The sequence below is a fragment of the Neovison vison genome, chromosome 7 (assembly GCF_020171115.1).
Source record: "Neovison vison isolate M4711 chromosome 7, ASM_NN_V1, whole genome shotgun sequence".
NCBI classification, from domain to species: domain Eukaryota; kingdom Metazoa; phylum Chordata; class Mammalia; order Carnivora; family Mustelidae; genus Neogale; species Neogale vison.
Window position 1 is genome coordinate 179,762,330 of NC_058097.1, and position 144,179 is coordinate 179,906,508.

Here is a 144,179-nt window from a genome sequence, read left to right on the forward strand (position 1 = left end):
TGAGGTGCTTCTCACAAAAGAGAGGGGGTGGGACAAAACAGCTCTAAAATCAGTTGAGAAACAGATGACATACTCTTGACTAAACTATGTTAATCCCTTATTCAATCTGAACGTGAATGGAATGTCCTGCACTTAATGAAATAAAAGTGTTTGATCTAGATCTCTTACCAGTTTAATCCTTCATTGGTAACAAACCTTTCCCTTCCTTATTTAAGGAAGTAGGAATAATTGAGAGAATAGTCACAAGGGCAACTGAAGAATGCCCGTCCACGCCCACCCCCCAAATCTTCACTCAACACCCATGTGTCAGACACTGAGAATAAACCCTCCCACAGCTGTATTTGCATTCACTTTTGGACCTCAGCTCCTAGAATCCTCATTGTAAGGATCTTTAAAAAAAAAAAAAAAAATTACTGGGTCATATAGACTTTCAGCAACCATTTCTCCACCTCAGGTTTTGCACATCTTTTCTGCATTTCCAGGGGTAAGAAACACACAAAAGGAGAGGTGCTACAGTGCAGCCAGACGTCAATGACTTCTTGCATTACAACTATCTCCAGGATAGCTAAGTGAGGGCTATTTAGGAGAGAAATTGAAGAGGTTGAGTTGAATGCCTTGGGTGCATTTCTAGTTTGAGGCACCACGGTAAGACGTTTATAGACTTCTTATATTCTACGTAGTTATTATTCTTATCTGAGCTTCAATTTCCTCATCCAAAAAAAAAAAAAAAAAAGAAGGACAATACCTACCTCCAAACACTTTTATGAGAATTCGATGGGACTTATAGAAAGAATGTTAATTAATATTTATTGAAGTATTGAGTACCTGCCAAAGGTCAAGCACTATGGTCTGTTCTTCTATATACTTTATCTCATTCATTAATTTCAAAGAGCTGGAGCAAATAATCCAAAAATTTGTATGGAATCAGAAGAGACCCCAAATTGCTAAGGAAATGTTGAAAAACAAAAATAAAATGGGGGACATCACGTTACCTGATTTCAAGCTTTACTACAAAGCTGTGATCACCAAGAAGCATGGTACTGGCATAAAAACAGACACATAGACTAGTGGAACAGAGTAGAGGGCCCAGATATGGACCCTCAACTCTATGGTCAAATAATCTTCGACAAAACAGGAAAAAATATACAGTGGAAAAAAGACAGTCTCTTCAATAAATGGTGCTGGGAAAACTGGGCAGCTATATGTAGAAGAATGAAACTCGACCATTCTCTTATACCGTACACAAAGATAAACTCAAAATGGATAAAAGACCTCAATGTGAGACAGGAATCCATCAGAATCCTAGAGGAGAACATAGGCAGTAATCTCTTCGATATCAGCTACAGCAACTTCTTTCAAGATATGTCTCCAAAGGCAAAGGAAACAAAAGCGAAAATGAACTTTTGGGACTTCATCAAAATCAAAAGCTTCTTCACAGCAAAGGAAACAGTCAAGAAAACAAAGAGGTAACCCACAGAATGGGAGAAGATATTTGTAAATGACAGTACAGACAAAAGGTTGATATCCAGGATCTATAATGAACTCCTCAAACTCAACACACATAAAACAGACAATCATATCAAAAAATGGGCAGAAGATATGAACAGACACTTCTCCAATGAAGACATACAAATGGCTATCAGACACATGAAAAAAATGTTATCATCAATAGCCATCAGGGAGATTCAAATTAAAACCACATTGAGATATCACCTTACACCAGTTAGAATGGCCAAAATTAGCAAGACAGGAAACAACATGTGTTGGAGGGGATGTGGAGAAAGGAGAACCCTCTTACACTGTTGGTGGGAATGCAAGTTGGTGCAGCCTCTTTGGAGAACAGTGTGGAGATTCCTCAAGAAATTAAAAATAGAACTTCCCTATGACCCTGCAATTGCACTCCTGGGTATTTACCCCAAAGATACAGATGTAGTGAAAAGAAGAGCCATCTGTACCCCAATGTTTATAGTAGCAATGGCCACGGTCGTCAAACTGTGGAAAGAACCAAGATGCCCTTCAACTGACGAATGGATAAGGAAGATGTGTTCCATATACTCTATGGAGTATTATGCCTCCATCAAAAAAGATGAATACCCAACTTTTGTAGCAACATGGACGGGACTGGAAGAGATTATGCTGAGTGAAATAAGTCAAGCAGAGAGAGTCAATTATCATATGGTTTCACTTATTTGTGGAGCATAACAAATAGCATGGAAGACATGGGGAGATAGAGAGGAGAAGGGAGTTGGGGGAAATTGGAAGGGGAGGTGAACCATGAGAGACTATGGACTTTGAAAAACAATCTGAGGGTTTTGAAGGGGCAGGGGGTGGGAGGTCGGGGTACCAGGTGGTGGGTATTAGAGAGGGCATGAATTGCATGGAGCACTGGGTGTGGAACAAAGAAACAATGAATACTGTTATGCTGAAAATAAATAAAAAAAAATTTTTTTTAAAATGAAGAGAATGAAATGAAGCTGAAGTAACCAAAACTATAGAACCTAGAACCTAGAAAAACAAATAGTTATTAGGTGCTTAAAATGTATCAGGCATTTTTCTTATTGTAAAGAAAAGACAGGTCAGTTTCAAAGAGATTTTAGCATAAGCCTCCAGAAAATGTTTGGAAGTGGGGAGGGGATGGTGAAGGTTTATAGGGAAGAAAAATCAATAGCACTGTTTTGGGCCACAGTGGCTTTTAGATGCCTGTTATACATCCAAGTGGTGAGGAGTAGGAGGTAGAATCAAGTCTGGAATGTAAAGGAGAGGTCTGGGCTGGAGATAGAACACTGAGTCATCAGCATGTAGATAATATTTAAAGCAGTGGCACTGAATGAGATTTCCCAAGAAAAAAGTAAAGATGGAGAACATGGTTAAGGGTGGACAGCCCTGAGGCCCCCCAACATTGTGGTCTGAGAAAGGACAAATACTCAGGAAAAGAACTGCAGACATGGCCAGTGAGGTGAGGTCAGGAAAATGACCTGAGTCTGGGGTCGTGGAAGCCTAGAGAAAAACATTTCAAGGGGAAATAATCACTAGTCATGCTACTGTAAAGTCTCGCAAATACAGAGAGCTAATCACGAGTTTTGGCAAAAAGTTGCTCTTTTATTCAACAAATTTTTATTTAGTACCAACTCTGTACTAGATATGCTCGAGGGGCTGGTGAACAAAACAGACAAAAGTCCTCGTCCTCATGGGGATCATTTTCTGGTGAGGGGGGAAAGGTGAACAGTTAAATCACAGTGTTAACCATAAAAGTAAAAATTGCCAGTGATTTCACCTGCAAAACCTAAGTTTGTTAGGGAGTAAAAAAGAATTGCAATCTGGGACAAAGAAGCTGCAGCAAACCATAGGCACGTGGGTTTAAGGAGAAAAGGGGTAATTTGAAAAGGCTGTTAGGAACTAAAAGTCCACTGGAGTAAACTGGGGGTTCAAAGCATGGTGGCTTCTCATTGGCTGAGCTGTTGCTAGGGCACAAGGAAAGCTTGTCCTCCTCCAGCTGGAGCATTAGAGTACCACCTATGTGCAAGGTCAAGTCCATCTCTTCCTGTTGGGTCTGCAGTTGACTACTGAGTGGTAGGTGTGATCGCTCGCCCTGTGGAAAGCTCCTGACTTTATTTATCCCCCTTACTAATTTTCACAATAGCATGCTAGTTGGTTATAAGGGCTTTACAACTAAAACTAAAACAAGGTAGGAGAGAGTTCTGGATGAGGGGAATAGAGAAGTGTTGTGATTACAATAGGGTGGTCAGGGGAAACCACACAGGTGAATTTGAAGACCTCTCTGAGCAGAGGGCATGAATGAGCTATGCAGGTGTTCTGGAGGAAGAACATTTAAGGGGGGGAAAGAACACCTGCCAAAGAAATTGCCTGAAAAGTTTAAAGACTCACTAGGATACTAGTGTGACTGGAGCAGAGTAAGTGGGGAGGAGGGAAATTGAATAAGGCAATGGGGGTGGGGCAGAGGGGAGGCTCTGTGGAGCCTTTACTGTGAGACCAGAAGCCAGGGAGCAGAGGAGTGACACTGGCTGGCTTCCGTGTTGACAGGATTGTGCAGGCTGCTGTGTTGAGAATAGATAGATGAATGGGGGCAGGAGTGGGGAGCTGAGCAGACTGAAGTGGAGAAGTTGTTTAAGAGGCAACTGCAAGAGTTTAGGTGAGAAATGGTGGCCCTTGGGCCAGGGGGTTAACGGTGAACCTGGTGAGAAGTTGAGAGATTCTGGATAGGCTTGGAATCCAAAGCAGATAGGATTTGCTGATTAGCTAGATGTATAGCCTGTTGAAGAAACCACCAAACATGATAGCAAGATTATGAACTTGAGCAACTGGAAAGATGGCATTACCATTAACTGCGTTGGGGAGGACTTCAGGAAATTGGAAATTCTGCCATGGATATTGTCCTTACATGAGAAGGGGGTGGAGATTTATTTACGTGAAGAGGCTAGCCTTAGTGGGAAGCATGGACAGCTCATCATCAGAATCCCAGCAGAGACGTACAAGCCCATGCAAGCTCTTTTTTTTTAATTATTATTTTTCTAATTGAAGTATAATTGACACAAAATGTTGCATTAGTTTCAGGTGTACAACACAGCCATTCAATAACTTTATACATTATGCTACGCTCTCTCCTAATGGCTTCTATTTTTTCAGTGAAATAGCACTCAGGGTTGTCAGCCAAGAGTGAATATGCAGGGAGGAGGAGTTTGAAGTTTGCAGAGACACTTGTCAAGAGAGTGAGGGAATGAATGGATGAGGTAGTGAAGTAAAATTCCCAGGCAGCATTAAAAACCCACTCAACATTGTGACCTTAACATGGTTATGAGTTTTCCTTCAGCCACCTTAAGGCACACAGGTGTGGGTGTGGAGTCAGAAGAGCTGGAATTAGCTGTGACCAAAGGTTTGCTGAGTACAATGGAATGAGAAGAGGAAAGACTTTTAATGTTCAAGGAATTCACTCACCCCATGCCTGAGGGTACAGGAAGTGAGAACTACCATCAATTGAGAGGCTAGCCTCAGGGGAAACTGTGTCTTTGGGAGAGACAAGTTTCATTCTAAGCAAAGAAGTAAAAGAAGCATTCAAGGAGGCTGGGGGGTTGTTACTCTTGGTAAATCTGTTTCAGTGGAGTGGTGTGCCCTGATTGGAAGGAGTGGGTCAAGGAACAAGTGAGAGAACAGCTGAGAGAGAAGTGGACAACTCTTAAAGAAATGTTTGCTCTGAAGGTACTGAAAGAGCTGAAGGTTGAAGGCAAAGTTTGTGTGTGTGTGTGTGTGTGTGTGTGTGTGTGTTAAGATAGATGATATTTTAGTAGGTTTTTATACCAATAGAAAAGATCCAGTTAACAGGGTGAAAAAATGTCAATACAAGAGAAAAATGGCATGTGGGCATCCTTGTAGAAGCAAAGCCCTTGAGAAGGTCAGAGGGCATTGGATTCAAGGGAGAAGTGGCAGAATTGGCCTTAGAACCAACTCTGCACAAGGAAGGTGGCAAAGAAGGCTGTAGGCAGGAAGGCTGGTAGAAACATGAGCTGGAAAGTTTAGTTCTCTTTGCAATGAATCTATTTTATCTCTTCAAGTATGAGAGGTTGTCATCTGGTGCAGCGGGTTGGGGGGGAATGGTGGAGATCTGAGGAAAGACAAGGGTGAGGAGAAACTGTCACGAGGTTGGGAAAATGAATTTACTAAGGAATTATAGGAAGTTTGTTTGGCAGGATCGAGTGCCCACCTGAGATTTGTGGTCCTAACTCTGAAATGAGATCAGTCAACAGAGTTGTGTAATTTTCCCCCATCAGACCTTGCTGTGTGGGTGCAGGTGCCAAGTAAGTGGCTTCACAAGCACGGAGGGCTGTCCAGGTGAGCGTGATGGAGGGAGCACAGTTAGGATGTTTGCTATGAAGTGGTGCAAATATGGGGCTGCCACCTAGGCTTCGTAAGGGAGGAAGCAAGGACAGGAATGGGGTCTGGATAGTGACAAAGGGTATGATCCAAGGGCTGGAGCGAAAGAACTGGGGTAAATGAACTCAAAGGGTAGAGGACAGGAAACTGAGAGGGGGTGTATGAGGTTCAGACTGTGGAGATGATGCATTACTGATTTTTTTCCCCCAACTGAAAAGAGCCTTAACCAAGGGAAACCTTTTTGATCAAGCTGATGTTGCTTTTGGCTGCCCTAAAGAAAGCACTTTCTGATTATATCACTGGTTTGGTCGGGCTTTGTTTGGCTTGGAGAGTGGGAGTTAATGGGAACCTCACAATCGGTTCCAATATAAAATGAGTGCCTTTTGTTTTATCACAGGGAAGCAATACAGCATAGAGGGGAAATCTATAAATTGCTTTGACATCAATATTGAGAGATGCGTTTGATTTCAACTCTTCACATCAATGTTACGATGCCAATACTAAAATAAGAAAAATGCTCATTTCATAATGAATGGAAATTTTCTCATGATGTCTATGTTATCAGTAACTTTAAAGAACAAGAAGAATTCTCTGGGAGTATATGTAAGAAAGGAATTAATTGAGAGGGGAATATTTTGCTGTTAAGGATTTTAAAGTAAACAAAAAAAATTCATTATGAAATAATTTTTATTCCACTGCAGTGTCATTTAAAATTACAAAAATATAAGCAAATATCATCCAATGTCAGAAGAGATTCAGGGTGGCCATCTTGTACTTAGTGACAAATTAATAGTATCACAGAAATGTTCAATTCATTAAAAAGAATAGTCAAGTTTCATTTGAGTCATAATTAAGATAAACTTTGTGTATATCGTTAAACTTTCATTTGGCTTATACAATTCCATTTTCTCCAACTGGAAGCTGTGTAGGATCCAGGCCAACTCTCTTCATCGATACAGCAATATCAAACAAATAGTCATAACACTCACACCTATAAAAGAAAAAGCAAAGAACTGAAGGTCTCAGTGAAACAGAGTTCTCCAATCCTACCAGTCACGTTTCTCCTCTCCATAAAGTCAACCTTGTTTCTCGTGCATTTTTTCCCCTCAATTCCAGGCCAAATTTTTCTCATTTTGCCCCCATTATTAAAACATGGACAGGAATTCTACTGAATCATGCAATCATATTACATGCTTCCCAGGACATAAAGGGAGTTCAAAATATACTATACTACTTATATAAATTTAAGTTGTTGTTGTTTTTACCATGTGTCACTTTTTGAAAAAAAGTGTAGCAAATCATTATTTAACTTAGGTTAGCTTTAGTCTTCCTTCTAGCCTTAAACTTGGAGAATGAGATCTGTGTTTCCTTCTTCTTTGTCAAGTGCATGATGGCGCCTTGCCAAATAATAGCTTGTCCAATAAATATTTCTTAATAAGTGAATACATAATACAAGTCAAATATCTAGAAATAGTAAGCTACTTAAATTTAAACCAATCTGACCAATAATACACACACACAAAATCATACTTCTCTTCAGATCACAAAACATACTTCATTCCCTTTCACATTTCGAGTGTGGTGACTTGTCCCAAATGTCCTATGCTTGATACTTACATGGTTTTGGCCTTCTCCCAGGTTTCTCCCCAGACATACACGCCATGACGCCTGACTAGGACTGCGCAGGAGTCGGGGTATTCATTTATTGCATGAGCCATTCGTTCTTTGAGGTCTTTCTCCTCAGGTGTATTCTCAATAATGGGTACCACTAACATATCATCATACCTACAGGACAAAATAAGTCATTTTTTCCCCATTAAAACAAATAAAGGTATTCATATGTTAGGTTTATAATTTTTTTTTCAAGTAAGCAGTTAGACATTCTCTTTATATCTGAAAGCCACTCCAAATTACAGACAAGATGTTGCATGTTATTCTGTATATCTTGCATAAACAGCTGTATCAAAAGACGCCTTGGGAGTTTGGCAGGTATTATTCTAAGTATAAGTGGCAGAAATTTGTACAGGATACCAAAACCTAACAAAGAAATGATCAAGATCATACATGTATTTCCTTGAAGCAGAGACAACCATAATATTTTCAACAGGTGATGAGACAATGATAGATCGGATAACCAGAAGCATAGAAAGGATTAACAATTTAACTACTTATTAAGTATGAATTTTCCAAAGATACAAAATCCATTCCTTTTATCTCTGCAAGCCCCCAAAGTGTTTGAGGCAAATAAATACTGGTGTGGCTTGCGGCACTGGGATAGCTAGAATCTTCTGGAAATAACTCTGTATATGATGTGTTAATATTTTCAGAACAGTCTCAAGTCTGTGGCATTAGAACTTCTTTAGCTTCCACCTTGTTTTCAGGAAATACATGTGATAAAATTGGCACATGTGTTTCCTTTCTGTTTGTGTAAGATAATATTTAAGTGAATAACTTAGTTACTGGTAATTAAGTCTATCTCTGAGGTTGTTTATACCCAGTCAAATTCGGACATGTTTTCCCTTTTACATGAATTTCTCTTGCCTTGTTAATATAATGTTATATTAACAAGTGAAAAAGGTAGCTTTTTCACTACCTCTGTAATGGCCAAACTAAACAACAAAGAAGTTCTAGGTATAGTTTTACCACAACCTGCAACTTTAGGGCAGGAATAGGTTAAGTAGCTGTCATGTAAGGGGATGTTTACTATTTCATTTAAGTAAAATAGAAGTGATTAAAGAATATTCTTTTTTTTAAAAAGATTTTATTTATTTATTTGACAAACAGAGATTACAAGTAGGCAGAGAGGCAGGCAGAGAGAGAGGGGGAAGCAGGCTCCCTGCTGAGCAGAGAGCCCGATGCCGGACTCCATCGTGGGACTCCCGGATCATGACCTGAGCTGAAGGCAGTTGCCCAACTGACTGAGCCACTAAGGCGCTCCAATTAAAGAATATTCTTAAATATGGAAGGAATGAATTGCTAATCCCAAACATTTCCTAATTTTGGCTAAGAGAATCACAAACATATATCTTCCTTGAACCTATACTGAATAGTCAGACATCTTTTCAGGGGTAAATAATATTACAGCACATTAAAACCTGAAATTCAATCCGAATCACCCACTCTACAGAGAGAAAACTAATTCTTCTGAGTTAAATGAGGAACAGAGCCAGGATGGTCCTTTGATCATTAAATAGTGTTCTTTTCACTCTACCACAGGCGTGTTGCTGCCAGGAGAGAGGACAATTACACTTACATGTGGGAACCTCCCCTGAGGAGAATTAGGTATGTATTTGAAAGTTTTTGTTTTTCAAGATGGACTTTCAAAAAAAAAAAAAGCCATATCTCTGTCCCCTGAGTGGTGATAATGAGCCTGTTTATGATTTCCAGGCTCAAAGAGAATTGGAAAGAACAGTTCAAAAAAGTTTGTATTCTTTAAGTTCTAAAACATTTAAAATAATATATGAAATGTGTATGTTATGGTGCATAAGAAATGGTATCTTTTCATTCATGACATTCTTTTCCCCACAGAACTCCAAAGGCTGTGGAATTCTACTCTGGTGTTCCTCTAGGCACCCTGTTATACCTCCTTCTAACCTACTTTTATTTCTTCACCAAAGCAATCAAATGCTGAGGAAATTAAAAGCACACATATTGCTTCTCTTTCAAGACCCAGAATGGAAAAGGCAATGTGGAGCTATACTTTCTTTAGTATGTACACTTCCATAATTTAAACATTTTAACTTTTGTAAATAGGTTTTTCACAGTGCCAAGGAATGCTGTAGGCATACAATAAATATTAACTAAAATCAAATCATAGTAAGTTCTCAGCACACTAGTTTAAACTTGTACATTCTACGACGTGGAGTAACAATAAGATATTGCCATCAGAACACTTTAGAAAAACTGGCACCCATTTCCTCTAAGCAAGATAAGGTAGAATCAGGCCCTTTAGCAAATTAATAAGCTCAGAAATAGAATGCCAATACATTCAAAAGAAATGCTTAGCTTATACCTGAGCACTGAGAACACGTTTCTTCCTGTCCCTGTATTCTAGATTGGCAAATAATTACTACTCTTTTGTGGGCTGGTGGATTTGATTTTATCTAGAAGGTTCTATTAAACCATCTATGCCACTTTCCATTCTGAAAAATTATAAAAATACAGAGATCTACTTAATTGAAATAATTGCACAAGGTTAATAAATACTAAAATGTTCTGGAAATACCTAATTAGATCAGGATGAAGTAGAAACTTCAGTGAGGGCTGAAGCTTCCTGGAGACCAAGTGAAAGTAAGGGGATCTTGCTCTCTGGGTGACTTCATATGGAACATAATCTTTCCATCTCTACAGAAAGCTCAGCCAAGGGTTTTTCGCTTTATTCTGACAAATGTTTCATTATTCATGTTGCTAATAATTTACCAAGGTTGGGGCAGGAGTAGGGAAGGAGGAGGAGAAGTGTCTGATTTGTGTCATTGAGAACAGATCTGTATAATAGTATAATAGTAAGTGGGCTATTATTTAACATAGATCCCACAATATCTCATTAAAGGGATAAAAAGATCAGCAGCCTCTTTATCAGAAGACAGAAAAATACTTTTCAAATTACTTAAGAAAAATAGAAAAAAAAAATACCTGTAATACCCTCCCGAAGTACATTTCCTTATTCCTTTGATCATCTCTTGATGGGTAATTTTAAACTCTCGTCCTGGAAAGAGAAGGGTGGCCATGACAGCAGCTTTTGAGTGGGTATGAATCACTGCACCTGCTCCTGGAGGAGGAAGAAAAAAGTCACATGCCCAGTGAAAACGAAATGTTACCTTTTAGAGAAATATCTATATATGTATATATACAACACATACATTTATTTGTATGTAATTTTGAATTTGTTTTTCTTGGCATGGAATCATAAGTTGGCAGCAGACAGGAGGGTAGGAAGGGAAAGAGGAAGAGAGAAATAGTAACAGAGAAGCTGGAAAGCAAAAGGCATTTAACCTTTATCTACATTGGGACAATGCTCAATACTTAACACGTGTCTCAAGAAATAGCTTTAGATGGTCTGAAGTATAGCTGTAATAATCAAGGAGATCATAGTCAAAATGGTACCATTTTCTGCCTACCTCTCATTGTGTAAGCATTCATGAAAAGAGGAGTACACTGGCTTTTTTTAAGATTCTTACATGGCGGAGGTCCACTTATGTCCTGTTCATTGATGTCACAAACAAACATATCTTCCGGCTGTTTATAGAGTAGGGGGGAAAAAAAGGCTTATACAGTATCAGTTAGAAGTGTCCCTTTTCTTGTGCGTGTTAATATATATGTGAGCATACTTAACTCACAATTTAAAAATCCATATACAGTTTCTCTTTGAAAATGTTTTAGCCATTTTGAGAAATAAAAAAAATGTTTCTACTGATGAACTATTCTCAAGAGCTAAAATTCTTCCTTTAGAATTTGAAGAAACAATTGATGTGGAAAATTTCATATGTTTGTAATGATATTGCTGTTTTCATTAATATAGCTTCTTAGATTTTCCCTGCAATTTCACAACTATATTTCAGGGAAGCTATACAAAGAAGTCATCATTCTGAGATGGGTGCTACAATTCTTTTTTTTATATTTCATGACATGAGGAAAAATCTAGAGTAGAATTTCTAATCTCTTGAGAAACTTCTCTGGTAATCAGAACCATGTTCACCTCAATAAAGCATATTATTTTAAAGTTCAAGGAGTTAAGCAGATGCATGGATTTTTCCTAGTAGGGCAGGCATACTTCCGACTTGTGACTTTGACTTGCCAGGGTTTATTACAAACTACAGTCTAAATGTTTTATTAATGAAGCATTATGCCTTAGCTAGAAGTTAAGTGCTATATGTTCTAACTAGATTTTGAGTCTTCTAAGCATGAATGTGGAATGAGACTTCTCAAAGATTCGAAGTAAAGTTTTATAACTTTATATTGGAATAGCCTGGCTATTGCTAAATATGAGCCAGTTCGGTCCATTTGAGACTATCAGTGTGATTCCCCTACTATCCTGATAAAGATGGTGGTATAATGCTGCAAAATTAGAATCGCTTTGTAAAGATTGCGCTATTCACTTGTGCCCTCTAGAGGTTGAATGAGAATTCAAAACATATTAGTTGGATGGAGATGAATCACCTTAAAAAATTGTTAATAGTCACTTAACAACTGTTTGTTGATTATTTAAACTATAACAATATTACCCCCTTCAAAACTTCTTTTGAAATTAATTCCATTTCATAAAACAATAGTCAAGTAGACAAGACAAGTCATTTGGTGTTAAGAAGGATGCCTTTAACGTACCTGAATCCGTTCCTTTTGCACTCCTGAAGGAGCAATGTAGATTTCATTGCTGGTAACACAAAATATAGAAATTGGCATTTATTTAACTCTACTGTTCTGCTTTTGACCAAAGACAAGTGTATTCTTGCAGTCCAATCATCAATATTCTTTATACATCAAGTCACACAGAAAGCTGCTTGATTTAATTAATGGCATATGCTGTATAGAAAGAATATCAAATTACTGTAATGTCTTTATAATGCCAGTGACACAGCAAAATGTTGATAGTTTTCATATATAATATATATATTATATATGTTACTATAATAGGTATAGTTTTTCACATATATTTCTTTTTACAGTGCAAAAAATGGTCATCAGAACTATCTGGTTAGGGGAAATACAATTCTAAAAACACAAGTCTTTAGCATCTTTAAGCGTGAGTAAGAAGTTTATCTTATTACACACAGAGTACTTATTATAAAATCCATTCAGAAGAAAATATACTCATGAGGAGTAGATCTCCATCTTACAAGGGATCAAGTTTAATTTTATTGCTTCAAAAGCTCTTCTTATAAAACACGATGTTCAGGGACCCCTGCTGGACAACTTGTTAAATTACAGCATTAACAGGTCTACTTTCTGGGTGGAACACACACTTCCTATTTGAAAAGCACATCTTTCTTGTGAAAATATTTGGTAACAAAGCTAAAACAACAGCAGAAAGTTAAAAATGTAAAAGGCATGCTTACATCTTGAGATCTTCCTGTTACAGAATGTTGTGGTCCTAAGGGAGATGCTATATATTCCACTTAACAGAAAGTACTCTCAAATTTGATTTGGAAATCAATTTCAAAACCTTCGCTAAATTCTCTCTGCTCTCAACAAGGTCCTTTGGCTCCTTTGTTAGTTTCAGCTCCTGCCAGAGGGTATTAAAGAGCTGCCATGTACATGCAAATGAAGGAAATCCCAGCACCTGCCCACTCCAGCTTCTGCCTCTGAGCCATGGATAGAGGGACACTGAATATTAACTGTCCTAGTGAAAATGAGGATGATGGTCTATATTGAATCAAGCTATCAATCCGGTTGGGGTTTTTAATAAACCTACAGACTTGCAACTGACAGAAATTAAAGTTCCTTTAAGGGTCCACTTGTAATCTAAGGTCTACAAAATAAATGCCTGAAAATGGGAGAGAAATCCAAAGCACAGCAAGCTATCTCAATCATTTGTTTTCATGACACAGCTCAATTTAAGGCTTTGTTCCATAAGAAAACATGAAGTGGCATTCCTCTGGAATCAGTGGAATTGGTAGGGGTCATACTATTGAAAAAGGGCCCTTTGCAAATAACAGGGATCCACATCTTTTGTCCTTGGGTAACATGGAAGCAATTCGAGAATCATGTGTGGTACGAAGTCAGTGGATTTGTAAAGTAAGTCTTCTTGTGTGGGGAGAAATTTATGCAATCCTGGGAAGAGACTCAAATAAAGTTCAAAAGAGACTGCTGGTAAATAAAATCCACCTACAAAGTGGGGAAATCCAGGGTATTCTGTTATTCAAATGATTTGGCAATCTGAATCTGTTTTTACTGCTGCCTTTCTGAAAACAAATCAGTTTAGACTGATCAACTTTGGGTAATTAAAAGATTAGCTAATTAGGTTGTGGAAAAAACATACTCACACCTAAAAGAAGGAGCTATCTGGATAAAAATAGAAACATGATAGAGCCTTTATTTTAGGAGGGAGATAAGCCAAGGACTAAGAGTGAAGTCTTTACTTGGTGCTATAAGCTGCAAACCAAAAGTGTTTTGGAATTTAAAGGCATTAAATTTTGGAATTTATTTCTCCATACTCCCTGCTCTTTCACTATTTGGTAAGGAAGGGGACAAAATTCAAGAGTTCCCAATACATCTGATTTCAGTTGCTTCTATTTTTATTTACTGTCTAGTTATTTAAAAAAAAATTAAATCTTAAACCTGCTATCTTTTCTACAGTATAAGTTGATTAATTTCAATTCTAATAACATGCCACAGGATTAGTGTCTCTGACACGTGATGGTATCATAACATGAAAACAGGAAATGTTAAATGTGAATGACAGTGACCCAACCTAAACACAGAGGCTGCCGAGTATCCTGGAATTGCTTATGATTACTGCCATTTTCTTGGTCTTCCGTTTCCTCCTTCTGATTTGACACTTGTATGGATCTTAAGCTGTCTTTTATATACATCTTTTGGGATGATACAGACTACACACAAGTAGCATAATCTAGGATCACATTGGCCAAACCTTGGAATCAGTAAATAATTTTATGTTCCCAAACACAATCTATTTATTGGGTTTATCCTTCATTCCAAATTTATTTGCTTTAAGCTTCAGGCAAAGAAAAGTGAAGTTTTACTAACTGCATGGGTATAACATAGTGGATAAAGTTAATGATGGGGACTTACGAAGTCATTTAAATATTAGGGAAAAAACTGGATGTTTTACTACAAATTACCCATCTTTGTAAAGCACAAATTTAGTGAGATTCCAAACAATGCCATATAATTGTGGCTGCTTCCACCTGTGACCTCCAGGAGGAGCTCCTCACCTATTAAGAATCTAACTAAGGGCAAAGCATTTTATGCTTATGATGCAATGTCCCCATTAATTGATTGTAGTGCTATAAAAACCATTTAATTTTAAAAGGTGCCAGTGAGTGTTTTAGAGTGACCACCCACAGTTTCAGTGCATGGGTTAACACAATTCTTCTAGAAAGAACACAGTCTTTTATGTCTTTATGATAAAAAAAATGTGGCTGTTTCTTTAAAAAGCCACTTAGAAAACAGTTATTGTAAGTGAGCTGGGTAGAAAGTTCTATTTTGTTCACGCATAAACTTTCTGCATATATGAATAAAAAGCAGTTAACTAAAGACAATGTTTAGAGTATAATTTATCATAAATACAGCTGAGAAACCAAATTACTGGGAACTCCATGAAATGAGTGGATAAATGAAAACAACAATGACAAACATTGTTATCATAGGGCTTTGCTCTGAACAGGTCACCTTGGGAGGTTCTGGCAAAATCACCTGAAAACCTGCAAAGTGCTGAACTGACAGGAGCACAGGGTGATGGTAAGAGGGGAGGCACAGAGGACGTGCGACGTCCCATGAGGAACATGACCCTTCTAGACAGAGCATATCCCTACACATGTAACTGTGACAGTTAAGGCCCCATAGTTGAATTAATATTCTATGAGTAACTTGACAATTTGAAACAGGTGAAATTTCACTGGCATCATCTTGTAGTATGCCGAAAAACCCCTTTTGTTCTAGATGTTCTGATTAAGTTTTACGTTCCATTCCTTTCTAGGAAATGCAGCCTCCTAGGGGGTGTTACTATATATATATTCGAGATTATACAAGTGTTATAGTAACTCAATTTTGCTATAGAAAGTGAATTAGGATAAAGAAATACATCAAGTTACTTAGTTTAACATTCAGCCTCCAGACAATACTATTCCTAAAACATTTCAGGAGAAAAAAATTCATCCTCTTTTAAAACACTGGAAAGAACGAGATTCCACAACCTGCATTTTCATCGTTAGTAGGTTATGTACCACTTCATCTTCTTGGAGGAAAGACACTGACTAAATCTCATGAACAGTTAAATACTATTCATTCCTTCTGTTTCAGCCAGTGCCTCGTGTTTTGTCCTCTGAGCAACAAAGACCAGCAGGTGCTGTCCATTGATGATGACATACAATGCATTTAGAAAGGCATATTGCCCATCTTTTGACTTAATAAAATGTATTTTTTAGTATTTTTGATGGCTTGTCATCTGTATTTAAGTGACTTTTAAAATATGTATCTGAACCTTTAAAACAAATCCTGTTCACTTAGAGGTCGGGGACCTTTTCTAATTCTAGCCATATAAACATACTTGGCAGCATGTTATTTAACTTTGGTACTCCAAAGACTGAGGACCAAATTATTCTGATTAGAAATTGTGGTTCTTAAATCCTTAGGTATTTTTTTGGGTCTACAACTTCTGCACACTTACTATTCATTTATGCAAATATTCATTTCTCCATTTAGAAACTAAATATTTCTAGTATCACAAAAAACTGGCACCAGGTGTTCTTTTGACATAACACATATTAGGCTTTTCACTGGACTACTTACATGGATAATTCCCAGAAGTGAAATCAGCCCCAAACTTACCCATGTTTCAAGCTAATTCCTCCTCCAGTCCCAGTGACCCAACCCAAATGGTAAAACTGTTTGCAAAGCTCTGGAATCAGGTATCTTGGATGTTCCTTGTCCTTAAAAAGAAGATAATGATTTTTCTAAGAGACATTATATTATCAAGTGACTTTTCTAGCTGACAATTCTGTTAAGAAGCCTATGTAAGGGGGTGCCTGGTGGACTCAGTCAATTTAGCGTCTGCCTTCGGCTCAGGTCATGATCCCATGGTCCTGGGATTGCTGGAGTCCCCTGTGGTTGGCAGGGGCGGGGTGGGTTCCCCTCAACTGCTCAACAGGGAGTCTACTTCTTCCTCTCCCTCTGTCCCTCTCCCATCCCCATTTGTGCTGTCTCTCTCTCAAATAGATAAATAAAATCTTAAAAAAAAAAAAAAAGACTGAAGGAAGTTTAAGAAAATCTAACATAGAGAAGGTACCACGAGGGAGGAAAACTATTAGAAGACATGCTTTGTTTTTAATGCTTAGAAGGTGGATCTCCTACTGTTATTTAGCAACGTGGAATTATTCAGAATAGAAGCATTTAGAACAACACCATGGGACAGGCTGCAATAATAAGGTGGGGAGATGCCAGTATATATAAGTGTCTACCACAATGGCTGAAATAAAACAGAATCTAGTGCTGAGAGGAACATGCTTCTGTCTGTCCAGCGAATTTTTTTACACAAAACATTACTCAATTAAGTCATGATCTATGACAGCTTTGTGTTCATATTTTGTGTTGGTTCAATTTTATTTTTATTCTAAGATCTTTTTTCCAGTGATTACACTGTTTCCTCTTATTACAAAAGCAGTATCTACTCACTATGGAGTATAAAGTCAAGAAAATAACATGAAAAGGACTCACTAAGAAGCAATCACCATAAACACTTTCTGGGCCCATTCTGATGAAGGTATGTATGTCCGGGAACAAATGTATGCAGGTTGGGATAAATTTCAAGCTTTATGTATTTTTATTGAAGTAGAATTGAGATTTGACATTATAATAGTGGATAACATAAAGAGTAGGTATTTGTATATATTGTGAAATGATGAGCACAATAAGTCTAGTTAAAATAAGAGCTTGGGATGCCTGGGTGGCTCAGTTGGTTAAGCAGCTGCCTTCAGCTCGGGTCGTGATCCCAGCGTCCTGGGATCGAGTCCCATATCGGGCTCCTTGCTCGGCAGGGAGCCTGCTTCTCCCTCTGCCTCTGCCTGCCTCTCTGTCTGCCTGTGCTCACTCGCTCTCTCTCCCTCTATCTCTGACAAATAAATAAATAAAATCTTAAAAAAAAAAAAAAAGCTTATTTTTATTAAGTCTAACGATTACTTTTTTAGGAAAAAAATCAATGTTTTCCCCATTTTTAAAAAATAAAATTAAAGAAAATGAAAATAATAAAGAAATACAATGAATTCTACTTTTGGCAGTGTGAAATACAACCTTTAACTTGAAAACAACTAAAAATGCTAAGTAATTTTTTTTAAAAGCATTTTTTTTTTAAGATTTTATTTATTTTTTGGCAGAGAGAGAGATCACAAGTAGGCAGAGAGGCAGGCAGAGAGAGAAGGGGGAGTAGGCTCACCGCTGAGCAGAGAGCCCAATACAGCACTTGATCTCAGGACCCTGAGATCATGACCTGAGCCAAAAGTGGAGGCTTGCTTAGCCTACTGAGCCACCCAGGTGCCCCTTTTTAAAGCATTTCAAATTGCTAGGCTGGCAAGAAAGTAAGGTTTCACAGTAGCCATAAAAGAAAGCAGGGTGAGTCTACCTGGGAGGGAAGCTCTGAAGTCATAATTTCCCTGAAGGTATTTGCAGAACTCTGGTGAGCTTAAGCTTCAATTTTGATAGCCCTATAAGCCACGAGAAACGTGAGATAAAACCTAGGGTGGCCTCAGAATGGGGTACCTGAGAGAAAATCCCTCCATAGGTTTGTGACCAGACATGGAGCTACACGCTCCAGGTAAGGGTGACCAAGACATAGTGCATGTGCACAAAAGCACAGCAAGGAAGCTTGCCTGGCTAAATTTTGGCACTGCGTAAAGGGGGAAAACATTTTTGAGTCCAAAGAGAATTACTGAACAGACCAAATTTTCAGCTATTTAACTGGCTTTTGGAAATTATGGTGTTTTCCAAAATTCACTGTTAATATTTTACACATACACTGTATTTTGGCATAATTGATAATTTGATGGAGTAGACTTCAAAATATAAAATTAAGAACATGGGAATGTTAAATGTTTTTGAAGTTCTGAGTTAGCATAGGCTTAGGAGTTAATGGACATAAAGTGAAAATGACATTATAGCATTTATTGCTTATATGACTTTGGATTTCAATTTAATCCATAAAATGAGAACGTTCTGAGGATTAAAAGGAGATACAGTGCTACAGGATTCTAGGTATGGGATGAAAAAGGTTTTTTTTTAAGAGGGAAAATAATGAAGATAAAGCATCCACCAGGACAATATGTGATGTCACAGGGTTAGTTTCCCTCCCATTTTTTTTTTCAGTGTTATGTTAGTTCAGGTGTACAATATACTGTATTTGACAGTTCTATATATTACCCAATGTTTACCACAATAAATATAGTTGCCATTGTTACCATATAATGTTATCACAGTATTATTGACTATATTCCATATGTTATACTTTTCATCCCTGTGACTTACTTATTTTATAACTGGAAGTTTTACTTTCTTTCCTATTCTAATGTGTTAAAAATTTTTGAATTAAAAATAATAAGAACGCTGTGTTGCCTTTCCTTATATCTGTCCTTACAAAATCTAGCCAGAATTATCCATGCCCTGTATAATTTGCTATTTCCTTTTTTGGTGATACAAATGATATTTTAATTATATATTAAAGCACAGCTAATGAGAAGACTCCTGCAGTCTTCCAATCCTTAAAACCATCAATTTGCATAGCAAGTTGCAAACATTATAGAAAATGGTCTGTTATTATGGGTCTCTCCCCTTTTCCTTTTGTCTTTTCCAGTACTGAGTTATTACAGCAATTAGCCCGCTTCGTGCTACAGGAATAACAATGATAAGGCAGCTGTTGTTAATAAAGTTTCATTCAACCGTTCAAACCCACAAAATTACAATTTCAGGGAAAATAATCAGGGAGCAGTGGGAACTAACAAATATACTGGGTAAAATGCAGTCATCTAAATTGTTCAGAATGGTAAGGAAATAAATATTAGAACATATATTTCAGTAAGAACAGACAAGAAGGAAAAAGGTTAACATTTACTTCTCCCTGGAATGTCAGTAATATTACTTGTCTGTTAACTGTTATGTCTGGTTTTCAATTAGAGTAAGAATGTTGAAAGACATTTCTAAAGTTGGATTACAATCGGCTTCTTATAGTAGAGGTCCTATACCATGAAGGAGAAAGATTTAACAGTATTTTTTGTATATTAAAGACAGTAAAGGCTAAAAAGTTGTTGAATCAATACTTTTAAAAAATTTTCCAATCCAGTTGTTTTAAGGAAATCAGCTCTACTGTCACTAAGATACCTGGTCCCAGCCAACAATGACTCTAAACCTGCCCCTCTCCACTTTTTCTTTCAATTTAAGCATAAGAGAGACATGTACTGCTGGGACAGAGAACCTGGAGGACTCTCCCACAACTATAAAATAAACATGTCAAAGATATTATTTAACCCATCAACTAATGACAGAACCAGAAAGATGATCCAACTATGTCCAAAGACAATGCAAAACACACATCCTTATAAAATAATCAAGAATCCTTGATTTACAAACAAGGAAAAACTGGACAATATCCACCAGGCAGCAACAAATCCAATGTCCAGAATACAGGTCACACTTCTCTGATCAATAATCATCTGCACTGTTATCGGCATTCTACAGTTTACAGAGCTGCACAATAGCCCTAAGACACCTAGTGATTTTTTGGGTTTTTTGCTCATTTCAGTCTTTTATAATTCTTTAAAGATTATTTATTTATTTATTTATTTGACAGAGAGAGATTATTATAATTCTTGACACTGGCCTAAGGCAGGGACTGGATGCAGGCAGAGCCAAGTTGTCAGCATCTTCTCTATCTCTGGGCTTGCAGAGTCTCTCAGTCTCGTTCTCCTCTCTATGTGTACCAGTTTTCTTTGCAACTTCACCTCCCCTCAGAGCCCTATTTCTCCCTTTCGCCTTTACCATACTTCTTCAGGTCAGCAGAACACTAAATAGAAGAAATGAGAAGGGGCGCCTGGGTGGCTCAGTGGGTTAAACCTCTGCCTTCTGCTCAGGTCATGGTCTCAAGGTCCTGGGATCAAGCCCCGCATCAGGCTCTCTGCTCAGTGGGGAGCCTGATTTCCTCTCTCTCTGTCTGTCTCTCTGCCTACTTGTGATCTCTCTCTCTGTGTCAAATAAATAAATAAAATCTTAAAAAAAAAAAAAGAAGAAGAAGAAATGAGAAGATCTGAAGCAGGCTTCAGCTTTGCCCTCCCACTAGCTGAGTGCCTTCAGGCAAGTCAGGGACACTTCCTGGGTATCAGTTTCCTTATGTTCATAACTTGAATCCTTGATTCCCACACTTCCCTAGATAGGCCAGCAATTTGTTGTTGTTTAAATTTCAGCGACTGACATAAGTTAGAGCATTTATGTCATTTAACCATCTATTATCACCTTCCTCCAAAAAGAAAGGGCCTTTTTAACATAAAAAAAGTAGGATCATCTCAGAATAAAAGGCAGTCCTTTAAATTGAATGCATTAATTTTGTGAAATTCACTTTTTCATTATCCTGAGTTTTCTATTTTGCAATAATTGAGTAAAAACTCTCCAGGAACTCCTATTTGGGGGAGGAATAGGGTGATCTTTTCCTATTTGGTCTCCTTGTCTACAATTTCTCCTTCCACTCCTTCTCTGGCTTACCCTCCACTCTCCTTTTGGTACTAAAAGGATACACTACTTTGATCACTGAACCCCTATTTCTCCAACCACAGAAAGCTCAAATGCAACATCCTTGGTCTGTTACTTAAGTCCTTCTGCTTTCTTACCCCAGTTTACCTTTTCAAATATTTTCTTTCAGTTTATGTTTATATAAATCTCTTAGTTGGTGTTCAACCTAGTTGTGGTAGTCAGCCTCCGGGATGACTCTCAGTGGTCCCTGCCTTCTGGTATTCACACCCTGGTGCACAGTCCTTCTCATCATGTACCGGGGTGAGGCTGCATGACCAGGGACTGCAGTAGCAGGGCAGAAGAGATGGTAGGTCACTTCTGACATTAGCCTATAAAACACTGAGCTTGGTTGCTCTCTCTTGGCTCACTTTCTCCAGGGGAGCGAGCCAGCTGCTAAGTAGTAAGGGTACTCGGCCTATGCAGAAGGCCATGTGGTGAAGAGCTGTATGGGTAAAAGTCAGTGAGGAATGGAGGCCTGCCAACAACTACGCGGGCAAGCATGGAAGCAGACCTCCAGCTGCAGTCAGGCCTTGAGAGGACAGCAGTTCCAGCAGATGGTTTCATGGTCACCATAGGAGAAACCCTGAGCCAGAACCTTGAGCCAAACGCTCCTGGATTCCTAATCCTCAGCAGCTCTGTGAGACAGTACATGCTTGTGTTTTAAGCCTAAGTTTTGGGGTATTTGTTATGGAGCACTAGTTAACTAAGACATATTTTCTTAGTCTCCAAGTGCATCTTTTTTTCTTCGCACTGTTATTGCTCATGCTGGATTTTCAATTATCCCAACTCCAGCTGTCGGACTCCTGCTTGTTGGCTGTTATACCAGACTCCCTACCCTCTTCACCTGGGATTCCTTCTCTCATCATCCCAGCAGGAAGTGATCACTCCCTCCTTTAATCCTGTGCCACAACATTTGCTCTATGTATCTCTCCTTTGGTATTATAGAGCCTTCTTCTCATTCATTCTTTCAGTAAATTTTTACTGTAAGCCCTGAAGAAATGAATATGAGTAAGATAAAAATCCTTACTCTTGAGAAGCTCACAATCTAGTAAAGAAGTTATGAAAAGACAAAGCAATACATAATACAAGATAGTCCAAGGTAGCTACTGGTGGTGGTGGCGTGGGGAGGGGGGGAAGCTAGTGGTGGGAGGGAGCAGGAGCCGGGAAAACTTCACAGGGAAGGGGTTGGTTGAACGAAGCCTTAATGAGGCACAGTCCGAGTATGCCAAGCATTTCCTGGCAATTCAGCCATGAACGCTTCACAAAGTCCCTGCCCTAAAGAAATTTACATAGGAAGAAGGAAACAAACTAGGAACTTAGAGAAACATAGCAAAGATCAACTTTGATTGAGGTGGTTAAGGATAGCCTCTCTGAGCACATGAGGATCTAAAGCCTACAAAGTGTGGGAAAAAACCCAGTGTAATGAATGTGTTTGTACATGCAAGGTTTTTTTTCTTAAATGTTTTATTTGTGAGATAGAGAGCACACACCAACAGAAGCAGGGGAGAGGGGCAGAGGGAAAAGCAGACCTCCATTGAGGGGGACTCAATCCCAGGACCCAGAGATCATGACCGGAGCAGGCAGATGTTTATTGGACTGAGCCACCCAGGCGCCCCTCTCACGCAAGGTTTTATCTTGGGGAGCGGCAAGCACTCCAGTCCAAGAACACAGCGAATGTGAAGGCTGTGGAATGAAGACAGTGCTTTACATGTTTAAGGAATAGGAAAAAGGCCAGGTGGCCAGAGCAGAGTACTGACAAGGAAAGTGCAGATGTGTTTGCAGGGGCCACATCACAAAGGGGCCTGGAAGCCATGCTGATGAGAACAGTCTCGCTGAGAGGGAAGGCATTCATGGTCGGAAAGACTGGGAGAGGGGGAGAAACAACTTCTGGATGTGAGAGTGCAGGGAAATCCTGAGTGGAGGGATTGGGCTTCTTCCACCTTGAGAGATGAGAAGATGGGTTCATGTTTCGGCAGATCAGTAGGTCTGGTGGGAGGAAGGTGAGTAAGTTCACATCCAATGTCTTCTGTTTTCTCAAGTATGAACAAAGTCATCAGCTGAGTAACAATGTGAGGACAGGGTATGTATGGGAGGCTTGAAAAGATAAAAAAGATAATATAAAAGATAAATACCTTGAAAAGGTATAAACTAGTAATTTCAGGGAGTGGGACAATAAAGCACTAGGGAAACCCCGGATGGTTGCTGGGCAGTGGTAAGTGCCAATCTGAGGCGGAAATGTTGAAGATGAAGCAACGCTGGTCCATGTAGTTGTGTAGTTTTCTCTAGGAATGTGGCTCAGTGCAATCACAAGAACAATAGTCAGTAGGGTTCATCTTGGGCTGGGGTTTCGGTAGGCCAACTGTATTTGTAAATTAGGTCAACCATGACCTTAAGTAAGAATTGTTTCAATAGACTGGGTGTAGAAGCCAGATCTCAGTGGATGAAGTAGTGAATAAAACTCAGAGGCTGAGAATTCTAAGGACTCTCTCGATAGTGTGGCTGTGAAAGGGTGGATAGGGAAACTGATTAATACAGAGTTTTCTTTACAGGCTAAAAGGTAAAATTAGGAAAGAGGGAGAGATTAATGACATAGGAAAGCAAAGCCTAAAATAGGTCAATTTTTGTCGAGACAGAGCAGCTGGAATTAGACCAGGGAGGTATTTACCTTAGACAGGAGGAGGAAGAAAGATGCAGGAAAATATGTAATAATATAATTAATAACAAAAATAGTTAACATTCAGTGAATATTTATTTTATATCACATACCAAAGGCTTTATATGCACAATTTAACTTACTCCTAATAACTGTATTATGCTAAAAAGATTAATGTCCAAGAGCACTTGGATGGCAACTGGCAGAACCAAGATTTGCACAGGCAGTCAGATTCTGGATGTCTTATTCTTAACCCTTACATTTTAACGTGGATGTCTTGTTCTTAACCTTTACATTATAACGTAGGTGGGAACAGGAAGAAACTGAAGAAGTTCACACATAGCTTCATTTTCTTTGTGATTTTGGAGGCAAAGTCCTCTTCAAAACAGGCTTAGAGGAGAAGACAAGGTGAGATGGCGAGGTTTTGGGATAGTCACTTAAGGTAATGTGAAGGGAAGGCCCTCAGGGCACTACCCAGAGTTGCTCAGGAGCTTGCTGCAGTAGGACACAGTAATATTTGTAGAGACACAAATGTATATCGTTGAGTGACACCCTCCCCATCCCTTGGGAGTTCTGAGTGGGAGGCATTTAAGTAAAGGCAAATAATTGCCTTTACGCAAATAATTGCCTTTACTTAATGGAGGATCCTATGATAGAGGCTACACAGAGAGACCTGTATGAGTAAAGAAAAGAAAAATCCTTCACCCAAAAAAGTATGGGCTAATGGGGCAGTGGTTGGGCAGGGAAGGATATGGCCATGGGGATGGGCTGCTAGAGCAGAGGGGAGGGTGGAGATCTGATGAGGTCAAGGAAAATAGAAGGAAGGGTACTGAAAAACTTTGTGTTATTGTAATATTAAAGAACAAGAGTTATTCAGGGTTCACACACACAGGACACTGTGATAGGTAAGGTATAATTAAAAAATACAAGTAGTTCCTGGTTTACTTCCGAGCTAAGCATAGCTCCCTGAAGGGCAGGGAACATGCTCTTGATATATCAATATACCTACCACAGTGCTTTGCTCAATGAACACTGGGTTAAGATCATATCTACATTAAGAAAAGTCCTATGGCACAGGTTACAAACCGGTGGCCCATGGCCTGAACTAGACTTACAGGAAGTGGTTTACTGAAGTGCATATCCAAATCTGTTGAGTATGGAGCTATGGTAACCTGGCGAGCACATTTAGGTGGTACTCACTAGTCAGCTCGCTCTTGACCCTGAGCCGTCAGATGTTCTAAAGTTTTAAGAGAAGCCTGAAGTGTTCCCCATTTTGAAAGGTCGGCTCAAATTTTTTACGAACAATGAAGTGAACTGAACTTGGCAGGTTTGGTATGAGAATTCTCGTTTATTCTCATCTCCCTTGATAAAGGCTCTCCCTGATGCTCATTTAGATTATATTTCACCAAGATTTATCTACTGGGGGCATTAACATATGCGTTATTGAATCGTCTTAGCAATGATTCTAACAGGTTGCTTTCCTCACTTTCCACACACACCTGCCTGGCCATCTGACCTGTATCCAACGTCTTCCCCCTTCTCACCCAATTTTCCCTGTCCAGCATTCCCTCCTCACAGTCGTTTCTGCTCATCTGGGGATTTACTTATTCAGACGAGATTGACAAGTATTTCGCAATAAAATCTCCCACGTGTTATTACTTTTTAATTGGAACCTTCAGTCCTAAGAGAGAATAACATGGGGAATAAGAAGGCTAATTTTAGGGAGGCTGTCCCTGCCTCTGAAGCAGGGTGTACTGCAATTATTTATCCGTTTAGTTTTCCTCCAGATCCCAGGCCATTTGTCTTAATCACTGCCGTATCCCTGAGCACGTAGGTGTTCCATTAAACTGTTGGGGAGTATACCCAGTGAACGAAAAGCAGATGCAGCCCGAGAGTGGATTTTCCTTTGACTCCTGCTCAAGGAAGCAAGCTTCTCCGATCATCCCATAATCACTCTAAACTGAGGCAGGCAGAGAGGGAAAGCGCTGGCTCCTGGAGCACAGCCCCGATTTGGCCACCGTTTCCATTGAGTCCACTGCTGCCAAACGTCGGGCTGGTCGCCAAGGGCGCAGAAAAAAAGCTCGCGAGCAAACAGCCTTAGCTCCATTTGCACTCCAGTGTTTCCCGTTGCCTTGTTTGGCCTGTGTGTCCCCAAAGTGGTTTCAAAACACTCAAGACACCCGGCGCTATCCTCCGTTATTTTCCCTTTAAAGTGTCTGGCGCCCGCCGCCCGCCGTCGGAGCCCAGCCCCGGGAGCAGGGACCGCGGCGGGGCCGTGGCCTCGGGTCGGCCCGGGGAGCCGAAGCGGCGGAGAGCGAGGGTCGCGTCCGCACTGGTCCCAGGCCCCGCGGGTCCGCGCTCCGCGCTCCCGCCGCCGCGTGCCACCAGCGCCTCACCTCCGGGCTAATACCGCAGCGTGGCCCCGCCCCTACCTGCGCGCCGCAGCGCCGCGAGCCGCGGTCTCCCTCCGGAGCGTGACAGTCCGACATGGCGCGGATGAGGAGAACCAAGATCTCCTATCCTCGCGGGCTTCGGAACCCGCGCTCACCCTGGGCTAAGGAAGACCCGTCTGTGGTGAGGCCGCAACTGCAAACGGGCGGCGCTGAGGGCAGCCCGAGGGCTGGGCGGACCTGCCGGAAAGCGAGTCTCTGAGGGCCTCGCGGACGCGAGATCCGGAGGCGCGGCCTCCTGGCCGGGAGGTGGGGCGAACGAGGTTGGAGGCGGGACTAAGGAGGGTCTCTAGCCTCGGAGATGCACAGACGCCGCAGGAGTTCGGAGGCGTGGCCAACATGACAGGAGGCGGGGCCCGGGAGGGTCTTGCTGACGGGGCCATCAGGCTGTGCTGCGGGCAGCCCGTGACAAGGCCGGGAAGATGGCGGCCTCCTGGAGGCTAGGCTGTGACCCTCGGGTGCTGCGCTATCTCTTGGCCTTTGGCGGGTGCCGAAGACTAGAGCTGGTGAAGGGCGCTTCCGGGTGGTCTGTCGGGCGCGGAGCTAGTTGGAGATGGCTTCACAGTACGCAGCGGCTGCGGGGTGAGTGGTCGGGGTCGCTCAGCTTCTCTGTGTAGCTGAGTAATGGGCCTGGGCCAGGGGCTTTTTGATGCAGGGCCCATCTGGGTCTGAAGGTGCCCGGGGCTCTCTGTTCCTGAGACCTTTTCTTGGGGAGGGGTCCGCCGACTTGGCCTAGTGCATGCCGCGGAGGGTTTTTTGGGAGCTGGAAGAACCTGACTCCGTTCCTGGGCCCCTGGTTGGTATGGCTTCTCTGTGACCTTGCCTTGGAATTTGGGTTATTTGTGACGCGCAGAGACAGGTCCTAAACGCTTTTCTTCAGGCCACTTCTCAGTTATATCTCAGGTTCCCCTAGAGCTATCAAGCTTCCCAAGGTTGCTGAAATTCAAATTCCTCTGGTAGCAGTTCGTATTCATTCTCTGGGCCCATCTCTATGGGGAGGTCTTTTCTTCCAGGCCCCTCGGGTTGCCCCGCGCGACGACACCCAGAAGACTTAATCTGTAAATACCTACGGCATCACAGACTTGGGGCAAAAGAATATTTTAAGCAAAATATGCGCTTAAAAGAGTGGCAATTTAGGAGGGGAATCATACCAAGAAGCTATTAGAAAAAAATTGGCGTTAAGTAATGACATTAACACTGTTCACACAATTCTTTTAGTATTTAACAGGATGCAATAGAGTATGCCAGGCATTGTTTTTCTTTACGGGGGTGGGGGGTTGGATATGGCTAACATTTTGTGTGTGTGTGATGTATTATCTGCCAGTCATCCTGGCACTCCACAGTATGAAACGAGGTGCAGTAGGCAGTGCTTAAATATTCTGAGCTACCTGAGACTCAGAAAAAAAGTAAGTTACGAAGAATCACAAGATGAGTGCACTGAGATTTTAAGATTTGGTGAGAACCAAATCTTTTTTTTTTTTTTTTTTTTAAAGATTTTATTTATTTATTTGACAGAGAGAGATCACAAGGAGGAAGAGAGGCAGGCAGAGAGAGAAGAGCTAAGCAGGCTCCCTGCTGAGCAGAGAGCCCGATGCGGGACTCGATCCCAGGACCCTGAGATCATGACCTTAGCCGAAGGCAGCGGCTTAACCCACTGAGCCACCCAGGTGCCCCGAACCAAATCTTTAATGAGAGCAATTTATTTCAGTTTCTTCAGCTTAATATTTAATAAAATACCGCTTGGAGTAGTAGTACATTAACGGTGTATAGAATTCCCTGTTTTCCCTTTCCTCATTTTGTTAAATGTTAAACTTTCCTATAGCCCCCAGATATTCCATTTGGGCTGGAGCTCAGCCATCTTCATTTTACAAACTACCTTTGGTGAATTGTGATGTTTTATGCTAGTGTTTGATGGGCTGCACTTTCACACTCACTACCTTCAAAAATCATGAAACAGTAAAAGCTCAGTGTTGGAAATAATTTAGGAAGAGTGTTGGGTTTGTTTGTTTTTTTTTTTCAAATTCTTATTTAAATTTTAGCTAGTTAACATACAATGTAATATTGGTTTCAGGAGTAGAATTTAGTGATTCATCACTTACATATAACACTCAGAGCTCATCGTTACAGTTGTCCTTAATACCTGACACCCATTGAGCCTATCCCCCACCCATCTCCTTCCATCAACCCTGAGTTTGTTTTCTACAGGTTAGAGTCAATTATGGTTAGTTTCCCTCTCTCTCTTTTTTTTTTTCCTTCCTGTGTATTCATCTGTTTTAATTCTTAAATTCCACATATGAGTGAAATAATATGGAACTTATCTTTCTCTTACTGATTTATTTCATTTATCATAACATACTCTAGCTCTATCCACATTGTTGGAAATGGTAAGATTTCTTTCTTTTTGATGGCTTGAGTAATATTTCATAGTGTATATATACCACATCTTCTTTATCTATTCATCAGTCATTGGACATTTGGGCTCTTTCCATATTTTGGCTATTGTGGATATTGTCGCTATAAACATTAGTATGCATGTACCCCTTAGAATCTGTATTTTTGTATCCCTTGGGTAAGTACATAGTAGTGCAATTGCTGGGTAATAGGGTAGTTCTATTTTTAACTTTTTGAGGAACCTCCATATTGTTTTCCAGAGTGGCTGCACCAGCTTGCATTGGGAAGAATGTTCTTAACCTTGTTTATAAAACAGATTCTTTAGAGAATCTTTGAAAGCTTTAGACCTACTCTACAGAAAAAGGGACAAAGAAGTGCATGCAGTTTCAGGGGTTTTCTTTTTTCTTTTCTGCCTCTTACAGTTCTCCTATATTTATTTTTTAAACTTTTTAAAATTTAAAATTCAATTAATTAACATACAATGTATTACTGGTTTCAGAGGGGTACAGGCCTGTGATTCATCAGTCTTAATATAAGTGCTCATTATATCACATGCCCTCCTTAATGTCATTTCCCAGTTACCCCATTTGTCCATTCCCCTCCCCTCCAGGACCCCTCAGTTTGTTTTCTACCATTAAGGGTCTCTTATGATGTGTCCCTCTCTAGTCTTGTTTTGTTTTATTTCTTCCCTTCTTCCCCGTGATCCTCTGTTTTGTTTTTTAAAGGCCAAATATCAGTGAAATCAGATGATAATTGTTTTTCTCTGATTGACTTATTTTGCTTAACATCATACCCTCTAGTTCCATCCATGTCGTTGTCATTGCTAATGGCAAGATTTCAGGGGTTTTTTGATGGCTGCATAATATTCCTGTGTGTGTGTGTGTGTGTGTGTGTGTGTGTGTGTATACACACCATATCTTCTTTATCATTCATCTATTGATGGACATCTGGGCTCTTTCCATAGTTTGGCTATTGTGGACATCGCTGCTATAACATTGGGATGCAGGTGCCTCTTCAGATCACTATATTTGTATCTTTGGGGTAAATACCTGATAGTGCAATTGCTGGCTTGTAGGGTAGCTCTATTTTCAGCTTTTTGAGGTACTTCCGTACTGTTTTCCAGCGTGGCTACACCAGTTTGCATTCCCACCAACAGTATAGGAGGGTTCCCCTTTCTTCGCATCCTTACCAACATCTGTCATTTCCTGACTTGTTAATTTTATACATTCTGACTGGGGTGAGGTGGTATCTCACTATGGTTTTGATTTGTTGTTTCCCTCATGCCAGGTGTTGTGAAGCAGTTTTTCTTGGGTCTGTTGGCCACTTGGATGTCTCCTTTGGAGAAATATCTGCTCATGTTTTCTGTCCATTTCTTGATTGGATTATTTGTTCTTTGGTTGTTGAGTTTGGTAAGTTCTTTATAAATTTTTGGATACTAGCCCTTTATCTGATATGTCATTTGCAAATATCTTCTCTTAGGGGTTTTCTTTAGACCCTGTTTAAGGACTCCTGCCTCTGGAAACTCACTTAGACAATCCTCATCTGAAGCAGCATGACATTTTACCCACTCCACTGTGTACCATGAGCAACATGTCTAACTCAGCCTGAACGTCATCCATAAGAGAGAGAACACTATATCCCAAGAAAGTCGTCTTAGTTTCCTAGTTCCTCCTCCTGTCATGTATAAGGATCCTGGTGATTACATTGGTCCCACCAGGATTCTTTCCCCATCTCAAGGCCAACTCTTCAGCAACCTTCTTTCCTCCTTCAACCTTAATTTCTCCTTGCCATGTAACATAACATATTCACAGGTTCTGGATATTGGGATGTGGGACATCGAGGGGGGAAAGAAGGTGGGAGAGAGGCAAGGGTATTATTCTGCTACCCCAGTAGCTAACTGTTAATTGGGTAGCTTTAAGTTATTTGGAAGTCTGGGGGTGTATTTTTTTTTCCCCTAATACTGAGCCCAAATTTGTCTCCTGACTTTTAATATAAAGATTTTTTTGTTTTGCCATGGTGAATGTACGTGGCAGTCCTTGAACTATTTGTTTTACAAAGCATGAATTACATGGTATTGTCTCATTTTTCACTGAGCTTGGTAGAAATTATAATTTCATAAAACGAAGCAACTATTTGGTAATATATAGACTATATGAATTAAGTACACTTCCTGAATAATTTCCACACTCATACATCAGCCAGGATCTTAAAGTCTGTCCATGGAAGTCACACTTGGAGTTTTGGTTTCCTTAAGTGGTGTTTGTTGGCAGCATTTTTAAGAGTAATGACCTATGCCATGTGCTTAGCACTATCTATGAATTGGGAGGTGGGCCCATGTCAGCTGTCACACATCTGTCAGCATCATGATCTTGCACTTCCCAGCCTCCAGGGCTGTGAAAAAATAAATGTTGCTTGTAAGACACCAGTCCCAGGTATTTTGTTACAGCAGTCTGAAGGGACTGAGACACCGAGCAGTGGGGTCCTTTACTCAGAGCATATGTTCACAAGAAAGGCATACAAGTGAACAAAATTTGGTCTCTTCCAGCAGGAAAGAAGTTGGGGGAGTGGGTTTGAGTATAACAAGTAGCACCGATCGCTTACTGTGTACCATGTGCCCTTCTCAGCACTTGACATGGCTTAACACATTTAGTCCTCACAGCAGTTAATGCTGTGCTCTGGGGATAGAATGATTTCAGCCCAGCTCTGCCTGACACCAAAGCCTGTTTCCGTAACCACAGCCTGCCTCAGTGTCTGTGGTGGCTTGGCCTTAGCCATTAGCAGAGCAGTGCCTGCACGCTGAAGCTGTGTTTACCAGATGTGTATTCTGTGTGAACACCTGTTCTTTTTTTTTTTTTTAAATAAAGTGAGACATATTTTAGTAATAGCTACACTGTGAAATAGTATTTCCGCAATAGTCCTGATAGTCATACAGTTTAACAGTTACAAGTCTAGACTGTGTATAAAGGGTGACAGAACCATTTAAGAGAGTTAAGAGGGTATGTTAATGTTCTCCCATCTCTAAGTTTCTAATTGATAATTGATGTACAGTTGATCCTTGAACAGCATGGGGATTAGAGGCATTGACCCCTCCATACAGTTGAAAATCCATGTATAATTTTTGACTGCCCCAACTTAAGTATTAATAGCCCACTATTGACAAAAGCCTTACCAATAACATAAACAGTGGGTGAACACATATTTTGTGTGTTATATGTATTATATACTATATTCTAACATACGTAACTTTTTCTTTAAATGTTTTGGTATTTGGGCACCTGGGTGGCTCAGTTGGTTAAGTGACTGCCTACAGATCAGGTTGTGATCCTGGAGACCAGAGACTGAGTCCTGCATCAGGCTCCCTGCTAGGCAGGGAGTCTGCTTCTCCCTCTGACCTCTCTCCTCTCATGCTCTCTCTCTCTCACAAATAAATAAATAAAATATTTTTTAAAAAATGTTTTGGTATTTCTATCTACGTGATTCATCTGTGAGTGTTTTCAAATTTTTGCAGATCTCCAAAAAATTTCCCAGTATACTTATTTTTTAAAAACCTGTGTATAATTGGGCCTACAGAGTTCAAACTCAAGGGTTTCCTCTACTCTGTTCAAGGGTCACCTATACTCTTAAGTGTTTCTTCTTGTCTCTGGCTTCATTTCATTTGCCTTTTACAGCAAAATGCATAAAATGCCCAAACTTACACATGTGTTCCTTTTTTTGTGAGACTCGTGTGAATGGTGATTTCTTTTTGTCCTGTTCCAAGATTGCAAAATAAATGGATTCAAGTAGAATTTTAATTTTATAATTTAATTGCAAGACCAGTATTGCAAGCTGAAACTGCTTGTGTGGCGTTTGGTTTTTCCTGCTCAGAGGAGGTAGTTCTACAGCCACGGACTGACTACCTACAGTTCTGGCCAGCTTCCTTACAGATGCACCATTGGATACTACATGTATCAAAGAATCAGCAAAGCCCTTAAACAAAATGGGGGCAATGGTGATTTGATTTAATTTAATTTAATTTTATTTTATTTTTGTACTTGGTAGGCAGTACATTTACTGTAGCTAGTGATCTACTCAATACTTTGCTGCAATCAAGTGCATTCTTGTATTACATGAAAAATTTTAGGCAAGAATTGAGGTTGACGTATTTATAATTCAGGAGAGCTTCCTTGGGAATCTCCTAGTCTTGGTTTTTAGGAGGGTTCAAATCTATTTGAAAAATGATAAAACTCTACCACTTTTTGAGACAAATGTGTACATTCAAAATTTTCTGTGTGGTTCCTGGAAGCCCATGGATCTCCCTATGATTTATCTATGAACACTACCTAGTCTCCAGCCTATTTCCATAAACAAGTCTGTCATTTCCTGTAGAGAATGGTGCTATTTTGCAAGGATATTTACCCTCTCAGAAAACAAGAAATGTATGTTTTTTATAGGGGTTCCCATTGTAAACAAATGGCTAGAGAATACCTTTATAGAAAGCCAGTAATTTGGAAATCTTGATTCATACTATTCAAATGGGGTGACCTTCCCTGTGGTTTGAAGTTTTTCTCATTACTTGAGTGCCAGCCTCCTAAATCTTTATGTAGGGTCCTGGCAGGGAATAGATAGCGATCTAAAAATGGCTGATTTGAGGAGAGTTTACTAAACGATTTCTGTGAATTCAGGGTTTAGAGATGGTGCTATACTAAGCTGCTGTTTAGAGTGAGATGCTCTCCCCACTCCTTAGCATGGAGAGGCTTGGGGAGAGAGCAGTTGCCAGACTAGAAAGGATGGAGCCTCAGAGGAGGATCCCTGAGGGGAGGATCTGTGGTGGATGTACAGTCCTTCAGTTAAAGGAGCCAACCAGCCCACGTGACCCCGTAGGGAGGGAGCTGGGGAAATAAATACCCTGACCTTGCTCTCCTTTCTCCCTTCATCTCCTGCTTATCCTGTTCATTGGCTGAACCCAGGCGGAAGCCTGTGCCCAGGGAAGCCTAATAAAACACACAATGGTATGGGCAAAGCTGACAAGTAGATCTAGAGGGGCAAATGGGAGATCTCTGCCGTGCCCTCCTGACTGACCCGTCAGTCATTACACTTTACACTTCAGGTGAACACTGAGACTACCAGGTACTGTATTGTTTATAAATATGGTGGTTCTCATGCTATGAGGGAGGAAAAGAACAAGTATAGTTGTTAGACTTGGAAGAAGCCAAGTGTAGTTTCCCTGGATTGTGGCCCAAGACCAGGGCCAGGCACAAGGGGGTAAGCACTGACCTGATGTTCCTATTTTTCTATAAGCATTGGACAGCTGAATAGAAACCAAATGTATATAGTTTATAGGGCTCTTGGGGGCACTTTTTATAGGAAGAAAGATTTTCTTTTTGGAGCTGTGGCATCTAATTTTCATTTTTGTTATTTCACTTGTACTCATGATTAGAGTCATCCCTGACTCCTGACTTGTATGGCACTTCCAATCTATCAGAAATTCCTGTTGGCTCTGGCTTTTGTATGTAATCTGGCCACTCCTCTCCAGCTAGCCTGGTCCAGGCTACCAATACCTCTATTCTAAATTATTGCAGGAGTGTCCCACGTCATAGCCCTACCATCACCCTTGGTCCAGTACAGACTGTTCTCCATACAGCTTTGCAGGGTGCTTCCTTTCCCTCTTTCTTTCTTTCTTTCTTTCTTTCTTTCTTTCTTTCTTTCTTTCTTTCTTTCTCTTTTTTTTTCTTTCTTTCTAAAGATTTTATTTATTTATTTGACAGAGAGAAAGAAAGCACAAGCAGTCAGAGCTGCAGAGAGAGTGGGAGAAGCAGGCTCCCCACTGAGCAGGGAACCCAGTGTGGGGCTCCATCCTGGCACCCTGGGATCATGTCCTGAGCTGAAGGCAGATGCTTAACTGACTGAGCCACTCAGGTGCCCCCAACCTTTTTTCAAAGTAGGCTTCACGCTGGGCCTACTCATGACCTGAGAACTCATGACCCTAAGTTCAAAATCTGAGCTGAGCTCAAGAGTTGGATGCTTAACCAGCTGAGCCACCTAGCGCCCCCAGAGTTCTTTTAAATTATAAATCAGATCATGTCAGTTCTCTGCTGAAAACCTCCAGCACTTCTCTTTAAACTCAGAATGAGGTCTAAAGTCCTGACTCGAGTATACAAGGCCCTATCTTTAGAAATGCCACTCATTTCTTTCTACCACTGCTAGAATGAAGGCCAAACATTTGGAAGATCTAATGGAAGATTCTGGGTGCCTTTTCAGTCTCTCACATTAAATGGTCTAAATAGATAAAGGAGAATAGGTAACAAATTCATGGGTAGCTTCACTTTGTACTTAAAATTCTATTATTTTAAATTTTCTGCAACATTTGTAGTTGCTACCATCTCCAAGCATATGCAGTTTTAATTTTTTTCTGTAAATGATACAAATTTGTGAACATAAGCCGTTTATGTGGAACTGTAACCAAGCTGTTTTTAACTGTGGTTATTTCTCTTACTCAGAATTTTTTTTCAGGGTTTTCCATTGCTGTTTAAATAACATCAAACCCATTAATGAGGTATTAAAGTTAAGTTACAGTAGTACTGTAAGGTACTGTAGACAACCACAAGTTAATAGTCCCAACATACTTTTTTTAATTCACATGCTTATTTTTCATTTTCATTGTATTTTGCACTCCAGCCAAACTAAGCTGTAATTCCCACCTTCTTTGCAAATGATGTTCCCCTCATCTGAAATATCTGCTCATTCCCTCACCTTATCTTCTTTGCCTGGCATACATTTTTTTAAGTTAAAAAAATTGTGGTAAAAATATGTAAAATTCACCATTTTAATTATTTTTATGCATTCAGTTCCATGGCATTAAATACATCTACATTGTTGTGAAACCATCACCACCATCCATGTCTAGAACTTTCTCATCAACCCAAACTGAAACCCCGTGTTCCTTGATACATCCCCTTTCCCCTCTCTCCCCAGCCCCAGGTGGCCACCATTTACTTTCTGTCGCTGTGAGTTTGCCTGTTCTGAGTATCTCCCAAGGGCAGAATCCTACAACATTGGTCTTTTTGTGTTTAGCTTATTTCACTTAGCCTCAGGTTTCGTCTGTTTCCTTGCACGTATTTAAATTTCATTCATTTTTAGGGCTGAGTCATGTTTTAGTGTATGTCTCTACCACATTTTGTTTATCCATTCATCTGTTGTTGGACGCTGGGGTTGCTTCCACCTTTTGGCTAATGTGAATGATGCTGCTGTGAACATGGGTGTACAGATATGTTCCAGCTCCTGCTTTCCCTTCTTCTGGGTGTATACCCAGACATAGGAGGCCTGGATGAAATGGTAATTGTGTGTTTAATTCTTTGAGGAATCATTTTATTTTCCCTAGCAGCCACACCATTTTACTTTCCCACCAGCAATGCACAACAATTCCAATTTCCTCATCTTGCCAACACTTGTTTTCTTGGTTTTTGATAATAGCCATTCTAATGCGTATGAAGTCAACTGGTACTAGATCCCCTAGTACTTAGGTATGTATCTCAACTGCCCAATTAAACCATAATCCTTTTGAGGTCAAGATTCTGGTCTTGTATTTGTCCAGGGCCAGGATAACAGGAGCTCAAGAGGCACTTACTGAGGGCCTAATTGGCTCATTACCTTTTGGTAGAGAATGTTACGGGCAGCACCACTGAAAATAAAACATTGGCTGATGATTTTAATGAGAGTTTGGTTTTCAGATGTGCACTTCAGTTAAAATAGAGGTCAAGAATTAGTAGACTGTAACTGTGAGAACAAAGGCCAGATTAGGTAAAGGAGAGAGTAGAAAGGAAACCTTCACCTTTAGGCGGGGATGTGAAAGCAACTGTGATTCCATCTTCTATTACTTGAGGAAGGAGGTGTAAGGCAGGATATTTTGATACATCTAGCCAATTCTGGATGTCTGCAGAGTCCTCCCTGTTAACCATTTCTATGCTACCTATTAGTAATAAATAGCGAATATTTTTGAGACGGACTTTTCACCTCTCTGTAAAGACTTTGTATGTGTTAATCTCCTTTAATCCTTACAAAGTCTGTATTTTACAGAAGAGGTGACTGAGGCACAGAGTAGTTGAGTGACATAAGTAGTGGATCTGTAATTGAACCTAGGCAGTTTGGTTCCAGTGCCTGTTCTCTGAATCACCACGGTATGCTGCTGCTTACTAGGACTTTTATAAAATTAACGAATCATTTTATTAAATAATAAAATATTTACCTTAACACAGTAATAGATGCGTATAGTTTAAATAGTCAAAGAGTACTAAGAGGTTTATAGCAATGCAGTGGATCTCTCCCTACTTCTTTCTAATAAGCACTAATAATTCCTATCAGTGGTGCTTATTATTAACTTGGTGCTTATAAGAAAGAAGATGGGGAAGCACTGATAATAAGCATTATTATAATAATATAATATTATAAGCATTATATATATTATAATAAGCATTATCAGTGCTTCCCCATCTTCTTTCTTATAAGCACCAAGTTTCATCTCTTAGCTTCATTCCAGCATGTGCTCATCTCCCTATTTCTGTTTTACATGTTATCTTTGGATGAGTGCTGGGCAGGGCCATCCCCTAGGCTTTTGTTCCGCCAATGTAATTATTTTTGCAATTCTTGGTTAAATCCATATTCAGTATTTACACCCAATAAATGTTATACACAACTTGATATTGTCCCAAATTATGATTGTTACCTTTCTTACTTTTTTCTTTTCCTGACATTATTGCCGTTTAAATTTTTACTCTACTTTCCTCTGTCACTATTGCTGATTCATCCCACGCCATCTAATAGCTTCTCAGCGTGACTTTATTGTCAGTCATATCAGATAATTTCTCAGTTAATTTATTTTTTGCAGTTTCTGCATGCCTCCAGATGTGTAAGTTGAACCTCCATTCCAAAGGTCTTTTACTTTCTTCAGAGAAACAGTCTCCAGTGTCCCAGTGTTCTGTTGAAGGAGGGTGAGCTGTTACCTAGCACTGGACTGGAGGAGGGGATGGAGGGGATCCACGTATGTGCATCTCAAATAGCATTCACCCAAACGCCTACCCCCATTCCCCAGCTCCAAAGATTCTCAGGACTGCCAGTTCCTGGGCCTTTGGGGGATTCTGTTGTATGAACAGGTGATTAGCCTGGCTTTCCCCACTTTTGGCTTAGGATTCAGCTTTCTAGAATCTCTTCAGTCAATTCTTACTCATCCGTTTACTTTCCTACTTCCAAAGTTGTGTGCTGTTATTCCTTCCTTTCTGTCCTTGTGGGTTTGTATCTAAAAATAACAAAAAACAACACTACCTTTTTTTTTTTTTTTTTTTTTTCCCTTAGTGTTAGATTGTATTGGGCAGGGAGTAAGATTGAATAAACTTAACAGGAGAAAACTGCTAAAATGTAGATTATAAGAAACAAAAGAAATCAAAAGCGCTTATGCAATATCACCAACCAGAGAACCACTTCTGCCATTTTGGAGTATATCCTCTCAGTCTGTGTGTGCACAAGCTAAGCAGGTAGGAAATGGGTTATGCCATACATAGTGTTTGTGGGCCATCTTTTACCATGGCAAGACCTGTAAATGCTATTTTTACAAGTTATTCATGGATCTTCTGTTGTCCTTTGGCCTTTTCAGTTTATTCTTACACTGGTAGTACACCAAAGTCACTGTTTGAATAAAGATGATGTATAGGACAAGCACTCATTTTTTAAAAAATTTGCTTTAGCCTCCTTTATTCAAAGCTCAGTGTTAATACTGTTTTGTGCCCTGGTGTTGATTTTTAAATTACCTGTACTTCTTCATTGTGCTTTATTTCATCCAGCCTGCAGATGGCAGAATTGTTTTATTTTTAACAGATATTTTAAAGGCTAATTATATTTAATGAGTTCCTGCATTGGAAAGAGAGGTGATTAAATGAGCAGCATCTCTCCCTATTAGAGAAGAAGCAAATTAATGTGAAGAACAGGGAGGCACACTAAGAAAGTATTGGATAATTTACTTATTCACTTGGTCTATCTTCACGATTTTTTATGTATTTGCATAATGGTACTATAAATGGACTAGAGCCTGATGCTGAAGTGTTATCATATGTAAACTGCTATGTTTCCTTTAATTTCCTTAGGCACAGTAATGGAACTCAGATCTGCTTCATATTAACTACAAAGCAATTTGGTCTGCTTTTATATTTTAAGAGTTTGCATATATTGTTGTTGTTTTAATCTGGAGATCTCTTTGAAGTGATGTATAGAACATTAGTTTAAAGGTTTGATATAATCAATTTTATGTGAAGTATGAGTGTTTGTTCTTAGCATAAAAGAAGTTCTTTAGGGAACAAGAAGTAGAATTTGATTAGTATACCATATTTAAAGTTGAAGACAGAATTATTCTGCAGAAAGATTAGAAGAGCAGATTTGAAGACATGCAGGAATTGCTTAGAGAAGCTTATAAAATTCAGTGATTGGTAAATTGCTTGTGTGCTTGATAGGATAAGTAAAACAACAATACACTAAGCAAAAAATTTTAATTTATTGTGTCATTCTGTCGAAGGAAAAAAAAAGATTCGGACAGTTCTAGTGAGTTTTGAGACTCTACTTTTAAAAATCATATTTTAAATGTAAACTGGAAATGTACATTGCTGTAGTCATCTTAAAACTTTTTACATATGTTTTTAACTGCAGAAGTACAGACTTTATAAGCGATTAGCTATAATTTGTTAGTTTGCTAGAAAGGAGTAAAAGGCTAAGACTAAAATAACTACCAAGGAGTTAAACTCTAACTAAAATTTGGGTGTATTTTTGAGTATTTGTTGAAATAACTGGTATTACCCGTGGAGAAGAAAACACATTTCCTTTGATCTTATTCATAGTTGTGCCCAGTTATTCGCAGGAAATAGAGTTGGTGCTCATTTCGCGGCCTCCTCAACTTGACAGGAAGGAGGTAGTGGGATGCACTGCTTACTGGAATGAAAAGGGAAGCTATATTTAGTTTCTCTAATGAAATTAAAAATATTAAGTATAGACCAAAATTCCAAGAAGTCTAGAAAAAAGCCCAAACTATCTGAATAGAATTGACAACAGCCATAAAGGGCAGATATTAATAATGTGCAGCCTGTCATTCAAAGCTGATATGATTGTATACTTGTTTTCCACTGGAAAAATACATTTGGAAAAGATATGTATAATGTTCCAGTCAAACGAGAATATACTAGAATGAAATATGTACCATAATGAGTAAATTGATGTTTATGTTTTGAAGTGATTTTCTGGTATTAAGGGTAGATGGGCTGGATTAATCAGAAAATACAATGCACGCTTTATTTCTGTAGTAAACTAGTGTAATCAATCAGGAGGTACTACCAAATAAGAGAGATGTCCAAAATGTCTTTCTTTGGTTTTTGTCACCTTCATTTCAGAGTCGGGATGGTGATCTATTACAAAATTTTTCTATTTTACGGTCATAATTCAAAGAAGCAATTTCAATTCATCCTTGAAGGGTGGCTGCATGAAGAATGATTATGTTCTTTTTATTTTTAAAATATGAAAATTTTTGAGTTTTTGATGTTGTAATTTGGAAAATAATACTTAATAAATACAAAAGTTTCATAATATAGTACTTAATGTCAGGAATAATGGAAATGTGAATGTCTCATAGGTGAGAGATTATAATAAGAGATAGAATCATAAAATAAATGTGAATTCTATCTTGGCAACTGGAACCAAGGTATAAAAATACTGAGGCGAGATTCTGTTTTGGAAACTTGATTTAGTGTTTGTCAGAAATTGGAATCTGGACGTAGAATCACTGAAGTCCATTTATTTTGTTGCTTTGAAATGGAACTCTATTTGATATAAATTTCGTATGTATGTGATTATGAAATAGTCTGTCTCATAATACCAGCCTTGAGCTGTTTGAAGGAAGCAATATATTGGGCCTTTTTTGGAAGCTGTGTTTTTCAAGAAGAGGCTGACCTCTTACCATGGTGCTATTAGAAGGTAAATTTTTTATTTGCTTTTTTTAAAGACCCCATTTGTCACTGTGAACTTAAAAAAATAAAAACTGGAGGCTTAGACTGGCCAAATATTTTGAAAGCAACTGTTTTTATTTGTTTTCTACATCAAGCCATGAGAAAATGAAAGAGGCACGTGCAATGTAATGTAAGGGATAAGAAAGTTTATTTTATTGTTTTTAAATAGTGTTAGTTTATCAGCTTCAAGCACTTGGAATTAAGCATAGGCTTGTTACAGTTCAGATTTGGAGATGTACCACTAATGTTGTTTGCCTTAACATTTGCTAATGTTAAGTTTGCCTTGTGTGTGTTGTGTTTTCTCTAAGTGCATGTCCCTGAATTCTAATTCACTTAAAAATCTGATACTCAGGTGTGTTCTATAGACGGCACTGCGCTAAGGTCGGGTGTAGTAGTTTGCATTCTTTTCCACCCATTCAGTATCTTAATGTGTCTATTTTAGTCCACGAGGACTTATTTTACTAACGAAAAAAATGTGCAGATGTTTTTAAGCTGTATTACATTCATGGTTTGAATCTTAACTAGACGGAGCTGGGAAATTAAATGAAACTGTGGCGGTAAGAGTTTTAGAGAGATGTAGTACACAGGAGTTGATGACCTGTGTTTGCCAGTCTCTTCTGTGATAAATGTGTTTTAACAATAAATCACATTTTAATAACAAATACATGTGTTAATAATAATACATTAATAATATATAATAAATAAGGATTTATCAGGAATTAGGATAGTCAGTTTTGGCTGTTTTTCCTCCCTTATTTTCAAGATATAATGCACTTAATGATTACCTGCTTCCTTCTACATTCAAAATATTCAGTGTCAGTAGTAAAAATGGTTTTTTGATACAGGAATTTTTTTAAGCCCAAGGTAGGGAAAGGGCTTGTTGGGAAATTTGACCGAAGATATGTTCACATGGATTTGAGATGTCTGATTTGCTGTGTTTGGATTTCTGGGTGAGTAGATATGAATAACCAGAGATTAATTGATGATCTGTGTTTGTAAGGATCATCAATTAATGATGAGAAGTATCTGTGCAATATAGTCGAGTATAGCCTTGAGAGTTAGGCAGGAGGAATTCAAATCCCTTAAGCAGTGGTTTGTAGTTATCTCGTGGATGAAATGGGTGTGTTGACTTAGAGTTTAGTTTGGGCCCCACCATGGTTGGGGTATTAGAAGTGAAAAATTCTGCTTTTCTGTCCTTCTTTGAGTTTGGTACCTATTGAGAGAAAGGCAAAAAAGTCAGCTGGAGATCAAAGTAAGTACCAGTTTCAGTGTGGTGGTTTTATTGGATTAGAGGATGTGAATTCTATCTGTGGCCTTTTGCAAGTTGTGCTTTCCAGTTTAGCCGCATATTGAGACTTTGGGCTTTTGTTTGAGGAGTGTTCCTGTGTATAAAGCAAACACAGGGGCGCCTGGGTGGCTCAGTGGTTTGAGCCTCTGCCTTCAGCTCAGGTCATGATCTCAGGGTCCTGGGATCGAGCCCCACATCGGGCTCTCTGCTCAGCAGGGAGCCTGCTTCCCCCTCTCTCTCTGCCTGCCTCTCTGCCTACTTGTGATCTCTTTCTCTCTATCAAATAAATAAATAAAAATCTATAAAAAATCATTTAAAGCAAACACAGATACCTGAATTGCTCCTCACACCCAGTGGGGCCTGATGGCCCGAAGAGAGGTAGGCCTGCTATCTGCCTATGAAAGGCAGGGCCAGTTACACCTTGCACAGGAAAGAAAGAGTTGAAGGGGAGATGCACGTTCCTCACGGCAGGCAATTCTCTCTCTCTCTCTTTTTATTTATTACTTATTTTTTTTGAAGATTTTGTTTATTTATTTGGCAGACAAAGATCACAAAGGGCAGAGAGGCAGGCAGAGAGAGAGGAGGAAGTAGGCTCCCCGCTGAGTAGAGACCCAACAGGGGGCTTGATCCCAGGACTCTGGGATCATGACCTGAGCCAAAGGCAGAGGCTTTAACCCATTGAGTCACCCAGGTGCCCCGTTGTTTTTTTTTTTTTTTTTTTTTTTTTTTTTTAAGATTTAATCTACTTACCTGAGAGAGCGAGAGTGAGCAAGCTAGAGAGAGCGAGCGTGCTCAGGTGGGGGGTTAGGGACAGAGGGAGAAGCAGACTCCCCGCTGAACAGGGATTCCCAGGATCCAGGGATCATGATCTGAATTGAAGGCTGACACTTTACTGAGGCACCCCAGTGCGTAATTCTTAAGAGAAAATGAGGAAGAGGCTGAGGCAGATGTGTATGCTTCGTGGAGAGAGAAGATAGAAGTTTCTCTCCTAATGCTTCCGATATGAAACTCCTTTACCATGAAGCTGTAGGAACTCTGTGCTTGAAGTCACAGTAAATTAGTTCATTTTCCTGAAAGAAATATTTAACCTCCTTTAACATTAGTGTTCAGATCCCTTGTTATAAACCCTAAAATGTCAATGGAAAAAAAGAAACCCTATCCTGTACTTTTTCACATTTGAAATGTATTAGATGTGCTTTTATAGTGTTTTGCTTTTTGGGGTCAGAGAGTGAATGATCTGAGAGGATAGGTTCTGTGGAAGGTTTCAGGGAATTTAATTTCTTACCATGGCTACTGCTAGGAGTTGGTATATGCTATTAACTGCTTTATAGGATTTGAATTTTCATGTACCTGAATATATATTCAATGTATTCATATATACCCATTTATATATATATATATGAATATATATATTCATATAGGATTATGTTACTGTACCAGCTGGGTCCTCCTTGAGTATGGTCCTGGACACTGGATGACTATTGGGAAGCACATCTGGACAAATACAGAAGATATCTCCTTGATATCCAAGGAGAACGTAGCTTTGTTTCCCTGAGCGGTCACCCTAGGTTGAGTCTACCTTTTTGGATCCCTAATTGAAATGTTGTATGGAACAGTCTGAGATTAATTCAACCATGCAGGTTCACTTTCCTGGTCCTCTTTGACAAAGCGAATCTTTTCTTTTCATGCTTACCAGCAAGAACCTTTGATTCTTGAATAGTGTAATAGTAGAGGAAAATAAAAAATATAATCAATTTCTTTTTTTTTTAAGATTTTATTTATTTATTTGACATATCACAAGTAGACAGAGAGGCAGGCAAAGAGAGAGAGGGAAGCAGGCAACCTGCTGAACAGAGAGCCTGATGCAGGGCTCGATCCCAGGACCCTGAGATCATGACCCGAGCCGAATGCAGTGGCTTTTACCCACTGAGCCACCCAAGCACCCCTATAATCAATTTCTTAAAGTCTAATTTGATTACTTTGTTGTAGGTTATCAGAACCCTAGTATTTTTTTTTTCTTTCTTATTTGTCTTTTCCTTTGGTCATTTTACTTGTAAGTATTTTTTTATAGTGATGAACATGAAGGAGGTGAACGATAAATTAGCTTTTTTTTTTTTTTAAATCTTGCATGCATCTGGCTTGAAAATATACATGACTGGGGAACTATGAAAAAGGAATTGAAAGTATTCCAATAAGAGTTTTATGTTGTTAAAAAAATGACAGCTTTATGTTTCCATACTGTTTACTGGACACTTAGTTTGACCACTTGGGAGTCTTTTAGGTTTTAGAGTATTTTCTTTCTCAAATTGATGTTGATTTTAGCATATTTGAACTTTTCATTGATGCCTCATGAGTTGCATTATTTTTTTTGTGGCTAATCTTTCCTTTTGCATTTTCAGCTGATCCCATTAAGATACTGATGCCGTCGCTATCTCCTACAATGGAAGAAGGAAACATTGTGAAATGGCTGAAAAAGGAAGGTGAGCAAGTATACTACTAATGCCCGTGTTATTTCGTTGTTTTGGGTTCTTTTCTAATCAGCTAAATTATACAACACATGAAATAAATCACATCCTCCGCTTGTTATTTTAAGTTTGCTCAAATAAACTTTTCCCATGGTAATGTATAATGTAGGGAAGGTTTTCTGGGTTCAACCTATTATCTTTTCATAAGCAGAGAATGGTTAAATATTTTGAGACATGTTTTTCTGAATTTTAGTTTTTATACTTAATTTTTAGTGTCAACATCATAAATTTGTTGATCCCCTTAAGTTAATTTGTGATTTTATGACAATGCTATCTGTGTGTTTGTGTGTGTGTGTGTGTGTGTTTCCTGAAGCTAAGCAAGTTGATTATAAATTTCATTGGCAAGAACAAATAAGAATAATAGAGAAAACTCTCAAGAGCAGTAGAGAAGGATTCTAGCCCTACTAGATTGTGAAATGTATTACTATGCCTCCATCATACAGAGGGACAAAGGAATGATTAATGTGAGGGCATCTGGAGAAGGAGACTTTGTATTTCTGGTTGATGCTTTCTCCCCACCCGCCACCTCTGGTCATTGCCACATGTGGCAGTAGAGTAACCTTCCCCGGTACAGGTATTGACTGGGGACAGCTTCCTTCCGTACTTGATGTGGCTGTGTTTCCCTCTGCTTTACTCATTCTGCAACATGTTTAACTTTTGTGGAGGAAAGAGGTTGTTAGATATGCAGAGAAATGGACCATATGAGTTCCCACAGCCGTTATTATGCTTCAGCTTGAAAAATGATGATGATGAATCAAGTGTTAAAAACTGAAAGAGGAAAGCTGAGTATGACGTGACTTGGGATGCCATATCTGATTCCAGAGACTAGCCCTGGCAAGGACTTGTATGTGACTTGGTGGACACAGATGTTATCCAGGCAAATGCTGGTATGAGTGGTCCAGTCTAGCACTTATAAAATAACATTGAGAGAGTTTAGGCAGTGGATGAGAATTCAGTCTGACAGTTATCCTGTGATTCCAGGAGATAGAGCCATTCATTGTTTCACTTTTGCCAATGATGAGAGATTTGGCTACTTCTGAACCGTAGCCAAATAAGCTTGAGAGTTTAGGAGGAGGCCTCAGTTCTTTGAGGGAGATTGGGGTGCTAGGTAACGCAGCAAGATTACATTACAAAATGGACCTCACAGCAGGAACTTGGGACTAGCGATTAGACCAATATGGAGGTTAGGAGGTGTGGTACAGTGAGGCTGTGCAGATGACTATGATTGGTTCTTGCTATGCTAGATACCACATCTGGTTGGAAACACTACTTAATTCTGTTGCTCAGTGGGGAATGTCTTGATATGTCTTCTTTTCCTTTTATGACTAGCATGTAATTGGAACACACCCAGCAACACAGTAAGTGGTTGATCAGTAAATATATTGGCAGGGGAAGAATAAGCCAAAAGCAGGAAATGTGACAGGGATCTAAGCTTTGGAGATGAGGTACTATTTGACCTGGCCCTTGTAGGTTTTTTGTTTTGTTTTTTTTTTTTAAAAAAAAAAAAGGTGTGAAAGGCCAACCTGGGTAATGTTAACATTTTGGCAAAGTGTTAGAAGTGGGGTATCAGGACATGTGTTTTGGCAATAGTAAGTAGTTCAGGCTGCATTAAGGGCATTGTGTATGTGATGTCATATTGATTATAGGAAGGATATTAAATACTAGTCATCAGTTTGTCAGTCTGTGAAGGTCTTTATCCTAAAACCAAGATATAGTCACACTCATGGTTATTTTATAGGAAGTGGTTTCTGTGTGCTTTCTTGAGCCTTGTTTGTGGCATTACACGGAATGGAGAGGCCCTAATGGCAATCTGGTGTCAAAAGCAAACTCTAAGTCATTTAATCGCCCCCCTTTTCCCACTCACATTGGAAAGGTCAACCCTGAAGACTTTCAGTCACTATGACCATCTAAGCAATGGAGTAAGGCTTCTGCTCACTACTAAATAGAAAATTATAAAGCAAATTTCTTAATGGTAGGTGGTGCTTAAAATACAAGAAAGGGGAATCATCAAACGCTAGTAGCACCCACAGTGGTGAGTAGGAATAGGAGCCATGTGCCCCGTGGTGGCCGGAAGTGGAAAGAATAAATGAGATTGGGCATAGGTGTTTTTGAGGGAAGAAGGAGAGAGCAGGAGGAGGGGAAATCAAGAAGTTAGGTTTAGGCTTTGATATGGTAAATTTGAGATCTTATTAGACATTGAAGCCAAGGTATTGAATAGATGATTGGTTGTAGGATTTGAAGTTCATGAGTGAAGACTGACTTAGAGATAGAAATTTGAGCGTCATCAGTATTATATGGATGGAATTGAATGCCATATCATAGATAACAGGTGAATTCATTTGTTTGACTTGAAATCTCGTTGGAATAAAAAAATGCTTACTCCCTTGAAAATTTGCTTTCATAGCCTGCCTCATGAGGCTTTGAGGTCCACATTTATAATACTTGCATTTTCTGGGAACCCACAAGTAGAGGTAAAGTGGTTCTGAGCTGATAATCTTTCTGGATTACCTAGCAGAAGCCATTATTTTGGAAAGACACAGTGTCCAGTCCAAGCTGTACAAGATTACTAGATAAAGTCCCCCTTATGAAGAGTTCATAGTCTTTAATTTAATAATATGCGTGGAAGCAGTCTTTTAGGAGCAAAGGGCATGAGACATAACAAGCAGCAGGTCCAGACCTACAAGAACTTCAGTTAATTAGAATTACTAGATACATAAAACTGTCTGTTTGAAATGACTACACATGTAAGAGAAGGAATTGGAAATCTGTAATGAAAATAAAAATCTGAAAAGAGACACTCTCCAAAAAGTTTAGGCAGGGGAGCCTGGGTGGCTCAGTGGGTTAAACCGCTGCCTTCAGCTCAGGTCATGATCTCAGGGTCCTGGGGTCGAGTCCCGCATCGGGCTCTCTGCTCAGCAGGGAGCCTGCTTCTCTCTCTCTCTCTCTCTGCCTGCCTCTCTGTCTACTTGTGATTTTTCTCTGTCAAATAAATAAATAAAATCTTTAAAAAAAAAAAAAGTTTAGGCAGATTTGAAGAGGACCAAGAGAACTTCTAAGAATGAAAAATACTGTCTCTAAAATTAGAAAACAAAAAACTCAAGATTGGATTAAAGTGTAACTGAGCAAAGAATTAGTGAACAGAAGTTCAACCTGAGAAAATAAGTTTGCATGCAACCCAGAGAGATAAAGCAGTAGAAAATATGAACTAGAAGTTGAGACATGAGGAATAAAATGAAAATCACCCAGTAATCCAATAGCAGTAATTCTAGGAGGAGAAAAAATTGAATGAGGAAAAGGTAATATTCAAGGCAAAAGTGGCAGAGAATTTTCTAGAATTTGAGGAGGACATAGATCACATAAATGAAAGAGCCAGCATTTCATTAGAAAGTACTCTGAGCAGTTGGCTCTGCATGGCTGCTATCTTTTAAAATAATTACCAGTATCTAAGGAAGTTTCACCTTTATAAATAATGTAATCAATTGGAATCTATTTTTAGGTGTCTTTTTCCTGATGAATTACAGAGCTTTGGCTGTTTCCACATTCAATATGACAAGAGTGTTGCTGTCATTACATAATGATTCAGACACAGAACAGCCTTTTAGAGTTATTATAAAAAGATTAAATTTTTTCACATTTTGAGGCAAGTAGATAAGAAGGATTCTTTGGACCACATTTATCTTTCAGACTTCTAGCTCACTGGCAACGTGATAACTTATTCACATCCATTAGAATACAGAGAGTGTGATGAAAAGCCAGCAGACATACGGTCTCATCATTCTGTTCTTTTTTCCTTTTGATGACAATGTGCTATTTTCACATAGGACAAGCCAGGATATGCTGTAAGCCCCTGGAGCATGTTTCCCTGAAGGTTGCTCTTCAAATTGTGTTCTGCCAACTGAAGAGAAATGTTCCTTTACTAATATACTATAAATAATTGAGGGTAATCTAAATCTTTGGTCTTTAGTAATTCACTGTCTTCCTTTTCATTAACATTTATGTACAGTACACATGTGACTATACATTTACGTATGTGTGGGGCTTGATACGTTTATGATAACTTGGTTCAGTCATTCTGTATTAAAAGCATTTCAGTTCTTGTATCAAATTTTATGTATACCATTTTGTCTTATTAGCTGTGTTTTAAAAAAAATTGATCTTGAGATCTTTTTAATGCTTTTTAATGCAGTCACTGTTATTTGAAACAATGCGTTTAGACCTTCAAATGTTAAGAGGATTGAATTAAAAAAAAAAAAAAGAACAGAGTTTACCTAATTATAAATCTAGTTTATTTTTAAGGCTAATGATCTGATAACCTTTAATGGATAGCAGTTCAGCCTTACAAACTTTTAATGATTTCTTGAAACTTCGAGATCCTTTAATTCACAACTATTATTAGGATGCTTTGAAGGGGTATTGGGAGGGTGTGTGTTTTAAGCGAAGGTGATAAAGATTCAATGAAAGGAACTCTGGCTTGGGAATCACAGTTTGTCTTTTGGGGTTCCCACTTTGCCATGAAATACCCAGGAATCAAACTAGTTAAAATCTAAGGTAATATTCCTAGCTTTAGAATTCTATGATAACTCAATTTCATTTTTTGTCAGTTTTGAAATATACAGTAATATATAAATTTTTCCCATTTTTGTTGATCTAATGAATGTTAACAAAGCAGTTTTCTAATGAATGTTATAACACTTAATTTTAGTCTGGGATTAAGTAAAGAATATGCATTTTAAAATTGGTGGAGAAGATACTTCAAAAGTGATAGGTAACATGTACAATGTCAGAATCTCTTGAAAGGTAAACTGAACTCTAGTTCCACATCTTTTTTTATAAGTTTGTTATTTGGAGAGAAAAATGTGCTTCAGATATTTTCAGTTTAATGAGCATGGATATAGCTTATTTTTTTGTCAATTGAAATCAAATCTGTTAAAATAACAAAAGGAAGAAAATAGTCGTGTGTCCACCCTTTTGTGAGAGAATATTTAAGGGTATGAAAAACACTGTTTTCTCTCTCGGGATATTTCAGGGCATACCATGAAATACTGGAAGAAAAGTTGGTGGAGGTAGTTGCACAAAGTACTTCCTTAGTCACGGTGTCTGGAACATAGCGCGGGCTTCCTCAATGATGTTGGCTGCTGCTGCTGCCCTCAGAGACTGTCATGTTATGTGGACATTCCTCCTGTCATGTGACTGGAAACTGTGATTCTCAAGTAGCTTTGGTATAAGTCTTTAGACAACATCTCATTAATGTAGAGTTTATAATTCTGAAGTAAAACTGTGTTGAAGGAGTTCTTCCCTATTGAAAGTGTAATCACAAAGTACCATTGGGGAGTCACATGGGTCTCTGAATTCTACTGAAGAAGAGCTCCCACATCTGTTATTTCTGGGGATTTGTATCCATGTTTGTGGTGCTAGAATGGAAAACTGTTGAAACATGTGTTTCATAAATAGCTTCACCATTTTTTTCAGTCTGTTACTATTTTAGCAGCTTTATTGAGGTATAGTTTACATACCATAGATTTTACTCATTTTAAGTGCACAATTCCATGGTTTTTAGTGAGGTAGAAAGAGTTGTGTGACATCACCGTCCAGTTTTTCAGAACATTTCTGTCACCTATAAGATCTCGGGTGCCTGACTGCAGTCACTTCTTTCTCCCATCCGTAGTGTGATCTGCTTTCTGGCTCTACAATTTTGCCTTTCCTGGGCATTTTGTGTAATAGACTCCTATAAGGTGTTGTCTTTTGTGACTGGCTTCTTCCGTTTAGCATGATGTTGGGGTTCATCCATGCCATAGCATGTGTCAGCAATGTCTTCCTTTCAGTGTTGAACAGCACTCCTGCTGTGCTCTTCTACATTTATTGTTAATATTGCTATCATGTCAGGATTTTAGAATTGTTGGATGCAGTTACTGATGGCCGCTTTATTTAGTAGAACTTTGTGTGGCAATGGAAATGTTCTGTGTGTGCCCCGTCCCATATAGTGGGTGACCCCTAGCTACCTGTGTGTTGAGCACTTGAAAGGCAACATAATAAAATGTAAAGGGTCAGGAGGATGTAAGGGAGGTTGACTTGGCCCAGCCATTTCCTTCTGGTAACTGCTATTCCTGCCTTTAGCTCTCAGGGCAGAGCCTCAGATAGCCCAGGAGCACAGTTGTCTGGGGTCTTTGGTCATGCAAATAATATTTTGTGTGTGTATGATGAGGTGAACAGGGTTGACTAGAGTCCCCTCCTTTGTCTTCCCACACTGCTGTAAGCCCTGATTGGGTGGGATGGTCATGGCCTGCTTGTTTGTACTCTTTGGTCACATTAAGAACTTCATGAAGCTGGTCTGTCCGATTTTATTATTTTTTTACCGTACTGTCTTGTACAATGTCATTTACATACTCAACCAGTAAGTATTTGTTGTGTAAACCATTGAATTATTTTTCTCAAATCATAGCTGTCATTATGCTTCAGCTTAGTACTGAGAAAAAGTTTTTTTCTTACGGAGATGTGATTTACTTGGTCTTACAGATAAAAGCTAGCTCTCCCCATTACCAAGACCATATACACCTTTATACCTTTTGAATAAAGACTTTTATTCTTAATTTTTGGCAGGACAAAATTATTTTGTTAAAGTCACAGGCTGTTATTTACTTCTTAAGCATGACCATTGTGTTTGATCAAGACTATACTTCATACCCAGAATTTAAAAAGAGAAAGGGAAACCTCTGGAACTCCAGGCCTCAGCTCCGGCAGCTGCCCATCTGGACAGAGGATCCAACGATGATGCTGGCTTCGGTGCTGGGGAGCGGCCCCCGGGCGGGCCTCTGCTCTGGCCCCTCCTGGGGCCCGCACTCTCGCTCCGGGCCCGCTCCACCTCGGCTGCTGACATAAGCCACGAGGAGATGGGGCAGGGACACTGCAGAGCTGCCATCTCCTGCAACAGGGCAGCTGAGGAGCCGTCTATCACCTCACACCATCCATGATGTTCTGTCGGCTTCTCGGCCTTCTCCTTTGGACTACAAACTCTTTGTGGACAGAACCACGTCTTCTCGTGTTGATAACCAGTGCTTAGTATGATGCCTTATATACTAATGGGTGTTGAATGTTCTGTTTGAAAGGACAGTACGGGATAGGGAGTGAGAAAGAGTCCTGGTTCTTAATGGTTCTCAATAACATACCAATGTTTTTATCTAAAGATGTTGTGGAGTGTTTGAAGATGTATATGAAGATTTAACCTACCATTTCTAGTTCCATGATCTTTCTTTAACAGCTAGGCTTTCAAAACCTTCCTGAGAGAGACATTAACTAATTTGGTCAAGATTACTTGTGTCAGAGCCCAGAATCAGACCTGTGTCTGAGTTGGAAAGTTCCTTGTAATAACTCTGCTTCGCAGCTTTTCTCAATTATAACACTAACTTGTTAATCGAGGCCAAAACTGAGGATATTTAGGATCATCATGGCTTTTTATTAGTCTCAAAATTTTCTTTTGGTATTTACGTTATGTTCGCTTATTGATAGCTAGTACCTTAGTTTCATAAAATTAGGGATGATTTGCCCTTATGTAGTAACGTGATGTTTCAAACTTTGCTGTGGTTTCTGGGGAAAGTTCACTGTGTAAAGGATTGATCCTTCTCTATGTTTCTTTCCATTTTCTCTCTCTTGCCATTCTCATATAGCAGCTATATGGGTTAACATGAATAGGTGTATATACAGTTAAAACACCATAAAAAGGAAATGGGCTACCTGAGCTATTAACTGTTAGGAGCATGCCACAAATCAAATGTTAGAACCAAACAAAATATAAATGATAGTGTGGTGTATACTTTATGATGACATGAGGTTTGTGAAATTACTGCAGTCTTTTTTTTCTTCAGGTGTTTTAATCGCAAGCTCATTATGTATGAAACCCTAACTAGAGTCCAGGGTAATGAGGTAGAATGTAAAACACTTAAGATGTATCCTATTCATATTGTGAGAAAGCTCATAGCAAGGTAAACAGAGAAGAACTCAGTTGAAAACAAAAAGTAACAGTAGCAACATGACATTTTAGAATGCAATTTGTGATTCATTTCAAATTAATTACAACTGTTGTGGGAGTTCTGGAATAGGAACAAAGTCATCTAGATTGATTGATGGCTGATCTATGGTTTGTTTCTCTGTGTGTGTGTGTATGTGTGTGTTTATCTATGGTTCTTAAAGGGTGTTTGGAATTTGCAGTAGGTGAGCATAATTGATAAAACATTTTACTGTTTTCTTATGGGGAGAATTTCTAGGTGTCTAGAAGATGTATTTAATTGCTAGGTTGCCTGGTTCAATTGTTTTTTCCACGGTTACAACAGAAACATAAGGGTATGATTTTTTTTTCTTTTTGAAATACAATCTATTTTAACTATGAAAACATCTGTGAAGTGTATAAGATGATATAATCTGCTTTCTCTGTGTGACATACAGGGTTCCGTTTGGGTCTGATTTGTGCTTACCTCACCAGCCTAACCTCTCATTGCGTCTCTCAGGTACTATTAGCCAGCTCCTCCAAAGTTTCCTGTTCTCTTTTGCCTCCTGGGCTTTGGGTATGTTTTGCCTTCTGCTTGGATCACTGCTTTACTTGGTTGTCTTCTCATCTTTTCAGGCTCAGATTATCTATATGTATAAATAATAGTATGTATATAATACACATAATTCTGTAAATAAATAAATACTCTTTTTTAGGAAGCTTTTCATCTTGCAAAAACTAAATTAGATGTCCCTCCTGGATGTTCCTGTGGCATCCTAACTTGACCTAATCCCACCATAATCTCCAGTTAATTGTCACTAGATAGTAAGCAAGCTTGAGGTTAGAATCTTAACCTCCCCCCACCACTTCTGTATCCTCAGTGCCCTAAAGCATTTTTTAAAAATTTTATTTATTTATTATTTGACAGAGATCGCAAGTAGGCAGAGAGGCAGGCAGAGAGGAGGAAGCAGACTCCCTGCTGAGCAGAGAGCCGGATGCGGGGCTCCATTCAGGATCGTGGGATCATGACCTAAGCCGAAGGCAGAGGCTTAACCCGCTGAGCCACCCAAGTGCCCGCCCTAAAGCATTTTTAATAAATATATATTTTTTTAAAGATTTATTTTATTTGTTTATTTGACAGACAGATCTCAAGTCGGCAAGAGGCAGGCAGAGATAGAGGAGGAAGTAGGCTCCCCGCAGAGCAGAGAGCCCGATGCGGGGCTCGATCCCAGTCATGACCTGAGCTGAAGGCAGCGGCTTAATCCACTGAGCCACCCAGGCGCCCCAATAAATATTTTTTGAGTAGAAAAATCTCTTTGGGGCTAGGCCAATAATCTCCTTTTAGGTGTTTCATAAATATCATCTAACAGATAATGTTGTTGATTCCATTAAAATAGTTTATATTGGCGGTTCCGAACTGTTTTAACCAAAGATAATATAACTATCTATGTGACCATCTTGGTGTACAGTATAGTTTCTGTACAGTGAACTTCCTTCCAGAGTATATTTATCGTAATGTTTTAGATTTTTCTTCATGTTCTTTTATTGAGTGTGCCTATGAATACTGCTGAATTAGCTATTTTTGGTATATGTGGGAGGGAGTGTATTTGTATATTACATGTTTCTCTGTACCTATATTTTTATTCTGGTTTTGTTTTAGGTCTGTCTCTGTAAGCCACATTTATCCAGATTTTATTTTTTTGTATTCATTTTGGTAATTGCTGCTGCTTTTAGTAGGTTGTTTTAATCTATTTATATTTATTACAATTACTGATACATTTGGACTTATTTCTACAATTTCGGTGTATTTTTAATTTTTTTCTTTTCCACATGTCTGTCTTCAGTTGGATGATAGTTTTTATTTCATTTTTCCTCTGCTTTGCAGAGTGCTGTAGAATATATTTCTACTTGGGGGGTATACATCATTAAGTATTTTGGATGCATATTTAAGTCTTGGTAATAAAATCTAGAGTTATTTAGCATTTTTCCTGCCTATTTGTATCAAAAGTCATTGCATGCTCTAACCATCAACTAAACGTTTTCTTATCCAGTTCACTGTTTTTTAGAGTTTGAGTTTTACATTTTTTAAACCCTCGGAAATTAGCTTTTAAATGATTCATAGTTACCATTCTATCAATTTCTGTAGTAACTTGTTTCATGTAGTCCATTGATCCCCTCCTGTGTCCATTTTTCTTCTTAATGAACTGCATTTTTTAATAGCTCATCAATAGGTGGTATTTCTTAGCCTTTTATGTCTAAAGAATCCTTTTCCTTTAGTCTCTCTCTCTCTCTCTCTTTTTTTAATGAAAGAAAGGATGGAAAAAGGGCAGAGGAGGAGGAGAGAGAGAGACTGTTAAGCATGTTCCACACAGAGCAGAGCCTGACACAGGGCTCGATAGCACAGCCCACAACCTTGAGATTATGACCTGCTGAAATCTAGAGTGAGACACGTAACTGGCTGAGCCACCCAGGTGCCCCACTTTTCCTTTATTCTTGAATGATGGTTTGGTTGCGTATAACATTCTAGAAAGTTAGTTTTCCTCAGCTTTTTGAAGATATTACTCCATTGTCTCTGACCTTTATTACAGCTTCTGAGAAGTATGCTCTCTGTCATTTCCATTGACATAATCTTGCTTAATATTCCTCTGATAGATTTTAAGGTTGTTTTTATTGTATAGAATTATTGTATGGCATTTCACTGCAGTGTATGTAATGTGGATTCATACAGTCTAATAATTTTTTTCTGCTTAATTTTTTTAGTGAGGTATAAATTTTAGGAAATATGAGCTCAATTAATTTTTACATACATGTATAACCAGGTTACCACCACCTAGTCAAGATTAATAATACTGCCAGCAAGCTACAAGGCTCCCAGTGCCCCTTCCTAGTCAATACAGTGTAGTTTACAATGCTCTAAACTCATTCAGAGCTCTTTCATGTTGAGGATATGTATTTTCCATTGTAGAAAATTCTCAGCAATTATCTTCTCATGTATTGCTTTTCCATTATTCCCTCCAGTCTTCTCTTGGAAAATCCATTAGACAAACATTGCAACCTCACTCTGTCTCTCTCTCTCTCTCAATCTGCTTTCTTCTATTTTTAATCTTCTTCTCTGCATGTAGTAAGTTTCAGGTAGTTCCTTAATGCTGCCTTTAATTTACTAATTCACTTTACTATGTCCAGTCTAGAATACATCCCATTGATTGTTTCTCTTTATTTCAGTGACTGTATTTTTCATTTCCAAGATTTCTAATTAGGTTTTTCCTTCATATGTGATGTCATTTTGTTTCATTTCTGTACATTGTTTTTTATCTCTTGTTCTCGTGATGGATCTTTTACCTTCATTTGTATTTCTGAACATCCTCAGAATACTTACTTAAAAATCTCTGGCAGGTTGCACAGAATGAATTACATCTGAAATAAATTTCCGTTTCCATTATTGGTTTTGTGGTTTTCTTTCTTAGCATTAAATTTCCTAAAATGTTTTTGAACTATCTTTCCTTCCTTCCTTCCTTCCTTCTTTTTCTTTAAAAAGACTTTTTGTTTGTGTTTCAGTGTCTTTCCACCTGCCCCCCACTCTTCCTTTCCCCAACTGCAGTCTAGGAATTTTGCTGTTGATACTAAAGGTATCAGTAGATGCAGTAATGGAGCCAGAGAGTGGCTTGGCTCAGATCCTGGTATTGAGGTAGTGTTTTATTCCCTACCTTCCTATACCTACAGTTCTGATTAAAACCATAATCCTACTCTACAGGTCTTGATTGCCCCCTTTATTGGCTTCTACTATGAGTAGAAAAACTGACCCAGCCCAAGCTTTAAGAGGACATTCTGATCTGCAACCATGTCTGCAGCAAATCACTTTTCGTTTTCTTTATTCCAAAGGAAACCACTGCATTCTCCCTGCTAACCTTTCCCCCTTCCTAGCCCCTCCACCCTCACCTGCTTCTAGATCCAGAAACAGCAAGTCAGGTCTTGCTCAACATTTTTGAGTTTCCATATTGTTTCTCTTGTACAGAAATGTTTCTTATTTGACCTCAGTTGTGTCTTTGACATTGTCTCTTTTTGTTTAATATGCTTTATTTATTTATGCTCTGCAGTACCAACAGGGCTTCTGAATTTATGCTACAGTGTTAACCCAGAAGTGGTATTAATTGTAAAACTTTTCTCCTTGTAGAATAATAGTCTAAATATATTAAGAAGAAAGGAATAGGTCTGGAATTGATTTGTTTGAAGAGTCTATGCATTTATTGCTATTGTTTTTAAAATGTGATTTCATTTTTAATATCTGTTAATCTTTTGTAATTGCTATTTTTATTATAACAAATGTAGTTTGTCTATTATAGAGCTTTTGGAAAATACAACAAACCATACACACATGCAAACCCACTCACATACACAGTGAAAATTACTTGTAGTTCTACAACCCAGAGCTAGCTACCAGATATTTTGGTATTCATTATTCATGTTTTATGCACTTAGCACACACTCCAGCCCACATAATTAACATTCATATTTTAAAAAACAAATCAAACCCAGTCTTGTTTTGTAGGTGAAGCTGTGAGTGCTGGAGATGCCTTATGTGAAATAGAGACTGACAAGGCTGTGGTTACCTTAGATGCAAGTGATGATGGCATCTTGGCCAAAATAGTGGTAAGTTTTTATTTTGATTGTCTTCAACGGGATAAAGATCTCTTAAGTGTGAAGTTCCTTTTATTTTTACCACTGTATTTATAGTGTTGTATTATCTGTATCTACATAGTATGTTTTTATCATTTTTAATTGTACTTTTTAAATTTATTTTTAAAAATTTTGTTTATTTGAGGGAGAGAAAGAGAAAGCACAAGCAGGGGGAGGAGCAGAGGGAGACAGAGAATCTCGAGCAGACTCCATGCTGAGTGTGGAACCCAGCCGGGGCTTGATCTCACGAACCTGACATCATGACCTGAGCTGAAACCAAAAGTCAGACGCTCAATTGACTGAGGCACCCAGGCGCCCCGTGATTGGCAAACTCTTTAACCTCTCTGTGCCTTTTTCTTCATAATAAAGTAGAGTTAATAATAACATATGCACCATGGAGCAGTAGTAGAGATTGAGATAATACATATACACTCATTACAAGACTTGTCACCCACCAAGCATCAATAAATATTGCTACTTTCATTATTATTATAATTACTTACTCAGCTCTTGGTGACCATTAGCCCCTATGTCAATCTGTATGTTTATCTAATAATTTGTATTGGTTGTTTGCAACTGAACAGTAAATATCCATTCATGCCTCTGTAGTTTGGTTTGCACATCTGCTCGAAGTCCATTATTGATATGGTTTTAATTCTGAGATACCGGCTCTCCTCTGTTTTGGGAATGGATACAGCACCTTCCTTTGTACATTTCACCCAAATGTTACAGTCTAATTAGATGTAGATCTAGACAGGGTTTTTCACTCGTGTTTCTTACTAGAAAATCCTTTTCCCTCTTTTTTCATCATTTATATGCTGCTTTTTACATTCTAATTATCAAACTTCCTTTACTTGTCATCTGCATTATTAACAGTGTTGAAAATACTTCCTTGGAGGAAATATGAATGAAAAGTAAAATTAATGAGGAAAATATAAATATTCATACCAAGAATAGTTTCTTCAACTAATTTGTGCAGCATTTTTAAAAAAGGGAAAGATTGTTTGAATTACCATATGTAATAAACCCAGCTACATTTTATTGTGAATGCTTTTGGCAAGCTGTGTTCTTGGCCCTGGCTCTGGATTGTTTGACTATAAAAGGCTTCCAGAATTGATAGCTTTTCCCACTTAGCTGCTTAGTAATGCATTTCAAATTGCTAGCAGTGTTAGAGGTCAGTAGTGCCTATTTATCTGGGCCCTAATGCTCTAAAAAGGTAGGGGGCTGAGGGGAGGGTATGATTAATAAGGGCTTTAGCTGCACAAATGGCTACTTCCTTGCCAAAGAAAAGATTGTATGTGTATTTTAGGGTTTTATGGCTTTATTATTATTCCACATGCGTTTTGAATAATAGGAATGGGAGTATATGCATGTCACAATGTAACAGTTTTATGGAGAAAAAAAATCAAAGTGATATTAGGTGATATCCCTGGGGTTTTTAGTCATTCACCCCTCTCTACTCTCAGCCCTCCCACCTCCATGCAGGTTGCACCTTTGTCTTTCATTGTGGAACAGTCCTCATATGAGTACATATAAACTGATTTTAATAAGAATACTTATACGAGATCTTTACTTTCAGAATCAAGGAGTTGGAGATAAATCTAATTGAAAGGCAAGTGATGATAGAAAGCTCTAGTTTTTAGCTTGCACACATTTTTTAAACCATCAGAAATTTTAGCTGTCATGTTCTTCATGGAGATTTGTTTGCCTAGTGTTTGAAAGGATTTTGTGTTCTTCCCCTCCCCCTGCTCAGTTTCATATCTCTTTGTTCTCATTCGTAAGTTTTGCATCTGATTTCCATTTTATATGAAATAATACTTATTATGTTTCAGTTAGAATCAGAAAAAAGCTTAGAAGCTTTTAATAATGTTAATAAAGAATAATTGCTGTCAGTGTAGATAATTTTAGGATTTATTTCCAGTTTAGTTCAGCTAATGAGAAAGTTGTTAAATTCTTAATTAATTACTAGTAAATTGTACAGAAAACCTTTAATTTTTACACATGTATCAGTTCATAAGCTTAGTCTTAAATTAATTCAGCAGGCATTTTAAGTGATGTTAATAAAGTAGAATATTAGGATGACATATTTGGGGTTTTGTTTGTTTGTTTGTTTGTTTTAGAGGGGTGGGTGGGGGAGGGCAGATGGAGAGAAAGAGAATCTTAAGCAGGCTCCATGCCTAGTGTGGAGCCTAATGTGGGGCTCCATCTCATAACCCTGAGATCATGACCTGAGCTGAAATCAAGAGTCAGGTGCATAACTTACTGAGCTACCCAGGAACTCCTATTTGAAGAATTTATTAAAGATTGTCTTGTTTGGCTTCTAACATTTTAAGGTTATTATATGATTTATTACAAACCAGGATACTTTTGGGGATGAAAATGTTGTATGACCTTAAGATTATTTAAATGTACATAATTTTTTGACATTTTAATGTATTGACTATCTAAACATTCATTGATTTTTTTATAACATTGATAGACCATTATTTTTCAAAATCATTTTCAAGAACAGAATTCTTTCTGAAAACTAAAATCCACAAATATTAAAGCAAAATTTTAAAAAGCCTTTCCTTTAGGGAAGGGCTGGCTGAGTTGGTGGAGCATGCAACTCTTGATCTCTGGGTCATGAGTTCAAGCCCCATGTCGGGAGAATTTACTTAAAAAGGAAAAAAATGCTTCTTTTTGTTGATCATCCTAAAATTAAAAAGTAACAAAGAGTATTTTTGGTACTATTTATGTTCTTCAGTTTCTTAGCTGCATCTCACTCTAATACTGTGTCATTGGTGTTTTTCTAAAGAATCTATTTTTTCTTTTTTTTTTAATATATTTTTTCAGTACAACTTTATTGTTAGGTCCCTTTCACACTTTATTTTTCATTAAATTGCCTGAGTCAACTTCAAAGTTGCATTTCATTGTTTGAAAGTTTATGGTTGAAATTGGACATTGTGAGACCTTCAATTGATTCTTCTCTGTAAACAATAGTATTTTTAATTGAGAAAATAACCCTCAAAGTTCAAAGCAAATTCTACTAAATGAGAGATAGTCTCCGTTCTAATTTTTTCATGTTGAAATGGATAAATGACATATTAAAGTGGTAGATGAGTTTGTGTTCCCTCTGAATTAAAAGCCAACTGAACTGTAATCCGGTCTATATCTTCCTCTCTTTTAAGCTTGGTTTTGTTGTTTGTTTTTTTTTTTAAGATTTTATTTATTTATTTGACAGACAGAGATCACAAGTAGGCAGAGAGAGAGAGAGAGAGAGAGAGAGAGGAGGAAGCAGGCTCCCCACTGAGCAGAGAGCTTGATTCAGGGCTCTATCCCAGGACCCTGAGACCATGACCTGAGCTGAAGTCAGAGGCTTTAACCCACTGAACCACCCAGGTGCCCCAAGCTTGTTTTTTAAAGTAGGAGAATGAGCTTGAACTGCCGTATGATAATTTTGGTCCTGTGAATGCAGTTTACGGATTTGGTACTTGGCGTGTTGAATGCTACCTGTAATGTCAGATTACATTTGAATCTTGGCTTGGATACCTACTGGTCTTACGATTTTGAACAAGTCATTTTAACCTTTCTGTGCTTCAGTTTCCTTATCTCTACTTGAATATTAACATCACTTACCTCCTACGGTCGTTAGGAGAGTTAAATGAGTTGACACAGTGCTGGAACAGTGCCTGGCACTTGACTGTCAAACTGTTAGTCAAGGACTTAATGAGTGTTTTTTCTCCCCCTCTGCATTTTTAACTTGTCATTGATTTGTTTCAGTTTCAGTGTTTCTTATGTATCTTCCTTTCAGACCGAAATTCATTGTGCATGTAAGTTAAAGTGTTTATCTTAAAGGATATAGACAATTTCAAACTGTACGATGGTTGAAGCCATGAGGGGAAAATACCTACTAAGGATTCAAATCCGATCAGTCAGTCCTACGACTGCTTCTCTCCCCTCACCACAGTGCACACTCCTGTGCTCAGCAGCTCTCACACTATTCGATTTTACAGAAGAAAATATTTAACTTACTGATTATTTTTTAACTTCACATCAAAACACAGTTTTTACCACCTTTAATGGAGTGAACTTTCTCAAATAATTTCTCTGTTGGGAATTTCTGCTGTACAGATCTTGTCTCTCAACTTTCCCATCTCACATCCTTGGGGACGCTGCTGAGCTTGGACGGGCTGTCTTTAGCTCATTTGCAGGTGATTCATGTCAGCCTAATGGAATGTCTCTTGTGAAGAAAGAGGCACCATCCTAGGCTTCTGTCCCTTGGGATGGAGTTCAGCCCATGTATGGGTGTTTGGAGAAGTAGGTGCCCCAGGCTTCCCACCTACTGTCTCATGTTGCTGTCTACTCCCCAGTCCCGCCAGCCTGGGGAGTTGGGGTGGGCCTTGAGGTTAGCCTTTCCAATGCTTACCAAAGGGCACTCCTCTGAAGTCCATTCTTGACCCGTGTTGAGTTTGGTTTTTGTTTTAAAACAAAATTTGTATTTAACATCATATTAACTCATCTTTTTGACATAATAGTACAAAAACTCCGAGTAGTACACAGAACTAAAACTTATTTTAATGTGTTGACAGACAGCTAAACAAATTGTTCTTGAGCTGTTTATTATTTTTTCACAGCTTAAAATTCATTAGATACCCCTATATTCTATACTCTTTTCTTATATATATGGTTTTTGCTTCACTGAAGCATTATTTCTGTTCTCCATCCATAATTAGTAAACTTAAAAAGCTTCCTAAATCCCATGGTTTGTGCCTTATTTATTTTTAGAATAGCGTACATACTAATAAGCATCAAATTTAATGTTAATCAGAAATGTCAAGCCCATTTTAGAGTTATGTTCTTAGTTATAATTACTATATTAGCGAACATCCTACAGCCTCTCATTCTATTATTCATTAAATTACATCTCTAATGAGCTTTATTTAATGTAATTGAAAGATAATAAAAAAAATTTTAAAGGAATGACATTTTCTTCTAGTACTGAACTTTAAAAACATTGTCATCTGAAGTTTCCCTAGGAACTTTAAGTAAATAAAAATCAGTCCTTTGTCTATGAGTTAATGTGCTGAAATGTTTGAAATACATACAAGTTTTTTTAGAATTCAATCTTACTTATCCTTTTAATTGACATTAGCTATGAAAGATTGATTAGCTGAGACACCACCGTGTTTCTGATGTACTTGTAAAAATTCATGGGATTTTATTTTATTTGTCAGGTTTTGTAAATAGATATGTATGGGAAAAATTAAGTGTAAGGAAAAACAGAAACCAGCATTAACCAGAGTAGTTAACCAATTCTGTTTCTGTGATGGGATATGCTTTTTTCTAAAGACTAAGTTTACAGAATACATTCTACATTAGGTTAATGTTAGTAAAAGGACTAATTTAGGGTACTTAATTCATTGTGAGCTCTTGGGATTCCTAAGCTATTGTAACAAGAAACTATCTGGGAAAGACAAATAGTTGAAGTAAACCACAGTCTCCTGGTTTGGATTTGTACGGCTGGAAGTCAAAAGGAAGATGGTAATGAGTGCTCTTATATATTTGAAAGCTGTCAGAGGAGAAATTCTAGTGTTTTGTTTTGGTTTTTTTTTTTCCAGGATGTAGCATTAATAACTGGGATGGGAAGAGCGGTGAAGGAAGGTATACTGGGGAGCAGTAAGAAAGGACAGTGTTGGGTGGAAGGAGGAGGCAGGCTGACTTAGAAGCAGATTTTAGCTCAAATTAAGAGATCTTTCTAATCAGTAGAGAATTACCTAAGCTACTTCATATGATCATGAGCCTTTCCATCTCTGCAATTATTTTCTTTTTAAAATACAGGTTGAAGAAGGATCTAAAAATATACGACTAGGTTCACTAATTGGTTTGCTAGTTGAAGAAGGAGAAGATTGGAAACATGTTGAAATCCCCAAAGATGTAGGTCCTCCATCACCAGCTTCAAAACCAGCAGTGCCTTGTCCTCCACCCGAACCACAAATTTCTCCTCCCGTCAAAAAGGAACACACACTGGAAAAACTGCAGTGAGTATGTTTATTTGGATGCTGATGTTTAAAAAAAAAAAAAATTACAGCAGCTTTTAGGATATTTTAATTATTGTCATATTTAAAACATTTCTGCACCTTACGTATGAAGTAGGTGATCTTCCCTTTTTCTCTTAGGTAACTGAGGCCTAGGATGATTCTTTTACTCTCATTGTTCATTCAACAAAGAAACAGTTATTGAATACCTGTCACTTTCCAGGTAGTATGAAAACCCTGCTCACCTGGTGGAGAACAAAGCAAATAGTCTGTGTCCATGTTGAACTTGAAGTAGGTTTTAGGATTATAAGATGGAATTCAGTACACCAGGCTTCATACTGTGTTTCTGTCCATGGAATTCTAGTTACCGTAATGGGAATTCCAGTTCTAAATGGATAACTGACATAAAATAGAATTGGCATCCTAACATGCATTCCTTTACAACTAGACTACATTCGAATGTCTGACACAGACTGGAGCTCAGTTTTGGCCCTGGATAACACACAGACTTAGTAAACACCATTTCACTTCAGCCTTACGTAGCTTTAATTGATGGATTTGGAAAATTTTAACAGGTTCATTTATTTAATATTCTCTGTACAAGATTACTTTTTCTTTATAAGAAAAATTCTTAAGAAAGGTCCTCTTAAGTACCGCTTTTGAACTTAAAACACAGATCCTTCAGCATTTTAAAATGTTTTTCCTTAAATTACCAGTGTCAGTTCTTGTCAGTGATTTTGAAGTGCTGAGTTGTAAATTTCCATTCCCCCCACACAGCATTTCTCGCTGTGTTGCTTTAACTTCCCTTTATTTTCTCTTTCATTTACTGTGGAAATCAGAAGGTAGAATCATGGAGGTACTTAACTGCCCTTCTCCTTAGGCAGAGATCATGGCATGTCCTCCATCATTCTGGAAGATCCATCACTAGAGACTTAATGAATGTGCAGCCCCGAGGTATAGAGAAAGCAGCAGACCTGGAGCACCTGGGTGGCTCAGTTAAGCATCAGGCTCTTGATCTCAGTTCAGGTTTTGGTGCCAGGGTCGTGGGTTCAGGCCTCCTGAACTCACACTTCAGTGCAGGCCTCCTGCATTGAAGCCCCATCCAGTGTGGAGCCTATTTAAAAAAAAACAAAAAAATCCCCCTCAGACCTGTGAACTATGCAGTGTTGGCCCACACAGTGATTTTTTTTTTTTAAATAAATTTTTGAATTGGTTGTAGTTAATCTTACATTAAGAAATCTAAAATTTCAGTTTCTTTTTAAAAATCTGAAGACTGACAGCAGTGAGCCCATATCACCGAGAGCTATTTCTCTGAAATACAGCAAGCACAACATTTGTTCTCCATTTCTTGGTTATAGGGTTCAGGACTTAGCCCCTTTGACTCATTTTCTTTATCTGACTGTATAGTCTTTTGTATTTGCTGCTTTATCTAAACGTCTTACCTGAAAAGTAGATACTTAGTAGTTGTGTCACTGTTTGGTGTATCTGTTTCCATGTCTAACAATCAACATAAGTTTTTGCCACTTACTTTCCTGGCATATGTGAAATAAAATACATGTAAATAATAATGACTTTTCATGTAAATAATAATGACTTTTAAAAATACATGAGTGATAAAATTCAGCAACACAAAACGAACAACCCAATTAGAATAGGCAAAGTACTCAAATATACATTTCATCCAAAGAAGATGTGTGAATGGCCAGTAAACATGCAAAAAGGTGCTCAGTGTCACTAGTCATGAGGGAATTGCCACTCAGTGTCACAGTGAGCTGCCACTGCACATTCACTGGATTGGCTCCTGTTAAAAATAGTAATAATGTGTTGATGGGGATATAGAGGATGAACCCTTGTGCACTGTTGGTGGGAGTGTGAAATGGTGCAGTCACCGTAGAAAACAGTACAGCAGTTCCTCAGAAAACTAAGAGTAGAATTACCATATGACCCAGCAATTCCTTCTCTGGGTACACACTCAAAAGAATTGAAAGCAGGAACTCACATTGATAATTGTACAGCCGTGGATAGCAGCCTTATGCACAGAAGCCAAAAGGTGAGAACAGCCCATGTGTCCAAAATGTGCTATATACATACCATGGAATGTTAATGTTACTCAGCTTTGAAAAGGAAGGAAATACTGACAAACATACGATGATGTGGATGAACCTTAAAGACATTAAAGTAAAATGAACCAATTACAAAAGAACAAATACTGTATGATTCCACTTTTATGAGTTACCTAGACTAGTCAAATTAGTAAAGACAGTAGAATGCCAGCTGCTTGGGACAGGGGGGTGGGGCAGGAATGGGGAGTTACTGTTTACCAGGTACAGAGTTTCAGTTTGAGAGAATGAAAATTCTGGAGATAGATGGTGGCGATGGTTGCACAACAAGGTAATTGTACTTAATGCCACTCAATTGTACGTAAATTGTAAATTTTCTGTAAATTTTGCCACACAAAAAAATGAAGAAGCAGTGTAGTTAGTTCCTTATTGATGTGTTTGATGAGGAGCCATGTGAAAAGTTATTAGTCAAAATAGAAGCTCTCTCCTTTTGAATATATACTCTTATTAAAAGAATATTTTGAAATAGTAACTAATTAAATTTGTATGAAAATGTTTGGGTGGTAAAATAAACCAAATTAGTATGGATTAGTTTATTTGACTGTGACTATGGGAATAATTTTAACTTTATTATAAATTTTTATTTTTCTAATTATCAGTAAAACTGTTGATGTTTAGGTATATTTGGTTCAAATTATGAGTGTTTATTGGTTTTCTTAATCATCACGTTTTCTTCTTAGGTTCCGTTTAAGTCCAGCTGCCCGTAATATTCTGGAAAAACATGCCCTGGATGCTAGCCAGGGGATAGCCACTGGCCCTCGGGGGATATTCACCAAAGAGTATGTTTGTGCTTTTTGTAATAACCAATTCCATTAGTTATCATGATCATCTTTTTCTGGAAGTATTTAAAGAAGAGCTTATTCAGTGTTAAGATTTAAAAGGACATACACTGTTCTTTTGTATTTTCAATTGCTTTTGTGAGTGCAGATTTGTATTCTATGCAAGACTTATTTTGGAGTAATTACAGCATTAGTGAAAAATGGTTCTGATTCAGTAACTAAGCCAGATCCTTAGAAATAGTGATAAATGCAGAAAATTATAGAGTACAGAGTGATGAAACTTTATATTGTTTTATGTTTGTTTGAAATAAGCTTAAATCACATTTAAATTTTTAAAACCTGGAAATACCCTTTTAAAAACAGTTTCATTCTTACCTGTTTGGATTTTAGTCACTTGTATGATCAAAGTGATTTCCATATGTGGTTGGCTCTTTTTGGATTTTCTTTTCAGTTCCATTGTCCATGAGTTTCACCTGATTTGTTCAGTACCACACTCTTAATTATAAATACCACACTCTTAATTATAAATACTTTATAGTAAGGTTTAAAATTTGATAGAGTTTCCTTGTTCTTTTTCAATAGACCCACTTTTCTTGGTTTATTCTTATTTTATTATCTTTCCAAGTGAATTTTAAACAATTCATTTGCCCTGATGGTACAGGGGAATGATGATGTTTTTATTGGGATTGTACCACATTTTACAATTAACTTGGGGAGGGATTGATGTCTTGATGATCCTGAGTCTTCCTATTCAAGAATACTGATATGTTTTTCTATTTGTTTACATTTTGTTTCTTTCAAGAGTGTATAAGAACAGGGGTCCCTGGGTGGCTCAGTGGGTTAAGGCCTCTGCCTTTGGCTCAGGTCATGATCCCGGGGTCCTGGGATCAAGCCCTGTAAGGGGCTCTCTGCTCAGCAGGGAGCCTGCTTCCCTTCCTCTCTCGCTGCCCATCTCTCTGCCTACTTGTGATCTCTGTCTGTCAGATGAATAAATAAAATCTTAAAAAAAAAAAAAGTGTATGAAAGCAGATGTTCCCTGCTCTATTGAAACTTAGTCTAGCGGTGAAGACAAAGATTAATCCTTTAGACATATGATCGATGTAAAATTGCTATCGTGGTGTGTGTTATTTTAGAAAGAGAGAGAGTGTGAGGAGGGGGCAGAGGGAGAAGAAGAGAGAGTCTTAAGCAGACTGCACGGAGCGCAGAGCCCAGAGCAATGCTGAGATCGCTGAGATGCTGAGATCATCACCCTGAGATTATGACTTAAGCTTAAACCAAGAGTTGGATGCCTAACCATCTGCACCACCCAGGTGCCTCTCTGTTACATTACTATTGGTGGTAATAACAAATTGAGTAAACATTTTAAAGCAGTATGCTTATTCCCCATTTACTATTGATAAAAAGTGATCAGTAATATCAGCTAACATTTCTTAAGTTGAGAAAGGTTATTAAATTAAGTGGCAGTGCTGGACCAATGGACATTTCTTTTTTTTTTTTTTTTTTCCACTAGATTATTTTACTCTTCATTAAGGCATTGATTTAGGGCGCCTAAGTGGTGGCTCAGTGGGTTAAGTGTTTGCCTTAGGCTCAGGTCATGATCTCGGGGTCCTGAGATAGAATCCAGCATTGCATAGTGCTTCCTCCTCAGTGGGGAATCTGCTGCTTCCTCTCCCTCTGCCCCTTACCCCTACTCATACTCATTCTCTATCTCTTTCAAATAAATAAATAAATAAATAAATAATCTTAAAAGAAAAATAAAACATTGGTTTATTTGGGGGCATTTCTTTTATGGTGAGCAATCCAGGTTTGATTCTTAGGTAGCCTCATTTACCTGTATTACAGCTGTATCGATATGTTCATCAGACGTGTATGTGGTTCTCTTAAATGCATACCATGAGTTCTGCCGTACTACATGTGGCGTAATCAGCTGTCCTGCCCCATGACTGAAAAGTAGTATCCTAGACTGTGAAGTTGTAAAGGAGTTAAAAAGTTTCATTTAGCCATAAAATGTTAAAATTAAGTATCTTCATAGCCAGTTAAGCCTAGTTTTTCTCCCACATCCATCCTATTTGTCCCTTGATGTTATTAATCTACCAGTCTGTGTTTTAGTAAGCTTTCCATAAAAATGGGATAAAGAAACTTTTTTTTGTAACCAAATAGACTTACCTGTATTTCTGAGGGATAGGACTGAGAGTCTGTATTTAATTCATTAATCATTGATCAAGATTTGGTGAACTCTTTGGTAAAGTAATCATAGTAATCATAGCTGTACCTTGGATTAATTCCACGGATTTGTAGAAGATAACATTGGAACAGAAAAAACCTTGAGGTTAGGAGATAAATTAATAGGCTTATAAAGTAATTCAGGTGAAAGATAAAAAATGCTTGAATGTAGGTCAAAGTAGAAGGGAGATTATTGACCTAGACAGTGTTGTAAGGACAGAATCCAGAAGCTTTCATAAAGGATCAGATGGGGAGCCTAGACCAGGATAGCAGCAAATCAAGGAATGAATTTGGGATTCTGGTCCGGATAATGAAATTTTGGCTCCATAAGTGCAAGTAAGGGCTTTGGGAAACTGTTGGTGGAGTAACCTTTGAAGCCTGTCATCAGAGCAGACAAGCCCACAGGCATAAGGATCAGTGAGGTGAAGGTTATTTGCAGGCGATATTTCGGGAGTCGAGAGGGAGGTTTGATAGGTAGTAGAGCAGTAGCTATAAGTGAAATAATCAGGAGGTAAACATTTAGAAGGCATCTTTTCTTGTGTTGGAGGATATCTAGGAGCTGGATAAAAAGTTAAGGTATAATCCGAGAAAAATCTTGAAGTCGGTTATTAGGTGATATTTTAGAAGGCAGTGCAGTGGTGTGACAGCAGAGGAATGAAATAGCCCTTTCTTCCTTTCGCCCTTCTCTTTCCACGTGTGTTTCCTATATATATATGACGAACAAATAGCACTTTTTTTTTTAAACCTGAATTGAAGTTATAATAGTAATGTAATATTTATTAAGGAAAACAAAATGGTATTGTCTTGCTGTATACCCAAAGGAAGCACTATTAGAGTTATATTTTTAATATTTTTGCCATCTTCCTCCTCCTAACTTCCAGTTTTCTTTCCTGTCCTTATTCTTTAACTCTGCACCAGAAGAGAGTTAGCCTTTGGTCTTCAAAATCTGACACATTACCAAAGATTTCATGAGAAAAGTTGATCCTGAAGGCATGCATTATTTAGGATTTTTGCTTTGTATACTGCTAAAGATGCCTGTGTTTTAAGTTTAATATTAAGGTGGACTTCGAGAAAATACTTTGGCTTGCTGTCACCTGCAGAAATACCATCTTCTGATAAGACTGAGAAATTGCAGGCTAAGCTTCCCCCAAAATACCTGAGCACAAATTCTTGAAATTTGGAGGGACATCTTTGCTTCTTCCACTGTCAACTAAGAACGCAAGCAGAATAAAAATATAAGTTCCAACTGCTGTGGAAGTGCCTCTGATCTATTGTGTTTATGAAGTAAACTCAGTGTTAGGGTTGCTATTTTAAATGTTGCAGCAGAGCAAACATATTGCTGAAACATATTGCTCAGAATGTATGTTGCACAAAAGCATACAGACCTGACTTTGCCTTTGTATGTGATTATTTTAGGAAAGCTAGTGCGGGTCCACAGTTAGAAACAGAATACATTTAAGATCTTTGCCTGTAACCTAATATCTTTTGTATATCTATGTCTTAAGTCATAGCTGTAGCTAATGTTTGTGTTCATATCATAGCATGAAAAGCTCTGATAGGTGTGACAGGGAAGTGTGTAGCATGTTTGCAGTGGTGTTTCTTTTTAAAACTAAGTCATAGCCCACCCAAATGAATTACTTTTTAAAGGGCGCCTGGGTGGCTCAGTGGGTTAAGCCGCTGCCTTCGGCTCAGGTCATGATCTCAGGGTCCTGGGATCGAGTCCCCCATCAGGCTCTCTGCTCAGCAGGGGGCCTGCTTCCCTTCCTCTCTCTCTGCCTGCCTCTCTACCTACTTGTGATCTCTGTCTGTCAAACAAATAAATAAAATCTTTAAAAAAAAAAAAAAAAAAAGAATTACTCTTTAAGGATCCTCGTAGAAAAGGTTCTACCCTGAATGAACTACCAGGGTTTCGTCTGCTTTTGTGCTGAAGTGTGTGTCTTATTTGTTTTCCTCCTAATTTTTAAAGCTTTCAGTGCCCACCCAATTCTTCATGTAGAATCTTATTCATTATTTCATGGACAGAAATCATTAAAAGCATTCTCTGCATTATAGAATCTAAATTGTTGGCTGTTACTAAACAATAATGAACATTTATACTTTATGACATATGTAAGTGTAAAATCAGCAGTGAAAGTTTTCTGTGAAGCAGTGGCCAGAATTGATTTCCTGTTTACTTGGTTATGATTATTGACTTCTCCTTACTTTTATTCTCTAGAGCATTTATACCCAGGAATCTTAATTACTACAAGAATGAAGCTAAATTGCCTATTTCTTAACAAAATAGTAAATAGTAGTTATGCTGTTAGTGAAATAAAAATGTGTCAGTTTAGTGTGAGCAGTCTTTTCTTAAATAGACGTATTCAGACAACTGTTATTTTTGTTTGTTTATTTTAAACTCATGCCTGAGCATAAACTGGTGATCCCCATATAAAGAAATAGGGCTGGGGCACCTGGGTGGCTCAGTGGGTTAAGCTGCTGCCTTCGGCTTGGGTCATGATCTCAGGGTCCTGGGATCGAGTCCCGCATCAGGCTCTCTGCCCAGCAGGGAGCCTGCTTCCTCCTCTCTCTCTCTCTCTGCCTGCCTCTCTGCCTACTTGTGATCTCTCTCTCTCTCTCTCTGTCAAATAAATAAATAAATAATTTAAAAAGAAAGAAAGAAAGAAAAAGAAATAGGGCGGGCGGGGGGAGGGCGCCTCTGGCACCTTGGTGGCTCAGTGGGTTAAAAGCCTCTGCCTTCAGCTCAGGTCATGATCCGGTCCTGGGATCCAGCCCCGCATGGGGCTCTCTGCTCAGCAGGGAGCCTGCTTCCCTTCCCTTCTCTCTCTGCCTGCCTCTCTGCCTACTTGTGATCTCTGTCAAATAAACAAATAAATCTTAAAAAAAAAAAAAAAAGAAATGGGTGTGTTTTGGGCATGTCATTCTTATGCTAAACTTTAATTTGATTTAAAACCCAGATTAGTAATAGGTTTTGTTAGATGTATTTAATTACCTTATATAATGGAAAGAGACTAGTAATGTTAGGCTATGACATGTAAGAGCTCTTAAAAGCTAGATACCTTTTGTTGAAAGCATTTTTTTTCTGAATCAACAGAATATATCAATGCTTATTTTTTATATACCAATGCTTATTTTTTAAGGATTTTATTTATTTATTTTATTTTAGGGAGTGCTCAAGCAAGCAGGTGGGGAGGTGGCAGAGGGAGAGAATTGTCAGTCAGACTCTCTGCTGAGCGCGGAACCCAACATGGGGCTCCATCCTACCACCCTGAGATCATGACCTGAGCCAGAATCAAGAGTTGGTTGCTCAGTTCACTGAGTCACTCAGTCGCCCCTCAGTGCTCATTTTTTTGTTTATCTAGCTAGGGTTTTAGCTTATGGCATAAATCCCCAGAAATGTTTTTGGCAGCCTTTTATTTTACTTGTAAATATTATCATAATTAACTGGAAAATGGTGCTTTCGGTTGTAAATATGAGTAAATTAAAAATTGACTTCTAAAGTTGTCAAAAGCCTTAACAGTACATAAGGTCATTCCCTCCTAGGCCACGTACCTCCTCTTTGCCCTCATTCTTTGCATTCCCATCACTATGTTGTGGCACCTGCTCTGAGTACCAGCACTGCCTCCAGTTATGCCTGTGCTGATTTTTGTGTGATGGGTTGGAGGCCATGGTCAGGAGATCCTACATTTGGCTTTAGATGAGGTAGATCACATTTTGTTGCTCAATCTCAGACTTAACTGTTAATCTGAGATGTACTGCATTCTATCCCAGTCTGTTCATGTGAAAAAAAATTGATCTGACTCTGCCTTGGTTTATATTTGCATGCTGTGTGCACAAGTATGAGAAAAGTAGTAGAAAATGCACAAGCTCTGGAGTTAGCCACACCTGGGTTTGATGCCAGTCCTGGCTTCATCTTTTAACCCTCTCCTCCTTCTGCACTGCTCTTTCCACACTGGCCTGCCTTCTATTGTTAGAAGCAACTGTGTTTTTTTTCCCTGTCTAGATACATGCTTTCCTAGGTCTTCTTGCGACTTGCTCCTTCAAATCATTCCACACAAATACCACATCCTCAGGTCTTCCCTGACCATCCATCCTATTTTCAAAGAACCCCTCCTCTCACCTGTCATTCATGTCATTATTCTGCTTTATTTTCTTCATAGTGTGTCATCTGTCGTTTGTTTGCCTGATTAATATAGACTGTTCTGCAGAATAAAGTGTCTTGTTTAAACCCTGTATCCTCTACACCTAGAGTAGAGTAGGTGCTTGAGAAATACTAACTTATTCTTGGAATTTAACCTCTCTGAGCCTACTTAGTCACCAATGGATTGGGAGTAATAATACCTCCCTTACAGGGCTCGTGTAAGATACATAAGCACAATACAAGCATAAGAGGCTTATTTTCTCACTTTTACTCCCCTTTCAGTGCTTATTAGGGATCCAAGATGGTAAAACGTTTAAAGAGTTCTTCGTCAATCTGACCTTTCTTGTTAAATGTCAGCTATTAATTTTGAAACAAGTTAGTTTATACTTAGTGTTAATTCCATGTGTTCCTTTTGGGACCAGGTATAAAGCATGGACTCTCCTTCCTAAAAATGGTATGAGTACACATGGGGGGATTCCTCTAATAATGTGCTCCCAGTTGAAACATGTCTGCCTGGGCCAATTTTCTATTACTGCGTAACAAATTACTACACACATACCAGCTTAAAACAGCACCTGTTTATTATCTAACAATTCTGTAGGTCAGAAATTGGGGCCCAGAATGGCTGGGTTCTCAGCTCCTGGTCACAAGGCTGAAATCAAGGTTTTGGCCAGGACCAGGGTCTTATATATTGGAGTCTTCTTTTAGGCACATGGTTGTTGGTAGAATTCAGTTCTATCAGAACTCAGTCTGTCTATCAGAATCCAGTCTTTCACACTCTGACCCCTGGTTGGCTCTTAGCCAAGGACTGGTCCCAGCTCCTAGAGGCCACCTTCAGGTCCTTGCCCTTTGCTTATCTCCACAAATGCCCATAGGCTCCTCCAGTGCCAGCGGGAGAATCTTTCTCCATTCAGGTCTCTTCTTCCAGGAATTCCTGGTTTCTTTTAAAGGGCTTATCTGATATGTCTGATCCCACCAGGGTAATTTTACTTTTTGCTTTTTGGTGAACTTAATACCATCTGATTGAGAACCTTAATGATGTCTACAAAGTCTATCACCTTTGCCTTGTAAGGTAACCTAATCAGGAGCCTATCCATTATACTCAAGCCCACCCATACTCATAAGGGATTATGTAGGCTGTGTACACCAGGTAAAATTCTGTATATATAAGAATATTGGAGCTGTCTGATGTATATATAAGAATATTGGAGCTGTCTGATGAACCACACTAAGTATAGGTGAGGTTCGGTGTGCTGAGGTCCAGAGCCGATGACCAAGAAAGAATTCTTGAGACATCTTTGGTGCAAAATGGTGGTTTATTAAAGCGCCGGGACAGGATCCGTGGCTAGGAAGAGCTCCTGCCCCAAGTTGTGAGCGGTGGCAGGTTATGTGGTTGGGGGAAGGTGAGGGGAAGGGAGGTTTAAAGGAGTTTTCATATGCTAAAGAGGGCCTACAAGGTGCCAAGATATCAGAGTCCTACCTGAGGCCTTGCCCTTGCAGCTTGGTCAGTGTTGTCTTTAGGCCAGCCATTAACATCAAGATAGTTGGGAGATTCTTGGTGGGATGTCACAATCCTGCTATCAATCATCTTTGTTAGTAAGATTTGGGTTTAGAAGAGATTTAACTATATTTATATTCCCTTCTACCTCAGCCTCCTTCAGTTTTGTTTATGGAGGGGAGGGTGACATTAGGGTTTGAGGAACTGAGTTATTTGCCTCTGGAAATTGTTCTATTGATAAGGGAACTTCTTTGTTTGTAGATCTCTAGGATATTTGTAAACCAAGGGAGACTCCTGTCTTGCAGGATTGTGATCTCTGCAAGTTAACTATCTGTTTCTCGTTTATGGCAGTCAGGGGTGCCTGAGGAATGTCACACACATTACCGAGGGGAGCGGGTGGAGAGGGGGACGCAAGGTGCCAGCTTTTGCTTTGTCCTCAGCCAGCCTCCTGCTCCCTCATCATGTCCATCTCAGAATTCTGCCTACCATGTTGCCATAAGATATTAAGTAAAAGGCTTTGTTTAGGGGAGTTTGATTGTCATTTCAAATATGCCCAGCTTGCTAGGTTTTCCCCCTCATAATTCTTTTGAAAAACAATAATAATTAAACTGTGTTTAAGAAGGTTAAGGAATGTAATTGGCCTTTAAATTGTGTCACCATGATGTTGTTTTTAGATTATGTAAAATCCTTTTAAAAATCTTCTTAGATTAAAAACACTTTTAATCTGTAAAATTTTGTTTTTGGAAAGGGTTCTTTTGAATTGTCAAATATTATAATTTTTGTAAAAGCCATTTTGTCTAAGAGAATGTATTACTTCATACCCACTATAACTTAGCATAGATTTAAAGCTTGACACACACATACATATATAGTAATCTAATTAAATCCCTTTAAAAACCAAAGATACCTTTAATCCAAGTTAAGTCTATTACTAGTTTTAGTTATCTTTCATTCTGAATGATGCTCTGGGTTAGGTTTATTTCATTAGATGGTGCTGACAACATATTGAGCAATTCAAAATGGTGTGATATCCTGGCTATAAACAAGGTAATCTGCCCTAGAAAATCTAATAATTTAGTAAATATCCTAATAAAGTTGTGATAAATTTGATGTTTTCTAAATGCCATGTGAAAGTTATTTGACCAGTATAAAGAACAAGAGTTTGGTTTATGAATTGTTCATCTATCAGATGATAGCCCCCCTCAAAAAAAAAAAAAAGATTAATTTCCTTTTTAAAGATACCTACACCCAGTACTTTGATAAATTTGAATGGTTGTTTGGTTTTTGAAAATGTCCAAATATTGTAGTGGGTGAATAATATGAATCAGTAGACCAGATAAGATTTGCTTGCTTAACTCAAGCCATTCATTTTGCATTATTTTGGCCTTGACATCTCTCTAGTTCAAGTACCTTCTCTCCACAGCTCATCTCTGCTTTCTAAACACTCTGTTTCTTGTTGCTAATCATGATTCTGTATCTCTTATCTTAAGGGATGCTCTCAAACTGGTCCAGTTGAAAGAAACGGGCAAGATTACTGAATCCAGGCCCACCCCAGCCCCTCCAGCCACTCCCACAGTGCCTCCACCCTCACAGGCCACAGCCACACCGCCACCGTATCCACGGCCAATGATCCCACCACTGTCAACTCCTGGACAACCTAATGCAGCGGTAATACCATTTGAGTAGACTCAGTTTTTTCCAGATTTCAGTGAGAAAGAAAACAAGAGTCATTACTATCTCTTAACAAGTGACTCTACTAATCCATGTTACTAGTACCTGAAAGTGATAAAGGGGAAATACTCCAGATGTTTTGTTTTGCGCAAACTTGATTTGTTTGTGTGGTGCTGACTTCCAAACTCATTGCTGTATATGTATGTTCTGTAATTATGATACTTTTCATGTAGCTTTTCTTGGGTGTGGCACTATTAATGGGTAGCTGCCACTAGCCCTCTTCTGTGGCTGTTTGATTCTGACTGAGAGAATGGATAGTCTCACTGTCAGAGACTGCACTGCTAGACATTCTTTTTCAGATACAGGCAGTGTAACAACCCTTTTTTATTGTCAAAATGTTCCATTTTTGCCTCTTTTTACCTCATTCTCTTAGTATCTTTCATGTCATTTGCTTCCAGTCAGAAGAAATGCAGGATAATCAGGTTTGTGAAAAACTGAATGGGCACTTGGGAACTAAACACACAAACATATCCTCCTCTTTCTTCTGGAGAAGTATATCCCAGTAAATTTCAGAATAGTTGCAAACAGTATAAATTTCTTGGGAAACAAAATTCTTTAGTGTAAATTCATGATTCATGATAGCACATACAAAACATTTATGTGTAATCAGATCTTCTATTTTTAAGAAGTAGATTATTCAAATTAAGAACATAAACCTGACTTTGAAATTTTTATGGTATATAGAGAGCATTTATTCTGTTTGAACAAGTTCTCTGCCAACCTAAAATGTTTAGTTTTGAAAATCAGGTGTATTTTTAGCTGCGTAGTTGTTATTCTGAAGTGATTTTGATCTGGTCCCAGAATGGCGTGAAGGAGAAGGAAGGAATCACATGTGGTTTAAGGTCCATCCTGCTTTTGGTAAAGCTTCAAGGAACAGAGAAGAAAAGCTACAGTATAGAGTTACAGGAAGATTTTATTATCTCAACTATACTTTATATTGTGAATTTTTAGGAAATATGATACTCATGTAATTTCTTTTTAAATTAACAAACCAAAGAAGAAATGGTTTGGCAGATTATCCAATATATTGAATTACCTTTTTCTACTGCAGGCCATTTGTAAGTACGAATTGTCTGTTGCTGTTTGTTGAATTATTGTATGCTTTGAGTTTTATTAAGAAGTGATATTTGTAACAGAAGTTGCTTACAGGTGCTATGAGTGTGTGTCTGTCTCTCTGTTTCTGTTTCACACAGACACCCGTGGGAGAACTATTCACGACTTGGGAGATTTCTTTTTGATCATCTTAAACATAGTAACATAAGATGACCCATTTATAACTAAAACATGAATTGTACTATTTTCTACAGTCGTGTACTATAAAATTAAAACTCTCTGGATTTCTTATATTCCTCCTTATACTAAGAATTTTTACTTGTACTTTTCCTATAGTAATTGTTAATTATTACCGAAAGCTAAGTCACTGAGACTAGATTTTAGTTATGGAGTTTGTTTTTTCCATTTCCATATTTATGGTTTAATGGACAGATTGCAATTTCTTTGCAGGGCACATTCACTGAAATCCCTGCTAGCAATATTCGAAGAGTTATTGCCAAGAGGTTAACTGAATCTAAGAGTACTGTACCTCATTCATACGCTACTGCTGACTGTGACCTTGGAGCTGTTTTAAAAGCTAGACAAAATCTGGTCAGAGGTTAGTAAAGTTACATTTACTTAATACAACACACATGAAATCCTTTACTTTATAAAGGTACATTGTATAACTTTTTATTTCAGTTTCATCATCTGGGTGTATTTTAGTGCTAGAGAAAAGAATTGGCTCACTTTTCCAATGAGAAACAAACTGGTTCCATAGTACTGAGTAAATCATGCTTTTGGTATGATATCTGAACAAAGCAGTAATTATTAACATTTTAGAAAGTATAAAATCCCAACTGATTGAAGAATGCTTTAGATTTTACATAGATCTTAAGATATTCCTGTGCTTTATACAAGTTTTAATTTTTTATTTCTTCTTCCAAGTGAACTTTCTGGTTATAAAATTTGCAGTGTACCTCCCAGCAGTCAGTTAAAACTAAGGTTGCTGGGAGACATACAAATTTTTGCATGAACTGATGTTTTCTTTCTTTCTTTCCAATCGGTATGGCTTTTACTTCATTTTCTTGGTTTATTGTACTGACTAAGACCTCTGGTACATGAATGAATGTCAGCGGTGAAAGCAGACTTTTTGCCTTGTTCCTGATCTTAGGAAAAAAAATTCATTCTTTAATGTCAGTTATAGGTTTTTGTAGATTCCTTATTTTAGGTTGAGGAAATTTATATTCCTAATTTGCTGAGAATTTTAAGCGTAAGTGAATGTTGAATTTTGTCACTTTTGTGCATCTTTTGAAATAATCTTTTCCTTTTTCACTCTGTTATTTTGGTCAGTTATATTGGTTAATTTCCAGATGTTGAATTAACCTTGTATTCCCCCAAATCATTAATTTTCTCACCTATTTCTTGATCTCATTTTCTAAACGTTTGCTAAGAATTGGGGCACCCAGGTGGCTTAGTTGGTTCCTGGCTCAGTGGGGAGCCTGCTGCTCCTGCTCCTGCTCCCCCTGCCTGTGCTCACTTTCTCTCTTTCTCTCTGTCAAATAAATAAATTAAAATCTTTAAAAAAAAAATAAAATTTTGCTGAGAATCATTATATCTGTGCACATGAGAAAAACTGTAGTTTTCTTTTCTTAAAGAATTTTTTTTAAGATTTTTTTTTTTTTAATTTATTTGACAGACACAGCAAGAGAGGGAACACAAGCAGGGAGAGTGGGAAAGGGAGAGGCTGGCTTCCCACTGAGCAGGGAGCCTAATGTGGGGCTTGATCCCAGGACTCTGGGATCATGACCTGAGCAGAAGGCAGATGCTTAATGATCAGACCACCCAGGCACCCCCCTGAAGATTTTTTTTTTCTGTATTTGTTACCAGGTCTCACAGAATGAATTGGGAAATGTTCCCTTCTCTTTTATTTTCTGAAAGAGTTTGGGTAGAATTGGTTTATTTCCTTTTTAAATGTTAAGTAGAATTCACCATTGAAGCTCTCTAGGCCAGTGATTTTTTTTGTGGGGAGATTTTTAACTATGAATTTTTAAAAATAGGTGTAAGTTATCTGTTTCTTCTTGAATGAGCTTTAGTAGTTTTTGTCTTCTAAGGAATTTGTTTATGTTATCTAAGTAATGAAATTTACAGTAGTCCCCCCTCATCTGCAGGGAGTACAGTCCAGGACCCCCAGTGGAGGCCTGCAACCCCTGATGGTACAAAACCCTGTATATACTCTGGTTCCTCCTCTGTTTACATACTTAAAAGCTAGACACAGTGAGAGATTAACAACAATAATAAAATAGGACAATTTTAATGATAATGCTGTAATAAAAGTTAAGTCAGTGCGGTCTCTCCCTCTCTAAATATTGTATTGTACTCACTGTTTTCATGATTCTGTGAGATTACGTGCCCATGTGATGAGATCACATGAAGTAAATGTCGTAGGCATTGTGACATAGCGTTAGGCTACTGCTGGCCATCTGGTGGTAAGTCAGGAGGATCATCTGCTTCTGGGCTGCTGTTGACCATGGATGACTGAAACTGTGGAAAGCAGAACCATGAATAAGGGGGTCTGCAGTATTGGCATAAAGCTGTTCATAACAGTACCTTATTATACTTCTAATGTCTATATAATCTGAAGTAAGGTCCTCGTTTTCAATGTTAGTAATTTGTGTCTTCTTACTTTCTTGATCATTCTGGCTGAAGATTGCTCAGTTTTATTGATCTCTTCAAATAATCTGCATTTGATTTCATTAACTTTCTCTATTTTTATTTTCTTCTCATTGATTTCTGCTCTTAACCTTTATTACTTTTTTCTGTTTGCTTTCGGTTTAATTTTCTCTTTTGTTTTCTGGTTTCTTAAGGAGAAAGCTGAGATCAATACGATATAATAAACCTTATTCCTAACATAAGCATATAAGGCTTTCAGGGTCCCTCTTGGCAGTACTTTGGATGAATGCCACAAAATTTGATGTGTTTTATTTTTCTTTCATTCAGTTCAAGATGTTTGCCATTTTTCCTTGAGATATCTTTTTTGATCCATGAATCATTTAGAGGTGTAAGTATAGTTTCCAAATATTTGGGGACTTTTCAGCCTTTCTTTTATGATTTCTTGCTTAGCTACATTTTGCTTAGAGAACACTGTATTTATGATTGAAATCTTTTTAAATTTTTTGAGATTTTATAATTGTAATAAGGTCTATCTTGATGAATGTTTCATGTGTAGTTGAAAAGAATGTGTGTTCTACTTTTTATTTTTAAGATTTATTTATTTGTTTATTTGAGAGAGAGAAAACAGAGCAAGCAGGAGAGAACAAGAGTCAGGGAGAAGGGCAGAAGGAGAGCAAGAAGCGGGCTCCCTGGAGCAGGGAGCCCTATTCGGGGCTCAAACCCAGAACCCTGGGATCACGACCTGAACCAAAGGCAGATGCTTAACCAACTGAGCCACCTACCTTTTTTTTTTTTTTTTTTTTTAAGATTTTATTTATTTTGAGAGAGAGAACAGACAAGCAGGGAGACAGGGAAAGGGAGAGAGAGCGAGAAAGAGAAAGAATCTGAAACAGGCTGTGCACTGAGTGCAGAGCCCAACGTGGAGTTTGAACTCATGACCCTGATATCATGACCAGCGCTGAAATTGAGTCAGTGCCTAACCACCTGAGTCACCCAGGAGCTCCTGAAAAGAAAGTGTGTTCTACTTTTCAGGAGTGTTTTTTGAATGTCCGGTGAAGTTGGCTATTAGTAGTGTTCATGTCTTTTATATCCTTACTGACTTCCTATCTGTTCTGTCAATTCTTAGAAGAGTGTTGAAACCTCCAGTGGATTTGTCTAATTCCCCTTTGAGCACTGTCAGTTTTTACATCATTTGGAGATCTGTTTTGGGGCACATCACACCGTTAGGGTTTTGGTGTGTTCCTGATGAATAGATCTGTCATGGAATATCCCTGTCCACTCCTGGTGTAATCTTTTTTTACTCCAAAGCCTTCCTTATCTGGTTTTGCTACAATTACTCCAACTTTCTTTGCTTAATGTTTTTAATATCTTACATCTTTTTACTCCTAACTTATCTGTGTCTTTATATTTAAATTGACTCCTTGCAGATAACACATAATTTTTCTTTGTTTTTTTGTCTAATCCTGTACTGTCTTTTAATTAAATATTTAGACCATTCTCATTTAATAATTTCATCCTTTCTTTTGCTTTGTACTATTATCCTTTGTACCATTTGTCCTTTGTTTTTATTTGTCCCATCTCTTCCATTTTTTTCCTATTTCCTTGCCTTTTTTTAGATTGGTTATTTTAAATTTTGATTCCACTTTAATTCTACTTTCTCTCTTTCTCTTGTGGTGGTTTCCTTAAGGTTTACAATATAATTCTTTAACTCATCATGATTTACCTTCACATTTTTATCACATCCCTTCATGTATAATGTAAGAACTTTACAACAGGACATTACATTTTCCTCCTTCTGTCCTTTGTGTTCTTATTATCATGTTTTATTTCTGCCTATGGTGTAAGCACCAGCATATAGGTTTGATTTTTTTTTTTTTTCCTTTAGCAAATTAGCTGTGTTTTAAAGAATTTTAAAAATGAGGGACGCCTGGGTGGCTCAGTAGGTTGAGCATCTGATTCTTGATTTCAGCTCAGGTCATGATCTCAGTGTCTTGAGATCAAGCCCCAAGTTCAGCTCTATGCTGAGCAGGGAGCCTGCTTGGAATTCTCTCTTCTCCCTCTGCCCTTCCCCCCTGGCTTGTGCACTTGCTTGCCCGTGCTCGCTCGCTCGCTCTCTCTCTCGCTCTCTCTCTCTCTCTCAAAAACAAACAAACAAACAAACAAACTGCGTTTATCCTGTTTGGGTTTCTCTCAGTTTCTTGGATTTTTGATTTGTTCTCTTTCATTAATTTCGGAAAACTCTGAACCATTAGTTTTTACTGTACCTTCTGCTCCATGTGTTTTCTTTTTGGAACTCTTGATTATAAATGTTCAACTGTTTGAATTGTCCAAAGCTCTTAGATCCCCTGTTCTTTTTTTGTTCATCCCTTTTTTTCCTTTGTGTTTCTGTTTGAATAATTTTCATTGACCTAATTTCAATGTCACTCTTTTCTCAGCTATGTTTAGTCTGTGAAGCCTAACGAAAAATGATTTATCTTTAATTGCATATTATTTTCCCCCTAACTGTCCATTTGAATGTTTTTTAGAGTTTCCATCTCTGTTGATATCCCCATCTGTTCATGGGCATTGTTCCATGCTTTGTCCCATACTCCCGTACTCTGACATGTGTTTATCCTTCTTCAGAGGGGAATCATCACCCTTGATTTTCAGTCACTTGTTGGTCTTGTAACCTCGACTCCCTAACAGACTCAAAAGAAGTTACGATTTTATAACTTCTCCTGCTTTTTCCCCCTACCCTATTAGGGTGGGAAAAACATTCTCTTGTGGCTTTCTACATCTTAAATGACAACAGGACTGATATTTCAATTTAAATACAGACTTTGAAGAATTCATATGAAGACAGCCTGAGAGCTTTTAAAAGTTAAAGAAAATGAATGGAAAGCTTGCCTCACAGAAAATTAACAATATTCAAAAAGTTTATCCTAGAAGCTCCCCTTACAAGCTTTAAGCATACTTGCTTAGTCATGGTATAGAGATCGTTAAGGGAATAATTTTTCTGGTTTCTTCCTTTCATGAGGCAGGAAACAGTACTATTTCAATGGAGAGATGGATTAATTTAGTATCTTTTCATGGTTCAAGTTTGGTATGTCCTTGCAGCTAGGAAGTTTCTAGGGGGTCTCCAAAGAGCCCATGTTATTTGTCTCCAATCTTCTTTCTTATATAGTTATGTAACATTAGATAAGTATGTTTACAATATTTTGTAATGATTTGCAAATGAAAATATTTAATATTCCCTTAGAAACTACTTCCTATTCTTCTCAATCATGTCACCAACAGTCTTCTTACTATTTGGAAATTTCCATACTAAAGAGTTGACAGTAAAAGATCTTGAAAAAAAATCTCCTTTGTACTCTTTTGATTTCCAGTGCCTGTTAGAAATGTCATGTGAGAAATTGAACACATAAGTCAAGCTCCTGTTGCATCAGGATAAGAGGTAGCATTTGGAGGAATCATCAGCATATGGATGGTATCAAAACCTTGGAACAGAAGGTTCTTGCTTGGGAAGATGCCACCATTAAGAGGAAGGGACAGAAAATGAGTGAGTGGTAGAGTGAAAGAAAACCCAGGAGGGTACAGTGACATAGAAGACAGTAAGAAAAAGTGTTCCACAATGAAGAAAGTGATCAGCTCCAAAGTACAAAATGTTGGATATGATGAGGGCAGAGAATTTAGGTGAGCATGGGGACTCCAGCAGTAGATAGGGAATCATTAGCTGGGGGGTGGTTTGGGAAGTCTTCACTGTAGGTACCTATAGATACAGATAAAGTATGAGGGAGGTTGAGGGAGACACAAGAGGTAGGCATAATGAGGTCATAAAATATGTCCACATATTTGGATTTATGCAGGCCATGTCTTTTATATGTTATCATTAAAATTCTGTAAGCTCTGGGAAACTACTTATATTTCTACTCCTAAAAGGGTTTTAAACAAGCAAACAAAAATATTTATATCTCTGGAAATCTGAATTAAAAGAGCTATGAATTAGATGAGCAGGTGGTGGTTACCATGACTGTTTGGCAGTATTTGGGTTTATGGTAATTCATCTAATGTCTTTCTGAAATCCCCAGCATGCCTTTGTAATGAGCTATTGTTCATGTAAAATTCCATGATACTATAGTAACAGGATTTGTGTATCTTGCCACATACCATTGACTAGATCTCGATCTTAAAAATTCTTTTTCTAGAAGCTTTTGCAATAGAAAATCAAATGTAGTTTACATTTTTCAACACTTTCCTATCCATTGGGAAAAGCAAAAGTGTATATCAGATGCTTTCATTATGATCAGCGCTGTGGGAAGGGAGGGTAGCTTAGCTTTATCTTGAAATAATTATGTATACTGGGAGGAAATTGATTCAGATGGAATCACCATACAACTAGACAGAAAACTTCGTCTTGTTCATTGCACTAGGATCTGCGCCAACATTGCTTCATCTTTGGCTTTTGCTATATATCCTGTTTTGTTAAGTAAAAAACAGCTCGGTCGTCTTAAATTTTTTTGGTACACACTTCATTAGGAAAAAATCTCTCTCTAGATACAGGTAGATACATAGATAGATACAGATATCTTTAAAATGACTGTATGTTACCACTGTTCTACTATAATCAGTGTATTATATGGGCCCAGCACGCTTCCGCTGCGCCACTCTGCTACCCTAATCAGTGTATTATAAAACATATGCAGAATAAAGACATTTGGAAAGGGTGAGAGAGACAGTTGAATCACCGTAGAGACCATTTGTGTTTTTAGAGACATAGAAGTGGTTCTTTTCTTTCTAACTGGTTATAATGTGTCAAGTTCTCGTGTATATCTGAGCAGTTTAAAAGACTTGTAATTCAGAAGTAATCTTTTACATTTATGGTCAATATTACTTATGCAGAATCTCATAAAAGTTTTTCTAATGAGGGGACTTTTTTTTAAAGATTCTATTTATTTATTTGACAGAAATACAGCAGGAGAGGGAACACAAGCTGGGGGAGTGGGAGAGGGAGAAGCAGGCTTCCTATTGAATAGGGATCCCAATGTGGGGCTCCATCCCAGGACCCTGAGATCATGACCTGAGCAGAAAGCAGACACTTAACAACTGAGCCACACAGGCACCCCTAATGAGGGGGCTCTTAACTGACTAAGCAAACAAAAACCTACAATATTTTTCACTCTAATTCGTTAATGAACAAGTTGGAAATCATAATGGCCATTGTTAAAGTTTCATTATGAATGCTAATTTTGATATGCTTGTTTTTCTTTCAGATGACATTAAAGTATCAGTGAATGATTTTATCATCAAGGCAGCAGCCATTACCCTTAAAGTAAGTAGCAGACCCTAAGTCATTTTGGCTTATACAATGGTCTCATGTCTTGGGATTTTTATATGATAAATAGAACTGTCATTTTTAAGTCACGAAAATTATGTAATTTCATTGCTAAAAATATTATACCATTTAATCTCACTCCCTCAGTTTTATACACGAAACTGAGAATCAAGGGGGCTATAACTAATTATAGCAGAATAAAGACCCTTTATTCAGCAAATACTAACTGATCCCCTGTTGCGTGCTGAGTACATTATAGGCATTTAGAGAAATGGTAGTGAACAAAAGTGGACATGTTCTCTGCTCTCCTGGAGCTTATAGTGTAGTTGGGAGAGACCAGTAGTTGTCAGATAGTGAAAGTGTAGTGGAGGAGGAGAAAGCATACCCCGCTGCAGAGTAAGTCAGGGTGTCATGGTGCACACAGTTAGGCAAGATAGGCCTCTCTGTCACAGTGGTAACTGAGTCAAGGCCTGGAAGAGAGAGCTATCAGAAGAGTGTGCCAGGCGGAGGGAACTGCCCACGGAGGCTGGGGGGAGGGGCCACTGCCTTTGAGACCTGGTGGCCAGCAGGGGATACTGTTTCTGGAGGAGAGGAGGTAGCTGAAGGGATTAAACAGAAGAAAGAGGGAGGAGTTGTGCTGCCAGAAGCTGGTAAAGCCTTGGCGGCCATGATAAGGTCTAGGGATTTTATTTTGAAGGAGAGGGGAGGAGCCCTTGGAGGGTTTTGAGAAAGGATTGACATCCTACTTAAACTTGAAAAAGAAAAAGGAGGGACTGTTCTGGTGGTTTGTGGAACACAGCCTGCAGGGAGGCCAGGGGGCAGCAGTGTGCTCTCCTGGGAGGCCATGGATGGCGACAGTGGTTTGGGCTAAGACAGCAGCTAGTGGTGAAGCTGGAGTGAAGGCAAGATTTAAGATACATTTCAGAGGTAGAGCCAAAAAGATTTGCTGATGGGTTGGCTGTGGGGTGTGAGAGAAAGGACCAGGACTTTGGTCCAAGCAGTGGGAGGGATGGAGTTTCGCATGCTGACGTGGGGAAAGTGGCAGAGGAGCAGGTTTAGGCAGGAGGCTAGAGTTGGACTTGGATCTGGAACCCGGGCTTCTTGCTTTCTTGCTCTTCTCCATTTTCTGTCCTTTCTCTCTGTGACTAGGCTATTTTTCTGGATCACTGCATGTTAGGTGCTATATTTAATATATATATTTATAAGGAATTTATTATTTCTTGAACAGTACAGTAATAGAGAACTTTAAAGTCCTGCATTTTCTTAGCCTTTTATATCTAAGTGTTCATACGGCTTTTGTCTTTTGAGCAAATAATATTTTGAATTATATTAGTGATTTTCTAATTATGAATCATTCTTGCCCTCCCTACGTGAATCTCTAGTGGTTATTACATTTCATTTCATAATTTTGTATCAGGAGCTGTAAGTAATTATAATTTACATTTTGTGCTTCTCTTTTTTAAAATCAATGTCTTCTTAAAGTGAATTTGGGTACTTCCTCCCTTCCCTTTGTTGTGCCCAAATTTCGAGATCCCCCAAAGACGACCATCAGAGTCCAGAGTCAAAGCCAAACAGCAAGGGTCGTTTATTACGAGTTCAAACCCGGACCTCTACGCACTCGTTGCTGGTGACGCTAAGAGCTCCCGAGCTCAGGATCACAACACTTTTTATACACTATTTTTGGGGAGGCAGGGACTTAGCATACATCATAGTATCTTGTAACAAATCGCCACATACCGCGGGAAAATCAAAAAGGAACTCTATAATATGACTGGCGCGCTACAGAGCGGGAAAAGGCTGGGAACGGGTTATTGGTTAGGGCAAAGGGCTCTTCAAACAAAGGGTCATTCTTCAAACTGCTGAGTTGGTGCCACTAGGGTATGTGTCACCTCGGGATTGACCGGGGTCTTCCTGTCAAGCCGTGGGGCACCAGATGGTTGTTATCTCTCGGCCCAGAGCCGGATGGGAGGGTCCGGGAGCAGTCATTCTGTTACGTCCAATTCCGGGTGGGGGTTTCTCTGGTGTCAGATGCCTGTTATCTCTTGGCCCAGAGCCGGGGGAGGGGTCTGGGAGCAGCCATTCTGTCAGGTTCAATTCTGGGAGGGGGATGTGTGGTTATAGAGTGTCTATAGAAAGTCTGCTGATATTTTTCCATCTTTTCATGGGTTAGCAAGCGAAGGTACAGATGCAGAAATAGCGGTAATGGTTATAATTTAGGCATCTCACCTTTCTCTGTGCATATTTCAGTATTATAAAGGTTTTTATTTCTTGAAGCTTCATAGAATCCACCAGTAAAAATATCTGAAGCCTAGTTCTGTTTTGAGGAGGGAGCTTTGACAACTGCCTCATTTTTCCCCATAATTATTGAGCGTTTAATTTTCAGCTTTTTCTTGAATCAATTTTGGAAACATATATTCCCAGAAAAATCAATCATTTCATCTGGATTCCCAAAAACTTGCTAGCCCAGAGTCATTTAAATTTGCTCCATACAATATTTTAATATAATAATCCTCAACACTCACATTGTTCTCAATTCTGTCTTGCTCTTACTATTACGTATTTGTGTTCTCAGTTCATTTGTATTGTTGCCTTATGTATTTCTTCCTTTATTTCCTTCTGTTTTAGATCAGAATTATTGTAGACTTTGGTTGAAAATACTTTGTTAGGAAATGGGGATGTGTAATTATTATAATTTTGAATACGATAAAGAGGTTTTAAGAGTATGAATGTTCCTCTGACCACAACTGAGGCCAGATCCCGTAGGTTTTTGTTGCATAGCTCTGAAATTACATTTATTTGCCAGATATTCCTCACTTGGGAGGGGTTTTTTTCCTCTTTTACTTTAGTGCTTTCCATGAAGAACTTAAAATCTTCTCGGGGTTTGGGACTTCACTGTTTATTATTTTGACATAAATGAGCTTTGCGTACTTTGAATGAACCAGCTGAGCCTTGAGAGATGGAGAACTCCGTGCACAGAGCAGCTGAAAGCAGAGCAGTGGAGGAGGGCCTGGGTGGCTCCGTTGGCTGAGCATCAAGACTCTTGATTTTGGCTCCAATCGTGACCTCATGTTGTGAGGTGGAGCCCGCTTAAGAGTCTCTCCCTCTGCCTTCACCCCCGCCCCGGACTCGTGTGTGTGCTCTCCCAAAAAAAAAAAAAATGCAGTGAGAGCGAGCATAGCAGGATGATGAGAAGCCGGAGTACAGTGGGGAATGCATCTCCAGGGAGTGGTCAGTGTACAGTTAGGTAGGCTATTACCAAAGCAAAGAATTTTTGAGAAGAGAAATTAGTTTGTGCTTTCTGTTTTTCACCATCATTTTTTCTACAATATTTGTACAGTTCATACTGTCTCCAGGTGTTTACTGATTTCTTCTGCTCTTTTCATCCTCTGTGTAGTTTTGTGTATGTTCAGTACAAGCATGCTCATACATTTATCTTATGTTCCTGAAACCTAGGAAGTCTTTCTTCAAGAGGGAAGTCACTTACTAAAGGCCGGATGGATCTCCCAGGGCTATATATACTAGAAACTTTGAGCTTTCTACCTTCCCAATGGAATAATGTGGTTGAATTGTTACCCTGTTCCCTCCCTCTTCTCCTCAAGGCCATCTCGGTCAGCATAAGAGACAGGAAGTATAACAAATGTCGAATGCTTTTTGGCAATCAGGTTGAACAAAGGGAGACCTTTTTTTAACCATTATTTATTGTAAAGAGATCAAAACACGTACATCAGCGTTTCCTCAACCTTGCTTCAAAAAACATGGTATGCCTATTCTTCCCAAACATAGAAGCCGTTTAACACAGAGATCCAAACCATTGTTTCAAACCAAATCTTCATTTATTTGCTTCTGTCTACCTATGCTCACTTTCAAAAATGCATAATAATGCTATTTCTCTGTAACCACCTTGGTCTAAAGCTGCTTTTTAAAACAAACAAACAAACAAATAAATCTGCTTCTTTAGAATGACATGTTTTTTCTGTTTGTTCCCTAGCAAATGCCAGATGTTAATGTAAGCTGGGATGGAGAGGGCCCAAAGCAGTTGCCCTTTATTGATATTTCAGTGGCTGTGGCAACAGATAAAGGTTTAATTACACCAATCATAAAAGATGCTGCTGCTAAGGGTATACAGGAGATTGCTGACTCTGTAAAGGTATGTCTTAAGAAATATTATGCTTTTGGAATGTTAGTATTTACTTTCTGGTTAAGTTGTGGCATCATCTAGTCACACTGTGATGTATTTCCAAATGATCATCAGTCATATATGAAGGTTTTTTAAGTTTTAGCCTAGGTATGACCCACTTTAAGAACATTTAACCATCGGGGTGCCTGGGTAGCTCAGTGGGTTAAAGCCTCTGCCTTCAGCTCAGGTCATGATTCCTTGGTCCTGGGATCAAGCCCCGCATCAGGCTCTCTGCTTGGCGGGGAGCCTGCTTCCTTCTCTCTCTCTGCCTGCCTCTCTGCCTACTTGTGATCTCTGTCTGTCAATAAATAAATAAAATCTTAAAAAAAAAAAAAAAAAAAAAGAACATTTAACCATCAAGAGCTCAGAAAAAAACATACAGATAAATGAGGATCAACTGTATTCAAGTTATAGGTGAATGCTTTATTTCCCAAAGTCTAGAATTCAACTCTAACAAGGATATTTTAGATGGTTTTAAAGTTAAAGCTGAAACCATATTCCTATGAAAGTGGTAATGGAGAGACCTCACTGTTCACAGCTTTTTATTCTTCAAATTTGATTTCATTCATTTCCTCTCTAGAATTGAGACCACTAAAGTACTTATCATTACAGAAGCAAAAGTACGGAGTTTTTCCCAAGTTTCTTTAAAAGCAGTTTTTATAGCTCCCAATATGGAGGAGTCCGATTTCCCCCAAAATATTCCATTGAATCGGCAGGAACCAGACAGTAGGTCAGCTCTGACAAACACTATAATTTCCAAAGGTACTTTTTTGACAGAAGTATCAGCTCTTACAGTGTTAGAACTGAAAATTTCAGATTCATTTAGATAAGTGATTCTTTTCTCTTTCATTTACCAAAGACCAGTTGTATATATAGTGGATGAAAAGTTATAAGGAGGAATTAAAAGTAGAAGATAAGATTTCTTTGGAGAGCTGACAGTATATACACATATCGATGAACTTGCCCAAAATACATGAACACAAATTAATCTACTTTTAAAAGCATACTGTTGAATTTTCAAGTTAGATATAATTAAGGGTGACCTTAGTGCAGTAGACATTTTTAGATCTTCACTCCTCTTTGAAAAGATTTGCAGTGTGTTTTTATAGATAAAAATGTAACTTTTTTTTAATTGGGTGGTGGTATTAATTTGACTGATTGAAAAGTCAAGTAATTAGATTGGTTAATAAGATAGTTATATGCCTTTTGTTCATCAAAAGTTTTCAACAACAATGAGAATTCATGTATTTTAGTGTTTTTGTGAAATTCAAATGAGATCACATTTAACTATAGAGTTAGAATTTTCTTAAATATATATATATTTTTCTTATTTTTAATATTTGCATATTTCATACATGAAATTTTTAAATTAAGCATTTCAAGATGATTTCTTTGATTTTGACCAATTTATTAATTTTAATATGATAATAACGCATAGTCTGTTCCTTGTATCCTGGAAGAACCTAGGTTGAGGTGGTAAGGAGGCAGTGTGAGCAGCCTCTGAGCGATGGGAAGGGCAGTCTTAACCCTTTGGAATGTTCCAGGGCCTCTGGTGGTACTCGAGGCTTTCCTCTAATTCCCATCAATCCTGCGCTCTGGCTACCCTGTGCTTCCCATTCTCTCTGCTTCTCTCTCCCACCCTGCTGCTGGTGTTTAACACTCCACTCTTTCTTGTTCCTGGGATATACCAACCATTAGGCTAAACACTTTTAATTCTGTTAGCCCCGTGTTATAGTGGAAACCTTAATTTCCCCATCTGAAGTTGAGGAAACGGAGTTTTAGTAAAACCTTTAGCAAGTTTGCCCAAGGTAATCCATCTAAAAAGCAGTAGAAGAGAGGATTTATTTAAATCTGGGTATTTCTCAGTTCAGGTGCTACTTTCTGAGGTCTTCTGTGGCTTCCATAGCTAAAGTAGCTTCCTGGCCTTACCCTGTTTTTTTACTATATGCAGTTGATCAGTCCTTGAAGTTACCTTGTTTATTTGTTGGTCCTTCTCTGTTCCCTTCTGTCTGATCTTGAGGGCCTTGTTCTTGCCATATAACCAATCCTGCAAGAGTGCGTGTAAGGAAGATCATAGATGCTCAGTGAATTTATTTTTAAAATTTTCAATAAAAAATGTTACTAAGATTAATTTTTTAGGAGTTTGTGGGTCTCTGGAACTCTATCCGTGGACCCAGGTTAAGAATACTTGCACTAAGTTTTTACTTCCTGACCATCACAAGCCTCAAGGATGTCATTGTGTGGTGCCAAAGGCATGTCTCAACTGAGTTCAAGTTTCTAGACCCTAAATAAAAAGTAATACAATAACAAGCCTTAGAACCCATGTTATTCTTAATTCTTCATTAATTATAACAGTCTTAAAAGACAGAGGCCAAGTTTTCCTCTATTTGCACAATAAATTTTTTAAATGAATTAATAAAGAATGTGTATTTGCTGGTCATCTTGTATTACATCCTTTCAGCTGGAGGCTTCGGATAGCATATGCTTTGATTTTAAGTGTGCATTGCTGGGAAATCCCAGTGAGAATTAGCGATTTTCAAAACCAGTGATCCTCCTCAGAATTATTCTTATTCTAAGCTTTTAGAATTCATTGGTAGGAATATCCTGCTTGATGTGTTTAGGATCTACAGAGTTTTGTTTGTTTGTTTTTTCTTTTCTTTCTTTCTTTTTTTTTTTAAAATGTGGGCTTGCAATCCCATCTTTTAAAGAATGTCTGTGTTATTTGCTTTTAGCCTGGTAACTCAGCAGGTTTGTTGAGATCATGTGCCTTTAAAGAAATGCCTTTCAGAGTTCATATGATACATGTCTGTTTATATCATGTGAGCAGTCACATTGCTTAAGGCAGAAAAAACACATTTGTAGATTGTCCTGTCTATTTCTGATAGTCCAAGGACCACACAAGTCTAAATTCATCTTTTCAGTTGTCATTTTGGATCCAAGTAGTTTTATAAATAACTGCATCCAGGTAACTACATCTGTCTCAACTGTCAGAAAGTCACAGTGATACATTGAGATCATTTTTAGAATGATCTAAATGACTTTTAAAAGTCATTTAGAATGACTTTTAAAGAATGTTTTTGGTTTTCAAAAATTAAGTCCTCTCTGGTTTAAAATTGAACAGTTTTCAACGGTGATTGTAATTGTACTTATGTTAGCTGTATAGTACAGAAAATTAAGCATCAGATTTATTTCATCTCCCAAAATGACAATAGTTAAATTTTTCTCTTCCACTCATGAATTAGTTCATTATTAATTTTTCATATGTAATGACTCAATCTCCATTCCTTTGTTTTTGAAGCATTAAAAAATAAAAGTTAACGTAAGTGTGATTAATTGCAAATGCAAGTAAAGGAAAATTTAACTAGTTAAGGTCACTCTCAGAGTGTCTGTCTTTTCCCTCTATCGGTTTTAGAAATCAGTTTTGCTAAAGTGATAAAAAATTACCACATTCTTCTATTATTGTGGCAGTGCAAATTGGACTAGCTCATTCAGGAAATGCCTCAGCTGTAAAATTAAGAACCAAGAAAATGTTTATGTACTAGGCCTTTGTAATTCCACTTCTGAAATTTTATATGAAATAATTGAAAAACCAGCGAACCAAATTAAAACACTGGGGACGTGTTGAATTGTGGCAGACGTAGCATCTTTAGAATGTTTTCAACTGTCTGTAGCTATGTAGCTATGTTACATGTGAGAAAGAAGCAAACACTGAAAGATGAAAACTAATACATTGGTTGTGGGATTATTGCCATTGAACAATTATTTAAAAGCAATCAGGTGGACAAGAATGGCTTCTTGTAATACCGTGTCTTACAAGAAAAAAACACTGGAAACACAATGAATTTCACTGTTTCTATAGAAAACACTGAAGCATTCTGCATGGTAGTGAGGTACAGAGTAATTCTAGTACTGGAAGAATTTTTTAAAGGAAAGCAGTTTTTGTAGCATATCAATTTACAGCTTTAGCTTCTTATGACTATCTGCTCTCTAACTTGTTCATTTTTTAATTGTATTAGAGAAAGTGAAGTCAAATCAAGGCAGGTGAGAGATGAGTGTATATCCTCTACAAATAATTTTAAGTGACAACATCAGCCTGTAATGTGGTGTTGGTTGTCATGCTGTATTTGTGTTTTTCTTTCCCAGGTCCTGTCGAAGAAAGCAAGAGATGGAAAACTGTTACCTGAAGAGTACCAAGGAGGATCTTTCAGGTAATATTTAAACTCTTAGTTATCAGTAGCATCAAACAGGTATCTAGGAGTCTGTGTCACTTTTGAAACACTTTATTTAATTGAAGCGACCTGTCAGGGCTCGTAGGAACCCACTAGGATTAGCTAGTTAACCCATTCAGGTATTCTCAGAATGACTTCTAGGTTCTGAAGCTTTAAAAAAATATATTTATAAATATAATAGATTTATAAACCTCAATTGTTTCTACTCATGATCTCTTATTTAAGTTACTTTGAAGGAAAATATTAACACATAGAGCCTTTAGTTATCATCAGCTCCCTTTTTATTTTGAAGTGTCACTTATACACGGTGTAATATACTGAATACAGTATGAATGTTTCAAGAAGTGGAGAAACCTGTGTAACCAACCAAAGCAGGATATAGACCATTACCAGCATCCCAGAAGCTTCCCTTTCCCCCTTCCTAAGTATCCCCCTTGCCAAGGTAACCACTCTTCCGAAAATCATCACCATAGATTTCTTTTGCTACCTTTTATTTATATAAATAATATATATTCCTTAGTGTCTGACTTCTTTTACTCAGTATTAATGTTGGTGAGATTAACCATGTTGCAGTATGTAACAGTTGTTTATTATTGCAGTGTAAGGTATTTTATAGTATATTGTATGCGTATGCCATGTTACTGTTGGGCATTTGTCTTTGTTTACAGTTTGATGCTGTTACAAATAATGGCACTGTGAACATTCTTATTATTAGCATCTTATGGAGAATATATTTGTTGTATAGACTTGCAAGTGAAATACCTGAATTAAAAGTGTTAATGGAGGGATGCCTGGGTGGCTCAGTTGGTTAAGCAGCTGCCTTCGGCTCAGGTCATGATCCCAGGGTCCTGGGGATCGAGTCCCACATTGGGCTCCTTGCTCGGCAGGGAGCCTGCTTCTCCCTCTGCCTCTGCCTGCCTCTTTGTCTGCCTGTGCTCGCTCGCTTTCTCTCCCTCTGTCTCTGACAAATAAATAAATAAAATCTTTAAAAAAAAAAGTGTTAATGGGTACTGTCAGTTTTCCATAATGGTTATACAAATTTATACTTCTAGCAGCAGTGTATCAGAATTCTCATTGCTTTATATTCTCACCAATACTTAGTAATGTTGGGTTTAAATTATAACAGTTGTTGGAGTGTGTAGTGATACTCTTTGTGGTCAGGGAAATGCAAGTTAATGATGTTTAATACTGTTTTCATTTAATAACCTTTTGAATATCTGGTAACTTATCAGATAAAGTACCTGTTGATGTCTTGTGTCCATTTTTAAAAATGATATGTAGGGATTCTTATTTTCAGATACACAGACCTTTATAGCATATATATTACTTCAGATATCTTTTCCCACTCTGTCCCTTGCCTTTGGAACTTCGTTTATGGTGTTTTTAATGAACCCAAGTTCTGAACCATAATGAAATTCTATTTATTAGTATTTTGTTAATAGCTGGTACTATTTGTTTTATGTGTGGAGTTATTGCCTGTCCCAGAATCATGTTATTTTTCTGTGTTATTTTCTAGAAGTTTTATAACTTTTCACATGTAGATCACCATCCATCTAAAAGTGGATTTTGTGTGTGGTGGGAAGATAAAGGTCAAGATTCTTTTTTTCCCCCATATGGATATGACGACCTAGTATCACTTATTTTTTTTTTAAGATTTTATTATTTATTTGACAGAGAGAGATCACAAGTAGGCAGAGAGGCAGGCAGAGAGAGAGAGAGGAGGAAGCAGGCTCCCTGCTGAGCAGAGAGCCCGATGCGGGACTCGATCCCAGGACCCTGAGATCATGACCTGAGCCGAAGGCAGCGGCTTAACCCACTGAGCCACCCAGGTGCCCCTACCTAGCATCACTTACTGAAAAGCTTACTCCATAACACTGAGAAAGTGACTGTATGTTTGGTTTGTTCTGTGTTCTGTTTTCAGTTGACCTATTTGTCCATCCCTTGCTCAGTACCACTAAGCTATAACTTTTAATATCTGGTAAGGAAAATCTTCTAGTTTAGTTCACCCTCAAGACTATCTTTTATGTCTCTTTCTTTTTCCAAATGAATTTTCAGAATCAACTTAACACTTTCCATATACAGACACACAGAAACCTTGCTGGAGCTTTTTGGGGGTGTGTGTGTGTGTTAAGATTTTATTTATTTATTTATTTATTTATTTATTTATTTATGGAGAGAGCAGGGAGCATGAGTGGGGAGAAGGGCAGAGGGAGAGAGAGAACCTCAGGCAGACATTGCGCAGAGGTACTGACATAGGGCTCCAGATCTCACAACCCTGAGATCATGACCTGAGCCAAAATCAAAAAACTTTGCCAGAGTTTTGATTGGGATTGCATTAAATCTTTTGATCAGTTTGAGGATTCAGTCTTTATAGCATTGAGTCTTCCAGGCAGTGTACATAGTATAAACCATTGTTTATTTAGTTCTTTGGTTTCTTTGAGTTCCATTTTATAGGCTTCTATACAGAGGTCTTAAATTTGTTTCATTAGATTTAATTCTTCATACTTGGTTTTTGCTACTACTATAATGGTGTTTGTTTTATAATTTCATTTTCTAACTACAGCAACCTGTATATATAAAAATTGGATTTTTATGTTGACCTTTTTATCTTGTGACTTAGCTAAATTCACTTGTAAATCCTATCAGTTTATCTGTAGTCTTAAATTTCCTATATACAGTCCGTTCATCTGTGAATAATGACTTTTGTTTTTTTATTCCTTTTCTTCTTAAATTTTATTATTTCTTTTTCTTGTCCTAATCCACTGTCAAGGACTTCCAGTCCATGTTGAATGAATGTTTATGTTAGATACACTATTTATATGTGTGTTGTTTCTTTGATACCATTGTACCTGTCATCTTTGTTTTTGGTCTTTGAATAACTTGCTATAAGGTTCAGTGTCACAGTTTTTCAGAAGGGCCAAAACATACACTTCTGGGAAAGGGTTCTTTGATAGAGGACATGCCGCTCTCAGAGCTTTTGTTTTCCCCTAGTATTTCCAACTTGGGCATGTTTGGCATCGACGAATTTACTGCGGTGATCAACCCTCCTCAGGCCTGCATTCTGGCTGTTGGGAGATTCCGACCTGTGCTCAAGCTGGAGCAGGACGAAGAGGGGAATCCCAGGCTGCAGCAGCACCAGCTTCTAACAGTCACCATGTCAAGTGACAGCCGAGTGGTGGATGATGAATTGGCTACCAGGTTTCTTGAAAATTTTAAAGCAAACCTGGAGAATCCTATCCGACTGGCCTAGTCCTCCAAGATACGAAGTTGGTCTTTGGCTTAGTTTATCGTATAGCTGTTACCAGAACTTACACTGTAGGAAAACAAATAGCTGTGTAAGCGTGAAGTGGGTGAGTTGTTTATTTATTCAAGGTGAATGAGTTTGGCCCGAGTTGTCTTCATTTTCAGTTTGGATTTAATGGTGTAGAAATAAATAACAAACTGTAACTAATGAAAGAGAACATTTGGTTAGATCCCTTTTTAACCTCCGGTGCTGAACTAAAGTGGAGTTAAACTCAATGTAAATTAACTGTTTGGCTCATTTGAGCATTATAGACTATTTGAGAATGTATGATAAATTGTAAAATTGAAAAATTGTTAGAACTAATTAATGTTGAAATTAGACATGATCTTCAAAGAGAAGCCCATCGATTTAATTAATGGGACCTTGCTTTTTATAAACACTGCTGTTACTTGAACGATTTAATATGTACAGTTTATTCTAGATAATAGTAAGTAAGGATCACATTATATTAGGGGTTATGGCAACATTATTGAATTTTTTATGTATATAAAGCCATAGGTCTTAGAGTGGTTTCTGTCAGTCTTATTTTTCACTTCTATGACACTGTGAACTTCTAAAGAGGAAGAATTAAAAAGTCAAAAATAAGAGCAAGAGAGAGAGAGACCAAAAAATTTGTTTCAGTAATAAACTAGAGGTAAAATATCTAAAACTATAGGTAAAATATCTAAATTTTCTGAAATAAACTATTCACCTTCATATTAAGTTGCAGTATAATAAATTATGCTATTTCGTACCAAACATTTTAAATTTTTGTTACTTTAAACACAAAATGTTGGGGGTTTTTTAGTGCATTTTAATCGTTTGTATTGTGCAATAAAATGTGAGAAAATATAAAAATTTCTATTGTATTTTAAATGTTAGGACACAGAAGTTTAGTGAAACCTTCAAGTAGGTTGGTAATTTGCTTGGAACAACTTATAAGAAATTCTACAGGAAGAGAGAAAGAATTTAAACTTCATATGACGTTAGGAAAACAATGGACAAGGAATGTGAAACTTTGAAAGAGAGTGGAAGGGAAAACTTATGAAGTAGGCAAGAGCTCTCCTTTTTACTCCATCAACAGTATGAAATTTTCACTAATTATTGTAAAAATTAGAAGAGCTTATTTCTCTCTTTTAACAACTTTGCTACAGTTGGCAAGCTAACTGTACTAAAATTGGGTGGTAATTTAAGTAACCAGTCCCAGAAAGGCTTGTGTTGGTATCTGCTGCCTGCAGTCGCCAGAAAAAAAAGACCCATGTGGTATAAAGTGTGTGGTATGACTTAGGCCTGAAACAAAGAGCTTCTAAAACAATTAGAGCCCCAGTATATCAGCTGTTAAGAATATGCTTAACTTCATTATTCAGTTTCAACAAGCTGTTTTTCCAACGTAGTCTTCCAAATTTTTGTTACGTTAACAGTTACACTGAAAATTATAACCAAGTGCTATTTTCAAAATAACTTTTATACGTTACATGCTTTTGGTTTTAACTGAAATTATTTGTGTTTTCCTAATTTTTAAAAAAATTTTGTTTATTTTTTAGAGGGTATGAGCAGGAAGGAGGGGCAGGGGAGAAGGAGAGAAAGAATCCCAAGCAGATTCCAAGCTGAGCACAGAACCTGACATGGGGCTTGATCTCATGACCCTCTGATCATGACCTGAGCCAAAATCAAGAGTCGGACACTTAACCAACTGAGCCACCCAGGCACCCCAGTGTTTTTTCCTCATTTTTATATCTGAGGAACAGATATAAAAGCCATAAACAGGCCTTGGCTTGGAGTTGTATTGTGCATCAACAGTAGTGCCTCTGTTTTCCTGTCAGTGAAATGGGCGCTGATACCCACCACAGCCTGCCTTATAAAGTTGCAAACTGCGCAGGAGAAATGACATGTACATTTAAGACATTTTGATTTTTCATGGGTTGACCTCTCAGCTTTTGGTACAAATGGTTTTTGGTTCTGACTAAAAGCATTTTCTCGAATATTTATACTGATTATGTAAGGAAATTGCCATAGCACTGATTTGAGAAAGAGGTGTGGTAAACTGGGCTTGGGTTCCTGCAGAGAGCAAACTATGCGCTGCGTGGGCAATCTCCCTCCCCCATTTTATTTGTTTATTTTTATTTATTTACAAATAAATAAATATAGTGTGTATATATAGATAATATTTATTTGTACTGCTGATAGTTATCACACAGAATATAAAAATGAAATTTTATATTTGGTCATCTTTTTTCTCATTTAAACAGGGAAAAGGTAAAATATTGGGAAGACTTCTAAGGAAAAGGTGACATAAGTCAAATGGTTCTGCTTCTCCAATTGCAATTTCTAGTTGACATTTACAGGTAGAGCTTGTTCACTGTTTTGTGGCATCAGTATACTGCTTGCTCAACTTCTTTGTTTGAAACATATATAAGTCTTTTATATGGACTGGAGTAGGTACCTTACAAATGGTGTCAAATGAAACTTATTCTTAGGAATTTTTTTTCTTGTTTGCATTTTGGACTTAATTCCCACTGATTTATATAGGCCAGACATTTGAGAATTGTGTTAAAAGTAAACCTAGTTTTCTAACCTTTTAATTGAAAGATAGGTGGTGCTGTAAGTTAATGGATTGTAGTTAGAGTGTGGGAGAAAAATTAACATGGCATTTAAATCTTCATGCTCAAGGGAAATATGTCCTCATTACACACTGCCTCACGATGGACTTTGTCTCAGGTGATGTGAAGAGTCAGTGAAAGAACCAAGTATGTTGCAGGTAAGAATTAACCATTAATTTAAATATGACCTTATTAATGGGAAACTCCTGTTGATTTTTGAAGAAGGAAGTAAAAGTGCAGAACTGCTGTAAGGTTAGTCTGGCACAATGTGCAAGGTAGGTCAAAACAGTGCGAGGATGCAGGCAGCAGGAACCATCTGGAAGCTTTTGCATTAATGAGAGTGTGAGTTGACTAGATTCTGCACTAGGTCAGGGGATTTTAAAGAAGGGAGAGAATGAAGAATATTGTACATGTCAGTTTGCTGTGGTGTATTATGAATGTATGAGGTAAGTGTGTTTGCTGTAGCAAGAATGATGTAATTTCCCAGGCCAGAACACAGCCCCCCATGGCCCACATCGCCAGTTGGTATATCTCCATTTAAACTTTTTATATATGGAAAAAACAGTAGTCTTCCAATAAAATAATTTTAAATCGTTTTGTGGACTTTTACATTGTATTTTCTGGTGCTTCCATTGGTTTCCTCAGATGGGGATAGGTGCAGTGTTGGAGGAAAGGTGTGGTTTGTCTAGACTTGTAATATTGAATGAAATTATAAGGCATAAAGATGTGTTTTGAAAAATGATGATTAGACTCTGTTAGTAGCAGTCTTTTATTTCTTTGATTGTATGTAAAGCTTACTTTCACTTTTTATCACTCATCTGTATTTTTTGCAACAAGTTCAAGCTGCCTATTCTTCCCAGGAAAGCAGATACTTTAAAACCTCTAACTTACCCTCTACTACATATGACATATAAAACTAAAGGAAACCTGGACTTCTTTTAAAAGTTGAGAAATTATTCATAAAATCATGAATAAGTCATGATTTGTCTTTACTCACACATAAAATTTATTCTTTCTGAAATTTCTTGATTTATTAAATTCTTATGAAAGAATTTTTATCACTAAAAATCAATCTTTTATTTTTTTATTTTATTTTTAAGGTTTTATGTATTTATTTGTCAGAGAGAGAGAGTATGTGAGCACAAGAAGGGGGAACAGAAGGCAGAGGAGAAGTAGGCTCCCCACTGAGCAAAGAGCCTGATGTGAGACTCAATCCCAGGACCCATGACCTGAGCCAAAGGCAGTTGTTTAACCAACTGAGCTACCCAGGCGATCCCAAAAAGCAGTCTTCTGAAGAGAAGGCTGTTGTGATCAGGTGAAATATTAGTCATAGCACTTCATAAAACATAGATTACTGTATAAATGTAAGTTGTTCAATGTTGAATCACATAAATTGCCTTTACTCTATACTTCTTTTCAGTGGCTCATCCACAGTCTGGTAAAGGAAGGTATAGGATAACACTTGATACATTACTGTCCCCAACAGAGTTACTGGTCTTTAACTGGTTATGGCAACATAATTTGTTGCCCAAGTTTGCACACTTAAATCAAGAACATTTTAGCCTGCTTTCAGCTTTATCTATAAATGACTGTGCTCTTGGTACAAACTTTGTTTCCTGCCTCAGTATTGCCTCAGTATTCTTACCTAGAAAATGAGAAATCAGGAGGGAAAATTAACCATGGTAGTTGCTGATCTTGTTTAATCTCTTCTCAATTCTCTAAGGTAAATATATCCGACTTGAGCTTCATCCTTGCCAGGCAGCACAATGCAACAGACTCAGGATGTCATTTGGCCAGAGGCACACAGCTCGGGTGCCACAACTGGGATTTGAACCCAGGTCCATGCAGCACCCAAATTCAAGCTGGCTGCAGCGCAGGACAGTTTGTAGGGTATAGTACTGTTGCTGAGACAGTTCCATATTAACACATAGCATTTTCCACCTGGAGTAACTGAAGGTCCTGCTCCTTGGCCCTAACACTGATGTGTTTGCTACATGACCGCTCTAAAAATCAGTTCACAGTTTTTCTATAGTAGTTCTCCTGGTGTCTTTCTGGTGATTGTATGCACAAAGTGCTGAGGGAATTTTGTTTTAATATGGACAATGCCAAAAAAAAAAAATATGGACAATGCCTATTAACCTGAAATAATGAACTTAAGTATTATATCCTCTCTCTGAATGGAAGGCTTAGAAAAATAGAAACTTAAGAAACTAGGAGCTTAGTTCCTCTGAAGATAAAAACATGATATATAGAGCATTTCACTTTTAATAAATACCTTGGAATCTAGTCCAAGTTCAAAAGCAGAAGTAGTTACCCATTTTTCCTCTGGAGGCTCCAGACTTCTGTGTTGACAGCCGTCTCCGTCAGGGTCCAGTCTTGTGTATTGATCTTGTCAGTCAGGGACCCCTGGTTGCAGTTCACTGTCGGGCAGAGTCCATTGGGTTGTCGAGGGCAGATATGTCCACATGCGCCAGGGAAATAGGAAGTGGCCCTCTGGGGCACAAATGAGCCTCAGCCACTGGGCTGATCCACTGAGGGGGTCGGAGCGCCACAGTGGGTGGGAGACCTGGAGCACATGGTATGTAAATGTTGAGACGGCCATGGGGACATGGTGTTGGGAGAGCCATTCTGGACATACATCAGGGGCAAAGACACTCACTCGTTCCTTCATGCGTCTTCTGAGAAAGCCTACTGTTGTTCCTGCTGTAAAAGGAGAAACGCTTACAAGAATTGTATTTGTTGTTTTAGACCAGGCACTGAAGGGTAAGTTTGAAACTGAGAGACAATGAATTAATAACTGGCACAATCATCCCAACCAGAAAGGCTGGGAAATAAAATGCGATGTCATTACTTGAAATCATACTAAATAATAAAACAGCTTAGGCAGGCATAGCAGTCTATGTAAGACCTGCTTTGTGGGTAGAAATTACCTGAAAGAGAGGTAATATTGAAAATATCGTTGCTTCATTTCAAATAAGTTTGCCTATTTTCTAGGCGAGACAGTTATTAAAGTGTGAAACAGAAGTAAAGTGTGAAATTCAGTGTTCATTCAATTGCAGTGAGCATCTGTGCATCAGCACTCGGGATTTACAGCTGATGGCCCTTCGGCTCAATCAGCTTAAACCAGATGAATGATGGGCAACTCGGTCACTTCTGTATTCCAAGTATGTGCATAGCAGCTGGGTTGAGAGGTAGACTTTGTAGAGGTAACATCTGAAGCAGGTTTTTACTGGTTTTGACCCACGTCCTTTTTGTCTCTGACTTCTCTAATTTCAATAGCTAAATATTTAGCCGCTTTTGTATGCCTAATGTATGGGTGTCAGCAGTCCGTCTTTGTATGACTCTGACCCAGTTACCTGTGCATATTGTTCTAATAATGTTAACTCCAACATTGCTTAGAAAGTTAGTTGGAAGGAAAGCTACTCCATGGGGGCAGTTCATGAGCAAAGAAAGCTTTATACCCCTTTATCTACAAGAAGATGTTTTTGCCAAGGTCATCATGCCTAAAGAAATGTTAGTTTAGGAATGAGCACTCATGTGCTGTTAATTGAAATGTATTTTAATATTACCTCCATTCCTTTACCTCTTGCCCAGCCTCTGCTTTTTTGAAGATGTGTGTGCAGATGCCTGCTGATAATGGAGTAAGTCATCAGTCAGAACACGTACTTCTTCAAGTATCTTTTTTTTTTTTTTACAAGATTTTATTTATTTATTTGTCAGAGAGAGAGGGAGAGAGAGCAAGCACAGGCAGAGGCAGAGGGAGAAGCAGGCTCCCCACCGAGCAAGGAGCCCGATGTGGGACTCGATCCTAAGACGCTGGGATCATGACCTGAGCCGAAGGCAGCTGCTTAACCAACTGAGCCACCCAGGCGTCCCTTCTTCAGGTATCTTCAGGCTCGCTGTTTCACATCTCAAAGGGGACCATCTGTTGAATTTATTTTTAGAGAATCATGATCATCTTTGGGCTCTCCAGCTAGCTGAGCAAAACGATAGGTTCAAGTGAATATCAAGCTTTATTTCTACTATTCAGTATCTTTGATGTTGAGTATCAAATTAGTGGGTTCTGAAGCCAACTTCATTTGCCCACTAGCACTGTAAGCCTCCTCTCTCCCTCCCCGCCAGTTAACTTGATTCCATTACTTAATACATTATGCAGTCTGTGGGCATTTTCGTTTTGGCAGCGAACCATCTATTAATTAGTGGCAAAGTAATAAGAGTGTATTTTATCTCAACCTGTTAATTAAATGCTAATCAGAACTAAGTTTCCAGGTATTCTCTTACACTTTTAATGCTTTGATATAACTTCAGAAGAATAAAAATATGTTAAGTTTTATGGATCTATCTGTTCCTGAAAGCAGACTCAAACTCTCCTTTTAAAAATTTCAATATTGGCCATTTTTCAGAAGCCATTATTCCTTTATGCAGAAAATATATAAGCCTATGAATTGGGCAAATTGGAAACTCAGTATTCTTTAGGGGATAGGGCTTTGGTATGTGTGTGTCCTCATTTCCTGAAGGAATCCTCATGACTTTGAGAAATATTGGGAAGAATAGCTTTGTAAAATATTTTAAAAATGGAAAAATTGATAAAAGAAACATATCAGTAAAACCCAGAGTATTCTTTTACTTGGGAAATCCTCTACATGACTTTTATTTTCCAGGCGGATATTTTAATATAATTTTTATAGTTGCTTACTTAATACTCTTTAAGTGGGTGCGGACCTTTTTTCCATTCTTCCAACTACACATATGCTGACCATGAAAATATAATAATATGATTCAAATAGGTAACTTAATGTGTTCCATGCGTTCCCCCAAATGCTTTGCAAAGTATTATTAACTCATTAAATCTTCACAACTGCCTGAGATAGGAATCGGTCCTATCAGTACTTCACAGAAGACACATTAGGTAACATGTCTGAGAGCAGACAGCTAGCAAGAAGTGATGATAGGAGTCAAGGCAGGCAGTCTGGCCCCAGAGCCTTGCAAAAGAGTCCTTTTAAAAAAAAACAAAAAAACAAAAAAACACCATCTATTAGGAAATTCTGGAGCTTAGCACATGACAAAGACACGAGTTGCAGAAATGCGTCTGTATTGATAATAGTGAAGACAGCTTATTGAACTCAGAAGCATCTCCTACAGGAATATCATACAAATGAGTCTGGCTAAAGCCACAGTACTCTGATGTTTAGTGCCCTCTAGATTTGTATATTAATGAGTGATGTGTTCCTTTAATCTTCTGATTCATGAAGGGGTGGTGGCTGATGTGGATTAGCAATTAGTCAAACAGGAAGACACCTCTCCCTTCTTATTTACAGGGCAACTTTTTGAGTGATAACCAGAGTTCTTCAGTTTTTCTCTGAGATAACAAGTTACGGGGCGGGGGGGGGGGGGGGGAAAGAACTATTTAATCTTTTCTATAAATAAATAAATAAATAAATAAACAAACTATTTAATCTTTTTTATAAATAAATAAATAAATAAATAAATAAATAAATGTCTTTGCACTTGAAAGTACATATTCTTTCAATGCAGATACCAGATAAGATGCCAGATACCAGGTAAGTCGAAACCTCTTGATTTTTCCCAGATTGTTTTGCAAGTGTCTTGGATTTGTTTTTGTTTGAAGTATTATCACAGCACCCCTCATACTTATGATCGCCTTCAAGGCTGTTAGTTCAAAACATAGGCTGACATGTTATCGGATTCTTGACTGGTTGGATTTCTCACGTCTTACCTCCTCCCAATCCCCAAATGTGTGGTCTGACCTTCAACAAACATTCCTTTTTTTTTTTTTTTCAAAGATTTTATTTATTTATTTGACAGAGGGAGATCACAAGTAGGCAGAGAGGCAGACCGAGAGAGAGGAGGAAGCAGGCTCCCTGCTGAGCAGAGAGCCCAATGCGGAACTCGATCCCAGGACCCTGAGATCATGACCTGAGCCGAAGGCAGCGGCTTAACCCACTGAGCCACCCAGGCGCCCCAAACATTCCTTTTTTTAAGGGCTTGGGGAATCTGGTTGGAGCAGTTCTGTGCCTAGGTTTCAAGAACATACTGATGAAGTAAAAATGTTAACATTCTGCAAGACTCACCCATAATATTATGCTCTCTAGAGGATGAGTTCTGAGACCAGTCTCCCTTTCGGGTGGATAGATATGTATCTGGTAGAGTCCTCTCCTGTTTGAAAGTGGAAAAAGGTCTCTGTATTTACATCTGCAGTACCATATACAAGACGTTCAGAAGCAACTCATAAATTGTTAAACACTACATCTGAGACTAAAGATGTAGTATATGTTGGTAGTTATAAAACTACCAAGTAACAGAATTCTTTTTTTTTTTTTTTTTTTTGAGAGAGAGCGAGCATGTATGAAGGAGGGAGGGGCAGAGAGAGGGGGAAGAGAAAAGAGAGTATCTCAAGCAGACTCCATGCCCAACACAGAGCCTGACGTGGAGCCAGACACAAGGTTCAATCCATGACCCTAAGATCATGACCTGAGCTGAAATCAAGAGTCAGATGCTCACCTGACTGAGCCACCCCGATGCCCCCACGTAACAGAATTTTTAAAAATTTCTGTACATCTTGGTTTGGTAATTGAATTTTATTCCATGTTTAGAAAAACATTTTTTTTCAATTTTTTTAAAGATTTTATTTATTTGAGAGAGAAAGAGAGAGAGCATGAGAGGAGAGAGGTCAGCAGGAGAAGCAGACTCCCCGCCGAGCAGGGAGCCCAATGTGGTACCCAACCCCGGGATCCAGGATCATGACCTGAGCCGAAGGCAGCCACCTAACCAACTGAGCCACCCAGGGGCCCCTAGAAAGACATTTTTACATCACAAGGAATGATAATTTAAATATGGAAGAAGCCATGGTGTGCCTGTGTACTCCGGTTGGTGACAAGTGGAAATCCTCACGGATCCTTTTGTTATGTACCCCAAACATGTATTATAGTTGATGGGAAAATTCAAATTCCTCTTGTTCCCTACTTGGATGACTTTGTAGTCCCCTTCTGCTCCCAAGGAGCCATCTGATATGGCTTTAAGGGGGAAGATATTTATTAGGCTATAGTGCCCAAACTGCGATCTGTTAGGTTCCTTGCTTGTTTTTGTTTTTTTTTTAATTTTTTAAATTTATTTTCAGCATAACAGTATTCATTGTTTTTGCACCACACCCAGTGCTCCTTGCAATCCGTGCCTTCTCCAATATCCACCACCTGGTTCCCCCAGCCTCCCACCCCCCTCGCCCCTTCAAAACCCTCAGATTGTTTTTCAGAGTCCATAGTCTCTCATGGTTCACCTCCCCTTCCAATTTCCCTCAACTCCCTTCTCCTCTCTAACTCCCCTTGTCCTCCATGCTATTTGTTACGCTCCACAAATAAGGGAAACCATATGATAATTGACTCTCTCTGCTTGACTTATTTCACTCAGCATAATCTCTTCCAGTCCCGTCCATGTTGCTACAGAAGTTGGGTATTCATCCTTTCTGATGGAGGCATAATACTCCATAGTGTATATGGACCACATCTTCCTTATCCATTCGTCCATTGAAGGGCATCTTGGTTCTTTCCACAGTTAGGCGACCGTGGCCATTGCTGCTATAAACATTGGGGTACAGATGGCCCTTCTTTTCACTACATCTGTATCTTTGGGGTAAATACCCAGGAGTGCAATTGCAGGGTCATAGGGAAGATCTGTTTTTAATTTCTTGAGGAATCGCCACACTGTTCTCCAAAGAGACTGCACCAACTTGCATTCCCACCAACAGTGTAAGAGGGTTCCCCTTTCTCCACATCCCCTCCAACACTAGTTGTTTCCTGTCTTGCTAATTTTGGCCATTCTAACTGGTGTAAGGTGGTATCTCAATGTGGTTTTAATTTGAATCTCCCTGATGGCTAGTGATGATGAACATTTTTTCATGTGTCTGATAGCCATTTGTATGTCTTCATTGGAGAAGTGTCTGCTTGTTTTTTTCCAGTGGCAAGTGTAGTCAGATAAACCCAAAGCTGTCCCTCCTTGGAAGGCAGCCTTCCTAGGAAGCGTTGGATTAGGCAGATTAAATTAGCTGCTTTGAGTCTTCAGGAAAATCGCTTTACCTTTTGATTTGTGTTCTTGTGCAGTTCTTGGTGTTTTTCTTGACATGAGAGGGTGGTAAACTAAACGGTTGAGATGAGGGTGTGGACCTATAGGATAGAAGCCAAGGAAGCTGTTCAACCTGTTTTTGTTCTTGGCTTAGGCAGCGGTATACTGGGAAATGTTTAACAGTGGCTCTCTGGGAAAAAACGTATAGTTACATATAACCCAGTGTAAGTCTATTATGAATTTTACTAAGGTACAAATAATTAAATATACAATTAACAAATTGAATAGAATATGTAGTACTGTTAAATACAATAGTGTATAAATCCATTAATAATACAGTGCAATAAAATACACAGTTCAAAAATAATAATAGAATACACAGTCCGCTTTATTGTAAATTTATATAGCTCATTGATTCTCACAGAATGCATTCGTTGATTTTATGGAACTCTTTTATCTGTAGCCAAACTATGGTTCCAATTGATGAATAAGTATGATTCCCAGCATGAGTGTTGATTGGTATTTTCCTTTACATGAAAGACTAAGATGAAAGCACAACAGACATATGTTGGAATTTCACTTGTCAATGAAGAGAGTCACTTCTTTACTGAAATCAGACCATTTTCAGATTCTGGAAGAATATTTCCTCAAATTTTGTGCTATTCACAATATACCAGCTATAGATGTGACATTTGTTTTTTAAGATTTATTTATTTTAGAGAGAGAGAGGAAGTGCACACTAGTGGGAGGGGTAGAGGGAGGGGAAGAGAGAATCTGAAGAACATGCCCTGCTGAGTACGGGGTGGGACAGGAGCTCGATATCACGACCCTGAGATCACAACCTAGGCCAAAACCAAGAGTCAGTCACTTTGACTGTGCTACCCAGACACCCTCTACCTGTGACATATCTTTAAGTTTAATCTGCATTATTTTTTTTTTAGATTTATTTATTTATTTACTTGACAGAGAGAGGCAGAGAGGCAGGCAGAGAGAGAGGAAGGAAAGCAGGCTCCCCGCTGAGCAGAGAGCCCGATGCGGGACTCGATCCCAGGACCCCGAGATCATGACCTGAGCCGAAGGCAGCGGCTTAACACACTGAGCCACCCAGGCGCCCCTTAATCTGCATTATTTACACTTTCCATCTTAAGCCTGGACATAACAATAAGTCAAGCCTTGATATCTAGCTTTTGCCTGTTATATAAATGCTCTGATCTCAAGCTACCAATGTGATGTCATTGAACGTAGAGCAGGGAAGAGGCACGTGGCTGTGCACCATTATGTAGCATTTCCCACCATTAGTACAGATACAATAGATGTGAAAAACCTCAAGAACATAGATAATAGGAAATGAGTAGGAGGTGATGAGCTGTGGATATTATTTTTGGTTTTGATAATTATTTAATAGTTAAGCTTATATAATTTAACATTTAGTAAGGGCTTGCAAAATTTCTTGAAACAGTCTGCTGTTTTTAACAGTCAGCTCTCCCAAGCTGGTACAAGGCAGCTTTTCCACACCCCTGGCTTTCCACCTTCCAACTCTGGCCTGTCCTTCCTTCATGCCTGTGGTGGTGGGAACAGGGGAGACATACACCAACATGCCTTTTAAAATACAGAATCCAGGGCCCTACCCCTGAAGATCAGTCCAGGGCGAGACTTGAAACCACAAAACCCAGACCTCCCCAGGTGATTAAGATGCTTAAGGAGAATTGGAAACTATTCCTTTGGTGAGAGTGCTTGTTCTCCAGGTGAGCTGCCCAGGGTTCAAGCCAGGAGTCCCACAAACAAGATGTCTTTCTTGACTGGCCTTCTCTGCTCATATGTGATGTCTCTTTGGAACCCCGTGGGGCAGAGGTTAGAGTGGGGGCCTCAGGTGGGGAAGCATGTACGTGTTTGAGATCCTGGAACTCCCAGTGTATTGTGGCTAGCACCACTATCTATCCTACGGAAGTTGAAACCAAACCAGTTTTTCAGTTCCTAACTAGAAATTCGACTGTAGAAACCACTGAAAAAGCAGAACTGGATACGAAAGGTTGTGGGCTGGTTAGTTGGAACCATGAGGTCTTTTGCTGGGGTTGGCTACTGACTCATGGGGAAGTTTTCTGTTTCAGTACTCCACATTGCAAATATCTTTGTTTAGCAAAGCTTAACAGCCAAGCATGATTGGCTCTCGTGTCTGTGTGGAGCTTGCTTGATAAAGGAGAAAGATGGGTGGCCTCCTTCAGTTTTTTGAAATTAGTCCATGAAAACCTGAAATCCACACGAAGTAGAGATGGATATTTTTCCATAGGGCTTTTTGTTTTTTGGAAAGATCCACAGAAAGTTCCCTAGAAAATACCCTTCACATAGTTTTAAATGGTGCTCACAAAACCCTTGTTCACGTATGTTTTGTAGACGTGCACCTATTGCATTACACATAGGAAACTTACCTTCATCGGACAGTATCCAGAACATGTCTTTTTGTAGCTGTGAAATAGGAAATGTGGACCAAAGGAGAGGAACTGGGGGTGACATCCGAGCAGAAAGGGTATATTTGAGGACAGTAACAACACAAAACACTTTCTTCTTTACTACGCTGAGAGTCACGGGGCCAGCAATCTTGAAATCGCTCTTGTCGCATCCCGGCCAATGAACTTACAAATGAAAATTGAGGAACCTCAGTTCGAGTGAAAGCTTTAAGCTTTTATTTTAAATCCATCATAAATCCATCATAAAGCATATAAATGAGAGGAAAAAAACCATGGCTGGCTGTGGACAGGGAGCCAGCGTTCACGAAACCAGATTAAACAGTTCTGCGCACCCATCACGTTTATGTTCATTAGCCATACCCAGAATTTCTCAAGGAAAATGTAAAAAGTCAGTGTCCAGAGAAAAACGTGAGAAGAATTTTCCAGGGATCATTAAGCATCCGGTTGTTCCCTTGAACATTTTCCAAGGCCCCTCGTGAGCCTGGAATGCATTAGCACGCGCGGACTGCTATAGACAGGAACAGCAACAGGAGGTGATTAGGGCAGGACTTGGGCCTTTTTTTTTTCTTTTCTTTTCTTTTTTTTTATTAAGTAATGACATTTCCATTAGTGGGCTTCCTTAAGCTCTGCAACTGCATGATTTCCCAGGGAGAATGTTTAACCTGATGTGACAGGCAGACTGCTTTGGGTCCGGAGAACAGAGATTGGCGAAAGAAGCAAGCAAACCCATGTGATTTGTTTTCTTCATTTGCTCCTGCTTCACCTTTGTGCTGAGACAATTCAGGCTCTCTCTCTCTTTGAACCTTAGCTTCTCCTACTTGGAAATGGGTTCATATTCCGTGCAGCACCACTCTCCTGGAAGGGAACCAGTGGGCATTCTGGCCCGTTCCCCATGTTCCCCACCTCTTCCCCTGCCTCCCTGTATTTGCTGACTGTCTCCGCCTCTGCACACACATTCTCTTCCTGTCCCCAAGTGCCATTAGCACTGCTGTCCACCGTCTGGATTCCTTATTCCGTGACCTTCTGCAAACAGGCCGTGCTCCAGTGAGGCTTCCCAGACGATCACTGTACAGGGCCGAGGACAGAACAAGCACAGCTCTCTCAGAGTGGGAAGAAGGTCATGGTTGTAAATCTCCTGGAGAGGCAGACTGGCACCATGAACTGGCACTGAGCCTGGACTAGTCTCCACATGCTCTGTATGCCATCCCGGGGGCCAAGGAGCAGTGTCAGATCAAGTACATGGGGACACAGAATCTTAATAGCTTTTGTGAACTTAGAGCTCTCATTCTTTCATACAAAATCCCATTCTATGTTACAGTTCTGCTTCCTCTCCACTTTAATGGTTCCTTCTCTTTTTTAAGATAAAGTTCAAATTTCTTAGCCCAAAGGACAAAGCCCTTCGTGCTCTGGCTGTGACTCTCCAGTCAGTCCCTTAATTCTGTCCCTCTGCTGCATATCAATCTACCCATTGCTTGGACTCTTCCAAAAGGACTGCTACTTGTCCTTCAAAGTTCAGGTCAAGCAGCACCTCTTGGCTTTTGGATGGATTTTCTGGGATCTGCACACCTATAAATGCCTTGCAGACCTTGGAGCACATACTGCTTTTCTAATCATGACCTGATCGTGTTCACCATATTGTGAGCTTCCTGAGAGCGGACCATCTCTGTGTCCCCAGCAAAGTGCCTGACACGTGATGATTCTTCAACTCGTGTTGGAATGAATAAATGATCTGTTCCATTGCTTAGAAATTAAATTAAAACTAATGAATAAGAGAATGGAGGAATAAATGAAACTCTTCTGAGTTCTGTTCCCAAGGAATTCAGAATTTTAGCACTGTTCAGTGACCCATGAAAGAGAGGCAAGGAAATATGACCCCCTTGCCTGTTCTTGACAGATACCAGAAATTGGACAACTGACTCAGAGAGTCCCAGGAATATAAAGCCTTGAGAAAGGACAAGCCTACTACTCATGAAGAACTTGAAATAAAAATTATCATTAAACAAACACTAAGGGAGGGCTGCCTTCGGTAAGAAATAATGCCCTAAGAATGCATCAGGATTCAGAACAAATAAATCTAGATAAAGAAGAGATTGTATCTAAAGGAACATGTTTTCTTAGCTGAAAAGTTAGGAAGGATGATTCATAGTTCTGGGTTACAAAGTACAGTAGGTAAATCATGACATGGCGGCAAGGATACATAGCTTCTTATAATAGTGTGATTTTAGCCCCAGGGAAAGAAAGGGATTTCGCTCCGCATGATAGCGTGTATGCCACATAGTCATTTGGTAGATAAGGTCAAAAAAAGTATGAATGTATAGAACTCTTGGGGCGCCTGGGTGGCTCAGTGGGTTAAGCCTCTGCCTTTGACTCAGGTCATGATCTCAGGGGCCTGGGATGGAGCCCTGCATCGAGCTCTCTGCTCAGCAGGAAGCCTGCTTCCCAACCCCCACCCCCACCTGTGTCTCTGCCTACTTGTGCTCACTCTCTGTCAAATAAATAAATAGAATCTTTAAAAAAAAAATGTATAGAACTCTTTCCCAGTTGGCCATAGACCTATCAGTGACCATGAACAGCCAGAAGCTGTATCAAACAGCACCATTGTGTTGGTTTCCCCCAAAAGGCATTGTTACCTTGTGGATGTGCTAGATTGCACAAGGATGGTTGCAAGCTGACTTACACTAGTTCCCAGCTCAGCCCCACCCTGCTCCAAGAGGATTAAAGATGGAAAAGACCTGAAGGGCACAGAACTAAAGAACATTCAACACTCAACACTCAGCAATGTTTAAATAAGCATTGAAAAGAGGCCCAATTCAAGACCGTGGGCCCTACTGGCAATGAGTTTAGAATCAAGACAGCCTTATAATTTTCATTACTAACCTAGAGTGAACTGGCAAAAACTCTCCTGGTAGATAGTCTTGTTGAGTTTGGGGTTCTTAATGGACCTATTTTTAAAATGAATGAGCCTGTTGTCTTTCCTGTGCAAAGATCTCCCTGGACTGGGGTTGACCTCTGTGACAGGTGCTAAGGCTCCTTGCTTTTGAGGAGGACATCTAGGACATCAGAATAGGGCAGTCAGAACCTCAGAGTGGCTGTGTTTCCAGACCCCTGGACACACCATTTATTTCCCTAAACTAGTCTTTGGAGTGGCTCTCTTTGCCTGGTCTCTTGTGTTCCCTTTTCATCGAGGATCTTCTGAATATTTTCTACCCCAAATGGCATCGGTACACTGACAGTTCAGTAGGTGGCAGAGATCCCAAGCTGGTCCTTTTATCTTCATGATTCTAGGCTTTCGCTGGTAGAATCATCCTAATTTACACCACTGCCACAAGGTGCTTGTGTTTGTCTATGGTAATGTGTGCCCTAAATAATGCAGGAAAATCCAGCTCTGCTCTTGGCTCCTTGTAACTGCTACCAACTGGCAGATAACTATGATTCCCACCTAATGACAGAAACATCAAGAAAGATCGGTCCTTAAATCTGCCTATTCCCCCGTATCTGACATGGTTTCTAGAACATATCTTAGAGCCAGACTGAGTTCGTACGCCATTGTACTGCTACTTCATGACACAATTTAAGCTGCTCAACCTCTTGAGGCCTTTTCCTCACCCAACGAATAGAGGAGTCATAATACTTATAGGATTCTACAGAGAATTAAATGACTTAATACATGGAAAGTGTGTGTTAGGCACTATTATTTTTTATGCTCTTTGGGAATGCGTGAATTCTCCAATCTTCAACCTCAGGATTACAAAGCATAGAATATACAGCTGATGGAAATATGACTGATACTATCTACCCAGCTTCTCATTTGTTGAGAGGAGAAAACTAAAATCCAGAGAAAAGGCAAGTCTTTCCCTGAAGTCAAATGGCTATTAGGGAGAGACTAAGAACTAGCTATCCACAGGTCCTAAGCAATGAAAGGAACAGATTTCCATGGACTAAATTGGCCATTTACTAAAAGAACTAGTCTTGCCTGCTTAGACGTTCTGAATGGCCATAACGTGGGGGACTTAATAGTTTAAGAATATAATGCCAAAATCCAAGCATTGTGAGCTCAAAACGAGACAGATTTCAGGGGGCAATATTACTAATAGCAAGTGGTCAGAGGTCCGTACTTCGAGGGCCAGGGAACTTTGCTTTGGAGATAACTGATGGCTCAGTAGTGACCAAGGAAGCCTGCCTACGAGGAGCTAGAAGTGGATTTGCCAGCAAGAGCTTAAAACCATACCATACAGTATGGTTCATGAGCATATACGGTGTGGTGGCCCAGTAATGAAGATGGTTTCTCTAGCCAGCCAGTGACATGGGTGCCTTTATTTTTTGGTCCTGTCTCACATATTGTCTACACAAAATCCCCCCAGCTCACCCCAAGATCATGACTATCCTTGTCAACCAAGTAGGCATTCTGGCCCACCTTTACTGCCTCTTCCTCCTTCCTCCATCTGTGGCTCCTTGATGATGCTCAGAATTCATTTCCATGTAATCAAACCTGGATATACAGATCGAGATGGGGCACAGTGTACAACAGCCATGGCAGGAAGAGAAGCATTTAAAATCACCGCTAGAATAAAAGCAGTCCACAGCCCCAAGTGGTAAGTGGGGAAGAGCAACACTCCTTTTCTGAGCTGTCAGTGTTGTGGGTTGGATAGTCTCCTAGAGCCAGAGACATGGGCACCCCCAGGACCAGAGAGGAAGACCTCTCCAAATCTGTAGAGTACATCATTCCTTTATTTTTAGTACATCAAGACAGTCTCCTCATGGCCCTGAAAGTTGAGGATACCTCTTACCGTTTCTTTCTCAAGTTCTCAGGAAGTGGCAATTGCCAAATTTTGTCGGTTAATTTACTTAATTTATTCTTTATGCCCCACTGAGCCCCAGCCTGTTGGGAAGCAAATGGTGTTTTCTTCTGGAATTGAACCTGCTGACATTTTGAAATAGCCTAGGGCAGCCCTGATGTTGATGACCAGGGTCCTCTCCCTCTGAGGTCAGGACAACCTCTAATTGGCCCTCCCTTTCTTCCAACTCCAGCTTCTTGAAGCTGAAGATGAAGCTGGGTAAGGAAATGAGTAGCCTGAGAAAGCATAGCAGCGGGGTGTGAGTAAATTAAAGAATTGGGTTTTTTCCCTTGGGTTTTTAGGCAGAGGGGAACCTACCTACTATAAAAACTTAAATAAAAAGTACCAACATGAATGAATGTAGGGGCAAGCCCAAGGGTGAGAATCATTTTTTGCTCTAGGTGGATTATCCACTGAGGGAATTTCCTTCCTTTAAAAAAAAAAAAAGGAGGGGAGGGGGTTAGAAACCACTGCTTTCACCATTTTACCTGTGCCTGATATAGCACTCTTCTAACTGGGGACCATGGAGGCTAATCAAGGAGAATACTGTCATTGTGTTGGGTGGTTGAGGAAACTAATGATTTGATACTGGAGACTTTATTAGAAAAGGAAAGCAAACTGCTGCAGTTGATCTGGACCAGGCACTTGAATTTGAGGCACAGGGGACCCATAAGAATGAGGTTACGGGGCGCCTGGGTGGCTCAGTGGGCTAAGCCGCTGCCTTCGGCTCAGGTCATGATCTCAGGGTCCTGGGATCGAGTCCCGCATCGGGCTCTCTGCTCAGCAGGGGGCCTGCTTCCCTCTCTCTCTCTCTGCCTGCCTCTCTACTTGTGATCTCTCTCTGTCAAATAAATAAATTAAAAATCTTTAAAAAAAAATTAAAAAAAAAAAAAAAGAATGAGGTTACGGTGCAGGAGTAGACCACTGTGTTACTAATGAATGTGGTGGCCTTGGCTGCTCAGAGGAAGAGGGATCTAGCCATGGAGTTCCCTGCTTCGGGTACTACAAAACCCAATCTTGTGGGGCATTTTACCTGCTGACTGTGTCTTGAGGGATAGAGAGCTGTGAAATACCTCAGTAGCCCGCATTCTAGGTCCCTGTTTGTTGAAAGAAGTTAGCCAGCATCCTGACCCTACTCTGGTTACTGATTACTTTGAATTAGGTGGCCTGGAAAGCCCCTGAGATTTCTGGGAGTCAAATGAAAGAGAAGCTTAGCAACAGAAGCCCCAAGGAAAATACAAAAGTTGGTAGCTTCCAGGAGTAGTTTCTCGGTGCCTGGACTTAGTGTCTACCTGCGGCCAGTGCATTAGAAACCATGCCCCTTGGTTTGGGGAAAGGCATGGAGGGTAGTGTAGCTTTTACTTTCCCTCTGACGTTTGTCTGCCTGAGCAAGATGTTGCTTATTTTACTGTTGTTGCTTTGAAACACAATTGTCTTTTATTTTGTTTTTGCCATGGAAACTAATAAATAAAGGAAAGCTTGATTTCCTAATGGCCTCCATCTTTAGATGCACTTCTCTGTCCAATTACCTGAGAGAGAAGACAGCTATTTGGAATAAGGGAAAGAGGGAGGAAAGGTGACTGTTGGAAGCACTGGTCAATATAAGTCTGGAAAATGATGTGGTCTTATATCACTTTCTGACATTTGATGTGCTTTTGTTTGCAAAAGATAGTGTGTGCATTAACCTTTTTTTTTTTAATTGAGTTAAATCCAACTTTTTTGTGCTTTGGCTATCCTTCATGTAGCTTTCTTTAGGGGAATTATGCACAATTACTTTGACATGGTGTCACGCAGACTCATTCCAATGGAATCCAGTGAGACGGTCCTAAGACTTTTGCTCCAGCTGTGGACATGTGTTTTGATTTACATTGTTCTTGGATGGACCATGTGTATGCTTCGTTCCTGTGGAAGATGTCATTTGCAACAGAAGACTTGGAATAACAGCATCTTGCTTGCAAATTTTTTTTAAAAAATTCCTGATTTATTCCAGAATTTTCAATTACCCTTTAAGTAAGTACCACTTGAAGTAGTTAATCCAGTGTGATTCTCAACCCTGGGTTTATAACATCCTCACTTAGGTGGAACATTAATCCCTTCCACTTCATCCAGGAGATGAAGATTTTATTCTCAGAGACTCCCAGTATGTTTTAGGTGGGGACCTTGGGATGGGTGGATAGATAGAATGATCTAAAAAAAAAAAATGATGATTTTGAGGCTCAGCTATGGTTGAGAACCACTATGTTAAACAATGTAGTCTTTTATTTTCTTAAATACTTTATTTACTTGAGAGAGAGAGAGTGAGAGAACATGAGAGGGAGGAGGGTCAGAGGGAGAAGCAGACTCCCTGCTAAGCAGAGAGCCGGTTGCAGGACTTGATCCTAGGTCTCCAAGATCATGACCTGAGCTGAAGGCTGTCGCTTAACCAGCTGAGCCACCCAGCACCCAAACTATGTGGTCTTTTAAAGCCATTTTGCTTTAATGACAAATAATAGATACACTAAGGACAAGATGAGAAGATGCTCACAGAAATAAATAATGCCCATGGTCACAAGGGGACTTGTTTCATGATTATAACCAACTGCTCCTTTATTACATGGTCTAATTTTGACAAAGGCAAGTGCTACAAAACTCTATAAAATTCCATTATAGTTTTGGGACACCTGGGTGGCTCAGTGGATTAAAGCCTCTGCCTTCAGCTCAGGACATGATCCCAGGGTCCTGAGATCGAGCCCCATGTCGAGCTCTCTGCCTGGTGGGGAGCCTGCTTCCTCCTCTCTCTCTGCCTGCCTCTCTGCCTACTTGTGATCTCTGTCTGTCAAATAAATAAATAAAATCTTTTTTAAAATTCCATTATTTTTTTCCAATTTATTTATTTTCAGAAAAACAGTATTCATTATTTTTTCACCACACCCAGTGCTCCATGCAATCCGTGCCCTCTATAATACCCACCACCTGGTACCCCAACCTCCCACCACCCCCCCGCCACTTCAAACCCCTCAGATTGTTTTTCAGAGTCCATAGTCTCTCATGGTTCACCTCCCCTTCCAATTTACCCCAATTATATTTTTGAGATCATACCATTGGGGCAAAGTCACCTCCAACTGCTAAAAAAAAAAAAAAAGGAAAAGGAAAAAAAGGGACCGCCATTTCACTGGCTAAATCCAGGCTCATGTGGAAAGCTGGTGCCCATTAGTCCACAAATAAGAAGTTGTTAATTATCTGGATGGTGGTTGGCTGGTTCCTGGTAAATACCACCTCAGTTAGAGATGGACCCAAGAAGAATGGGGCTGCTTGGCACATACAACAGATACACAAGCTGGTAACAGCCACTTACCCTGTTCTAGGTACTCTTCCCATGCTTTACAAACATCACCTCACAGCATCTCTACAACATGGGTAGTATTAGTCCCATCTTATAAATGTGAAACTAGGTACAGACATCTGCCCACCAGATTGGAAATCTGGTTGCCGGGATTGGGAATCAGATCTGTGTGGCCCTAAAGCCACGCTGCAACCACTACACCACCTGGTCTCATCCCTGAGATGAGAGGGGGCCATACTGGAACAGCAAAGACCCCGGGGCTGACAGTGAGGCAAGTACTTCAGAGAAATCTGACTGACTTTCACATAAGGATGTGTTCATACAACACGTTATCGCAAAAGGCCAAACATTTTTGTAATAGGGCAGCAATGACTGAAGAGCTTTGTTAAAAATATTACAATAAGCATGTACAGTGGAGTATTAACATCTGTTAAAGCTAGGTGATTTTATTGACCTATTCTTCTGTATGTTTGAAATACTTCATTGCTAATCATTCTTGGGCAACGGTAGATAGAAGCAAGCTGATAAGCTCTTCTGCATTATGAATTAATCAGGTAGTTTTGCACAAATTGGACCAGATATTTGCTGATATGACCTCAACAAAGAGATGAGGTAGAGAAAGGAGTTTTGGCTAATTAACTACCAAGGAAAGAGAAATGTGAGAAAAAATTAAATCACTTGGTTCTCTGTGCGCCTCCACAGGCTTCTTCCCGTGTGTCTCTTCCAGGTAACGGCTGAGAGCAATTAGCCAACAATGCATCTAGTAGAAAAGAGATCTTGTTGAGTTTTGAGCTCCTTGCCAATTGCGGGTGTACTGTTTTCACAAATTGCATTAGTCCCCATGCACTGGAATCGCAGCGCTTTACATACTCAAAATTATGAGACCGGCTGTGCCCAGTGGTTGTTCGGTCTTTGGAGTGAACCTCAAAGGCAATCCTTGTTTAGGAGGAGAGTCTTCCAGATTCCAGCAGCTTTTGTTCAATGCAGGGTATATCTTACTTATGCTTCCTTCCAAGTTCAGTGTGACACAGTAGTTTGGGCTTTGATTTGACTCTCAGCCCATGAAAATCACAACTGAAGTTCAAATTCCTACTCCGGGACTTCAGAGCAGTGGGCACATCTCAGCCAGTGTTGTTGCACATGCAGTGTAGATGAGGAGTAGCCTTTTATCTCTCCACATGGGCACATTCTTCTTTAAATCCCACTTAGGATTACGTAGTAGCTGGGGCTTCAGCAGCGGTTGCATCTTCCCATTTCCAAGTGGTTGGTGATTTCGCTGTGACACTCGTCATGGAGGGTAGATGCCAAACGTATTTTGTGCACCTTACCATCATCAATTATCTTGAGACCCAGAATTTTAGTATTTAATCTTTCACTAAATATACACTTTTAGTTTAGTTAAAAATGTACTACTTCTTGTTACCTGAAGAATTTATTGCAGGGGCACCTGGGTGGCTCAGTCCATTAAGCATCAGCCTTCGGCTCAGGTCATGATCCCAGGGTCCTGGGATCAAGTCCCACATCAGGCTCCCTGCTCAGTGGGGAGTCTGCTTCTCCCTCTTCCTTTGCTCCTCCCCCTGCTCATACTCTCTCTCTCACACACACATACATACTCTTTCTCTCAAATAAATAAAATCTTTAAAAAAGAATTTGTTGCAAAATTAAAGTATTGCCAAACAATAAAATAAATGGTTGTAGATTTATACTGTATAATTAATGATAAAATGACTGCACAAGGCCATTATGACTACTCCATAGATGTTCTCCAGTAGAATTGGGCAGCTGCTGTTTCCCACACTTCATTTGTAAATACCTAACCCATGATTTCCATTTTCCTCTGACCCCGGTGAATGGTGGCCTGGCACTGTCATCCATCTCATAGACTGTGGTAAGTCCCACGCACAGCTAGCTGCTACATCAAGTAGCCAGCAGGAATGGCAGCAGCATCAAATGGGTGTCCCACCTTCACTGGAGACCAGAAGGAATTAAATTGTCCTTCACCCTCTCTATCTGAGCTCTTGAATAAGACATATTACTTATATTGTGTAGAGGCCTGATTCCACTTGCATGAAATTCTTCAACAGATAAAACTAACCTATGGTGGAAAGAAATCTGAGCATGAGTTGCCTTTGGGGAGTGAGGGCAGTGGTGGCTGAGAAAGGGTAGGAGGGAACTTTCTCGAGTGATGGTCATGAACTATAGCTTGATAAGTCTGGATTAAATGGCTATATGTATTTGTTAATTCTCAGTGAATGCACACTTCAGATTTGTGCATTTCATTGTATATAAATTATATGTCAAAACAATAATATGCACAAAGAAGTATTTGGGGGTAATAGGATAGAAGTTGGCATCTGCAACTTTCAAAATAAGGAAGATCGATGGATGGAGAGAATAGATATATATGTGAAAAAATAAGCATAATAAAATGTTAATGGAAGAATTAGGTGGTGGATATACAGTGGTCACTATGAAATTGTTACAACTTCTTATTTGTTTGAAAATGTTCAGGGGCGCCTGGGTGGCTCAGTCGGTTAAGTGTCTGCCTTCAGCTCAGGTCATGATCTCATGGTCGTGGGATCGAGCCCCACATTAGGCTCCTTGCTCAGCAGGGAGTCTACTTCTCCCTTTTACCCCCACCCACCCACACTTATGTTCTCTCTCACACTCTATCTCTCTCTCAAATAAATAAATTTTTTAAAATGTTCATAATAAGATGTTGGGAGATTAAGTAGCTTTCATTTGCAGGACAGAAAGGACTCCCCATTGTCTGTTCAGCTGCATCTGTACACACAGATAACAACTCTCATTGGTATATTTTATATACACACACACATGCACACACACACACACACACACACACATCATATGTAAAGGAGACATACAAAAAAGTTAGCCACAGCTACCTTTGGATGGCAAACCACAGATCTTTTATGTATTTTCTTATTTTGTTTGCCTATGTTTTTAAATTTTCTAAAATTGAACACTTGCTTCTTGTGCCATATTGTAAATTTTCAAAAAAAATTTTAATGCTTTTTAATAAAAACAAACATATTTTTTCCCACTTGGGTAGAAATACTTTATGTTGATCTTTTGTTTAACCTCTGCCTCTTGAATTACTTTTCTGTGGAGCATACTTGGATGATTTTTCAAATTGTGGTAAAGGGCACATAACAGACAGTTGACCATATCACCATTTTTAAGCTCAGTGGCATTAAGTACATTGAGGGTGCTCTGCCACATCACCACCATCCATCTCCATCCATCTCCATCCATCTCAACCCATTTCCATCCATCTCCAGGACTCTTTCTGTTATGTAAAACCTGAAACACCGTGCTGATTAGATAGCTGTCCATTTTTCCCTCCCCACCCTTAGCCCTTCGCAACCACCATCCTACTTTCTGTCTCTATGGGTTTGACTACCCTAGGTACCTCCTATGTGTGGAATCCTACAGTATTTGTCCTTTTGTGACTTGCTTACTTCACTTACCTTATTTCCTGAAGGTTCATCCATGTTGGAGCATGTGTCAGGATTTCCTTCCCTTTTTAAGGCTGAGTTATATTCCATTGTATAAGCATTTGTTATATTTTGTTTATCAGTTCATCTCTCCATGGACACATTGCTTTCATTTTTTGGCTCTTGTGAATAATGTTGCTAGAACGTGGGTGTACAGATAGTTCTTTGATTCTCTGCTTTGAGTTCTTTGGGGTATATACCCAGAAGAGAAAATGCTAGATCATATGTTAATTCTATTTTGAAATTTTTTAAATAGATCTTTTTAAGATTTTTAAAATTTATTTGACAGAGAAAGAGGGAGAGTACAAGTAGGCAGAACAGCAGGCAGAGGGAGAGGGAGAAGCAGACTCCTTGCTGAGCAGGGAGCCCGATGTGGGGCTTGATCCCAGGACCCTGGGATCATGACCCAAGCCGAAGGCAGCCACTTAACCAACTGAGCCACCCAGGCGCCCCCTATTTTGAATTTTTTGAGAAACTGCAATACTGTTTTCATTGGTGGTAGCACCACTTTGCATTTCCACTAACAGTGCAGAGTTGCAATGTTTCCATATCCTTGCCAACGCTTGTCATCTTTTTTTTTTTTTAATAGTAGCATCCTAACGGATGTGAAGTGTTATCTCATTGTAGTTTTGATTGGCATTTCCCTAATGATCAAAGATGCTGAGCATCTTCTCATGTGCTTATTGGGCATTTGTATATCTTCTTTAGAGAAATCTCTTCTTTCCAGGTCTCTGCCTATTTTTAATTGTATTGTTTGTCTGTTTTTGAGTTGTAGGCATCCTTTGTATATTCTCCATATTAACCCCTTATCAGTTATATAACTTGCAAATATTTTATCCCATTCTTTGGGTTGCCTTCTTACTCTGTTGATTGTGTCCTTTGATGTAGTCCCACTTACTTATTTTTCCTTATGTTGTCTCTGACTTTAGTGTCACATTCAAGAAATCATTGCCAAATTCAATGTCTTACAAGCTTTCCCCCTGTGTTTTAAGAGTTTTATTACTGTTATTATTAACATATAATGTATTATTTGCTTCAGGGGTACAGGTCTGAGAATCATCAGACTTACACAATTCACAGCAGCACCATAGCAATACCCTCCCCCAAAGTTCATAACCCAGCTATCCTATCCTTCCCCCAACACCCACAGCAACCCTCAGTTTGTTTCCTGAGATTAAGCATCTCTTATGACTTGTCTCTCTCCACGGTCCTATCTTGTTTCATTTTTTCCCTCCCTACCCGCCATGACCTCCTGCCCTACGTCTCAAATTCCTCATATCAGAGATCATATGATAATTGTCTTTCTCTGATTGACTTATTTCATTTAGCATAATACCTTATAGTTCCATCCATGTTATTGCAAATGGCAAGGTTTCCGGTTTTTGGTGGCTGCATAGTATTCCATTATATCTTCTTTATCCATTCATCTGTTGATGGACATCTAGGTTCTTTTCATAGTTTGACTATTGTGGACATTGCTTCTATAAACATTTGGGTGCATGTGCCACTTCGATCACTACATTTGTATCTTTAGAATAAGTACCTAGTAGTGCAATTGCTGGGTCATAGGGTAGCTCTATTTTCAACTTTTTGAGGAACCTCCATACTGTTTTCCAGAGTGGCTACACCAGCTTGGATTCCCACCAACAGTGTGGGAGGATTCCCCTATTTCTGCATCCTTGCCAACACCTATGATTTCCTGACTTGTTAATTTTGCCATTCTGATTGGTGTGAAGTGGTACCTCACTGTGGTTTTGATTTGTATTTCCGTGATGCCAAGAAATGTTGAGCACTTTTTCATATGTTTGTTGGCCATTTGGATGTCTTCTTTGTAGAAAAGTCTGTTCATATCTTCTGCCCATTACTTTATTGGATTATCTGTTCTTTGGGTGTTGAGCTTGATAAGTTCTTTATAGATTTTGGAAACTAGTCCTTTATCTGATACATCATTTACAAATATCTTCTCCCATTCTGTGGGTTGTCTTTCGGTTTTGATGACTGTTTCCTTTGCTGTGCAAAAGATTTTGATCTTGATGAAGTCCCAACAGTTCATTTTTTCCCTAGCTTCCCTTGCCTTTGGTGATGTTTCTAGGAAGAGGTTGCTGCAGCTGAGGTCGAAGAGGTTGCTGCTTGTGTTCTCCTCAAGGATTTTGATGGATTCCTGTCTCACATTGAGGTCCTTCATCCATTTTGAGTCTATTTTTGTGTGTGGTATAAGGAAATGGTCGAGTTTTATTCTTCTGCATGTGCTGTCCAATTTTCCCAACACCATTTGTTGAAGAGACTGTCTTTTTTGCATTGGACATTCTTTCCTGCTTTGTCAAAGATTAGTTAACCATAAAGCTGAGGGTCCATTTCTGGGCTCTCTATTATGTTCCATTGACCTATATGTCTGTTTTTGTGCCAGTACCATACTGTCTGGATGATGATAGCTTTGTAGTAGAGATTGAAGTCTGGAATTGTGATGCCACCAATTTTGGTTTTCTATTTCAACATTCCTCTGGCTATTTGGGATCAATTTTCTGGTTCCATATAAATTTTAGGATTATTTGTTCCATTGCCTTGAAAAGAATTGATGGTATTTTGTTAGGGATTGCATTAAATATGTAGATTACTTTAAGCAGCATAGACATTTTCACAATATTTGTTCTTCCAACCCATGGGCATAGAATGTTTTTCCATTTCTTTGTGTCGTCCTCAGTTTCATTCATGAGTACTGTATAATTTTCGGAGTACAGATTCTTTGCCTCTTCAGTTAGGTTTATTCCTAGGTATCTTATGGTTTTGGGTGCAATTGTAAATGGGATCAACTCCTTAACTTCTCTTTCTTTTGTCTTGCTGTTGGTATATAGAAATGCAACTGATTTCTGTGCATCGATTTTATATCCTTAAACTTTACTGTATTTCTCTATGACTTCCAGCAGTTTTGGAGTGGAGTCGTTTGGGTTTTCTACAGAAAGTGTAATATCATCTGCAAAGAGTGAGAGTTTGACTTATTCTTTGCCAATTCATATGCCTTTAATTTCTTTTTGCTGTCTGATTGCTGAGGCTAGGACTTCTGATACTATGTTGAGTAGCAGTGGTAATAGTGGACAGCCCTGCCATGTTCCTGACCTTAGCAGAAAAGCTCGCAGTTTTTCTCTATTGAAAATGATATTCGCTGTGTGTTTTTCATAGATGGCTTTAATGATATTGAGGTATGTACCCTCTATCCCTACACTGTGAAGAGTTTTGATCAAGAAAGAATGCTACACTTTGCCAAATGCTTTTTTAGCATCCATCGAGAGTATATGTTTCTTGCTCTTTCTTTTATTAACGTATTGTATCACATTGATTGATTTGCAGATGTTGAACCAAACTTGCAGCCCAGGAATAAATCCCACTTGGTCATGGGGTGTAATCCTTTTAATGTACCGTTGGATCCTGTTGGCTAGTATTTTGGTGAGAATTTTTGCATCTGTGTTCGTCAAGGATATTGGTCTGTTATTCTGCTTTTGGATGGGGTCTTTGTCTGGTTTGGGGATCAAGGTAATGCTGGCCTCATACAATGAGTTTGGAAGTTTTCCTTCCATTTCTATTTTTGGAATAGTTTCAGGAGAGTAGGTATTCATTCTTCTTTAAATGTTGATAGAATTCCCCTGCGAAGCCATCTGGCCCTGGGCTCTTGTTGGGAGATTTTTGATGACTGCTTCAATCTCCTTACTGGTTATGGGTCTATTCAGGTTTTCTGTTTCTTCCTGGTTCAGTTTTGGTAGTTTATATGTCTCCAGGAATGCATCCATTTCTTCCAGACTGTCAGATTTGCTGGTGTATAGTTGCTCATAATATGTTCTTATAATTGTTTGCATTTCTTTAGTGTTGGTTATGATCTCTCCTCTTTCTTCATGATTTTATTAATTTGGGTCCTTTCTCTTTCCTTTTTGATAAGTCTGGCCAGGGGCTTATCAGTCTTATTAATTCTTTCAAAGAAGCAACCCCTAGTTTCGTTGATTTGTTCTACTAGCTTTTTTGGTTTCTATTTCATTGATGTCTGCTGTGATCTTTATTATTTCTCTTCTCCTGCTGGGTTTAGGCTTTCTTTGCTGTTCTTTCTCTAGTTCCTTTAGGTGTAGGGTTAGGTTGTGTATTTGAGACCTTTCTTGTTTCTTGAGAAAGGCTTGTATTTCTATATACTTTCCTCTCAGGACGACTTTGCTGTGTCCCACAGATTTTGAACAGTTGTGTTTTCATTTTCATTTGTTTCCATGAATTTTTTCAATTCTTCTTTAATTTCCTGGTTGACCCATTCATTCTTTATTAGGATGCTCTTTAGCCTCCATGTATTTGAGTTCTTTCCAACTTTCCTCTTGTGGTTGAATTCTAGTTTCAAAGCATTATGGTCTGAAAATATGCAGGGAATGAGCCCAATCTTTTGGTACCAGTTGAAACCTGATTTGTGACCCAGGAAGTGATCTATTCTAGAGAATGTTCCATGTGCACTAGAGAGGAAGGTGTATTCTGTTGCTTTGGGATGAAATGTTCTGAATATATCTGTGATGTCCATCTGGTCCAGTGTGTCATTTAAAGCCTTTATTTCCTTGTTGATCTTTTGCTTGGGTGATCTGTCCATTTCAGTGAGGGAGGTGTTAAAGTCCCCTACTATTATTATATTATTATTGATGTGTTTCTTTGATTTTGTTATTAATTAGTTTATATAATTGGCTCCTCCCATTGTTAGGGGCATAGATATTTAAAATTGTTAGACCTTCGTGTTGGACAGACCCTTTAAGTATGATGGAGTGTCCTTCTTCATCTTTTATTATAGTCTTTGGCTTAAAATCTAATTTATCTGATATAAGGATTGCCATGCCAGCTTTCTTTTGATGTCCATTAGCATGGTAAACTGTTCTCCAGCCCCCCACTTTAAATCAGGAGATGTCTATTTTTATTGATTTTGATGGGAGTTCTCTGTGCCTCCTCAATTTTGAAGCTTGTTCCCTTTGCCAAATTAGGTAATTCTCTGCTATGATTTGCTCCGATATACCTTCTGCCCCTCTCTCTCTCTTCTTCTTCTGGGATCCCAATTATTCTAATATTGTTTCATAATACCCTATTTCAATAATACCCTATTCTTAGGATATCACTTATCTCTCAAATTCTCCCCTTTGTAGTCCAGTAGTTGTTTGCCTCTTTTTTTTCTCAGCTTCTTTATTCTCCATCATTTGGTCTTGTAGATCACTAATTCTCTCTTCTGCTTCATTTATCCTAGCAGTAAGAGCCTCCATTTTTTTATTGCATCTCATCACTAGCTTTTTTAAATTTTAACTTCGTTGGATTTTAGTTCTTTTATTTCTCCAGAAAGGGATTCTCTAGTATTTTCCATGCTTTTTTTGAGCCCATCTAGCACCTTGATAATCATCATTCTGAACTCTAGTTCTGACATCTTACTAATATCCATATTGATTAGGTGTCTAGCCATCAGTACTGCCTGTTATTTTTTGTTTTTTGGTTTATTTTGTGGTAAGTTTATGCACCTTGTCATTTTATCCAGATAAGAATAGATGAATGAGAGAACAAAATACTAAAAGGATAGCAACGACCGCAGAAAAATAGACACTAATCATATTGGAAGAGACTGGAAACTGGAGGGAAACCAAAGGGGGAGAAAAGGGAAAAGTGCATATATATATATAAAATATATAATATAAAATATATAAAATATATATTTTATATATAAATATATATAAATATATAGTATAAAATATATAATATATAATATAAAATATATTACATATAAAGACATATGTAGATACATAATATATATAATATATATCTATATATGTCTTTATATGTAATATATTTTATATATTATATATACGTGTGTGTGTATATGTGTGTGTATATCTATCTATCTATCTATATATATATATTCATTCCTATCCTCCAAAGAAGTATGTGTGTGTATATATGTATATAAATAATGTATATTTTAGACTGGTGAATGGAACAGGCCACACACTTGATTTTAGGTGTATTTTGGTCTGTTAGAAGAAACTGTGTCCCAAAATTTTAAAGAAAGAAAAATTTACATATATAAAAAATAAGGGTAAACACAATAAAGGGATGGAATATGGCTGTAATGATGAAAATTTTTAAAGATTCTAAAAGAGGAATTGATAAGAAGTTGACTGAAAAAAGAGGAAAAAATGTGATCCGGCTGAACTAGAATAAAGTCATGTGCTAGATTTAGGGTATATTTTGATTTGTTAGAAGAAACTAATCCCAAAATCTTAAAGAAAAAAAAAACCTGTATGCATATAAAAAATAAGTTTAAATATAATGAAGGGATGGAATAGGAATATATCAATGAAAATTTTAAAAGATTTTTTAAAAAGGTATTGACAAGGTAAAATAGTTAAAAAACATTAAAATAGAAAAGAGGACGGGGCGCCTGGATTGCTCAGTGGGTTAAGCCGCTGCCTTCGGCTCGGGTCATGATCTCGGGGTCCTGGGGTTGAGTCCCACATCGGGCTCTCTGCTCGGCAGGGAGCCTGCTTCCTCCTCACTCTCTCTCTGCCTGCCTCTCTGCCTACTTGTGATCTCTCTCTCTGTCAAAAAAAAAAAAAAAAAAAGAGCAAAAATGTTTAAAAATAGAATAAGAAAAAAACTAAAAATTTTACTTTGAAAGACTAAAGAATCATGGGGGGGAAAGCCATGAATTCTATGTGCTGTATTCCCATAGCTCTGAAGTTTAGCAGTTCTCATTGATAGGTGAACTTGGTCTTGGCTGAATGTTCTTGCTGATCTTCTGGGGGAGGGACCTGTTGCAGGGATTCTCAAGTGTCTTTGCCCGAGGCGAAATTGCACTGCTCTTGCCAAGGGCCAGGCTAAGCTATCTGCCTGGGTTCATTCTCAGTAGCTTTTGTTCTCTGAACACTTTCTGTACTGCTTTGGAGGATAAGAATGAAAATGGCGGCCTCCCAATCTCTGGCCCTAGAGGAGCAGAGAGCTCAGGATCCCACTCCTTAGTGTGCCATCAGAGAAAAGCAGGTGATCCCTCCCGTCTCCCTGGTCTCTGGCTGCTCCCCATGCTCACCCAGCCTGTGACCGAGAGTTTTTATCTCTGTCACATGGCCCTGTTTGGAGTCTCCAAACCCAGCAGATTCTGCTGCACACACCTGCCCTGCTCCTAAAGGAGGAGGAAGGAGTGGCTCTCCCCGGATCTGCCACATGTGAGGTCCCTACCGAGGTCCCACAGTGACCTGGCTGAGCCTTGGATCATGGTTTAAGGTAACCCTGAGCTGAGAGCCCCCTCCTTGGCTCCATCTCTGTAGCCAGCTTCCCACTCTGTTACCTGGGAGGTCTGCTGCAGTCAGGCATCCCCGGTCTTTCTTTGACCCCAAGGAACCTGAAACCATACTTTCCCCATGAGGATTCCACCCCCTGCTCAGCCTCTGGAGTGATGCCCCTCAGTGAAGCAGACTTCTAAAAGTTCCAATTTTGTGCTCCACCTCTTTCTCACTTGCCGGGAACCAGCCCCTACCTCCACGGTCTCTCTTCCCGTATATCACCTTGGATTCACTTTTCTGCAAGTCCTGCCTTCCAGAAAGTGGTCAATTTTCTGTTCCTAGAATTGCTACTCTTCTTCTCTTCCATCTCCTGTTGAGTTTGTAGGTGTTCAGAACGGTTTGATAACTAACTAGCTGAACTCCTGTGACCCAATGATATTCAGGACTCCTACTCCTCCACCATCTTGCTGCTTCCCCCTGGTTCTAAGAGTTTTAAAGTTTTGCTCTTATATTTAGGTATTTATGTCTCTGACTCATTTTGAGGGTTTTTTTTTAATAGATGATACAAGAAAAAGGTTCAGTTTCATTCTTTTGCATGTGGATATCCAGTTTTCTCAGTACCATTTATTGAAAAGAATGCTGAGTGAAATAAGTTAAGCAGAGAGGGTCAATTATCATATGGTTTCACTTATTGGTGAAGCATAACAAATAGCATGGAGGACATGGGGAGATAGAGAGGAGAAGGGAGTTGGGGGAAATTGGAAGGGGAGGTGAACCATGAGAGACTATGGACTCTGAAAAACAATCTGAGTGGTTTGAATGGGTGGGGAGTGGGAGGTCGAGGTACCAGGTGGTGAGTATTATAGAGAGCATGGATTGCATGGAGCACTGGGTGTGGTGCAAAAATAATGAATACTGTTAATGCTGAAAATAAATTAAAAAAAAAAAGAATGCCCTTTCCCCAGTGAATGGTCTGAAAACCCTTGCCAAAAATCATTTGATATTCTGTGTGTTTCTGAACTCTATTCCATTGACTATATGTCTGTCTTTATGCCCACCCCACACTATCTTGTTTACTGTAGCTTTGTAATCAGTTTTGAAATTAGGACATGTGAAATTTCCAGGCTGGTTCTTTTTTTTCAAGATTGTTTGCCTCTTTGGGGTTCCTTAAGATTTTATATGAATTTTATGGATTTTTCTATTTCTGGAAAATAACATTATTGGAATGTAGAGAGGAATTCAATGGAACATTGAACCTGTAGATCACTTTGGGTGGTATTAACAACATTATGTCTTCTAATTCATAAACACTGGATGTCTTTCCACTTACCAGTGCCCTCTTTAATTTCTTTAAGCAATATTTTGTAGTTTTCAGTGTATGTCTTTTGCCTCCATATTTAAGTTTATTACTAAGTATTTTATTATTTTTCATGCCACTGTGAGTGGAAGTATTAATTTCCTTTGAAATTGTTCATTGTCAGTATATAGAAATGCAGCTGATTTTTGTGTGTTGATTTTGTATCCTACAACTTTGCTGAATTTGTTTACTAGTTCCAACAATTGTGTGTCTAATATTTAGGGTTTCTCCATAATCATGTCATCTGCAAACAAAGATAGTTTTATTTCTTCCTTCCCAATTCAGATGCCTTTTATTTCTTTTTCTTGTCTAATGGCTTTGGCCAGGACTTTTAATATTGTGTTGATCAGCAGTGGCAAAAGTCATCATTCTTGTCTTATTGCTGACCTTAGAGAAAAACCTTTCAGTCTTTCACCATTAAGGATGGTATTAGCTGTGGGATTTTCATACATCCCCTTATGTCAAGGTCATTTCCTTCTAGTTCTACTTTGTCCAGAGCTTTTCCTTTGTCATGAAAGGGTGTTTTTAAAAAATTTTTTAAAAAAAGGCTTTTTCTGTATTATTTGTGAAGATCATGTGGGTTTAATCCCTTCCTTTTGTTAATGTAGTGGATTATGCTGATTGTTTTTCATATATTGAACCACCCTTGCACTTCAGAAATAATCCTATAGTTTTGGGATTTAGGATATCATAGTTTAAAATTCTATAATATGCTGTTGGGTTCTGTTTACTGGTATTCTGCTGAAAATTTTTGGGTGAATAATTGATGTTGGTTTATGGTTTTCTTTTCTTGTGGGTTATCTAGCTTTGTTATCAGAATAATGCTGGTCTCATAGATTTAACTTGAAAATGTTTCCTTCGTTTCCATTTTTTTGAAAGAGTTTGAGGAAGATTAATGTTAATGCTCCTTTCAGTGTTTGGGAGAATCAACCAATGAAGCCACATGGCCCTGGACTTTTCTTTGTTGTAAGTTTTTTGGTTATTAATTCAGTCTCTTTTTTGGAGTTATGGTTCTCTTCAGATTTTCTGTTCTTAATGATTCAATCTTGATAGGTTCTGTGCTTCAGGAATTTGCCTATGAAATATAAATTTTAAAGAGGTGAGAAATTTTGCTTTCATTCAGCTCCCCCTTTCCTCCACAGGTAACCAAGTATATTCAGAATCCAGAATGCTCACCATTACACTGTGGAACCGCCTAACCAAGTATATTCATTTGTTGGGTAGCCTTCCCGTATTTTATAAACTGAAGATATACCCATTTTCCCTCTTTTATAACAAAAGTTTTTCTGTTTTTGTTTGTTTGGGTGTTTTTTTGTTTTGTTTTGTTTCTTAAGAATGTATTATTCATGGTCTCTCCATTGTGAGCTTCCACTGTGTGAATAAATTGTGCTTTATTGTTGAATGAAATGTCTCTGGATTTAGATTTTTTAAAAATATTTATTTGTTAATTTATTTATTTGAGAGAGAGAGTGTGTGCACCAGGTGGGGGGTGGGCAGAGGTAGGAGGGGAAAGGGAATCTTAAACAGACTCCCCACTGATGCAGGCCTTGATTCTGTGACCCTGAGATCATGACCTAAGCTGAAACCAAAAGTTGGATGCTTAACCAACTGAGCCACCCAAGGACTCCTGTATTTAGAATTTTTAAAAGACAGAACTGATACTTCAGCATTTTAAAGATATATCATTGTTTCCTGGCATGCATCATTGCTGATTTAAAAAAAAAAAAAAAATCAAGAATCCTGAGCCAGGTGCTTTGCATACATTGTTTTTTTCAGTCATTGTACAAACCCCATTTTATAAATATGGGGACCAAGGTTTAGAAAGTTCAACAGATTTGTTCACAATCACACAGCCAATAATCCTGATTGCTCATTACTTCTCAGGCAGTCTTTTTTATTTTCTGGTTGTTTTCATTGTCTTTAACATTTTTCATTTTCTTCCCAAATTGTTTTGGTGTACATTTATTTTTATTTAGCCTGATCGAGACTTTTGTGTACATTTTCTGAGAACTGAAAACTTATGTCTTTCTTCAATTTTGGAAATTTCTGATCTATTATCTTTTTTTAAATTATCACTTTATCCCCATTTTGTTTCTTCTCGATTCCTACCTTCTGGAGTTCTTATTAAATAAAGACTGATATTTTGTAAAAATCAAAAAAACACCATTCATATTGGATTCCTAGTGAATGGAATAACCTTTAGAATTGTTCATCATGGCAGCCTGATTTTATATCTGTAGGATTTTCTCAATTTAGCTTTCATATTCCCTATCTGTTCCTTTGTATTTGCCATTTGTTCTCTGTGATATAATCTGTGTAGTTTCCTCAGCTCTGTCTTTCAATTCACTAATTTTCTGAGCAGCTCTAATATCCTTCTAATATCTTCATTTTATTGACTGAATTTTCTTTTGGTTCTTTTGCAAATCTGTCTTTTCTTTTGTCGTACTGCCCTCTGCTTTCACTATGGATCTTATTTTTTCCTTCTTCCATTCTTAAAATGCTTATTATTTGAAACACACTTATTTTGTTGTCCCTTCTAGATCGTTCTATCAAATCCAACACCTGAGGTGCTAATTCTTTTGTTTATGAAACCTGATGACTCTCTGTAATGGTATTTACTTACTCACGTAGTTCATCATTTTTCCTCTTTTGATGTTGTGAGCTTACTTTCAGAAGAAGACCCATGTCTGTTTTAGTTTCTGCTTCTGGGGCTTTCAGTGGTTCTATACCAGTTTTATGCTAATTCCTTGGGTAGGATTTTCATCCAACACAAGAGGTATAAATTCAAATACCACACCTGTGTTTTCTATAGACTGGGAGTGTTTATATCTCAAGTATAATTTTTTCCTTCAGCTCTGATGTTGGCACATGGCAAGCTTCCTTGATCTGTTTTTGTACTTTTATACAGTAGATTAAACTCTTGAAAATTTTCATGAAAACAGTCATCCTTTAACTGCTATGGTAGATGTTTTTCAAAAAGTAAATAATCACCTTCTAAATGATCCAACAAGTAGGGTGTTATTTTAAATTTAATTTGGTATTGCCATTTACCTAAGAGGGAAAGTGAATGGCCTATCTTCCTGAACCGGCTGTACCCACACCACCCACCCTCAAACAGCAAGTTCAGCAAAAGGTTGAATGTTCCAGTGACTCTCACCTGTCATTAAAACTCACTGCAAGAAAAACAAGCTAAGGTTTGGGATTTGCATATGAATTCAGAGGTAGCTTGGGAGTTTGAGATTTTCTCACTGTGGGTCCCCTAGGCCTTCTTTTTGGTGGGATTGACAGCTTCTTGTGAAAAGCCAAGATGCCTCTGTTTTGGGTGTGACTCCCAAATTTGCGTCTGTAAGTAGCGTGACTCATTTGTTGGGCTCACTTAATATAAAGTGGTGGGAAGTTGTGGGAAGTGAGCTACTTACCAGGAGAAAAATATAGTACTTTGGGGGTTTCTAATGGCTTTCCTGAGACAAGGTGTCTGCTGAGCTGAACCAGCATTAGCACTTTGCATGGGTGTGTTCTGTGTCTGACAGAAGACCTGGAGCTCATATCATCTGGTGATTTCCATGAGGAAGGACGCCCACACTGACTGAACACCATGTGTGGGATCCTGAGCCAAATGCTCTGCATGCATTATTGTTTATTTAATGTTCATAGAAACCTCATAAATAAGGGGACAAAGGTGTAGAAAAATTGACAGACTTATTCATATTCACAAAGATTCAAAGGAGATGGGATTTTAAATTTCATTCTCCTTCTGAATCCACTGGGCCTGGAAGGATGTACAGTAAACTCATAAATTCACTTCACTGCTGGGAAAATATGTGAAGGGCTTAAATTAGCAACTGTGCCTCATTAAGAAAAGTTAAAGAGAAATTATATGTGGTAAAGGGAATTTTTTTTCTAGCCAATATTTTTTTTATCACTTTGTCTATACTTCTATGTCTGATGCTCTGTCTTCCTGATGAGACTGGACCCGGCATGATTTTTTTTTTTTTTAACATTATTGAAGTCTTTATTCTCTTGCTTAGAGTTGAGGTTATAGCAAATCCAATCATGGTAATAAAATTACCAGAGGTGAAAAAGCAATTCTCTATCATCTGAAAAAAAAATGCAAATATTCAGCAAGATGCATAAACAAGGAGACATTTGAATTAAAGTTGGCCTACTAGGCCACATCTATCATGAAAAATTCTAAATCCTGAAATATCTATAAAATATAGATATTTTAATGTATGTATTTTTTAAATTTTATTTTATTTTTTCAGTGTTCTGTTAGGACCCCCCAAAATGGGTCCATGATTAAAGGAGCAAGACTGATATAAAGCGAAGTTCAAGCAAAGCTTTATTCCACACCAAGCATCAAGAATCAGAACAAACGTTTGGGGTCGCACCTCTTACAAGAGAGGGTAACCCTTCTCTGTTTCACAGACTAGCTTTTAAGGGCAAAGGCCATGCGGTTGGACCTGGCCATGCGCGGGTGGCCAATGAAATTGTAACACACAGAGAAAGCTGCACAGTGATACTAGGTGACCAATTGAATTACAATTTACCCTATAGTAGACATTTGACCTAGCCTATCACACCTTGGTTAGAATTGGCACCCAAAAGGCCTCCAAAGGGTGGGGCCCATACTCCTTGGTAGCTAGGGAGACAGTATGCAACCCCCCACTGATCAGATGTCTCCACCTGGCCTGACCCACCCTTGTATCTGGGCTTTGTTACCTGGGGCTGGTTTCTGGGACTTGTTTTTAAGTAAGTTCCTGGGGGGAAGGGGAGCAGGGATAGTTTTAGGGTTAAACAACGTTATTGGGGCGCCTGGGTGGCTCAGTGGATTAAGCCGCTGCCTTCAGCTCAGGTCATGATCCCAGGGTCCTGGGATCAAGCCCCGCATCGGGCTCTCTGCTCTGTGGGAAGCCTGCTTCCTCCTCTCTCTCTGCCTGCCTCTCGCCAACTTCTGATCTCTGTCTGTCAAATAAATAAATAAAAATAAATCTTTAAAAATAAATAAATAAATAAACAACGTTATTGTTTAAACCTTGATGGAAGCCCTGGCTAAATAGGTCCTTACAGTTCTAAGACTCATTGTTTATGCACCACACTCAGTGTTCCATGCAATACATGCCCCCTTTAATACCCACCACCAAGCTCACCTAACACTCCATTCCCCTCCCTTCCAAAACCCTCAATTTGTTTCTCAGAGTGAGTGACTTGGGGGAAATTGGAGGGGGACACGATCCATTAGAGACTGTAGACTCAGCATGAATATTCTAGTTCTCCAAAATTTTACTTATCTCTAATAAAGTCTCTGAGTCCTTGTACTGGGCTGAATTCTGATGCCCAGGATGAGCCCAACAGATGTCAAACTAGTGTGTCATTTTATGAGCGAGAGCCTCTGAGCTAACTCCCACGAGCCGTGACTCATTGGGCTTCTAATTATAACTTGTCCTGGCTCCTCAGATAATGGGTTTGTCTCAATGGTTTCCAGGGACAGATTAGATCAATCCTGTATTTTGTGAGTCTTCGGTGTTTAGCCAACTCATGTTGTTCTCTGTGTCAGTGGAGGAGAGACTGACATGCAGGCCAGAGTTTGAGTACTGCCTCTCAAGTTTTCACAGTAACTTGACAGTACCTCTTAGCAGGTGTGCCCAGGGTTCAGATGTCAGCAGTAGAGTTTAGTAGTTCTGATGAAGTTCTAGAACCTAGGTGAGGTTCAGTGGGCTGAGGTCCGGAGCCGATGACCAAGAAAGAATTCTTGAGATGTCTTTGGTGCAAAATGGTGGTTTATTAAAGCGCGGGAACAGGACCCATGGGCAGGAAGAGCTGCTGCCCTGTTATCCTGAGGAGTGGCTGATTATATACACAGGAGTTGGATAGGTGAGAACAAAGGGGGTGATGTTAGTCTCTAAGGAATTTTGGAAGCAAGGTCTCCAGGACCTTGAGGGGCTAGCTATTGTTGGGAGAAAGGTTATTTATTACTAGTAGTAAAAATCTTCTTGTGAGACCCTTTAGATGTATATCAATGGGCTACATACTTGGGAATGATTCTCAACACTATCTTGGAGATCTAGAGATAAAGTTTCACATTTCTCCTATCAAGTGTCCTTGTCAGTGAGATTTGGGTTTAGAAGAAATTTAGCTTTATTTGGGGCTTGAGGAACTGAGTTATTTGCTTCTGGAAATTGTGCTATTGATAAGGTAACTTCTTCGTAGATCTCTAGGACATTTGTAAACCAAGGGAGACTCTGTATTGCAGGATTGTGATCTCTTCAAGTTAACTATTTTTTTCTTGTTTATGGCAGTTAGGGGTGCCTGAGGAATGTCACGCACATTACCGAGGGGAGTGGGTGAAGAAGGGGTGCAAGGTGCCAGCTTTTGCTTTGTCCTCAGCCAGCCTCCTGCTCCCTCATCAGTTCTACTTCAGGTTTCAAAGGGGACTAACTTCACTAGAGTGTACAAATCCTAAAAGAGCTTTGGCACCATGAGGACATGAATACCCCCATGGCCATGATGGGGATGATATGTAAATAGACTTTAAACCCCACAGAACCTGCAACTCAGGGAACACCATAAGGCAATAGCAATGGGGGCAAGAAAGGGCAGAGCCACAGCAGGAGAGAGAAGATATCATCTGACCTGCAGAAACTGACAGAAGTCCCACCAGTAGATGGGGAACATCTTTTGGTGACCCTTGGGAGTAAATGGGGAAGAACACAAGGGCCTCTGCATTGACACAAAATGCTGAGACTGGAAGGGAACTGAGAGGTCCTCGACTTAATTGGCCTGCTTTATGGACCAACTGCAGCTCAGAGAGGCCCAGCAATTTTCCAACATTGCACAGGTAGTTAGAACTCACTATTTTTCAGCCCCCTAATTAATACCTTCAATATCCAACAAATATCCAAGTTTTTCCTCCAAAATTAAAAGATTTTCTTATGTTTGCAATTCAGTTGACTGAAATTGAGGGAGTATCTTGGGGCCATTTAAGAAGATATGGATAGGATAATTCAGTGGTATGTTTCCAACTGTAGGAGCTTCAGAACATGATGCCACGTCTAAAGCTCTTGGATCTCTAGAGTTCCCAGAACTCTTTTTTCTTTTTTTTTAAAGATTTTATTTATTTACTTGACAGAGAGAGCTCACAAGTAGGCAGAGAGGCAGGCAGAGAGAGAGAGGAGGAAGCAGGCTCCCTGCTGAGCAGAGAGCCTGATGCGGGGCTCGATCCCAGGACCCTGAGATCATGACCCGAGCCGAAGGCAGCGGCTTAACCCACTGAGCCACCCAGGCACCCCAAGAGTTCCCAGAACTCTTATAGAACGATTGGAGCTCAGGAGTCAGAGGATGAATCTGCACTGAGCCCTTTCTTTTTCTGTCCAGCCTATTACCTCTACTTCACCTCTGTACCACAGATGCCTTATCAACACCTATCAAATCACTCCCTGGGTTAGTTCGTGATGGGGTGAGGATGAAGAAGGACCAGAAGATGGGCAGAAGGACCAGGAACAAGTTGCATCCTGAGTCAGACTTGTAGGAGACCAAGACCCTATGCTGAGTATAGAGGGTCAGTTTGTGGGAGAAGAGGAACGGACAAGGGAAAAGGGTCTAGGCCTGGAAGAGCAGATAGATTTCCTTTCTGGTGTCAGCACTCATCAGCTAATTAGAGCTTCCAGAGTGACAGATTAGGGACCAACCTTTGTGGGATGGTTCTGTGACAGGCCAGGGGTGTCTGCCCTGGACAACAAAAGAAGAGTAAATGCTGTATTCTTGCAGTATATGGTAGCATTGCCAAATGGTTAAGAACACAAACTCTGCAGACCTTCTCATCACTACCCCTCCTGACAAGTGACCTTGGACAAGTCACTTACCTCTTCAATGTCTCATTTTCCTGACTTGTAAAATAGGACAAAAAGCCATAAATGTGAACATCAAATAACAAAGGAACAAGATCTAGAACAATGCCTGGGACATAGTCAACACCAAATAAATGTTAAAAATAATTACAGTGGTATCCCTGATCTTGGCCTGTGACCATGAAATGCTTTGGGGTGTCTGCCATATGTAAGGATGAGGATCACATTTAAAAGGAAAAATAGAGTAAGATGAAAACAGGGAGGTTCCTAACTATAAAGAACAAACAGGGTTGCTGGAGGGGAGGTGAGAGGGAGGATGGGGTTACTGGGTGATGGGCATTGAGGAGGACATATGGTGTAATGAGCACTGGTGTTATATGCAACTGATGAATCACAGAATTCTACCTCTTAAACTAATAATGATACCATGTAAACTAAATTAAATTTAAATAACTCATAAAAATTAAATAAAAATAAAAGGCCATAGCAAATAAGGTGTTAACTGGGCAACTTTTCTCTCTTTTTGTTTTTGACTCTATCTATAAGGCATTTTGAACCTAGAGTATTGAAAACAAAACTTAAAAGTATGCTTTGAACTGAATGCTGTGTAAAGGGAATGCTCTCAAAACAATATGAATTTCAAAAAAACAGCCTCTACCTAATCCACATTGGTGGTAGGTATGGGCTTTTGTTTGAACCACTGGTGCTGCTTCATTAGCTTACTCGATGGTTATTTTTAATCCGCAAACTTTTGAAAATCTTGCCCCTGCCCTGGAAGTGGGGAATGGGGGAATGGGAGTGAAGAGGCTTTAACCAAGCAGGCTTGGACCTCAGATTGTGTAAGACTTTGCTGTGTACAGAGCAAATAGGGGTTGAAGCTGGCTTGACCTCTCTGAACTCCACTGTGTTGCCCTAAGACCTGGCAGCTCACAGTTCCACCACTCACTTCAGGTCTGTCAACCAGGGGCTGTTGGTTGGCTCATACCCCATGTGCTTCAGTCCGGTTGGGGAGGAAGTGTTCCCTCATTCTCTTCTGCCCCTTTACAATGTGTGCTTTCTTGCTAACCAACCAAGATTGTCTTGCTAACCAAGACAATCTCTCTCTCGTCCCCTTTTATCTCAGCTTATTTTCAGGGGTCCACCATTATAATCATTCCCTTGCAAATACCCTCAACTCCCCCCACCTTCCCCGGTGCCCTATTTGTCTGGCAAAAATCCAACTTGCCAATGAATCCAATGTTCTACCTCCTACCTTCTCTATGCTTCTATCTGAACAACTGGACACTGCAGGAGGAAGTCAAGGAATGAAGTTTCCTGGTGTCACTTAAAATTCATAATCCAAAGTTTCAAAGCAACACTCCCACTTTTTTTTAGAAGTCTAACCTTTGTAGTTCCCAGGTGACTGTTTTGTACTCTCTTCCTCTACTTTGCTCTGGGGGTCCTGCCTGCCCCATGCTTCACGAAGAAAATAAAAGTGACCAGACATGCCCTACTTTCATTCCCCTAACCAAAAAACTACAAACTTGTCTACACGGTGTCCACTTCCTGCTAACCACCTGTTTCAAAACACGAATTGTCTCCCATCTCACCAAAGACCACACTCTCCTGCCTCCTCCTATCCTCTCAAGGACTTTTTTCTACCTACTGCCTTCCCTCATGCATCCTCAATGTTCCCCCTTCTGCCTTGTTATTCCCATCAGTACATAAATATAATAGTATTTATCTTAAAGAATCAACAATCCCTCATTAGCCTAATAGGCCCCCCACTGATTCTGCTCTTCTTAGCCAAAACTCCCCCAAACTGCCATACACTCTATTGCATATCTTCTCCCACTTAAGCTTCAATTCAAACCAGACTGGTTTCCATTCCCACTTCTTAACTGACGTCATTTTTGTCAAAGTCACTGTCAGTCTGTAAGCCTCCCCCCTGGGAGCTTCCCTAGGTGTAACCTGAAGCTGGCCCCCCTATGCAGAGGGTAGGAGAAACCAAAGAAAGATGCCACCACTCCAGGGTGGAAAGTGGCAGTCTTAAAAAGCAAAGGGAACTTACTTGAGCAGCAGCAAAACAAATGGATCCCTGCTGCCAATCTTCTAAGTTTATAAAGAGGCCTTAGTTGGGTTCAGTCACAAATACTGCACGCATATACCATTCTCAACGCCACATCACCATCTTATGCCCGTGTCCTTGGAGCAGCCTCTGGGAGCAGGAAAGGCAAGTGGAACTCACAGTCCACAAACAGGAAGAGGGTGAGGAGCCTCCAATTGCTTGGATCCAGCTCATGAGTCAGTTGAAGTCATGGCTTCTTAATTACCTTCACCCATAGTCACCCATGACCTTGAAATTCAAGAGGTCTTTTCTATCCTCTTCTTAACCCATTTGAGCACCCACTCCTAGAAATGCTTTCTTTCATTGACTTTCCTCTTACCTCACTGTCCGACTCTTCTTAGTCTCCTTGGCTGGTTTTGGCTCACCCCCCAGTATTCTAACAACAGGTATCCATGGTCAACCCTGGACCTTTCCTAGGACATACTCATCTCAAGGCTTTAGAGGCTGTCTACGTTGGTGGAATCATCTCTATGCTGATGGCTCCCAAATTCATATGTCCCATTTGGATGGATAAGTCTCATGAGGTCTAGACTGTAGTAATATTATTATCAATATTAACAACAAAAGAAGTAGCTAAAACCCAACTGTTGACCACATGCCAGGCCTTTCTGAAATGCTTTATGTGATGGAATAATTGATCATCACATACCTTTGGAGTCGGTATGTTGTAATCCTCATTTTATTGATAGGGGGATAGAGACAGAATGCTTGTGTCTTTTGCAGTCCCCAATTGGTAAATAGTAGATCTGGAGTTTTAAACTGTGCAGTAGATTTTATCTACCAGACAGAAATTTTGATATCTATCCATTCAACATGTTTTCATGATACGTTGCTCAAGACAGAAATCTGAAAGCCATCTTTGCATTTTTTCTTTCTCTTGAGCTCCACATTTAATCTCTTTGGAATTCTTTGTCATTTCGCTTAAAAATACATCTTGAATCCAATGATTTCTCTTCATTTCTCCAGCCATGACCTAGTCCAGGGTTTGTCTGCATTGGTGCTTCTGACATTTGGGTCTGCATAATTGTTTTGGGGGGCTGTCATATGCTTTTTTAGGATGTTTAGCAGCATTCTTGGCCACTACCTACTAGAGGCCAGTAGCACCTACCCCCCCACCCCTGTCATGACCATTAAAAATGTCTCCAGACACAACTGCCAAGTGTCCCCTGGAGGACTGAATCGAATGAGTCCAAGTCCTCACCCTTTCCTCACTGAGCTATAATAATCTCCTACCTGGACTTTTACTTCAAATTTTATTTGTCTTCTTATTTTTTTGTCCCCAAAACAAACAGAAAATGGAAATAAGATAATCATTATTTAAAATGTCTTATTGCTTTCTAATCAAATTGGGGGGGAAATTTGGAGATTTGTATTTATTTGTATGTTTTCCACCTCCCCTGTAAGACTCTAGGTCCCATAAAGGCACAGGCCATGTCAGTCTTATTTACTAAGGTGATCCTCATGCCCAGCACAGCCTGGCACAGAAAGAGCCAGTCACTCAGAGAGGCTAATAAATGCACATCGGTTAGAATGGTGGACTAAGTTCAAAGACTTCCCCCAAACCCCTGATGGTGGAGCACCATGCAATCTTGGGAATATTGATGTGAGGGATTTAGCCTCAACCTGATGTGTGGCATTTAGCCACAACCAGGAGATTAATCAGAGCTGACATGGTTTGTCTTGGAAAAAAAAAAGGAAATCCTAGCTGGGCTACCACTGTGAATTCTCAAGCTGTGAACTGGTCGGTCCCAGGTCAGACTTATTATTTCTGGCCCCAGTTACCCACTACTGGCTAAGTCCTTGGGTAGCATGGTTTTCCCCCTTTCAGTTTGTGGTTAGTAACTTGGGGGAAGTACCCCATTATTGATTCTGCTGGGCCCTGCAGCCAGGATGTTAGGAAACAGGAATTAAGTACAACTCCCTTGGAGCCATTTCAATAGCTGTGGTTTGCGAGGAAGTCCGCCTCTCCCAGCCAGCTTCAGGGTAGAGATACACAGCAAGGATGGCACTTGGAGACTTCCTTCTGGGAGCACACTTGCAGCATCACGCCTGGGGTGTGTGTGCGTGTGTGTGCCACGTGCACACTCACACACACATGCCTGTGTGTACCAGGCACCTGAAAATGGACTAGCCATATCTAAAGCTAGGAGAATCTTTAAGCAATATTTAGCTGCATCTTCTCATTTAATCAAAGGAGATTGAGACCCTGAAATATCTGACTTACCTCATGTCGCACAGTTAGTTGGTGAAAGAGCTGGGTTCAGATAAAAGTCAGGTCTCCTTCTACCATATCTGGAAATTTCATTTCAAAATATATCGTGTGTGTGTGTGTGTGTGTGTGTTTTCTGATTAAAGAATAATATGTACATGAAGATTCAGAACTGCCATCCTGAACACTCTGGGATTGGGTTAACCCTCAGAAGAATCACCTGGAGCTTCCCCTCCAAGGAGTAGCACTTTGTCAGGGCCCATTGCCAGAGGAAGCCTGTCTCTGGTGAAATCCCAGCCTTGTCCTCCAACCTTACCTTAACCCTTGCATGCATACCCTGTTGATTTCAGCCATGACTTATTAACCACCAGCAGGCCTGTTGGGGTTCTTCCTGCAGCCCATTATCCATGGTCCTGCTTTAGCCAACTGGTCAATCCCTACCGTGACTCTTGCCCCCTTCCCTAGCCTAGTTCTTGTTTGTTCTGAACACATATGAGCCATGCTCCATACCTGTGGACTCAACCAACCCCTCAGCCCTTTTTCTGAAACCTTGTCTATCAGCCCAGAGCGCCTCCCCTTGACCCATCAAGAGAATGCAAGAGCCCAGACAGACCCCATTTTCCTTGGTTAGCCTCCCCCTTCCCTGGAAATACTGAGAGGCGAGGCCACCACATGGGGTCCCACCTGGTTTGTTTTTATTTTTCACTGGCCTGTTTTACAACATATTAAATTATGTGGACCACATCAAATTTTTGTTGGAAGTGTCCAAGGGAATAATAGATATGAGCATAAACTGTATTTACAATGCCAGAATTTGGCAGAAGAGAACAAATAATGTGAGAATCGAGCTATATGCTATAGCCCAAAGTGAGTCCTTTGAGATAAGGGTTTGTCTGTCTTTTTTTTTTTTAATTTAAATTCAATTAGCCAACATTTAGTACACCTCCAGTTTTTGATGTAGCGTTCAATGATTCATCAAGCTGCGTACAACACCCAGTGCTCATCACATCACGTGCCCTCCTTCATGCCCATTTCCCAGTTACCCCATCCCCCTACCCACCTGCCTTTCTGCAGCCCTCAGTTTATTTCCCGGAGTCAAGAGTTTCTCGTGCTTTGTCTCCCTGTCTGATTTCTTCAAGATAAGGGTTTTTTTTAATGTGTAAAATCAGGTACTTAAAAGAGAGTAGAGATTAGAGAGAGAGCTATGCAAGAAGTGAATATAGATGTGTGTGTGTGTGTGTGTGTGTGTGTGTGTTTGGAGGAGATTGATATTAATATGGTGGATGTTCACTATTTTTTTTTCTTTTTCTCTTTCTTTCTTCCTTTCTCTCTCCCCCCCACCTTTGGCTATCCATCTTCCTATCCCCTTTTGGGCAGATTTCCCTACCCTGATGTTTTGTGTTGTAGAACCCAGTGCCCTCCCCCCTCCTACAGAAGCTGAGGGAGGGAACTTGTGAGTTCCAGCAGCATAACCTCCACATACCCAACCAGCTGCCCCTCTGTGAGACATGGAGTCTCTTGATCATGGCATAGCCTGCAGGGACCCACAGAAATATGTTTCTCAGCAGAAGTGACAGTGACAGCAGGAGGAGGCAATGCCTACACCACCACTAGTATCCACAGCATGTCTTGGGCCAGTTCTTCCTAAGACCTGCCCTTGATGGTGCTTACTGTTCCTTGTAACCCTGGAGCTGCTCTAGTTTCTGCATTTCCCCAAGCCTCACTCTCCTGCCTTCCTGGTAATTCTGTGAACATCCCTAAACCCTCCCAACAAATGTCTTCTTGGCTTCAGTTAATCTTGGTTGTTCATACTCAAGAATTCTGGATCATACAATATGGGGAAGGTGAATTAACCCTCAATTCTCAATGGCACAGCTAAGTCACTGGCCTTAGGAAAAAAAATTAAAATGCAAACAAATAAAAAGCCAGAGACGTGCCTATATGATCTATGCATTCCAAGGAGATGAGAGGAGTTGTGGGCACCAATGGCTGTTCATCCTCAGATCTGCATGACCACAAAGATAAAATTAATTGAATGAATGCGTGAATGAGTGAAATCATTCTTCA

The 144,179-nt window shown here is 39.1% G+C and overlaps 2 protein-coding genes across 4 annotated transcripts; one reads left to right on the top strand and one right to left on the bottom strand.

The window, feature by feature from the left end:
• Window positions 1–6,555: 6,555 nt before the first annotated feature.
• LOC122912837 (APAF1 interacting protein) lies at window positions 6,556–26,496 on the bottom strand. Of its 2 annotated transcripts, XM_044259068.1 has the most exons (7): window positions 26,413–26,496; window positions 16,393–16,493; window positions 12,208–12,256; window positions 11,004–11,121; window positions 10,519–10,654; window positions 7,504–7,671; window positions 6,556–6,877 (listed from the first exon to the last, which is right to left on the bottom strand). In XM_044259068.1, exons 1-7 carry the CDS (start codon window positions 26,467–26,469, stop codon window positions 6,778–6,780), a joined length of 729 nt encoding a protein of 242 aa, XP_044115003.1. In that variant the 5' UTR covers window positions 26,470–26,496; the 3' UTR covers window positions 6,556–6,777. The 2 variants fall into 2 exon arrangements, with proteins under 2 accessions (XP_044115003.1, XP_044115004.1); XM_044259069.1 differs by lacking the exon at window positions 26,413–26,496 and having other exon boundaries at window positions 12,208–12,405; window positions 16,393–16,478.
• PDHX (pyruvate dehydrogenase complex component X) lies at window positions 26,475–97,366 on the top strand. Of its 2 annotated transcripts, none has more exons than XM_044259067.1 (11): window positions 26,475–26,554; window positions 44,520–44,600; window positions 57,170–57,270; window positions 63,118–63,317; window positions 66,115–66,213; window positions 75,563–75,740; window positions 77,307–77,454; window positions 84,758–84,816; window positions 88,808–88,966; window positions 93,140–93,204; window positions 96,217–97,366. In XM_044259067.1, the coding sequence occupies exons 2-11, from the start codon at window positions 44,540–44,542 to the stop codon at window positions 96,473–96,475; spliced, it is 1,329 nt and encodes a 442-aa protein (XP_044115002.1). In that variant the 5' UTR covers window positions 26,475–26,554; window positions 44,520–44,539; the 3' UTR covers window positions 96,476–97,366. The 2 variants fall into 2 exon arrangements, with proteins under 2 accessions (XP_044115002.1, XP_044115001.1); XM_044259066.1 differs by lacking the exon at window positions 26,475–26,554 and adding an exon at window positions 26,796–27,012.
• The last annotated feature ends 46,813 nt before the right edge of the window (window positions 97,367–144,179 follow it).

Coding starts and splice junctions, on each gene's coding strand:
- LOC122912837 (XM_044259068.1), bottom strand. CDS start 26,469: ATGTCGGACTGTCACGCTCCGGAGGGAGACCGCGGCTCGCGGCGCTGC. Junction 16,494..26,412: donor CGCGGCGCTGCGGCGCGCAG/GTAGGGGCGGGG, acceptor CTTCTTTTTAAG/GACAAGGAACATCCAAGATA. Junction 10,655..11,003: donor GAATGCTTACACAATGAGAG/GTAGGCAGAAAA, acceptor TTCCTCCTCCAG/GAGCAGGTGCAGTGATTCAT.
- PDHX (XM_044259066.1), top strand. CDS start 26,853: ATGGCGGCCTCCTGGAGGCTAGGCTGTGACCCTCGGGTGCTGCGCTAT. Junction 27,013..44,519: donor CAGTACGCAGCGGCTGCGGG/GTGAGTGGTCGG, acceptor TTGCATTTTCAG/CTGATCCCATTAAGATACTG. Junction 77,455..84,757: donor TAGACAAAATCTGGTCAGAG/GTTAGTAAAGTT, acceptor TTTTTCTTTCAG/ATGACATTAAAGTATCAGTG.